A 144,179-nucleotide genomic window follows, 5' to 3' on the forward strand; every position below is an offset into this window, starting at 1 on the left:
ATCGAACGGAATGGAATGGAGTGGAATGGAATTCAATGGAATCGAATTTAATGGAATGGAATGGAATGGAATTCAATGGAATGGAATTCAATGGAACGGAATGGAATGGAATGGAATTGAATGGAACGGAATGGAACAGAACAGAGTGGAACGGAATGGAACAGAACGGAATGGAATGGAATGAACCCGAGTAGAACGGAATGGAATGGAATGGAATTGAATGGAATGGAATGGAATAGAATGGAGTCAACCTGAGTAGAATGGAATGGAACGGAATGGAACGCAATGGAACGGAAAGGAACGGAATTCAATGGAATGGAACGGAATGGAATGGATTTCAGTGGAATGGAACGGAATTCAATGGAATGGAACGGAATGGAATGGAACGGAACGGAACGGAATGGAACGGAACGGAACGGAATGGAATTAAATGGAATGGAATGGAATGGAATCGAATGGAATCGAATGGAATCGAATGGAATCGATTGGAATGGAATGGAATCGAATGGAATGGAATGGAATAGAATGGAATCACCCCGAGTAGAACGGAATGGAATGAAATGGAATGGAATGAAATGGAATGGAATGGAATGGAATTCAATGGAATGGAATGGAATGGAATGGAATGGAATGGAATGGAATGGAATGGAATGGAATTCAATGGAATGGAATGGAATGGAATAGAATGGAATCGAATGGAATCGAATGGAATCGAATGGGATCTAATGGAATGGAATGGAATGGAATGGAACGGAACGGAATTCTATGGAATGGAATGGAATTCAATGGAATGGAATGGAACGGAACGGAACGGAATGGAATGGAATGAACCCGAGTAGAACGGAATGGAATGGAATGGAATGGAATGGAATGGAATGGAATGGAATGGAAAGGAATTCCATGGAATGGAATTCAATGGAATGGAATGGAATGGAACGGAATGGAATGGAATGGAATGGAACGGAATTGAATGGAATGGAATCGAATGGAATGGAATGGAACGGAATTCAATGGAATGGTATGGAATGGAATGGAATTCAATGGAATGGAATGGAATGGAATGGAATGGAATGGAATGGAATGGAATGGAATCGAATGGAATCGAATGGAATCGAATGGAATCGAATGGAATCGAATGGAATGGAATGGCATAGAATGGAATCAACCCCAGTAGAACGGAAGGGAACGGAACGGAACGGAACGGAACGGAACGGAACGGAATGGAAGGGAATAGAATGGAATCAACCCGATTAGAACGGAATGGAATGGAATTTAATGGAATGGAACGGAATGGAACAGAATGGAATGGAACGGAACGGAACGGAAAGGAATGGAATGGAATGAACCCGAGTAGAACGGAATGGAATGGAATGGATTGGAATGGAATGGATTCGAATGGAATGGAATTGAATACAATGGAATCAACCCGAGTAGAATGGAATGGAATGGAATGGAATGGAATGGAATGGAATGGAATGGAATGGAATGGAATGGAACGGAACGGAACGGAATGGAACGGAACAGAATGGAATGGAACGGAATTCAAAGGAATGGAACGGAATTCAATGGAATGGAACGGAATGGAACGGAATGGAACGGAATGGAACGGAACGGAACGGAATGGAATGGAATGGAATGGAATTCAATGGAATGGAATGGAATGGAATGGAATTCAATGGAATCGAATGGAATGGAATGGAGTGGAATGGAATTCAATGGAATCGAAATGAATGGAATGGAATGGAATTAAATGGAATGGAATTCAATGGAATACAATGGAATGGAATGGAATGGAATGGAATGGAATGGAATGGAATGGAATGGAATTCAATGTAATGGAATGGAATGGAATCTAATGGAATCGAATGGAATCGAATGGAATCGAATGGAATGGAATGGAATAGAATGGAATCAACCCGAGTAGAACGGAACGGAATGCAACGGAACGGAACGGAACGGAACGGAACGGAACGGAATGGAAGGGAATAGAATGGAATCAACGCGATTAGAACGGAATGGAATGGAATTTAATGGAATGGAACGGAATGGAACAGAATGGAATGGAACGGAACGGAACGGAAAGGAATGGAATGGAATGAACCCGAGTAGAACGGAATGGAATGGAATGGATTGGAATGGAATGGATTCGAATGGAATGGAATGGAATACAATGGAATGAACCCGAGTAGAATGGAATGGAATGGAATGGAATGGAATGGAATGGAATGGAATGGAATGGAATGGAATGGAACGGAACGGAACGGAATGGAACGGAACAGAATGGAATGGAACGGAATTCAAAGGAATGGAACGGAATTCAGTGGAATGGAACGGAATGGAACGGAATGGAACGGGATGGAACGGAATGGAATGGAATGGAATTCAATGGAATCGAATGGAATGGAATGGAGTGGAATGGAATTCAATGGAATCGAATGGAATGGAATGGAATGGAATTAAATGGAATGGAATTCAATGGAATTCAATGGAATGGAATGGAATGGAATGGAATGGAATGGAATGGAATGGAATGGAATTCAATGTAATGGAATGGAATGGAATCTAATGGAATCGAATGGAATCGAATGGAATGGAATGGAATTCAATGGAATCAACCCGAGTAGAACGGAACGGAATGCAACGGAACGGAACGGAACGGAACGGAACGGAATGGAATGGAATGGAACGGAATTCAATGGAATGGAATGGAATGAAATGGAATTCAATGGAATGGAATGGAATGGAATGGAATGGAATGGAATGGAAAGGAATTCAATGGAATGGAATGGAATGGAATTCAATGGAATGGAATTCAATGGAATTCAATGGAATGGAATGGAATGGAATAGAATGGAATCAACCCGAGTAGAACGGAACGGAACGGAACGGAACGGAACGAAACGGAACGGAATGGAATGATCAACCCGAGTAGAATGGAATGGAATGGAATGGAATGGAATGGAATGGAATGGAATGGAATCAACCCGAGTAGAACGGAACGGAACGGAACGGAACGGAACGGAACGGAAAGGAACGGAACGGAATGGAATGAACCCGAGGAGAAAGGAACGGAAAGGAACGGAACGCAGCGGAGCGGAGCCTAGCAGAGCGGAATGGAATGGAATGGATTGGAAAGGAATTCAATAGAATAGAATGAAATGGAATGGAATGGAATGGAATGGAATCGAATCGAATGAGATCGAATGGAATCGAATGGAATCGAATGGAATGGAATGGAATAGAGTGGAATCAACCTGAGTAGAGTGGAACGGAACGGAACGGAACGGAACGGAACGGAATGGAATTCAATGGAATGGAATTCAATGAAATTCAATTGAATGGAATGGAATGTAATGGAGTGGAGTGGAGTGGAGTGGAGTGGAGTGGTGTGGAGTGGAGTGGAATGGAGTGGAGTGGAATGGAACGGAATGGAATAGAATGGAATGGAATGGAATTCAATGGGATGGAATGGAATGGAATGGAATGGAATGGAATGGAATGGAATTCAATGTAATGGAATGGAATGGAATCGAATGGAATCAAATGGAATCGATTGGAATCGAATGGAATCGAATGGAATGGAATGGAATAGAATGGAATCAACCCGAGTAGAACGGAATGGAATGGAATGGAATGGAATGGAATGGAATGGAATGGAATGGAATGGAATGGAATGGAATGGAATTCAATGGAATCGAACGGAATGGAATGGAGTGGAATGGAATTCAATGGAATCGAATTTAATGGAATGGAATGGAATGGAATTCAATGGAATGGAATTCAATGGAATGGAATGGAATGGAATGGAATGGAATGGAATAGAATGGAATCAACCCGAGCAGAACGGAACGGAACGGAACAGAACGGAACGAAACTGAAAGGAATGGAATGATCAACCCGAGTGGAATGGAATGGAATGGAATGGAATGGAATGGAATAGATTGGAATCAACCCGAGTAGAACGGAACGGAACGGAACGGAATGGAACGGAACGGAATGGAATGAACCCGAGGAGAAAGGAACGGAAAGGAACGGAATGCAGCGGAGCGGAGCCTAGCGGAGCGGAATGGAATGGAATGGAATGGAATGGAATTCAATAGAATAGAATGGAATGGAATGGAATGGAATCGAATGAGATCGAATGGAATCGAATGGAATCGAATGGAATGGAATGGAATAGAATGGAATCAACCCGAGTAGAGCGGAACGGAATGGAACGGAACGGAACGGAACGGAATGGAATTCAATGGAATGGAATTCAATGAAATTCAATGGAATGGAATGGAATGGAATGGAGTGGAGTGGAGTGGAGTGGAGTGGAGTGGTGTGCAGTGGAGTGGAATGGAATGGAGTGGAATGGAACGGAATGGAATGGAATGGAATGGAATGGAATTCAATGGAATGGAATGGAATGGAATGGAATGGAATGGAATGGAATGGAATGGAATGGAATTCAATGGAATGGAATGGAATGGAATCGAATGGAATCGAATGGAATCGATTGGAATCGATTGGAATCTAATGGAATCGAATGGAAGGGAATGGAATAGAATGGAATCAACCCGAGTAGAACGGAATGGAATGGAATGGAATGGAATGGAATGGAATGGAATGGAATGCAATGGAATGGAATGGAATTCAATGGAATCGAATGGAATGGAATGGAGTGGAATGGAATTCAATGGAATCGAATGGAATGGAATGGAATGGAATTCAATGGAATGGAATTCCATGGAATGGAATGGAATGGAATGGAATAGAATGGAATCAACCCGAGTAGAACGGAACGGAACGGAACAGAACGGAACGAAACGGAAAGGAATGGAATGATCAACCCGAGTGGAATGGAATGGAATGGAATGGAATGGAATGGAATAGAATGGAATCAACCCAAGTAGAACGGAACGGAACGGAGCGGAACAGAACGGAATGGAATGAACCCGAGGAGAAAGGAACGGAAAGGAACGGAAGGGAGCGGAGCGGAGCTTAGCGGAGTGGAATGGAATGGAATGGAATGGAATGGAATTCAATAGAATAGAATGGAATGGAATGGAATGGAATGGAATCGAATGAGATCGAATGGAATCGAATGGAATGGAATGGAATGGAATGGAATAGAATGGAATCAACCCGAGTAGAGCGGAACGGAATGGAACGGAAAGGAACGGAACGGAATGGAATTCAATGGAATGGAATTCAATGAAATCCAATGGAATGGAATGGAATGGAATTGAGTGGAGTTGGGTGGAGTGGAGTGGAGTGGAGTGGTGTGGAGTGGAGTGGAATGGAATGGAGTGGAATGGAATGGAATGGAATGGAATGGAATTCAATTGAATGGAATGGAATGGAATGGAATGGAATGGAATGGAATGGAATGGAATTCAATGGAATGGAATGGAATGGAATAGAATGGAATCGAATGGAATCGCATGGAATCGAATGGGATCTAATGGTATGGAATGGAATGGAATGGAATGGAATGGAATGGAATGGAACGGAATTCTATGGAATGGAATGGAATGGAATTCAATGGAATGGAATGGAATGGAATGGAATGGAATGGAATGGAATGGAATGGAATGGAATTCAATGGAAAGGAACTCAATGGAATTCAATGGAATGGAATGGAATGGAATGGAATGGAATGGAATGGAATGGAATGGAATGGCATGGAATTCAATGGAATTGAATGGAATGGAATGGAATGGAATCGAATGGAATGGAATGGAAACGAATGGAATCGAATGGAATCGAATGGAATCGAATGGAATGGAATGGAATAGAATGGAATCAACCCAAGTGGAACGGAACTGAACGGAACGGAACGGAACGGAACGGAACGGAATGGAGTGGAATAGAATGGAATCAAACCGAGTAGAACGGAACGGAATGGAATGGAATTGAATGGAACGGAATGGAACAGAACGGAATGGAACGGAACGGAACGGAACGGAATGGAATGGAATGAACCCGAGTAGAACGGAATGGAATGGAATGGAATGGAATGGAATGGAATGGAATGGATTCGAATGGAATGGAATGGAATACAATGGAATCAACCCGAGTAGAATGGAATGGAATGGAATGGAATGGAATGGAATGGAATGGAAAGGAATGGAATGGAATGGAACGGAACGGAACGGAATGGAACGGAATGGAACGGAATGGAACGGAATTCAAAGGAATGGAACGGAATTCAATGGAATGGAACGGAATTGAACGGAATGGAACGGAATGGAACGGAATGGAATGGAATGGAATGGAACGGAATTCAATGGAATGGAATGGAATGGAATGGAATTCAATGGAATGGAATGGAATGGAATGGAGTGGAATGGAATTCAATGGAATCGAATGGAATGGAATGGAATGGAATTAAATGGAATGGAATTCAATGGAATTCAATGGAATGGAATGGAATGGAATGGAATGCAATGGAATGGAATGGAATGGAATGGAATTCAATGGAATGGAATGGAATGGAATCGAATGGAATCGAATGGAATCGAATGGAATCGAATGGAATGGAATGGAATAGAATGGAATCAACCCCAGTAGAACGGAACGGAATGCAACGGAATGGAACGGAACGGAACTGAACGGAACGGAACGGAATGGAATGGAATGGAATGGAATCAACCCGATTAGAACGGAATGGAATGGAATGGAATGGAATGGAATGGAATGGAACGGAATGGAACAGAATGGAATGGAACGGAACGGAACGGAAAGGAATGGAATGGAATGAACCCGAGTAGAACGGAATGGAATGGAATGGAATGGAATGGATTCGAATGGAATGGAATGGAATACAATGGAATCAACCCGAGTAGAATGGAATGGAATGGAATGGAATGGAATGGAATGGAATGGAATGGAACGGAATGGAACGGAATGGAATGGAACGGAACGGAATGGAACGGAATTCAAAGGAATGGAACGGAATTCAATGGAATGGAACGGAATGGAACGGAATGGAACGGAATGGAATGGAATGGAATGGAACGGAATTCAATGGAATGGAATGGAATGGAATGGAATTCAATGGAATCGAATGGAATGGAATGGAGTGGAATGGAATTCAATGGAATCGAATGGAATGGAATGGAATGGAATTAAATGGAATGGAATTCAATGGAATTCAATGGAATGGAATGGAATGGAATGGAATGGAATGGAATGGAATGGATTTCAATGGAATGGAATGGAATGCAATCGAATGGAATCGAATGGAATCGAATGGAATCGAATGGAATGGAATGGAATAGAATGGAATCAACCCCAGTAGAACGCAAGGGAACGGAACGGAACGGAACGGAACGGAATGGAATGGAATAGAATGGTATCAACCCGATTAGAACGGAATGGAATGGAATGGAATGGAATGGAATGGAACGGAATGGAACAGAATGGAATGGAACGGAACGGAACGGAAAGGAATGGAATGGAATGAACCCGAGTAGAACGGAATGGAATGGAATGGAATGGAATGGAATGGATTCGAATGGAATGGAATGGAATACAATGGAATCAACCCGAGTAGAATGGAATGGAATGGAATGGAATGGAATGGAATGGAATGGAATGGAATGGAATGGAATGGAATGGAACGGAACGGAACGGAATGGAACGAAATGGAACGGAATGGAACGGAATTCAAAGGAATGGAACGGAATTCAATGGAATGGAACGGAATGGAACGGAATGGAACGGAATGGAACGGAATGGAATGGAATGGAATGGAACGGAATTCAATGGAATGGAATGGAATGGAATGGAATTCAATGGAATCGAATGGAATGGAATGGAGTGGAATGGAATTCAATGGAATCGAATGGAATGGAATGGAATGGAATTAAATGGAATGGAGTTCAATGGAATGGAATGGAATGGAATGGAATGGAATGGAATGGAATGGAATGGAATGGAATGGATTCGAATGGAATGGAATGGAATACAATGGAATCAACCCGAGTAGAATGGAATGGAATGGAATGGAATGGAATGGAATGGAATGGAAAGGAATGGAATGGAATGGAACGGAACGGAACGGAATGGAACGGAATGGAACGGAATGGAACGGAATTCAAAGGAATGGAACGGAATTCAATGGAATGGAACGGAATTGAACGGAATGGAACGGAATGGAACGGAATGGAATGGAATGGAATGGAACGGAATTCAATGGAATGGAATGGAATTGAATGGAATTCAATGGAATGGAATGGAATGGAATGGAGTGGAATGGAATTCAATGGAATCGAATGGAATGGAATGGAATGGAATTAAATGGAATGGAATTCAATGGAATTCAATGGAATGGAATGGAATGGAATGGAATGCAATGGAATGGAATGGAATGGAATGGAATTCAATGGAATGGAATGGAATGGAATCGAATGGAATCGAATGGAATCGAATGGAATCGAATGGAATGGAATGGAATAGAATGGAATCAACCCCAGTAGAACGGAACGGAATGCAACGGAATGGAACGGAACGGAACTGAACGGAACGGAACGGAATGGAATGGAATGGAATGGAATCAACCCGATTAGAACGGAATGGAATGGAATGGAATGGAATGGAATGGAATGGAATGGAACGGAATGGAACAGAATGGAATGGAACGGAACGGAACGGAAAGGAATGGAATGGAATGAACCCGAGTAGAACGGAATGGAATGGAATGGATTCGAATGGAATGGAATGGAATACAATGGAATCAACCCGAGTAGAATGGAATGGAATGGAATGGAATGGAATGGAATGGAATGGAATGGAATGGAATGGAACGGAATGGAATGGAACGGAACGGAATGGAACGGAATTCAAAGGAATGGAACGGAATTCAATGGAATGGAACGGAATGGAACGGAATGGAACGGAATGGAACGGAATGGAATGGAATGGAATGGAACGGAATTCAATGGAATGGAATGGAATGGAATGGAATTCAATGGAATCGAATGGAATGGAATGGAGTGGAATGGAATTCAATGGAATCGAATGGAATGGAATGGAATGGAATTAAATGGAATGGAATTCAATGGAATTCAATGGAATGGAATGGAATGGAATGGAATGGAATGGAATGGAATGGAATGGATTTCAATGGAATGGAATGGAATGGAATCGAATGGAATCGAATGGAATCGAATGGAATCGAATGGAATGGAATGGAATAGAATGGAATCAACCCCAGTAGAACGCAAGGGAACGGAACGGAACGGAACGGAACGGAACGGAATGGAATGGAATAGAATGGTATCAACCCGATTAGAACGGAATGGAATGGAATGGAATGGAATGGAACGGAATGGAACAGAATGGAATGCAACGGAACGGAACGGAAAGGAATGGAAAGGAATGAACCCGAGTAGAACGGAATGGAATGGAATGGAATGGAATGGAATGGATTCGAATGGAATGGAATGGAATACAATGGAATCAACCCGAGTAGAATGGAATGGAATGGAATGGAATGGAATGGAATGGAATGGAATGGAATGGAACGGAACGGAACGGAATGGAACGAAATGGAACGGAATGGAACGGAATTCAAAGGAATGGAACGGAATTCAATGGAATGGAACGGAATGGAACGGAATGGAACGGAATGGAACGGAATGGAATGGAATGGAATGGAACGGAATTCAATGGAATGGAATGGAATGGAATGGAATTCAATGGAATCGAATGGAATTGAATGGAGTGGAATGGAATTCAATGGAATCGAATGGAATGGAATGGAATGGAATTAAATGGAATGGAGTTCAATGGAATGGAATGGAATGGAATGGAATGGAATGGAATGGAATGGAATGGAATGGAATGGAATGGAATTCAATGGAATGGAATGGAAAGGAATCGAATGGAATCGAATGGAATCGAATGGAATCGAATGAAATGGAATGGAATAGAATGGAATCAACCCGAGTAGAATGGAACGGAATGCAACGGAACGGAACGGAACGGAACGGAACGGAATGGAATGGAATGGAACGGAATCAACCCGATTAGAACGGAATGGAATGGAATGGAATGGAATGGAACGGAATGGAACAGAATGGAGTGGAACGGAATGGAATGGAATGGAATGGAATGGAATGGATTCGAATGGAATGGAATGGAATACAATGGAATCAACCCGAGTAGAATGGAATGGAATGGAATGGAATGGAATGGAATGGAATGGAATGGAATGGAATGGAATGGAATGGAACGGAACGGAATGGAATGGAACGGAACGGAATGGAACGGAATTCAAAGGAATGGAACGGAATTCAATGCAATGGAACGGAATGGAACGGAATGGAACGGAATGGAACGGAATGGAATGGAATGGAATGGAACGGAATTCAATGGAATGGAATGGAATGGAATGGAATGGAATTCAATGGAATCGAATGGAATGGAATGGAGTGGAATGGAATTCAATGGAATCGAATGGAATGGAATGGAATGGAATTAAATGGAATGGAATTCAATGGAATTCAATGGAATGGAATGGAATGGAATGGAATGGAATGGAATGGAATGGAATGGACTTCAATGGATTGGAATGGAATGGAATGGAATGGAATCGAATGGAATGGAATGGAATGGAATGGAATGGAATGGAATAGAATGGAATCAACCCGAGTAGAACGGAAAGGAATGCAACGGAACGGAACGGAACGGAACGGAACGGAATGGAATGGAATGGAACGGAATTCAATGGAATGGAATGGAATGAAATGGAATTCAATGGAATGGAATGGAATGGAATGGAATGGAATTCAATGGAATGGAATGGAATGGAATCGAATGGAATCGAATGGAATCGAATGGAATCGATCGGAATGGAATGGAATCGAATGGAATGGAATGGAATAGAATGGAATCAACCCTAGTAGAACGGAATGGAATGGAATGGAATGGAATGGAATGGAATGGAATGGAATGGAATGGATTGGAATTCAATGGAATGGAATGGAATGGAATGGAATGGAATGGAATGGAATGGAATGGAATCGAATGGAATGGAATGGAATAGAATGGAATCAACCCGAGTAGAACGGAATGGAATGGAATGGAATGGAATGGAATGGAATGGATTGGAATTCAATGGAATGGAATGGAATCGAATGGAATGGAATGGAATGGAATTAAATGGAATGGAATTCAATGGAATTCAATGGAATGGAATGGAATGGAATGGAATGGAATGGAATGGAATGGAATGAAATTCAATGGAATGGAATGGAATCGAATAGAATCGAATGGAATCGAATGGAATCGAATGGAATCTAATGGAATGGAATGGAATAGAATGGAATCAAACCGAGTAGAACGGAACGGAACGCAACGGAACGGAACGGAACGGAACGGAACGGAATGGAATGGAATGGAATGGAATTCAATGGAATGGAATGGAATGGAATGGAATTCTATGGAATGGAATGGAATGGAATGGAATGTAATGGAATGGAATGGAATGGAATGGAATTCTATGGAATGGAATGGAATGGAATGGAATGTAATGGAATGGAATGGAATGGAATTCAATGGAATGGAATGGAATTCAATGGAATGGAATGGAATTCACTGGAATGGAATGGAATGGAATACAATGGAATCGAATGGAATCGAAAGGAATCGAATGGGATCTAATGGAATGGAATGGAATGGAATGGAATGGAACGGAATTCTATGGAATGGAATGGAATGGAATTCTATGGAATGGAATGGAATTCAATGGAGTGGAATGGAATGGAATGGAATTCAATGGAAAGGAATTCAATGCAATTCAATGGAATGGAATGGAGTGGAATAGAATGGAATGGCATGGAATTCAATGGAATTGAATGGAATGGAATGGAATGGAATCGAATGGAATGGAATGGAAACGAATGGAATCGAATGGAATCGAATGGAATCGAATGGAATGGAATGGAATAGAATGGAATCAACCCAAGTGGAACGGAACGGAACGGAACGGAACGGAACGGAATGGAGTGGAATAGAATGGAATCAAACCGAGTAGAACGGAATGGAATGGAATGGAATTGAATGGAACGGAATGGAACAGAACGGAGTGGAACGGAATGGAACAGAACGGAATGGAATGGAATGAACCCGAGTAGAACGGAATGGAATGGAATGGAATTGAATGGAATGGAATGGAATAGAATGGAGTCAACCTGAGTAGAATGGAATGGAACGGAATGGAACGCAATGGAACGGAAAGGAACGGAATTCAATGGAATGGAATGGAATGGAATGGATTTCAGTGGAATGGAACGGAATTCAATGGAATGGAACGGAATGGAATGGAACGGAACGGAACGGAATGGAACGGAACGGAACGGAATGGAATTCAATGGAATGGAATGGAATGGAATGGAATGGAATGGAATGGAATGGACGGAATTCAATGGAATGGTATGGAATGGAATGGAATTCAATGGAATGGAATGGAATGGAATGGAATGGAATGGAATGGAATGGAATGGAATCGAATGGAATCGAATGGAATCGAATGGAATCGAATGGAATCGAATGGAATCGAATGGAATGGAATGGAATAGAATGGAATCAACCCCAGTAGAACGGAAGGGAATGGAACGGAACGGAACGCAACGGAACGGAACGGAATGGAAGGGAATAGAATGGAATCAACCCGATTAGAACGGAATGGAATGGAATGGCATGGAATGGAACGGAATGGAACAGAATGGAATGGAACGGAACGGAACGGAAAGGAATGGAATGGAATGAACCCGAATAGAACGGAATGGAATGGAATGGAATGGAATGGAATGGATTCGAATGGAATGGAATGGAATACAATGGAATCAACCCGAGTAGAATGGAATGGAATGGAATGGAATGGAATGGAATGGAACGGAATGGAATGGAACGCAACGAAACGGAATGGAACGGAACGGAACGGAATGGAATTCAATGGAATGGAATGGAATGGAATGGAATGGAATGGAATGGAATTCAATGGAATGGAATTCAATGGAATGGAATGGAATGGAACGGAATGGAATGGAATGGAATGGAATGGAATGGAATGGAATGGAACGGAATTCAATGGAATGGTATGGAATGGAATGGAATTCAATCGAATGGAATGGAATGGAATGGAATGGAATGGAATCGAATGAGATCGAATGGAATCGAATGGAATCGAATGGAATGGAATGGAATAGAATGGAATCAACCCGAGTAGAGCGGAATGGAACGGAACGGAACGGAACGGAACGGAATGGAATTCAAAGGAATGGAATTCAATGAAATTCAATGGAATGGAATGGAATGTAATGTAGTGGAGTGGAGTGGAGTGGAGTGGAGTGGTGTGGAGTGGAGTGGAATGGAATGGAGTGGAATGGAACGGAATGGAATGGAATGGAATGGAATAGAATTCAATGGAATGGAATGGAATGGAATGGAATGGAATGGAATGGAATGGAATGGAATGGAATTCAATGGAATGGAATGGAATGGAATCGAATGGAATCGAATGGAATCGATTGGAATCGAATGGAATCGAATGGAATGTAATGGAATAGAATGGAATCAACCCGAGTAGAACGGAATGGAATGCAATGGAATGGAATGGAATGGAATGGAATGGAATGGAATGGAATTCAATGGAATCGAATGGAATGGAATGGAGTGGAATGGAATGGAATGGAATGGAATGGAATGGAATGGAATTCAATGGAATATAATGGAATGGAATCGAATGGAATCGAATGGAATCGATTGGAATCGAATGGAATCGAATCGAATGGAATGGAATAGAATGGAATCAACCCGAGTAGAACGGAATGGAATGGAATGGAATGGAATGGAATGGAATGGAATGGAATGGAATGGAATGGAATTCAATGGAATCGAATGGAATGGAATGGAGTGGAATGGAATTCAATGGAATCGAATGGAATGGAATGTACCCAAGTAGAATGCAATGGAATGGAATGGAATGGAATGGAATGGAACGGAACGGAACGGAACGGAACGGAACGGAACGGAACAGAATGGAATGCAATGGAATGGAATGGGATGGAATGAAGTGGAATGCAATGGAATGCAGTGGAATGGAATGGAATGGAATGGAATGGAATGGAATGGAATGGAATGGAATGGAATGGAATGGAATCTACCTGACTAGAATGGAATGGAATGGAAATGGAATGGGAGTGGAAATGGAATCGGAGTGGAAATGGAATGGGAGTGGAAATGGAATGGGAGTGGAAATGGAATGGGAGTGGAAATGGAATGGGAGTGGAAATGGAATGGGAGTGAAAATGGAATGGGAGTGGAAATGGAATGGGAGTGGAAATGGAATGGGATTGGAAATGGAATGGGGGTGGAAATGGAATGGGAGTGGAAATGGAATGGGGGTGGAAATGGAATGGGAGTGGAAATGGAATGGGAGTGGAAATGGAATGGGGGTGGAAATGGAATGGGTGTGGAAATGGAATGGGAGTGGAAATGGAATGGGAGTGGAAATGTAATGGGAGTGGAAATGGAATGGGAGTGGAAATGGAATGGGAGTGGAAATGGAATGGGAGTGGAAATGGAATGGCAGTGGTAATGGAAGGGGAGTGGAAATGGAATGGGAGTGGAAATTGAATGGGAGTGGAAATGGAATGGGAGTGGAAATGGAATGGGAGTGGAAATGGAATGGGAGTGGAAATGGAATGGGAGTGGAAATGGAGTGGGAGTGGAAATGGAATGGGAGTGGAAATGGGAATTGAATGGAATGCGAATGGAATGCAATGGAATGAAATGGAATGGAATGGAATGGAATGGAATGGAATGAAATGGAATGGAATGGAATGGAATAGAATGGAATGGAATGGAATGTACCCGAGTAGAATGCAATGGAATGGAATGGAATGGAATGGAATGGAATGGAACGGAACGGAACGGAACGGAACGGAACGGAAGGGAACAGAATGGAATGCAATGGAATTGAATGGGATGGAATGCAGTGGAATGCAATGGAATGCAGTGGAATGGAATGGAATGGAATGGAATGGAATGGAATGGAATGGAATCTACCTGACTAGAATGGAATGGAATGGAAATGGAATGGGAGTGGAAATGGAATGGGAGTGGAAATGGAATGGGAGTGGAAATGGAATGGGAGTGGAAATGGAATGGGAGTGGAAATGGAATGGGAGTGGAAATGGAATGGGATTGGAAATGGAATGGGGGTGGAAATGGAATGGGAGTGGAAATGGAATGGGGGTGGAAATGGAATGGGAGTGGAAATGGAATGGGAGTGGAAATGGAATGGGAGTGGAAATGGAATGGGTGTGGAAATGGAATGGGAGTGGAAATGGAATGGGGGTGGAAATGTAATGGGAGTGGAAATGGAATGGGAGTGGAAATGGAATGGGAGTGGAAATGGAATGGGAGTGGAAATGGAATGGCAGTGGTAATGGGAATTGAATGGAATGGGAATGGAATGCAATGGAATGAAATGGAATGGAATGGAATGGAATGGAATGGAATGGAATGGAATGGAATGGAATGGAATGGAATGGAATGGAATGGAATAGAATGGAATGGAATGGAATGTACCCGAGTAGAATGCAATGGAACGGAATGGAATGGAATGGAATGGAATGGAACGGAACGGAACGGAACGGAACGGAACGGAAGGGAACAGAATGGAATGCAATGGAATGGAATGGGATGGAATGCAGTGGAATGCAATGGAATGCAGTGGAATGGAATGGAATGGAATGGAATGGAATGGAATGGAATGGAATGGAATGGAATGGAATGGAATATACCTGACTAGAATGGAAAGGAATGGAAATGGAATGGGAGTGGAAATGGAATGGGAGTGGAAATGGAATGGGAGTGGAAATGGAATGGGAGTGGAAATGGAATGGGAGTGGAAATGGAATGGGAGTGGAAATGGAATGGGAGTGGAAATGGAATGGGAGTGGAAATGGAATGGGAGTGGAAATGGAATGGGAGTGGAAATGGAATGGGAGTGGAAATGGAATGGGAGTGGAAATGGAATGGGAGTGGAAATGGAATGGGAGTGGAAATGGAATGGGAGTGGAAATGGAATGGGAGTGGAATGGGAATGGGAGTGGAAATGGAATGGGAGTGGAATGGGAATGGAATGGAAATGGAGTGGAATGGAAATAATGGAATGGAATGGAATGGAATGGAATGGAATGGAATGGAATGGAAAGGAATGGAAAGGAATGGAATGGAATGGAATGTACCCGAGTAGAATGCAATGGAATGGAATGGAATGGAATGGAATGGAACGGAACGGAACGGAACGGAACAGAACGGAACGGAACGGAACAGAATGGAATGCAATGGAATGGAATGGAATGGAATGCAGTGGAATGCAATGGAATGCAGTGGAATGGAAAGGAATGGAATGGAATGGAATGGAAAGGAATGGAATGGAATGGAATGGAATCTACCTGACTAGAATGGAATGGAATGGAAATGGAATGGGAGTGGAAATGGAATGGGAGTGGAAATGGAATGGGAGTGGAAATGGAATGGGAGTGGAAATGGAATGGGAGTGGAAATGGAATGGGAGTGGAAATGGAATGGGAGTGGAAATGGAATGGGAGAGGAAATGGAATGGGAGTGGAAATGGAATGGGAGTGGAAATGGAATGGGAGTGGAAATGGAATGGGAGTGGAAATGGAATGGGAGTGGAATGGGAATGGGAGTGGAAATGGAATGGGAGTGGAATGGGAATGGAATGGAAATGGAGTGGAATGGAAATAATGGAATGGAATGGAATGGAATGGAATGGAATGGAATGGAATGGAATGGAAAGGAATGGAATGGAATGGAATGTACCCGAGTAGAATGCAATGGAATGGAATGGAATGGAATGGAATGGAACGGAACGGAACGGAACGGAACAGAACGGAACGGAACGGAACAGAATGGAATGCAATGGAATGGAATGGAATGGAATGCAGTGGAATGCAATGGAATGCAGTGGAATGGAAAGGAATGGAATGGAATGGAATGGAATGGAATGGAATCTACCTGACTAGAATGGAATGGGAATGGAATGGAAAAGGAGTGGAATGGAAATAATGGAATGGAAAGAAAATAATGGAATGGAATGGAATGGAACGGAACGGAACGGAACAGAACGGAACGGAACGGAACAGAATGGAATGCAATGGAATGCAATGGAATGGAATGCAGTGGAATGCAATGGAATGCAGTGGAATGGAAAGGAATGGAATGGAATGGAATGGAATGGAATCTACCTGACTAGAATGGAATGGAATTGAAATGGATTGGGAGTGGAAATGGAATGGGAGTTGAAATGGAATGGGAGTGGAAATGGAATGGTAGTGGAAATGGAATGGGAGTGGAAATGGAATGGGAGTGGAAATGGAATGGGAGTGGAATGGGAATGGGAGTGGAAATGGGAATTGAATGGAATGGGAATGGAATGGAATGGAATGGTATGGAATGGAATGGAATGGAATGGAATGGAATGGAATGGAATGGAATGCACCCGAGTAGAATGCAATGGAATGGAATGGAATGGAATGGAATTCCATGGAATGGAATTCAATGGAATGGAATGGAATTCAATGGAATGGAATGGAATGGAATGGAATGGAATGGAATGGAATTCAATGGAATGGAATGGAATGGAATCGAATGGAATCGAATGGAATCGATTGGAATCGAATGGAATCGAATGGAATGGAATGGAATAGAATGGAATCAACCCGAGTAGAACGGAATGGAATGGAATGGAATGGAATGGAATGGAATGGAATGGAATGGAATGGAATGGAATGGAATGGAATGTACCCGAGTAGAATGCAATGGAATGGAATGGAATGGAATGGAATGGAACGGAACGGAACGGAACGGAACGGAACGGAACGGAACGGAACAGAATGGAATGCAATGGAATGGAATGGGATGGAATGCAGTGGAATGCAATGGAGTGCAGTGGAATGGAAAGGAATGGAATGGAATGGAATGGAATGGCATCTACCTGACTAGAATGGAATGGAATGGAAATGGAATGGGAGTGGAAATGGAATGGGAGTGGAAATGGAATGGGAATGGAAATGGAATGGGAGTGGAAATGGAATGCGAGTGGAAATGGAATGGGAGTGGAAATGGAATGGGAGTGGAAATGGAATGGGAGTGGAAATGGAATGGGAGTGGAAATGGAATGGGAGTGGAAATGGAATGGGAGTGGAAATGGAATGGGACTGTAATGGGAATGGAATGGAATGGAATGGAATGGAATGGAATGGAATGGAATGGAATGTACACGAGTAGAATGCAATGGAATGGAATGGAAAGGAATGGAACGGAACGGAACGGAACGGAACGGAACAGAATCGATTGCAATGGAATGGAAAGAAATGGAATGCAGTGGAATGCATTGGAATGCAGTGGAATGGAAAGGAATGGAATGGAATGGAATTCAATGGAATGGAATGGAATGGAAAGGAATGGAATGGAATTGAATGGAATGGAATTCTATGGAATAGAATGGAATGGAATGGAATGGAATCGAATGGAATCGAATGGAATCGAATGGAATCGAATGGAAAGGAATGGAATAGAATGGAATCAACCCGAGTAGAACGGAATGGAATGGAATGAAATGGAATGGAATGGAATGGAATGGAATTCATTGGAATTCAATGGAATGGAATGGAAAGAAATGGAATGGAATGGAATGGAATGGAATGGAATGGAATAGAATGGAATCAACCCGAGAAGAGCGGAACGGAACGGAACGGAACGGAAAGGAACGGAATGGAATTCAATGGAATGGAATTCAATGGAATTCAATGGAATGGAATGGAATGGAATGGAGTGGAGTGGAGTGGAGTGGAGTGGAGTGGAGTGGAGTGGAGTGGAGTGGAATAGAATGGAATGGAATGGAATGGAATGGAATGGAATGGAATGGAATTCAATGGAATGGAATGGAATGGAATGGAATGGAATGGAATGGAATGGAATGGAATGGAATTCAATGGAATAGAATGGAATGGAATGGAATGGAATCAAATGGAATCGAATGGAATCGAATGGAATCGAATGGAATCGAATGGGATCTAATGGAATGGAATGGAATGGAATGGAATAGAATGGAATCAACCCGAGTAGAGCCGAACGGAACGGAACGGAACGGAACGGAATGGAATTCAATGGAATGGAATTCAATGGAATTCAATGGAATGGAATGGAGTGGAGTGGAGTGGAGTGGAGTGGAGTGGAATGGAATGGAATGGAATGGAATGGAATGGAATGGAATTCAATGGATTTCAATGGAATGGAATGGAATGGAATGGAATGGAATGGAATGGAAGGGAATGGAATGGAATGGAATGGAATGGAATTCAATGGAATAGAATGGTATGGAATGGAATGGAATCGAATGGAATCGAATGGAATCGAATGGAATGGAATGGAATAGAATGGAATCAACCCGAGTAGAACGGAATGGAATGGAATGGAATGGAATGGAATGGAATGGAATGGAATGGAATGGAATGGAATGGAATGGAATGGAATTCAATGGAATTCAATGGAATGGAATGGAATGGAATGGAGTGGAGTGGAGGGAATTGGAGTGGATTGGAGTGGATTGGAGTGGAATGGAATGGAGTGGAATGGAATGGAATGGAATGGAATGGAATGGAATGGAATGGAATGGAATTCAATGGAATGGAATGGAATGGAATGGAATGGAATGGAATGGAATTCAATGGAATGGAATGGAATGGTATCGAATGGAATCGAATGGAATCGAATGGAATCGAATGGAATGGAATGGAATAGAATGGAATCAACCGAGTAGAATGGAACGGAACGCAACGGAATTTAACGGAACGGAACGGAATGGAACGGAACGGAATGGAACGGAATTCAATGGAATGGAATGGAATGGAATGGAATTCAATGGAATGGAATGGAATTCAATGGAATGGAATGGAACGGAATGGAATGGAATGGAATTCCATGGATTGGAATGGAATGGAATGGAATGGAATTCAACGGAATGGAATGGAATGGAATGGAATGGAATCGAATGGAATCGAATGGAATCGTTTGGAATGGAATGGAATCGAATGGAATGGAATGGAATAGAATGGAATCAACCCGAGTAGAACGGAATGGAATGAAATGGAATGGAATGGAATGGAATGGAATGGAATTCAATGGAATGGAATGGAATGGAATGGAATAGAATGGAATCGAATGGAATCGAATGGAATCGAATGGGATCTAATGGAATGGAATGGAATGGAATGGAATGGAATGGAATGGAATGGAATGGAATGGAACGGAATTCTATGGAATGGAATGGAATTCAATGGAATGGAATGGAATGGAATGGAATGGAATGGAATGGAATTCAATGGAAAGGAATTCAATGGAATTCAATGGAATGGAATGGAATGGAATGGAATGGCATGGAATTCAATGGAATTGAATGGAATGGAATGGAATGGAATCGAATGGAATGGAATGGAAACGAATGGAATCGAATGGAATCGAATGGAATCGAATCGAATGGAATGGAGTGGAATGGAATCAACCCAAGTGGAACGGAACGGAACGGAACGGAATGGAACAGAACGAAACGGAATGGAGTGGAATAGAATGGAATCAAACCGAGTAGAACGGAAAGGAATGGAATGGAATTGAATGGAACGGAATGGAACAGAACGGAATGGAACGGAACGGAACGGAACGGAATGGAATGGAATGAACCCGAGTAGAACGGAATGGAATGGAATGGAATGGAATGGAATCGAATGGAATCGAATGGAATGGAATGGAATAGAATGGAGTCATCCTGAGTAGAACGGAATGGAACGGAATGGAACGGAATTCAATGGAATGGAACGGAATGGAATGGATTTCAATGGAATGGAACGGAATTCAATGGAATGGAACGGAATGGAATGGAACGCAACGAAACGGAATGGAACGGAACGGAACGGAATGGAATTCAATGGAATGGAATGGAATGGAATGGAATGGAATGGAATGGAATTCAATGGAATGGAATTCAATGGAATGGAATGGAATGGAACGGAATGGAATGGAATGGAATGGAATGGAATGGAATGGAACGGAATTCAATGGAATGGTATGGAATGGAATGGAATTCAATCGAATGGAATGGAATGGAATGGAATGGAATGGAATGGAATCGAATGAGATCGAATGGAATCGAATGGAATCGAATGGAATGGAATGGAATAGAATGGAATCAACCCGAGTAGAGCGGAATGGAACGGAACGGAACGGAACGGAACGGAATGGAATTCAAAGGAATGGAATTCAATGAAATTCAATGGAATGGAATGGAATGGAATGTAGTGGAGTGGAGTGGAGTGGAGTGGAGTGGTGTGGAGTGGAGTGGAATGGAATGGAGTGGAATGGAACGGAATGGAATGGAATGGAATGGAATAGAATTCAATGGAATGGAATGGAATGGAATGGAATGGAATGGAATGGAATGGAATGGAATGGAATGGAATTCAATGGAATGGAATGGAATGGAATCGAATGGAATCGAATGGAATCGATTGGAATCGAATGGAATCGAATGGAATGTAATGGAATAGAATGGAATCAACCCGAGTAGAACGGAATGGAATGGAATGGAATGGAATGGAATGGAATGGAATGGAATGGAATTCAATGGAATCGAATGGAATGGAATGGAGTGGAATGGAATGGAATGGAATGGAATGGAATGGAATGGAATTCAATGGAATGGAATGGAATGGAATCGAATGGAATCGAATGGAATCGATTGGAATCGAATGGAATCGAATCGAATGGAATGGAATAGAATGGAATCAACCCGAGTAGAACGGAATGGAATGGAATGGAATGGAATGGAATGGAATGGAATGGAATGGAATGGAATGGAATTCAATGGAATCGAATGGAATGGAATGGAGTGGAATGGAATTCAATGGAATCGAATGGAATGGAATGTACCCAAGTAGAATGCAATGGAATGGAATGGAATGGAACGGAACGGAACGGAACGGAACGGAACGGAACGGAACAGAATGGAATGCAATGGAATGGAATGGGATGGAATGAAGTGGAATGCAATGGAATGCAGTGGAATGGAATGGAATGGAATGGAATGGAATGGAATGGAATGGAATGCAATGGAATGGAATCTACCTGACTAGAATGGAATGGAATGGAAATGGAATGGGAGTGGAAATGGAATGGGAGTGGAAATGGAATGGGAGTGGAAATGGAATGGGAGTGGAAATGGAATGGGAGTGGAAATGGAATGGGAGTGGAAATGGAATGGGAGTGGAAATGGAATGGGAGTGGAAATGGAATGGGATTGGAAATGGAATGGGGGTGGAAATGGAATGGGAGTGGAAATGGAATGGGGGTGGAAATGGAATGGGAGTGGAAATGGAATGGGAGTGGAAATGGAATGGGGGTGGAAATGGAATGGGTGTGGAAATGGAATGGGAGTGGAAATGGAATGGGAGTGGAAATGTAATGGGAGTGGAAATGGAATGGGAGTGGAAACGGAATGGGAGTGGAAATGGAATGGGAGTGGAAATGGAATGGCAGTGGTAATGGAAGGGGAGTGGAAATGGAATGGGAGTGGAAATGGAATGGGAGTGGAAATGGAATGGGAGTGTAAATGGAATGGGAGTGGAAATGGAATGGGAGAGGAAATGGAATGGGAGTGGAAATGGAATGGGAGTGGAAATGGGAATTGAATGGAATGCGAATGGAATGCAATGGAATGAAATGGAATGGAATGGAATGGAATGGAATGGAATGGAATGGAATGGAATAGAATGGAATGGAATGGAATGTACCCGAGTAGAATGCAATGGAATGGAATGGAATGGAATGGAACGGAACGGAACGGAACGAAACGGAACGGAAGGGAACAGAATGGAATGCAATGGAATGGAATGGGATGGAATGCAGTGGAATGCAATGGAATGCAGTGGAATGGAATGGAATGGAATGGAATGGAATGGAATGGAATGGAATGGAATCTACCTGACTAGAATGGAATGGAATGGAAATGGAATGGGAGTGGAAATGGAATGGGAGTGGAAATGGAATGGGAGTGGAAATGGAATGGGAGTGGAAATGGAATGGGAGTGGAAATGGAATGGGAGTGGAAATGGAATGGGATTGGAAATGGAATGGGGGTGGAAATGGAATGGGAGTGGAAATGGAATGGGGGTGGAAATGGAATGGGGGTGGAAATGGAATGGGAGTGGAAATGGAATGGGGGTGGAAATGGAATGGGTGTGGAAATGGAATGGGAGTGGAAATGGAATGGGAGTGGAAATGTAATGGGAGTGGAAATGGAATGGGAGTGGAAATGGAATGGGAGTGGAAATGGAATGGGAGTGGAAATGGAATGGCAGTGGTAATGGAAGGGGAGTGGAAATGGAATGGGAGTGGAAATGGAATGGGAGTGGAAATGGAATGGGAGTGGAAATGGAATGGGAGTGGAAATGGAATGGGAGTGGAAATGGAATGGGAGTGGAAATGGAATGGGAGTGGAAATGGAATGGGAGTGGAAATGGGAATTGAATGGAATGGGAATGGAATGCAATGGAATGAAATGGAATGGAATGGAATGGAATGGAATGGAATGGAATGGAATGGAATGGAATGGAATGGAATGGAATAGAATGGAATGGAATGGAATGTACCCGAGTAGAATGCAATGGAACGGAATGGAATGGAATGGAATGGAATGGAACGGAACGGAACGGAACGGAACGGAAGGGAACAGAATGGAATGCAATGGAATGGAATGGGATGGAATGCAGTGGAATGCAATGGAATGCAGTGGAATGGAATGGAAAGGAATGGAATGGAATGGAATGGAATGGAATGGAATGGAATGGAATATACCTGACTAGAATGGAATGGAATGGAAATGGAATGGGAGTGGAAATGGAATGGGAGTGGAAATGGAATGGGAGTGGAAATGGAATGGGAGTGGAAATGGAATGGGAGTGGAAATGGAATGGGAGTGGAAATGGAATGGGAGTGGAAATGGGAATTGAATGGAATGGGAATGGAATGCAATGGAATGAAATGGAATGGAATGGAATGGAATGGAATGGAATGGAATGGAATGGAATGGAATGGAATGGAATGGAATGGAATGGAATAGAATGGAATGGAATGGAATGTACCCGAGTAGAATGCAATGGAACGGAATGGAATGGAATGGAATGGAATGGAACGGAACGGAACGGAACGGAACGGAAGGGAACAGAATGGAATGCAATGGAATGGAATGGGATGGAATGCAGTGGAATGCAATGGAATGCAGTGGAATGGAATGGAATGGAATGGAATGGAATGGAATGGAATGGAATGGAATGGAATGGAATATACCTGACTAGAATGGAATGGAATGGAAATGGAATGGGAGTGGAAATGGAATGGGAGTGGAAATGGAATGGGAGTGGAAATGGAATGGGAGTGGAAATGGAATGGGAGTGGAAATGGAATGGGAGTGGAAATGGAATGGGAGTGGAAATGGAATGGGAGTGGAAATGGAATGGGAGTGGAAATGGAATGGGAGTGGAAATGGAATGGTAGTGGAAATGGAATGGGAGTGGAAATGGAATGGGAGTGGAAATGGAATGGGAGTGGAATGGGAATGGGAGTGGAAATGGAATGGGAGTGGAATGGGAATGGAATGGAAATGGAGTGGAATGGAAATAACGGAATGGAATGGAATGGAATGGAATGGAATGGAATGGAATGGAATGGAAAGGAATGGAATGGAATGGAATGTACCCGAGTAGAATGCAATGGAATGGAATGGAATGGAATGGAATGGAACGGAACGGAACGGAACGGAACAGAACGGAACGGAACGGAACAGAATGGAATGCAATGGAATGGAATGGAATGGAATGCAGTGGAATGCAATGGAATGCAGTGGAATGGAAAGGAATGGAATGGAATGGAATGGAATGGAATGGAATGGAATGGAATCTACCTGACTAGAATGGAATGGAATGGAAATGGAATGGGAGTGGAAATGGAATGGGAGTGGAAATGGAATGGGAGTGGAAATGGAATGGGAGTGGAAATGGAATGGGAGTGGAAATGGAATGGGAGTGGAATGGGAATGGGAGTGGAAATGGGAATGGGAATGGGAATGGAATGGGAATGGAATGGAATGGAATGGAATGGAATGGAATGGAATGGAATGGAATGGAATGGAATGTACCCGAGTAGAATGCAATGGAATGGAATGGAATGGAATGGAATGGAACGGAACGGAACGGAACAGAACGGAACGGAACGGAAGAGAATGGAATGCAATGGAATGGAATGGAATGGAATGCAGTGGAATGCAATGGAATGCAGTGGAATGGAAAGGAATGGAATGGAATGGAATGGAATGGAATGGAATGGAATGGAATGGAATGGAATCTACCTGACTATAATGGAATGGAATGGAAATGGAATGGGAGTGGAAATGGAATGGGAGTGGAAATGGAATGGGAGTGGAAATGGAATGGGAGTGGAAATGGAATGGGAGTGGCAATGGAATGGGAGTGGAAATGGAATGGGAGTGGAAATGGAATGGGAGTGGAATGGGAATGGCATGGAAATGGAGTGGAATGGAATGGAATGGAATGGAATGGAATGGAATGGAATAGAATGGAATCGAATGGAATCGAATGGAATGGAATGGAATAGAATGGAATCAACCCGAGTAGAAGGGAATGGAATGGAATGCAGTGGAATGCAATGGAATGCAGTGGAATGGAAAAGAATGCAATGGAATTGAATGGAATGGAATGGAATCTACCTGACTAGAATGGAATGGAATGGAAATGGAATGGGAGCGGAAATGGAATGGGAGTGGAAATGGAATGGGAGTGGAAATGGAATGGGAGTGGAAATGGAATGGGAGTGGAAATGGAATGGGAGTGGAAATGGACTGGGAGTGGAATGGGAATGGGAGTGGAAATGGGAATGGGAATGGGAATGGAATGGGAATGGAATGGAATGGAATGGAATGGAATGGAATGGAATGGAATGGAATGGAATGGAATGTACCCGAGTAGAATGCAATGGAATGGAATGGAATGGAATGGAATGGAATGGAACGGAACGGAACGGAACAGAACGGAACAGAATGGAATGCAATGGAATGGAATGGAATAGAATGCAGTGGAATGCAATGGAATGCAGTGGAATGCAAAGGAATGGAATGGAATGGAATGGAATGGAATGGAATGGAATGGAATGGAATCTACCTGACTAGAATGGAATGGAATGGAAATGGAATGGGAGTGGAAATGGAATGGGAGTGGAAATGGAATGGGAGTGGAAATGGAATGGGAGTGGAAATGGAATGGGAGTGGAAATGGAATGGGTGTGGAAATGGAATGGGAGTGGAATGGGAATGGGAGGGGAAATGGGAATTGAATGGAATGGGAATAGAATGGAATGTAATGGAATGGAATGGAATGGAATGGAATGGAATGTACCCGAGTAGAATGCAATGGAATGGAATGGAATGGAATGGAATGGAATGGAATTCCATGGAATGGAATTCAGTGGAATGGAATGGAATTCAATGGAATGGAATGGAATGGAATGGAATGGAATGGAATGGAATTCAATGGAATGGAATGGAATGGAATCGAATGGAATCGAATGGAATCGATTGGAATCGAATGGAATCGAATGGAATGGTATGGAATAGAATGGAATCAACCCGAGTAGAACGGAATGGAATGGAATGGAATGGAATGGAATGGAATGGAATGGAATGGAATGGAATGGAATGTACCCGAGTAGAATGCAATGGAATGGAATGGAATGGAATGGAATGGAACGGAACGGAACGGAACGGAACGGAACGGAACGGAACGGAACAGAATGGAATGCAATGGAATGGAATGGGATGGAATGCAGTGGAATGCAATGGAGTGCAGTGGAATGGAAAGGAATGGAATGGAATGGAATGGAATGGCATCTACCTGACTAGAATGGAATGGAATGGAAATGGAATGGGAGTGGAAATGGAATGGGAGTGGAAATGGAATGGGAATGGAAATGGAATGGGAGTGGAAATGGAATGCGAGTGGAAATGGAATGGGAGTGGAAATGGAATGGGAGTGGAAATGGAATGGGAGTGGAAATGGAATGGGAGTGGAAATGGAATGGGAGTGGAAATGGAATGGGAGTGGAAATGGAATGGGAGTGGAAATGGAATGGGACAGTAATGGGAATGGAATGGAATGGAATGGAATGGAATGGAATGGAATGTACCCGAGTAGAATGCAATGGAATGGAATGGAATGGAATTGAATGGAACGGAACCGAACGGAACGGAACGGAACGGAACAGAATGGATTGCAATGGAATGGAAAGAAATGGAATGCAGTGGAATGCATTGGAATGCAGTGGAATGGAAAGGAATGGAATGGAATGGAATTCAATGGAATGGAATGGAATGGAAAGGAATGGAATGGAATGGAATGGAATGGAATTCAATGGAATAGAATGGAATGGAATGGAATGGAATCGAATGGAATCGAATGGAATGGAATGGAATGGAACGGAATTCTATGGAATGGAATGGAATTCAATGGAATGGAATGGAATGGAATGGAATGGAATGGAATGGAATGGAATGGAATTCAATGGAAAGGAATTCAATGAAATTCAATGGAATGGAATGGAATGGAATGAAATGGAATGGAATGGAATGGAATGGAATGGAATGGAATGGAATGGAATGGAATTCAATGGAATGGAATGGAATGGAATGGAATGGAATGGAATGGAATCGAATGGAATTGAATGGAATTGAATGGAATCGAATGGAAAGGAATGGAATAGAATGGAATCAACCCGAGTAGAACGGAGTGGAATGGAATGAAATGGAATGGAATGGAATGGAATGGAATGGAATTCAATGGAATTCAATGGAATGGAATGGAATGGAATGGAGTGGAGTGGAGTGGATTGGAGTGGAGTGGAGTGGAGTGGAGTGGAGTGGAATGGAATGGACTGGAATGGAATGGAATGGAATGGAATGGAATGGAATCGAATGGAATCGAATGGAATCGAATGGAATGGAATGGAATAGAATGGAATCAACCCGAGAAGAGCGGAACGGAACGGAACGGAACGGAACGGAATGGAATTCAATGGAATGGAATTCAATGGAATTCAATGGAATGGAATGGAATGGAATGGAATGGAGTGGAGTGGAGTGGAGTGGAGTGGAGTGGAGTGGAGTGGAGTGGAATGGAATGGAATGGAATGGAATGGAATGGAATGGAATGGAATTCAATGGAATGGAATGGAATGGAATGGAATGGAATGGAATGGAATTCAATGGAATAGAATGGAATGGAATGGAATGGAATGGAATGGAATCGAATGGAATCGAATGGAATCGAATGGAATCGAATGGGATCTAATGGAATGGAATGGAATGGAATGGAATAGAATGGAATCAACCCGAGTAGAGCCGAACGGAACGGAACGGAACGGAACGGAACGGAATGGAATTCAATGGAATGGAATTCAATGGAATTCAATGGAATGGAATGGAGTGGAGTGGAGTGGAGTGGAGTGGAGTGGAATGGAATGGAATGGAATGGAATGGAATGGAATTCAATGGAATTCAATGGAATGGAATGGAATGAAATGGAATGGAATGGAATGGAATGGAATTCAATGGAAGAGAATGGAATGGAATGGAATGGAATCGAATGGAATCGAATGGAATCGAATGGAATCGAATGGAATCGAATGGAATGGAATGGAATAGAATGGAATCAACCCAAGTAGAACGGAATGGAATGGAATGGAATGGAATGGAATGGAATGGAATGGAATTCAATGGAATTCAATGGAATGGAATGGAATAAATGGAGTGGAGTGGAGGGAATTGGAGTGGAGTGGAGTGGAGTGGAGTGGAATGGAATGGAGTGGAATGGAATGGAATGGAATGGAATGGAATGGAATGGAATTCAGTGGAATGGAATGGAAAGGAATGGAATGGAATCGAATGGAATCGAATGGAATCGAATGGAATCGATTGGAATGGAATGGAATCGAATGGAATGGAATGGAATAGAATGGAATCAACCCGAGTAGAACGGAATGGAATGAAATGGAATGGAATGGAATGGAATGGAATGGAATGGAATTCAATGGAATGGAATGGAATGGAATGGAATGGAATTCAATGGAATGGAATGGAATGGAATCGAATGGAATCGAATGGAATCGATTGGAATCGAATGGAATCGAATGGAATGGAATGGAATAGAATGGAATCAACCCGAGTAGAACGGAATGGAATGGAATGGAATGGAATGGAATGGAATGGAATGGAATGGAATGGAATGGAATGGAATGGAATGGAATGGAATGTACCCGAGTAGAATGCAATGGAATGGAATGGAATGGAATGGAATGGAACGGAACGGAACGGAACGGAACGGAACGGAACGGAACGGAACAGAATGGAATGCAATGGAATGGAATGGGATGGAATGCAGTGGAATGCAATGGAGTGCAGTGGAATGGAAAGGAATGGAATGGAATGGAATGGAATGGCATCTACCTGACTAGAATGGAATGGAATGGAAATGGAATGGGAGTGGAAATGGAATGGGAGTGGAAATGGAATGGGAATGGAAATGGAATGGGAGTGGAAATGGAATGCGAGTGGAAATGGAATGGGAGTGGAAATGGAATGGGAGTGGAAATGGAATGGGAGTGGAAATGGAATGGGAGTGGAAATGGAATGGGAATGGAAATGGAATGGGAGTGGAAATGGAATGGGACTGTAATGGGAATGGAATGGAATGGAATGGAATGGAATGGAATGGAATGGAATGTACACGAGTAGAATGCAATGGAATGGAATGGAAAGGAATGGAACGGAACGGAACGGAACGGAACGGAACAGAATCGATTGCAATGGAATGGAAAGAAATGGAATGCAGTGGAATGCATTGGAATGCAGTGGAATGGAAAGGAATGGAATGGAATGGAATTCAATGGAATGGAATGGAATGGAAAGGAATGGAATGGAATTGAATGGAATGGAATTCAATGGAATAGAATGGAATGGAATGGAATGGAATCGAATGGAATCGAATGGAATCGAATGGAATCGAATGGAAAGGAATGGAATAGAATGGAATCAACCCGAGTAGAACGGAATGGAATGGAATGAAATGGCATGGAATGGAATGGAATGGAATTCATTGGAATTCAATGGAATGGAATGGAATGGAATGGAGTGGAGTGGAGTGGATTGGAGTGGAGTGGAGTGGAGTGGAGTGGAGTGGAGTGGAGTGGAGTGGAGTGGAAAGGAATGGAATGGAATGGAATGGAATGGAATGGAATGGAATGGAATAGAATGGAATCAACCCGAGAAGAGCGGAACGGAACGGAACGGAACGGAAAGGAACGGAATGGAATTCAATGGAATGGAATTCAATGGAATTCAATGGAATGGAATGGAATGGAATGGAGTGGAGTGGAGTGGAGTGGAGTGGAGTGGAGTGGAAGAGAATGGAATGGAATGGAATGGAATGGAATGGAATGGAATGGAATGGAATGGAATGGAATGGAATGGAATGGAATTCAATGGAATAGAATGGAATGGAATGGAATGGAATCAAATGGAATCGAATGGAATCGAATGGAATCGAATGGAATCGAATGGGATCTAATGGAATGGAATGGAATGGAATGGAATAGAATGGAATCAACCCGAGTAGAGCCGAACGGAACGGAACGGAACGGAACGGAATGGAATTCAATGGAATGGAATTCAATGGAATTCAATGGAATGGAATGGAGTGGAGTGGAGTGGAGTGGAGTGGAATGGAATGGAATGGAATGGAATGGAATGGAATTCAATGGATTTCAATGGAATGGAATGGAATGGAATGGAATGGAATGGAATGGAAGGGAATGGAATGGAATGGAATGGAATGGAATTCAATGGAATAGAATGGAATGGAATGGAATGGAATCGAATGGAATCGAATGGAATCGAATGGAATGGAATGGAATAGAATGGAATCAACCGAGTAGAATGGAACGGAACGCAACGGAATTTAACGGAACGGAACGGAATGGAACGGAACGGAATGGAACGGAATTCAATGGAATGGAATGGAATGGAATGGAATTCAATGGAATGGAATGGAATTCAATGGAATGGAATGGAACGGAATGGAATGGAATGGAATTCCATGGATTGGAATGGAATGGAATGGAATGGAATTCAACGGAATGGAATGGAATGGAATCGAATGGAATCGAATGGAATCGAATGGAATCGATTGGAATGGAATGGAATGGAATGGAATGGAATGGAATAGAATGGAATCAACCCGAGTAGAACGGAATGGAATGAAATGGAATGGAATGGAATGGAATGGAATGGAATGGAATGGAATTCAATGGAATGGAATGGAATGGAATGGAATAGAATGGAATCGAATGGAATCGAATGGAATCGAATGGGATCTAATGGAATGGAATGGAATGGAATGGAATGGAATGGAATGGAATGGAATGGAATGGAATGGAATGGAACGGAATTCTATGGAATGGAATGGAATTCAATGGAATGGAATGGAATGGAATGGAATGGAATGGAATGGAATGGAATGGAATGGAATGGAATAGAATGGAATGGAATGGAATGTACCCGAGTATAATGCAATGGAACGGAATGGAATGGAATGGAATGGAATGGAATGGAACGGAACGGAACGGAACGGAACGGAACGGAAGGGAACAGAATGGAATGCAATGGAATGGAATGGGATGGAATGCAGTGGAATGCAATGGAATGCAGTGGAATGGAATGGAATGGAATGGAATGGAATGGAATGGAATGGAATGGAATGGAATGGAATATACCTGACTAGAATGGAATGGAATGGAAATGGAATGGGAGTGGAAATGGAATGGGAGTGGAAATGGAATGGGAGTGGAAATGGAATGGGAGTGGATATGGAATGGGAGTGGAAATGGAATGGGAGTGGAAATGGAATGGGAGTGGAAATGGAATGGGAGTGGAAATGGAATGGGAGTGGAAATGGAATGGGAGTGGAAATGGAATGGGAGTGGAAATGGAATGGGAGTGGAAATGGAATGGGAGTGGAATGGGAATGGGAGTGGAAATGGAATGGGAGTGGAATGGGAATGGAATGGAAATGGAGTGGAATGGAAATAATGGAATGGAATGGAATGGAATGGAATGGAATGGAATGGAATGGAATGGAATGGAATGGAAAGGAATGGAATGGAATGGAATGTACCCGAGTAGAATGCAATGGAATGGAATGGAATGGAATGGAATGGAACGGAACGGAACGGAACGGAACAGAACGGAACGGAACGGAACAGAATGGAATGCAATGGAATGGAATGGAATGGAATGCAGTGGAATGCAATGGAATGCAGTGGAATGGAAAGGAATGGAATGGAATGGAATGGAATGGAATGGAATAGAATGGAATGGAATCTACCTGACTAGAATGGAATGGAATGGAAATGGAATGGGAGTGGAAATGGAATGGGAGTGGAAATGGAATGGGAGTGGAAATGGAATGGGAGTGGAAATGGAATGGGAGTGGAAATGGAATGGGAGTGGAATGGGAATGGGAGTGGAAATGGGAATGGGAATGGGAATGGAATGGGAATGGAATGGAATGGAATGGAATGGAATGGAATGGAATGGAATGGAATGGAATGTACCCGAGTAGAATGCAATGGAATGGAATGGAATGGAATGGAATGGAACGGAACGGAACGGAACAGAACGGAACGGAACGGAAGAGAATGGAATGCAATGGAATGGAATGGAATGGAATGCAGTGGAATGCAATGGAATGCAGTGGAATGGAAAGGAATGGAATGGAATGGAATGGAATGGAATGGAATGGAATGGAATGGAATCTACCTGACTAGAATGGAATGGAATGGAAATGGAATGGGAGTGGAAATGGAATGGGAGTGGAAATGGAATGGGAGTGGAAATGGAATGGGAGTGGAAATGGAATGGGAGTGGAAATGGAATGGGAGTGGAAATGGAATGGGAGTGGAAATGGAATGGGAGTGGAATGGGAATGGCATGGAAATGGAGTGGAATGGAATGGAATGGAATGGAATGGAATGGAATGGAATGGAATAGAATGGAATCGAATGGAATCGAATGGAATGGAATGGAATAGAATGGAATCAACCCGAGTAGAAGGGAATGGAATGGAATGCAGTGGAATGCAATGGAATGCAGTGGAATGGAAAAGAATGCAATGGAATGGAATGGAATGGAATGGAATCTACCTGACTAGAATGGAATGGAATGGAAATGGAATGGGAGCGGAAATGGAATGGGAGTGGAAATGGAGTGGGAGTGGAAATGGAATGGGAGTGGAAATGGAATGGGAGTGGAAATGGAATGGGAGTGGAAATGGAGTGGGAGTGGAATGGGAATGGGAGTGGAAATGGGAATGGGAATGGGAATGGAATGGGAATGGAATGGAATGGAATGGAATGGAATGGAATGGAATGGAATGGAATGGAATGTACCCGAGTAGAATGCAATGGAATGGAATTGAATGGAATGGAATGGAACGGAACGGAACGGAACAGAACGGAACGGAACGGAACAGAATGGAATGCAATGGAATGGAATGGAATAGAATGCAGTGGAATGCAATGGAATGCAGTGGAATGCAAAGGAATGGAATGGAATGGAATGGAATGGAATGGAATGGAATGGAATGGAATCTACCTGACTAGAATGGAATGGAATGGAAATGGAATGGGAGTGGAAATGGAATGGGAGTGGAAATGGAATGGGAGTGGAAATGGATTGGGAGTGGAAATGGAATGGGAGTGGAAATGGAATGGGTGTGGAAATGGAATGGGAGTGGAATGGGAATGGGAGGGGAAATGGGAATTGAATGGAATGGGAATAGAATGGAATGTAATGGAATGGAATGGAATGGAATGGAATGGAATGGAATGGAGTGTACCCGAGTAGAATGCAATGGAATGGAATGGAATGGAATGGAATGGAATGGAATTCCATGGAATGGAATTCAGTGGAATGGAATGGAATTCAATGGAATGGAATGGAATGGAATGGAATGGAATGGAATTCAATGGAATGGAATGGAATGGAATCGAATGGAATCGAATGGAATCGATTGGAATCGAATGGAATCGAATGGAATGGAATGGAATAGAATGGAATCAACCCGAGTAGAACGGAATGGAATGGAATGGAATGGAATGGAATGGAATGGAATGGAATGGAATGGAATGGAATGGAATGGAATGGAATGGAATGTACCCGAGTAGAATGCAATGGAATGGAATGGAATGGAATGGAATGGAACGGAACGGAACGGAACGGAACGGAACGGAACGGAACAGAATGGAATGCAATGGAATGGAATGGGATGGAATGCACTGGAATGCAATGGAGTGCAGTGGAATGGAAAGGAATGGAATGGAATGGAATGGAATGGAATGGCATCTACCTGACTAGAATGGAATGGAATGGAAATGGAATGGGAGTGGAAATGGAATGGGAGTGGAAATGGAATGGGAATGGAAATGGAATGGGAGTGGAAATGGAATGCGAGTGGAAATGGAATGGGAGTGGAAATGGAATGGGAGTGGAAATGGAATGGGAGTGGAAATGGAATGGGAGTGGAAATGGAATGGGAGTGGAAATGGAATGGGAGTGGAAATGGAATGGGAGTGGAAATGGAATGGGACAGTAATGGGAATGGAATGGAATGGAATGGAATGGAATGGAATGGAATGGAATGTACCCGAGTAGAATGCAATGGAATGGAATGGAATGGAATTGAATGGAACGGAACGGAACGGAACGGAACGGAACGGAACAGAATGGATTGCAATGGAATGGAAAGAAATGGAATGCAGTGGAATGCATTGGAATGCAGTGGAATGGAAAGGAATGGAATGGAATGGAATTCAATGGAATGGAATGGAATGGAAAGGAATGGAATGGAATGGAATGGAATGGAATTCAATGGAATAGAATGGAATGGAATGGAATGGAATCGAATGGAATCGAATGGAATGGAATGGAATGGAACGGAATTCTATGGAATGGAATGGAATTCAATGGAATGGAATGGAATGGAATGGAATGGAATGGAATGGAATGGAATGGAATTCAATGGAAAGGAATTCAATGAAATTCAATGGAATGGAATGGAATGGAATGGAATGGAATGGAATGGAATGGAATGGAATGGAATGGAATGGAATGGAATTCAATGGAATGGAATGGAATGGAATGGAATGGAATGGAATGGAATCGAATGGAATCGAATGGAATCGAATGGAATCGAATGGAAAGGAATGGAATAGAATGGAATCAACCCGAGTAGAACGGAATGGAATGGAATGAAATGGAATGGAATGGAATGGAATGGAATGGAATGGAATTCAATGGAATTCAATGGAATGGAATGGAATGGAATGGAGTGGAGTGGAGTGGATTGGAGTGGAGTGGGGTGGAGTGGAGTGGAGTGGAATGGAATGGACTGGAATGGAATGGAATGGAATGGAATGGAATCGAATGGAATCGAATGGAATCGAATGGAATGGAATGGAATAGAATGGAATCAACCCGAGAAGAGCGGAACGGAACGGAACGGAACGGAACGGAATGGAATTCAATGGAATGGAATTCAATGGAATTCAATGGAATGGAGTGGAGTGGAGTGGAGTGGAGTGGAGTGGAGTGGAGTGGAATGGAATGGAATGGAATGGAATGGAATGGAATGGAATGGAATTCAATGGAATGGAATGGAATGGAATGGAATGGAATGGAATGGAATTCAATGGAATAGAATGGAATGGAATGGAATGGAATGGAATGGAATCGAATGGAATCGAATGGAATCGAATGGAATCGAATGGGATCTAATGGAATGGAATGGAATGGAATGGAATAGAATGGAATCAACCCGAGTAGAGCCGAACGGAACGGAACGGAACGGAACGGAACGGAATGGAATTCAATGGAATGGAATTCAATGGAATTCAATGGAATGGAATGGAGTGGAGTGGAGTGGAGTGGAGTGGAGTGGAATGGAATGGAATGGAATGGAATGGAATGGAATTCAATGGAATTCAATGGAATGGAATGGAATGAAATGGAATGGAATGGAATGGAATGGAATTCAATGGAAGAGAATGGAATGGAATGGAATGGAATCGAATGGAATCGAATGGAATCGAATGGAATCGAATGGAATCGAATGGAATGGAATGGAATAGAATGGAATCAACCCGAGTAGAACGGAATGGAATGGAATGGAATGGAATGGAATGGAATGGAATGGAATTCAATGGAATTCAATGGAATGGAATGGAATAAATGGAGTGGAGTGGAGGGAATTGGAGTGGAGTGGAGTGGAGTGGAGTGGAATGGAATGGAGTGGAATGGAATGGAATGGAATGGAATGGAATGGAATGGAATGGAATGGAATTCAATGGAATGGAATGGAAAGGAATGGAATGGAATCGAATGGAATCGAATGGAATCGAATGGAATCGATTGGAATGGAATGGAATCGAATGGAATGGAATGGAATAGAATGGAATCAACCCGAGTAGAACGGAATGGAATGAAATGGAATGGAATGGAATGGAATGGAATGGAATTCAATGGAATGGAATGGAATGGAATGGAATGGAATGGAATTCAATGGAATGGAATGGAATGGAATAGAATGGAATCGAATGGAATCGAATGGAATCGAATGGGATCTAATGGAATGGAATGGAATGGAATGGAATGGAATGGAATGGAATGGAATGGAATGGAATGGAATGGAATGGAATGGAATTCAATGGAAAGGAATTCAATGGAATTCAATGGAATGGAATGGAATGGAATGGAATGGAATGGAATTCAATGGAATTGAATGGAATGGAATGGAATGGAATCGAATGGAATGGAATGGAAACGAATGGAATCGAATGGAATCGAATGGAATCGAATCGAATGGAATGGAATGGAATGGAATCAACCCAAGTGGAACGGAACGGAACGGAACGGAATGGAACAGAACGAAACGGAATGGAGTGGAATAGAATGGAATCAAACCGAGTAGAACGGAATGGAATGGAATGAACCCGAGTAGAACGGAATGGAATGGAATGGAATGGAATGGAATGGAATCGAATGGAATCGAATGGAATGGAATGGAATAGAATGGAGTCAACCTGAGTAGAACGGAATGGAACGGAATGGAACGGAATGGAACGGAATGGAACGGAATTCAATGGAATGGAACGGAATGGAATGGATTTCAATGGAATGGAACGGAATTCAATGGAATGGAACGGAATGGAATGGAACGCAACGAAACGGAATGGAACGGAACGGAACGGAATGGAATTGAATGGAATGGAATGGAATGGAATGGAATGGAATGGAATGGAATGGAATTCAATGGAATGGAATTCAATGGAATGGAATGGAATGGAACGGAATGGAATGGAATGGAATGGAATGGAATGGAATGGAACGGAATTCAATGGAATGGTATGGAATGGAATGGAATTCAATGGAATGGAATGGAATGGAATGGAATGGAATGGAATGGAATGGAATCGAATGGAATCGAATGGAATCGAATGGAATCGAATGGAATCGAATGGAATGGAATGGCATAGAATGGAATCAACCCCAGTAGAACGGAAGGGAACGGAACCGAACGGAACGGAACGGAACGGAACGGAATGGAAGGGAATAGAATGGAATCAACCCGATTAGAACGGAATGGAATGGAATTTAATGGAATGGAACCGAATGGAACAGAATGGAATGGAACGGAACGGAACGGAAAGGAATCGAATGGAATGAACCCGAGTAGAACGGAATGGAATGGAATGGATTGGAATGGAATGGATTCGAATGGAATGGAATGGAATACAATGGAATCAACCCGAGTAGAATGGAATGGAATGGAATGGAATGGAATGGAATGGAATGGAACGGAACGGAACGGAATGGAACGGAACAGAAAGGAATGGAACGGAATTCAAAGGAATGGAACGGAATTCAATGGAATGGAACGGAATGGAACGGAAAGGAACGGAATGGAACGGAATGGAATGGAATGGAATGGAACGGAATTCAATGGAATGGAATGGAATGGAATGGAATTCAATGGAATCGAATGGAATGGAATGGAGTGGAATGGAATTCAATGGAATCGAATGGAATGGAATGGAATGGAATTAAATGGAATGGAATTCAATGGAATTCAATGGAATGGAATGGAATGGAATGGAATGGAATGGAATGGAATGGAATGGAATGGAATGGAATGGAATTCAATGGAATGGAATGGAATGGAATCGAATGAAATCGAATGGAATCGAATGGAATCGAATGGAATGGAATGGAATAGAATGGAATCAACCCGAGTAGAACGGATCGGAATGCAACGGAATGGAACGGAACGGAATGGAATTCAAAGGAATGGAATTCAATGAAATTCAACGGAATGGAATGGAATGTAATGTAGTGGAGTGGATTGGAGTGGAGTGGAGTGGAGTGGTGTGGAGTGGAGTGGAATGGAATGGAGTAGAATGGAATGGAATGGAATGGAATGGAATGGAATGTACCCGAGTAGAATGCAATGGAATGGAATGGAATGGAATGGAATGGAACGGAACGGAACGGAACGGAACGGAACGGAACAGAATGGAATGCAATGGAATGGAATGGGATGGAATGCAGTGGAATGCAATGGAATGCAGTGGAATGGAATGGAATGGAATGGAATGGAATGGAATGGAATGGAATGGAATGGAACGGAATTCAATGGAATGGAATTGAATGAAATGGAATTCAATGGAATGGAATGGAATGGAATGGAATGGAATGGAATGGAATGGAATGGAATGGAATTCAATGGAATGGAATGGAATGGAATTCAATGGAATGGAATTCAATGGAATTCAATGGAATGGAATGGAATGGAATAGAATGGAATCAACCCGAGTAGAACGGAACGGAACGGAACGGAACGGAACGAAACGGAACGGAATGGAATGATCAACGCGAGTGGAATGGAATGGAATGGAATGGAATGGAATGGAATAGAATGGAATCAACCCGAGTAGAACGGAACAGAACGGAACGGAACGGAACGAAACGGAATGGAATGAACCCGAGGAGAAAGAAACGGAAAGGAACGGAACGGAGCGGAGTGGAGCCTAGCGGAGCGGAAAGGAATGGAATGGAATGGAATGGAATTCAATAGAATAGAATGGAAAGCAATGGAATGGAATGGAATGGAATGGAATGGAATGGAATCGAATGAGATCGAATGGAATCGAATGGAATCGAATGGAATGGAATGGAATGGAATGGAATCAACCCGAGTAGAGCGGAATAGAACGGAACGGAACAGAACGGAACGGAATGGAATTCAAAGGAATGGAATTCAATGAAATTCAACGGAATGGAATGGAATGTAATGTAGTGGAGTGGATTGGAGTGGAGTGGAGTGGAGTGGTGTGGAGTGGAGTGGAATGGAATGGAGTGGAATGGAACGGAATGGAATGGAATGGAATCGAATGGAATCGAATGGAATCGAATGGAATGGAATGGAATAGAATGGAATCAACCCGAGTAGAACGGAATGGAATGGAATGGAATGGAATGGAATGGAATGGAATGGAATGGAATTCAATGGAATTCAATGGAATGGAATGGAATAAATGGAGTGGAGTGGAGGGAATTGGAGTGGAGTGGAGTGGAGTGGAGTGGAATGGAATGGAGTGGAATGGAATGGAATGGAATGGAATGGAATGGAATGGAATGGAATTCAATGGAATGGAATGGAAAGGAATGGAATGGAATCGAATGGAATCGAATGGAATCGAATGGAATCGATTGGAATGGAATGGAATCGAATGGAATGGAATGGAATAGAATGCAATCAACCCGAGTAGAACGGAATGGAATGGAATGGAATGGAATGGAATGGAATGGAATGGAATTCAATGGAATGGAATGGAATGGAATGGAATGGAATGGAATGGAATGGAATGGAATTCAATGGAATGGAATGGAATGGAATGGAATAGAATGGAATCGAATGGAATCGAATGGAATCGAATGGGATCTAATGGAATGGAATGGAATGGAATGGAATGGAATGGAATGGAATGGAATGGAATGGAACGGAATTCTATGGAATGGAATGGAATTCAATGGAATGGAATGGAATGGAATGGAATGGAATGGAATGGAATGGAATGGAATGGAATGGAATAGAATGGAATGGAATGGAATGTACCCGAGTATAATGCAATGGAACGGAATGGAATGGAATGGAATGGAATGGAATGGAACGGAACGGAACGGAACGGAACGGAACGGAAGGGAACAGAATGGAATGCAATGGAATGGAATGGGATGGAATGCAGTGGAATGCAATGGAATGCAGTGGAATGGAATGGAATGGAATGGAATGGAATGGAATGGAATGGAATGGAATGGAATGGAATATACCTGACTAGAATGGAATGGAATGGAAATGGAATGGGAGTGGAAATGGAATGGGAGTGGAAATGGAATGGGAGTGGAAATGGAATGGGAGTGGATATGGAATGGGAGTGGAAATGGAATGGGAGTGGAAATGGAATGGGAGTGGAAATGGAATGGGAGTGGAAATGGAATGGGAGTGGAAATGGAATGGGAGTGGAAATGGAATGGGAGTGGAAATGGAATGGGAGTGGAAATGGAATGGGAGTGGAATGGGAATGGGAGTGGAAATGGAATGGGAGTGGAATGGGAATGGAATGGAAATGGAGTGGAATGGAAATAATGGAATGGAATGGAATGGAATGGAATGGAATGGAATGGAATGGAATGGAATGGAATGGAAAGGAATGGAATGGAATGGAATGTACCCGAGTAGAATGCAATGGAATGGAATGGAATGGAATGGAATGGAACGGAACGGAACGGAACGGAACAGAACGGAACGGAACGGAACAGAATGGAATGCAATGGAATGGAATGGAATGGAATGCAGTGGAATGCAATGGAATGCAGTGGAATGGAAAGGAATGGAATGGAATGGAATGGAATGGAATGGAATAGAATGGAATGGAATCTACCTGACTAGAATGGAATGGAATGGAAATGGAATGGGAGTGGAAATGGAATGGGAGTGGAAATGGAATGGGAGTGGAAATGGAATGGGAGTGGAAATGGAATGGGAGTGGAAATGGAATGGGAGTGGAATGGGAATGGGAGTGGAAATGGGAATGGGAATGGGAATGGAATGGGAATGGAATGGAATGGAATGGAATGGAATGGAATGGAATGGAATGGAATGGAATGTACCCGAGTAGAATGCAATGGAATGGAATGGAATGGAATGGAATGGAACGGAACGGAACGGAACAGAACGGAACGGAACGGAAGAGAATGGAATGCAATGGAATGGAATGGAATGGAATGCAGTGGAATGCAATGGAATGCAGTGGAATGGAAAGGAATGGAATGGAATGGAATGGAATGGAATGGAATGGAATGGAATGGAATGGAATCTACCTGACTAGAATGGAATGGAATGGAAATGGAATGGGAGTGGAAATGGAATGGGAGTGGAAATGGAATGGGAGTGGAAATGGAATGGGAGTGGAAATGGAATGGGAGTGGAAATGGAATGGGAGTGGAAATGGAATGGGAGTGGAAATGGAATGGGAGTGGAATGGGAATGGCATGGAAATGGAGTGGAATGGAATGGAATGGAATGGAATGGAATGGAATGGAATGGAATAGAATGGAATCGAATGGAATCGAATGGAATGGAATGGAATAGAATGGAATCAACCCGAGTAGAAGGGAATGGAATGGAATGCAGTGGAATGCAATGGAATGCAGTGGAATGGAAAAGAATGCAATGGAATGGAATGGAATGGAATGGAATCTACCTGACTAGAATGGAATGGAATGGAAATGGAATGGGAGCGGAAATGGAATGGGAGTGGAAATGGAGTGGGAGTGGAAATGGAATGGGAGTGGAAATGGAATGGGAGTGGAAATGGAATGGGAGTGGAAATGGAGTGGGAGTGGAATGGGAATGGGAGTGGAAATGGGAATGGGAATGGGAATGGAATGGGAATGGAATGGAATGGAATGGAATGGAATGGAATGGAATGGAATGGAATGGAATGTACCCGAGTAGAATGCAATGGAATGGAATTGAATGGAATGGAATGGAACGGAACGGAACGGAACAGAACGGAACGGAACGGAACAGAATGGAATGCAATGGAATGGAATGGAATAGAATGCAGTGGAATGCAATGGAATGCAGTGGAATGCAAAGGAATGGAATGGAATGGAATGGAATGGAATGGAATGGAATGGAATGGAATCTACCTGACTAGAATGGAATGGAATGGAAATGGAATGGGAGTGGAAATGGAATGGGAGTGGAAATGGAATGGGAGTGGAAATGGATTGGGAGTGGAAATGGAATGGGAGTGGAAATGGAATGGGTGTGGAAATGGAATGGGAGTGGAATGGGAATGGGAGGGGAAATGGGAATTGAATGGAATGGGAATAGAATGGAATGTAATGGAATGGAATGGAATGGAATGGAATGGAATGGAATGGAGTGTACCCGAGTAGAATGCAATGGAATGGAATGGAATGGAATGGAATGGAATGGAATTCCATGGAATGGAATTCAGTGGAATGGAATGGAATTCAATGGAATGGAATGGAATGGAATGGAATGGAATGGAATTCAATGGAATGGAATGGAATGGAATCGAATGGAATCGAATGGAATCGATTGGAATCGAATGGAATCGAATGGAATGGAATGGAATAGAATGGAATCAACCCGAGTAGAACGGAATGGAATGGAATGGAATGGAATGGAATGGAATGGAATGGAATGGAATGGAATGGAATGGAATGGAATGGAATGGAATGTACCCGAGTAGAATGCAATGGAATGGAATGGAATGGAATGGAATGGAACGGAACGGAACGGAACGGAACGGAACGGAACGGAACAGAATGGAATGCAATGGAATGGAATGGGATGGAATGCACTGGAATGCAATGGAGTGCAGTGGAATGGAAAGGAATGGAATGGAATGGAATGGAATGGAATGGCATCTACCTGACTAGAATGGAATGGAATGGAAATGGAATGGGAGTGGAAATGGAATGGGAGTGGAAATGGAATGGGAATGGAAATGGAATGGGAGTGGAAATGGAATGCGAGTGGAAATGGAATGGGAGTGGAAATGGAATGGGAGTGGAAATGGAATGGGAGTGGAAATGGAATGGGAGTGGAAATGGAATGGGAGTGGAAATGGAATGGGAGTGGAAATGGAATGGGAGTGGAAATGGAATGGGACAGTAATGGGAATGGAATGGAATGGAATGGAATGGAATGGAATGGAATGGAATGTACCCGAGTAGAATGCAATGGAATGGAATGGAATGGAATTGAATGGAACGGAACGGAACGGAACGGAACGGAACGGAACAGAATGGATTGCAATGGAATGGAAAGAAATGGAATGCAGTGGAATGCATTGGAATGCAGTGGAATGGAAAGGAATGGAATGGAATGGAATTCAATGGAATGGAATGGAATGGAAAGGAATGGAATGGAATGGAATGGAATGGAATTCAATGGAATAGAATGGAATGGAATGGAATGGAATCGAATGGAATCGAATGGAATGGAATGGAATGGAACGGAATTCTATGGAATGGAATGGAATTCAATGGAATGGAATGGAATGGAATGGAATGGAATGGAATGGAATGGAATGGAATTCAATGGAAAGGAATTCAATGAAATTCAATGGAATGGAATGGAATGGAATGGAATGGAATGGAATGGAATGGAATGGAATGGAATGGAATGGAATGGAATTCAATGGAATGGAATGGAATGGAATGGAATGGAATGGAATGGAATCGAATGGAATCGAATGGAATCGAATGGAATCGAATGGAAAGGAATGGAATAGAATGGAATCAACCCGAGTAGAACGGAATGGAATGGAATGAAATGGAATGGAATGGAATGGAATGGAATGGAATGGAATTCAATGGAATTCAATGGAATGGAATGGAATGGAATGGAGTGGAGTGGAGTGGATTGGAGTGGAGTGGGGTGGAGTGGAGTGGAGTGGAATGGAATGGACTGGAATGGAATGGAATGGAATGGAATGGAATCGAATGGAATCGAATGGAATCGAATGGAATGGAATGGAATAGAATGGAATCAACCCGAGAAGAGCGGAACGGAACGGAACGGAACGGAACGGAATGGAATTCAATGGAATGGAATTCAATGGAATTCAATGGAATGGAGTGGAGTGGAGTGGAGTGGAGTGGAGTGGAGTGGAGTGGAATGGAATGGAATGGAATGGAATGGAATGGAATGGAATGGAATTCAATGGAATGGAATGGAATGGAATGGAATGGAATGGAATGGAATTCAATGGAATAGAATGGAATGGAATGGAATGGAATGGAATGGAATCGAATGGAATCGAATGGAATCGAATGGAATCGAATGGGATCTAATGGAATGGAATGGAATGGAATGGAATAGAATGGAATCAACCCGAGTAGAGCCGAACGGAACGGAACGGAACGGAACGGAACGGAATGGAATTCAATGGAATGGAATTCAATGGAATTCAATGGAATGGAATGGAGTGGAGTGGAGTGGAGTGGAGTGGAGTGGAATGGAATGGAATGGAATGGAATGGAATGGAATTCAATGGAATTCAATGGAATGGAATGGAATGAAATGGAATGGAATGGAATGGAATGGAATTCAATGGAAGAGAATGGAATGGAATGGAATGGAATCGAATGGAATCGAATGGAATCGAATGGAATCGAATGGAATCGAATGGAATGGAATGGAATAGAATGGAATCAACCCGAGTAGAACGGAATGGAATGGAATGGAATGGAATGGAATGGAATGGAATGGAATTCAATGGAATTCAATGGAATGGAATGGAATAAATGGAGTGGAGTGGAGGGAATTGGAGTGGAGTGGAGTGGAGTGGAGTGGAATGGAATGGAGTGGAATGGAATGGAATGGAATGGAATGGAATGGAATGGAATGGAATGGAATTCAATGGAATGGAATGGAAAGGAATGGAATGGAATCGAATGGAATCGAATGGAATCGAATGGAATCGATTGGAATGGAATGGAATCGAATGGAATGGAATGGAATAGAATGGAATCAACCCGAGTAGAACGGAATGGAATGAAATGGAATGGAATGGAATGGAATGGAATGGAATTCAATGGAATGGAATGGAATGGAATGGAATGGAATGGAATTCAATGGAATGGAATGGAATGGAATAGAATGGAATCGAATGGAATCGAATGGAATCGAATGGGATCTAATGGAATGGAATGGAATGGAATGGAATGGAATGGAATGGAATGGAATGGAATGGAATGGAATGGAATGGAATGGAATTCAATGGAAAGGAATTCAATGGAATTCAATGGAATGGAATGGAATGGAATGGAATGGAATGGAATTCAATGGAATTGAATGGAATGGAATGGAATGGAATCGAATGGAATGGAATGGAAACGAATGGAATCGAATGGAATCGAATGGAATCGAATCGAATGGAATGGAATGGAATGGAATCAACCCAAGTGGAACGGAACGGAACGGAACGGAATGGAACAGAACGAAACGGAATGGAGTGGAATAGAATGGAATCAAACCGAGTAGAACGGAATGGAATGGAATGAACCCGAGTAGAACGGAATGGAATGGAATGGAATGGAATGGAATGGAATCGAATGGAATCGAATGGAATGGAATGGAATAGAATGGAGTCAACCTGAGTAGAACGGAATGGAACGGAATGGAACGGAATGGAACGGAATGGAACGGAATTCAATGGAATGGAACGGAATGGAATGGATTTCAATGGAATGGAACGGAATTCAATGGAATGGAACGGAATGGAATGGAACGCAACGAAACGGAATGGAACGGAACGGAACGGAATGGAATTGAATGGAATGGAATGGAATGGAATGGAATGGAATGGAATGGAATGGAATTCAATGGAATGGAATTCAATGGAATGGAATGGAATGGAACGGAATGGAATGGAATGGAATGGAATGGAATGGAATGGAACGGAATTCAATGGAATGGTATGGAATGGAATGGAATTCAATGGAATGGAATGGAATGGAATGGAATGGAATGGAATGGAATGGAATCGAATGGAATCGAATGGAATCGAATGGAATCGAATGGAATCGAATGGAATGGAATGGCATAGAATGGAATCAACCCCAGTAGAACGGAAGGGAACGGAACCGAACGGAACGGAACGGAACGGAACGGAATGGAAGGGAATAGAATGGAATCAACCCGATTAGAACGGAATGGAATGGAATTTAATGGAATGGAACCGAATGGAACAGAATGGAATGGAACGGAACGGAACGGAAAGGAATCGAATGGAATGAACCCGAGTAGAACGGAATGGAATGGAATGGATTGGAATGGAATGGATTCGAATGGAATGGAATGGAATACAATGGAATCAACCCGAGTAGAATGGAATGGAATGGAATGGAATGGAATGGAATGGAATGGAACGGAACGGAACGGAATGGAACGGAACAGAAAGGAATGGAACGGAATTCAAAGGAATGGAACGGAATTCAATGGAATGGAACGGAATGGAACGGAAAGGAACGGAATGGAACGGAATGGAATGGAATGGAATGGAACGGAATTCAATGGAATGGAATGGAATGGAATGGAATTCAATGGAATCGAATGGAATGGAATGGAGTGGAATGGAATTCAATGGAATCGAATGGAATGGAATGGAATGGAATTAAATGGAATGGAATTCAATGGAATTCAATGGAATGGAATGGAATGGAATGGAATGGAATGGAATGGAATGGAATGGAATGGAATGGAATGGAATTCAATGGAATGGAATGGAATGGAATCGAATGAAATCGAATGGAATCGAATGGAATCGAATGGAATGGAATGGAATAGAATGGAATCAACCCGAGTAGAACGGATCGGAATGCAACGGAATGGAACGGAACGGAATGGAATTCAAAGGAATGGAATTCAATGAAATTCAACGGAATGGAATGGAATGTAATGTAGTGGAGTGGATTGGAGTGGAGTGGAGTGGAGTGGTGTGGAGTGGAGTGGAATGGAATGGAGTAGAATGGAATGGAATGGAATGGAATGGAATGGAATGTACCCGAGTAGAATGAAATGGAATGGAATGGAATGGAATGGAATGGAACGGAACGGAACGGAACGGAACGGAACGGAACAGAATGGAATGCAATGGAATGGAATGGGATGGAATGCAGTGGAATGCAATGGAATGCAGTGGAATGGAATGGAATGGAATGGAATGGAATGGAATGGAATGGAATGGAATGGAACGGAATTCAATGGAATGGAATTGAATGAAATGGAATTCAATGGAATGGAATGGAATGGAATGGAATGGAATGGAATGGAATGGAATGGAATGGAATTCAATGGAATGGAATGGAATGGAATTCAATGGAATGGAATTCAATGGAATTCAATGGAATGGAATGGAATGGAATAGAATGGAATCAACCCGAGTAGAACGGAACGGAACGGAACGGAACGGAACGAAACGGAACGGAATGGAATGATCAACGCGAGTGGAATGGAATGGAATGGAATGGAATGGAATGGAATAGAATGGAATCAACCCGAGTAGAACGGAACAGAACGGAACGGAACGGAACGAAACGGAATGGAATGAACCCGAGGAGAAAGAAACGGAAAGGAACGGAACGGAGCGGAGTGGAGCCTAGCGGAGCGGAAAGGAATGGAATGGAATGGAATGGAATTCAATAGAATAGAATGGAAAGCAATGGAATGGAATGGAATGGAATGGAATGGAATGGAATCGAATGAGATCGAATGGAATCGAATGGAATCGAATGGAATGGAATGGAATGGAATGGAATCAACCCGAGTAGAGCGGAATAGAACGGAACGGAACAGAACGGAACGGAATGGAATTCAAAGGAATGGAATTCAATGAAATTCAACGGAATGGAATGGAATGTAATGTAGTGGAGTGGATTGGAGTGGAGTGGAGTGGAGTGGTGTGGAGTGGAGTGGAATGGAATGGAGTGGAATGGAACGGAATGGAATGGAATGGAATCGAATGGAATCGAATGGAATCGAATGGAATGGAATGGAATAGAATGGAATCAACCCGAGTAGAACGGAATGGAATGGAATGGAATGGAATGGAATGGAATGGAATGGAATGGAATTCAATGGAATTCAATGGAATGGAATGGAATAAATGGAGTGGAGTGGAGGGAATTGGAGTGGAGTGGAGTGGAGTGGAGTGGAATGGAATGGAGTGGAATGGAATGGAATGGAATGGAATGGAATGGAATGGAATGGAATTCAATGGAATGGAATGGAAAGGAATGGAATGGAATCGAATGGAATCGAATGGAATCGAATGGAATCGATTGGAATGGAATGGAATCGAATGGAATGGAATGGAATAGAATGCAATCAACCCGAGTAGAACGGAATGGAATGGAATGGAATGGAATGGAATGGAATGGAATGGAATTCAATGGAATGGAATGGAATGGAATGGAATGGAATGGAATTCAATGGAATGGAATGGAATGGAATCGAATGGAATCGTATGGAATCGATTGGAATCGAATGGAATCGAATGGAATGGAATGGAATAGAATGGAATCAACCCGAGTAGAACGGAATGGAATGGAATGGAATGGAATGGAATGGAATGGAATGGAATGGAATGGAATGGAATGGAATGGAATGGAATGGAATGGAATGGAATGGAATGTACCCGAGTAGAATGCAATGGAATGGAATGGAATGGAATGGAATGGAACGGAACGGAACGGAACGGAACGGAACGGAACGGAACGGAACAGAATGGAATGCAATGGAATGGAATGGGATGGAATGCAGTGGAATGCAATGGAGTGCAGTGGAATGGAAAGGAATGGAATGGAATGGAATGGAATGGCATCTACCTGACTAGAATGGAATGGAATGGAAATGGAATGGGAGTGGAAATGGAATGGGAGTGGAAATGGAATGGGAATGGAAATGGAATGGGAGTGGAAATGGAATGCGAGTGGAAATGGAATGGGAGTGGAAATGGAATGGGAGTGGAAATGGAATGGGAGTGGAAATGGAATGGGAGTGGAAATGGAATGGGAGTGGAAATGGAATGGGAGTGGAAATGGAATGGGACTGTAATGGGAATGGAATGGAATGGAATGGAATGGAATGGAATGGAATGGAATGGAATGTACACGAGTAGAATGCAATGGAATGGAATGGAAAGGAATGGAACGGAACGGAACGGAACGGAACGGAACAGAATCGATTGCAATGGAATGGAAAGAAATGGAATGCAGTGGAATGCATTGGAATGCAGTGGAATGGAAAGGAATGGAATGGAATGGAATTCAATGGAATGGAATGGAATGGAAAGGAATGGAATGGAATTGAATGGAATGGAATTCAATGGAATAGAATGGAATGGAATGGAATGGAATCGAATGGAATCGAATGGAATCGAATGGAATCGAATGGAAAGGAATGGAATAGAATGGAATCAACCCGAGTAGAACGGAATGGAATGGAATGAAATGGAATGGAATGGAATGGAATGGAATTCATTGGAATTCAATGGAATGGAATGGAATGGAATGGAGTGGAGTGGAGTGGATTGGAGTGGAGTGGAGTGGAGTGGAGTGGAGTGGAGTGGAGTGGAATGGAATGGAGTGGAAAGGAATGGAATGGAATGGAATGGAATGGAATGGAATGGAATGGAATAGAATGGAATCAACCCGAGAAGAGCGGAACGGAACGGAACGGAACGGAAAGGAACGGAATGGAATTCAATGGAATGGAATTCAATGGAATTCAATGGAATGGAATGGAATGGAATGGAGTGGAGTGGAGTGGAGTGGAGTGGAGTGGAGTGGAATGGAGTGGAATGGAATGGAATGGAATGGAATGGAATGGAATGGAATGGAATGGAATGGAATGGAATGGAATTCAATGGAATAGAATGGAATGGAATGGAATGGAATCAAATGGAATCGAATGGAATCGAATGGAATCGAATGGAATCGAATGGGATCTAATGGAATGGAATGGAATGGAATGGAATAGAATGGAATCAACCCGAGTAGAGCCGAACGGAACGGAACGGAACGGAACGGAATGGAATTCAATGGAATGGAATTCAATGGAATTCAATGGAATGGAATGGAGTGGAGTGGAGTGGAGTGGAGTGGAGTGGAATGGAATGGAATGGAATGGAATGGAATGGAATTCAATGGATTTCAATGGAATGGAATGGAATGGAATGGAATGGAATGGAAGGGAATGGAATGGAATGGAATTCAATGGAATAGAATGGAATGGAATGGAATGGAATCGAATGGAATCGAATGGAATCGAATGGAATGGAATGGAATAGAATGGAATCAACCCGAGTAGAACGGAATGGAATGGAATGGAATGGAATGGAATGGAATGGAATGGAATGGAATGGAATGGAATGGAATGGAATGGAATGGAATTCAATGGAATTCAATGGAATGGAATGGAATGGAATGGAGTGGAGTGGAGGGAATTGGAGTGGAGTGGAGTGGAGTGGAGTGGAGTGGAATGGAGTGGAATGGAATGGAATGGAATGGAATGGAATGGAATGGAATGGAATTCAATGGAATGGAATGGAATGGAATGGAATGGAATGGAATGGAATGGAATTCAATGGAATGGAATGGAATGGTATCGAATGGAATCGAATGGAATCGAATGGAATCGAATGGAATGGAATGGAATAGAATGGAATCAACCGAGTAGAATGGAACGGAACGCAACGGAATTTAACGGAACGGAACGGAATGGAACGGAACGGAATGGAACGGAATTCAATGGAATGGAATGGAATGGAATGGAATTCAATGGAATGGAATGGAATTCAATGGAATGGAATGGAACGGAATGGAATGGAATGGAATTCCATGGATTGGAATGGAATGGAATGGAATGGAATTCAACGGAATGGAATGGAATCGAATCGAATGGAATCGAATGGAATCGAATGGAATCGATTGGAATGGAATGGAATCGAATGGAATGGAATGGAATAGAATGGAATCAACCCGAGTAGAACGGAATGGAATGAAATGGAATGGAATGGAATGGAATGGAATGGAATGGAATGGAATTCAATGGAATGGAATGGAATGGAATGGAATAGAATGGAATCGAATGGAATCGAATGGAATCGAATGGGATCTAATGGAATGGAATGGAATGGAATGGAATGGAATGGAATGGAACGGAATTCTATGGAATGGAATGGAATTCAATGGAATGGAATGGAATGGAATGGAATGGAATGGAATGGAATTCAATGGAAAGGAATTCAATGGAATTCAATGGAATGGAATGGAATGGAATGGAATGGAATGGAATGGAATGGAATGGCATGGAATTCAATGGAATTGAATGGAATGGAATGGAATGGAATCGAATGGAATGAAATGGAAACGAATGGAATCGAATGGAATCGAATGGAATCGAATCGAATGGAATGGAGTGGAATGGAATCAACCCAAGTGGAACGGAACGGAACGGAACGGAATGGAACAGAACGAAACGGAATGGAGTGGAATAGAATGGAATCAAACCGAGTAGAACGGAAAGGAATGGAATGGAATTGAATGGAACGGAATGGAACAGAACGGAATGGAACGGAATGGAACGGAACGGAATGGAATGGAATGAACCCGAGTAGAACGGAATGGAATGGAATGGAATGGAATGGAATCGAATGGAATCGAATGGAATGGAATGGAATAGAATGGAGTCATCCTGAGTAGAACGGAATGGAACGGAATGGAACGGAATTCAATGGAATGGAACGGAATGGAATGGATTTCAATGGAATGGAACGGAATTCAATGGAATGGAACGGAATGGAATGGAACGCAACGAAACGGAATGGAACGGAACGGAACGGAATGGAATTCAATGGAATGGAATGGAATGGAATGGAATGGAATGGAATGGAATTCAATGGAATGGAATTCAATGGAATGGAATGGAATGGAACGGAATGGAATGGAATGGAATGGAATGGAATGGAATGGAACGGAATTCAATGGAATGGTATGGAATGGAATGGAATTCAATCGAATGGAATGGAATGGAATGGAATGGAATGGAATGGAATCGAATGAGATCGAATGGAATCGAATGGAATCGAATGGAATGGAATGGAATAGAATGGAATCAACCCGAGTAGAGCGGAATGGAACGGAACGGAACGGAACGGAACGGAATGGAATTCAAAGGAATGGAATTCAATGAAATTCAATGGAATGGAATGGAATGGAATGTAGTGGAGTGGAGTGGAGTGGAGTGGAGTGGTGTGGAGTGGAGTGGAATGGAATGGAGTGGAATGGAACGGAATGGAATGGAATGGAATGGAATAGAATTCAATGGAATGGAATGGAATGGAATGGAATGGAATGGAATGGAATGGAATGGAATGGAATTCAATGGAATGGAATGGAATGGAATCGAATGGAATCGAATGGAATCGATTGGAATCGAATGGAATCGAATGGAATGTAATGGAATAGAATGGAATCAACCCGAGTAGAACGGAATGGAATGGAATGGAATGGAATGGAATGGAATGGAATTCAATGGAATCGAATGGAATGGAATGGAGTGGAATGGAATGGAATGGAATGGAATGGAATGGAATGGAATTCAATGGAATGGAATGGAATGGAATCGAATGGAATCGAATGGAATCGATTGGAATCGAATGGAATCGAATCGAATGGAATGGAATAGAATGGAATCAACCCGAGTAGAACGGAATGGAATGGAATGGAATGGAATGGAATGGAATGGAATGGAATGGAATGGAATGGAATGGAATGGAATGGAATGGAATGGAGTGGAATGGAATTCAATGGAATCGAATGGAATGGAATGGAGTGGAATGGAATTCAATGGAATCGAATGGAATGGAATGTACCCAAGTAGAATGCAATGGAATGGAATGGAATGGAATGGAATGGAACGGAACGGAACGGAACGGAACGGAACGGAACGGAACAGAATGGAATGGAATGGAATGGAATGGGATGGAATGAAGTGGAATGCAATGGAATGCAGTGGAATGGAATGGAATGGAATGGAATGGAATGGAATGGAATGGAATGGAATGGAATGGAATGGAATCTACCTGACTAGAATGGAATGGAATGGAAATGGAATGGGAGTGGAAATGGAATGGGAGTGGAAATGGAATGGGAGTGGAAATGGAATGGGAGTGGAAATGGAATGGGAGTGGAAATGGAATGGGAGTGGAAATGGAATGGGAGTGAAAATGGAATGGGAGTGGAAATGGAATGGGAGTGGAAATGGAATGGGATTGGAAATGGAATGGGGGTGGAAATGGAATGGGAGTGGAAATGGAATGGGGGTGGAAATGGAATGGGAGTGGAAATGGAATGGGAGTGGAAATGGAATGGGGGTGGAAATGGAATGGGTGTGGAAATGGAATGGGAGTGGAAATGGAATGGGAGTGGAAATGTAATGGGAGTGGAAATGGAATGGGAGTGGAAACGGAATGGGAGTGGAAATGGAATGGGAGTGGAAATGGAATGGGAGTGGAAATGGAATGGGAGAGGAAATGGAATGGGAGTGGAAATGGAATGGGAGTGGAAATGGGAATTGAATGGAATGCGAATGGAATGCAATGGAATGAAATGGAATGGAATGGAATGGAATGGAATGGAATGGAATGGAATGGAATGGAATAGAATGGAATGGAATGGAATGTACCCGAGTAGAATGCAATGGAATGGAATGGAATGGAATGGAACGGAACGGAACGGAACGGAACGGAACGGAAGGGAACAGAATGGAATGCAATGGAATGGAATGGGATGGAATGCAGTGGAATGCAATGGAATGCAGTGGAATGGAATGGAATGGAATGGAATGGAATGGAATGGAATGGAATGGAATGGAATCTACCTGACTAGAATGGAATGGAATGGAAATGGAATGGGAGTGGAAATGGAATGGGAGTGGAAATGGAATGGGAGTGGAAATGGAATGGGAGTGGAAATGGAATGGGAGTGGAAATGGAATGGGAGTGGAAATGGAATGGGAGTGGAAATGGAATGGGAGTGGAAATGGAATGGGAGTGGAAATGGAATGGGAGTGGAATGGGAATGGGAGTGGAAATGGAATGGGAGTGGAATGGGAATGGAATGGAAATGGAGTCGAATGGAAATAATGGAATGGAATGGAATGGAATGGAATGGAATGGAATGGAATGGAAAGGAATGGAAAGGAATGGAATGGAATGGAATGTACCCGAGTAGAATGCAATGGAATGGAATGGAATGGAATGGAATGGAACGGAACGGAACGGAACGGAACAGAACGGAACGGAACGGAACAGAATGGAATGCAATGGAATGGAATGGAATGGAATGCAGTGGAATGCAATGGAATGCAGTGGAATGGAAAGGAATGGAATGGAATGGAATGGAATGGAATGGAATGGAATCTACCTGACTAGAATGGAATGGAATGGAAATGGAATGGGAGTGGAAATGGAATGGGAGTGGAAATGGAATGGGAGTGGAAATGGAATGGGAGTGGAAATGGAATGGGAGTGGAAATGGAATGGGAGTGGAAATGGAATGGGAGTGGAAATGGAATGGGAGTGGAAATGGAATGGGAGTGGAAATGGAATGGGAGTGGAATGGGAATGGGAGTGGAAATGGAATGGGAGTGGAATGGGAATGGAATGGAAATGGAGTGGAATGGAAATAATGGAATGGAATGGAATGGAATGGAATGGAATGGAATGGAATGGAAAGGAATGGAATGGAATGGAATGTACCCGAGTAGAATGCAATGGAATGGAATGGAATGGAATGGAATGGAACGGAACGGAACGGAACGGAACAGAACGGAACGGAACGGAACAGAATGGAATGCAATGGAATGGAATGGAATGGAATGCAGTGGAATGCAATGGAATGCAGTGGAATGGAAAGGAATGGAATGGAATGGAATGGAATGGAATGGAATCTACCTGACTAGAATGGAATGGGAATGGAATGGAAAAGGAGTGGAATGGAAATAATGGAATGGAAAGAAAATAATGGAATGGAATGGAATGGAACGGAACGGAACGGAACAGAACGGAACGGAACGGAACAGAATGGAATGCAATGGAATGCAATGGAATGGAATGCAGTGGAATGCAATGGAATGCAGTGGAATGGAAAGGAATGGAATGGAATGGAATGGAATGGAATCTACCTGACTAGAATGGAATGGAATTGAAATGGAATGGGAGTGGAAATGGAATGGGAGTTGAAATGGAATGGGAGTGGAAATGGAATGGGAGTGGAAATGGAATGGGAGTGGAAATGGAATGGGAGTGGAAATGGAATGGGAGTGGAATGGGAATGGGAGTGGAAATGGGAATTGAATGGAATGGGAATGGAATGGAATGGAATGGTATGGAATGCAATGGAATGGAATGGAATGGAATGGAATGGAATGGAATGCACCCGAGTAGAATGCAATGGAATGGAATGGAATGGAATGGAATTCCATGGAATGGAATTCAATGGAATGGAATGGAATTCAATGGAATGGAATGGAATGGAATGGAATGGAATTCAATGGAATGGAATGGAATGGAATCGAATGGAATCGAATGGAATCGATTGGAATCGAATGGAATCGAATGGAATGGAATGGAATAGAATGGAATCAACCCGAGTAGAAAGGAATGGAATGGAATGGAATGGAATGGAATGGAATGGAATGGAATGGAATGGAATGGAATGGAATGGAATGTACCCGAGTAGAATGCAATGGAATGGAATGGAATGGAATGGAATGGAACGGAACGGAACGGAACGGAACGGAACGGAACGGAACGGAACAGAATGGAATGCAATGGAATGGAATGGGATGGAATGCAGTGGAATGCAATGGAGTGCAGTGGAATGGAAAGGAATGGAATGGAATGGAATGGAATGTCATCTACCTGACTAGAATGGAATGGAATGGAAATGGAATGGGAGTGGAAATGGAATGGGAGTGGAAATGGAATGGGAATGGAAATGGAATGGGAGTGGAAATGGAATGCGAGTGGAAATGGAATGGGAGTGGAAATGGAATGGGAGTGGAAATGGAATGGGAGTGGAAATGGAATGGGAGTGGAAATGGAATGGGAGTGGAAATGGAATGGGACTGTAATGGGAATGGAATGGAATGGAATGGAATGGAATGGAATGGAATGGAATGTACACGAGTAGAATGCAATGGAATGGAATGGAAAGGAATGGAACGGAACGGAACGGAACGGAACGGAACAGAATCGATTGCAATGGAATGGAAAGAAATGGAATGCAGTGGAATGCATTGGAATGCAGTGGAATGGAAAGGAATGGAATGGAATGGAATTCAATGGAATGGAATGGAATGGAAAGGAATGGAATGGAATTGAATGGAATGGAATTCTATGGAATAGAATGGAATGGAATGGAATGGAATCGAATGGAATCGAATGGAATCGAATGGAATCGAATGGAAAGGAATGGAATAGAATGGAATCAACCCGAGTAGAACGGAATGGAATGGAATGAAATGGAATGGAATGGAATGGAATGGAATTCATTGGAATTCAATGGAATGGAATGGAATGGAATGGAGTGGAGTGGAGTGGATTGGAGTGGAGTGGAGTGGAGTGGAGTGGAGTGGAGTGGAGTGGAATGGAATGGAGTGGAAAGGAATGGAATGGAATGGAATGGAATGGAATGGAATGGAATGGAATGGAATAGAATGGAATCAACCCGAGAAGAGCGGAACGGAACGGAACGGAACGGAAAGGAACGGAATGGAATTCAATGGAATGGAATTCAATGGAATTCAATGGAATGGAATGGAATGGAATGGAGTGGAGTGGAGTGGAGTGGAGTGGAGTGGAGTGGAGTGGAGTGGAATAGAATGGAATGGAATGGAATGGAATGGAATGGAATGGAATGGAATGGAATTCAATGGAATGGAATGGAATGGAATGGAATGGAATGGAATGGAATGGAATGGAATGGAATGGAATTCAATGGAATAGAATGGAATGGAATGGAATGGAATCAAATGGAATCGAATGGAATCGAATGGAATCGAATGGAATCGAATGGGATCTAATGGAATGGAATGGAATGGAATGGAATAGAATGGAATCAACCCGAGTAGAGCCGAACGGAACGGAACGGAACGGAACGGAATGGAATTCAATGGAATGGAATTCAATGGAATTCAATGGAATGGAATGGAGTGGAGTGGAGTGGAGTGGAGTGGAGTGGAATGGAATGGAATGGAATGGAATGGAATGGAATTCAATGGATTTCAATGGAATGGAATGGAATGGAATGGAATGGAATGGAATGGAAGGGAATGGAATGGAATGGAATGGAATGGAATTCAATGGAATAGAATGGAATGGAATGGAATGGAATCGAATGGAATCGAATGGAATCGAATGGAATGGAATGGAATAGAATGGAATCAACCCGAGTAGAACGGAATGGAATGGAATGGAATGGAATGGAATGGAATGGAATGGAATGGAATGGAATGGAATGGAATGGAGTGGAATGGAATTCAATGGAATTCAATGGAATGGAATGGAATGGAATGGAGTGGAGTGGAGGGAATTGGAGTGGATTGGAGTGGATTGGAGTGGAATGGAATGGAGTGGAATGGAATGGAATGGAATGGAATGGAATGGAATGGAATGGAATTCAATGGAATGGAAAGGAATGGAATGGAATGGAATGGAATGGAATTCAATGGAATGGAATGGAATGGTATCGAATGGAATCGAATGGAATCGAATGGAATCGAATGGAATGGAATGGAATAGAATGGAATCAACCGAGTAGAATGGAACGGAACGCAACGGAATTTAACGGAACGGAACGGAATGGAACGGAACGGAATGGAACGGAATTCAATGGAATGGAATGGAATGGAATGGAATTCAATGGAATGGAATGGAATTCAATGGAATGGAATGGAACGGAATGGAATGGAATGGAATTCCATGGATTGGAATGGAATGGAATGGAATGGAATTCAACGGAATGGAATGGAATCGAATCGAATGGAATCGAATGGAATCGAATGGAATCGATTGGAATGGAATGGAATCGAATGGAATGTAATGGAATAGAATGGAATCAACCCGAGTAGAACGGAATGGAATGAAATGGAATGGAATGGAATGGAATGGAATGGAATGGAATTCAATGGAATGGAATGTAATGGAATGGAATGGAATAGAATGGAATCGAATGGAATCGAATGGAATCGAATGGGATCTAATGGAATGGAATGGAATGGAATGGAATGGAATGGAATGGAATGGAATGGAACGGAATTCTATGGAATGGAATGGAATTCAATGGAATGGAATGGAATGGAATGGAATGGAATGGAATGGAATTCAATGGAAAGGAATTCAATGGAATTCAATGGAATGGAATGGAATGGAATGGAATGGAATGGCATGGAATTCAATGGAATTGAATGGAATGGAATGGAATGGAATCGAATGGAATGGAATGGAAACGAATGGAATCGAATGGAATCGAATGGAATCGAATCGAATGGAATGGAGTGGAATGGAATCAACCCAAGTGGAACGGAACGGAACGGAACGGAATGGAACAGAACGAAACGGAATGGAGTGGAATAGAATGGAATCAAACCGAGTAGAACGGAAAGGAATGGAATGGAATTGAATGGAACGGAATGGAACAGAACGGAATGGAACGGAACGGAACGGAACGGAATGGAATGGAATGAACCCGAGTAGAACGGAATGGAATGGAATGGAATGGAATGGAATCGAATGGAATCGAATGGAATGGAATGGAATAGAATGGAGTCATCCTGAGTAGAACGGAATGGAACGGAATGGAACGGAATTCAATGGAATGGAACGGAATGGAATGGATTTCAATGGAATGGAACGGAATTCAATGGAATGGAACGGAATGGAATGGAACGCAACGAAACGGAATGGAACGGAACGGAACGGAATGGAATTCAATGGAATGGAATGGAATGGAATGGAATGGAATGGAATGGAATTCAATGGAATGGAATTCAATGGAATGGAATGGAATGGAACGGAATGGAATGGAATGGAATGGAATGGAATGGAATGGAACGGAATTCAATGGAATGGTATGGAATGGAATGGAATTCAATCGAATGGAATGGAATGGAATGGAATGGAATGGAATGGAATCGAATGAGATCGAATGGAATCGAATGGAATCGAATGGAATGGAATGGAATAGAATGGAATCAACCCGAGTAGAGTGGAATGGAACGGAACGGAACGGAACGGAACGGAATGGAATTCAAAGGAATGGAATTCAATGAAATTCAATGGAATGGAATGGAATGGAATGTAGTGGAGTGGAGTGGAGTGGAGTGGAGTGGTGTGGAGTGGAGTGGAATGGAATGGAGTGGAATGGAACGGAATGGAATGGAATGGAATGGAATAGAATTCAATGGAATGGAATGGAATGGAATGGAATGGAATGGAATGGAATGGAATGGAATGGAATTCAATGGAATGGAATGGAATGGAATCGAATGGAATCGAATGGAATCGATTGGAATCGAATGGAATCGAATGGAATGTAATGGAATAGAATGGAATCAACCCGAGTAGAACGGAATGGAATGGAATGGAATGGAATGGAATGGAATGGAATTCAATGGAATCGAATGGAATGGAATGGAGTGGAATGGAATGGAATGGAATGGAATGGAATGGAATGGAATTCAATGGAATGGAATGGAATGGAATCGAATGGAATCGAATGGAATCGATTGGAATCGAATGGAATCGAATCGAATGGAATGGAATAGAATGGAATCAACCCGAGTAGAACGGAATGGAATGGAATGGAATGGAATGGAATGGAATGGAATGGAATGGAATGGAATGGAATGGAATGGAATGGAATGGAATGGAATGGAGTGGAATGGAATTCAATGGAATCGAATGCAATGGAATGGAGTGGAATGGAATTCAATGGAATCGAATGGAATGGAATGTACCCAAGTAGAATGCAATGGAATGGAATGGAATGGAATGGAATGGAACGGAACGGAACGGAACGGAACGGAACGGAACGGAACAGAATGGAATGCAATGGAATGGAATGGGATGGAATGAAGTGGAATGCAATGGAATGCAGTGGAATGGAATGGAATGGAATGGAATGGAATGGAATGGAATGGAATGGAATGGAATGGAATGGAATCTACCTGACTAGAATGGAATGGAATGGAAATGGAATGGGAGTGGAAATGGAATGGGAGTGGAAATGGAATGGGAGTGGAAATGGAATGGGAGTGGAAATGGAATGGGAGTGGAAATGGAATGGGAGTGGAAATGGAATGGGAGTGAAAATGGAATGGGAGTGGAAATGGAATGGGAGTGGAAATGGAATGGGATTGGAAATGGAATGGGGGTGGAAATGGAATGGGAGTGGAAATGGAATGGGGGTGGAAATGGAATGGGAGTGGAAATGGAATGGGAGTGGAAATGGAATGGGGGTGGAAATGGAATGGGTGTGGAAATGGAATGGGAGTGGAAATGGAATGGGAGTGGAAATGTAATGGGAGTGGAAATGGAATGGGAGTGGAAACGGAATTGGAGTGGAAATGGAATGGGAGTGGAAATGGAATGGGAGTGGAAATGGAATGGGAGAGGAAATGGAATGGGAGTGGAAATGGAATGGGAGTGGAAATGGGAATTGAATGGAATGCGAATGGAATGCAATGGAATGAAATGGAATGGAATGGAATGGAATGGAATGGAATGGAATGGAATGGAATGGAATGGAATAGAATGGAATGGAATGGAATGTACCCGAGTAGAATGCAATGGAATGGAATGGAATGGAATGGAACGGAACGGAACGGAACGGAACGGAACGGAAGGGAACAGAATGGAATGCAATGGAATGGAATGGGATGGAATGCAGTGGAATGCAATGGAATGCAGTGGAATGGAATGGAATGGAATGGAATGGAATGGAATGGAATGGAATGGAATCTACCTGACTAGAATGGAATGGAATGGAAATGGAATGGGAGTGGAAATGGAATGGGAGTGGAAATGGAATGGGAGTGGAAATGGAATGGGAGTGGAAATGGAATGGGAGTGGAAATGGAATGGGAGTGGAAATGGAATGGGAGTGGAAATGGAATGGGAGTGGAAATGGAATGGGAGTGGAAATGGAATGGGAGTGGAATGGGAATGGGAGTGGAAATGGAATGGGAGTGGAATGGGAATGGAATGGAAATGGAGTCGAATGGAAATAATGGAATGGAATGGAATGGAATGGAATGGAATGGAATGGAAAGGAATGGAAAGGAATGGAATGGAATGGAATGTACCCGAGTAGAATGCAATGGAATGGAATGGAATGGAATGGAATGGAACGGAACGGAACGGAACGGAACAGAACGGAACGGAACGGAACAGAATGGAATGCAATGGAATGGAATGGAATGGAATGCAGTGGAATGCAATGGAATGCAGTGGAATGGAAAGGAATGGAATGGAATGGAATGGAATGGAATGGAATGGAATCTACCTGACTAGAATGGAATGGAATGGAAATGGAATGGGAGTGGAAATGGAATGGGAGTGGAAATGGAATGGGAGTGGAAATGGAATGGGAGTGGAAATGGAATGGGAGTGGAAATGGAATGGGAGTGGAAATGGAATGGGAGTGGAAATGGAATGGGAGTGGAAATGGAATGGGAGTGGAAATGGAATGGGAGTGGAATGGGAATGGGAGTGGAAATGGAATGGGAGTGGAATGGGAATGGAATGGAAATGGAGTGGAATGGAAATAATGGAATGGAATGGAATGGAATGGAATGGAATGGAATGGAATGGAAAGGAATGGAATGGAATGGAATGTACCCGAGTAGAATGCAATGGAATGGAATGGAATGGAATGGAATGGAACGGAACGGAACGGAACGGAACAGAACGGAACGGAACGGAACAGAATGGAATGCAATGGAATGGAATGGAATGGAATGCAGTGGAATGCAATGGAATGCAGTGGAATGGAAAGGAATGGAATGGAATGGAATGGAATGGAATGGAATGGAATCTACCTGACTAGAATGGAATGGGAATGGAATGGAAAAGGAGTGGAATGGAAATAATGGAATGGAAAGAAAATAATGGAATGGAATGGAATGGAACGGAACGGAACGGAACAGAACGGAACGGAACGGAACAGAATGGAATGCAATGGAATGCAATGGAATGGAATGCAGTGGAATGCAATGGAATGCAGTGGAATGGAAAGGAATGGAATGGAATGGAATGGAATGGAATCTACCTGACTAGAATGGAATGGAATTGAAATGGAATGGGAGTGGAAATGGAATGGGAGTTGAAATGGAATGGGAGTGGAAATGGAATGGGAGTGGAAATGGAATGGGAGTGGAAATGGAATGGGAGTGGAAATGGAATGGGAGTGGAATGGGAATGGGAGTGGAAATGGGAATTGAATGGAATGGGAATGGAATGGAATGGAATGGTATGGAATGCAATGGAATGGAATGGAATGGAATGGAATGGAATGGAATGCACCCGAGTAGAATGCAATGGAATGGAATGGAATGGAATGGAATTCCATGGAATGGAATTCAATGGAATGGAATGGAATTCAATGGAATGGAATGGAATGGAATGGAATGGAATTCAATGGAATGGAATGGAATGGAATCGAATGGAATCGAATGGAATCGATTGGAATCGAATGGAATCGAATGGAATGGAATGGAATAGAATGGAATCAACCCGAGTAGAACGGAATGGAATGGAATGGAATGGAATGGAATGGAATGGAATGGAATGGAATGGAATGGAATGGAATGGAATGTACCCGAGTAGAATGCAATGGAATGGAATGGAATGGAATGGAATGGAATGGAACGGAACGGAACGGAACGGAACGGAACGGAACGGAACGGAACAGAATGGAATGCAATGGAATGGAATAGGATGGAATGCAGTGGAATGCAATGGAGTGCAGTGGAATGGAAAGGAATGGAATGGAATGGAATGGAATGGAATGTCATCTACCTGACTAGAATGGAATGGAATGGAAATGGAATGGGAGTGGAAATGGAATGGGAGTGGAAATGGAATGGGAATGGAAATGGAATGGGAGTGGAAATGGAATGCGAGTGGAAATGGAATGGGAGTGGAAATGGAATGGGAGTGGAAATGGAATGGGAGTGGAAATGGAATGGGAGTGGAAATGGAATGGGAGTGGAAATGGAATGGGACTGTAATGGGAATGGAATGGAATGGAATGGAATGGAATGGAATGGAATGTACACGAGTAGAATGCAATGGAATGGAATGGAAAGGAATGGAACGGAACGGAACGGAACGGAACGGAACAGAATCGATTGCAATGGAATGGAAAGAAATGGAATGCAGTGGAATGCATTGGAATGCAGTGGAATGGAAAGGAATGGAATGGAATGGAATTCAATGGAATGGAATGGAATGGAAAGGAATGGAATGGAATTGAATGGAATGGAATTCTATGGAATAGAATGGAATGGAATGGAATGGAATCGAATGGAATCGAATGGAATCGAATGGAATCGAATGGAAAGGAATGGAATAGAATGGAATCAACCCGAGTAGAACGGAATGGAATGGAATGAAATGGAATGGAATGGAATGGAATGGAATTCATTGGAATTCAATGGAATGGAATGGAATGGAATGGAGTGGAGTGGAGTGGATTGGAGTGGAGTGGAGTGGAGTGGAGTGGAGTGGAGTGGAGTGGAATGGAATGGAGTGGAAAGGAATGGAATGGAATGGAATGGAATGGAATGGAATGGAATGGAATGGAATAGAATGGAATCAACCCGAGAAGAGCGGAACGGAACGGAACGGAACGGAAAGGAACGGAATGGAATTCAATGGAATGGAATTCAATGGAATTCAATGGAATGGAATGGAATGGAATGGAGTGGAGTGGAGTGGAGTGGAGTGGAGTGGAGTGGAGTGGAGTGGAATAGAATGGAATGGAATGGAATGGAATGGAATGGAATGGAATGGAATGGAATTCAATGGAATGGAATGGAATGGAATGGAATGGAATGGAATGGAATGGAATGGAATGGAATGGAATTCAATGGAATAGAATGGAATGGAATGGAATGGAATCAAATGGAATCGAATGGAATCGAATGGAATCGAATGGAATCGAATGGGATCTAATGGAATGGAATGGAATGGAATGGAATAGAATGGAATCAACCCGAGTAGAGCCGAACGGAACGGAACGGAACGGAACGGAATGGAATTCAATGGAATGGAATTCAATGGAATTCAATGGAATGGAATGGAGTGGAGTGGAGTGGAGTGGAGTGGAGTGGAATGGAATGGAATGGAATGGAATGGAATGGAATTCAATGGATTTCAATGGAATGGAATGGAATGGAATGGAATGGAATGGAATGGAAGGGAATGGAATGGAATGGAATGGAATGGAATTCAATGGAATAGAATGGAATGGAATGGAATGGAATCGAATGGAATCGAATGGAATCGAATGGAATGGAATGGAATAGAATGGAATCAACCCGAGTAGAACGGAATGGAATGGAATGGAATGGAATGGAATGGAATGGAATGGAATGGAATGGAATGGAATGGAATGGAATGGAATGGAATGGAATTCAATGGAATTCAATGGAATGGAATGGAATGGAATGGAGTGGAGTGGAGGGAATTGGAGTGGATTGGAGTGGATTGGAGTGGAATGGAATGGAGTGGAATGGAATGGAATGGAATGGAATGGAATGGAATGGAATGGAATTCAATGGAATGGAAAGGAATGGAATGGAATGGAATGGAATGGAATTCAATGGAATGGAATGGAATGGTATCGAATGGAATCGAATGGAATCGAATGGAATCGAATGGAATGGAATGGAATAGAATGGAATCAACCGAGTAGAATGGAACGGAACGCAACGGAATTTAACGGAACGGAACGGAATGGAACGGAACGGAATGGAACGGAATTCAATGGAATGGAATGGAATGGAATGGAATTCAATGGAATGGAATGGAATTCAATGGAATGGAATGGAACGGAATGGAATGGAATGGAATTCCATGGATTGGAATGGAATGGAATGGAATGGAATTCAACGGAATGGAATGGAATCGAATCGAATGGAATCGAATGGAATCGAATGAAATCGATTGGAATGGAATGGAATCGAATGGAATGTAATGGAATAGAATGGAATCAACCCGAGTAGAACGGAATGGAATGAAATGGAATGGAATGGAATGGAATGGAATGGAATGGAATTCAATGGAATGGAATGTAATGGAATGGAATGGAATAGAATGGAATCGAATGGAATCGAATGGAATCGAATGGGATCTAATGGAATGGAATGGAATGGAATGGAATGGAATGGAATGGAATGGAATGGAACGGAATTCTATGGAATGGAATGGAATTCAATGGAATGGAATGGAATGGAATGGAATGGAATGGAATGGAATTCAATGGAAAGGAATTCAATGGAATTCAATGGAATGGAATGGAATGGAATGGAATGGAATGGCATGGAATTCAATGGAATTGAATGGAATGGAATGGAATGGAATCGAATGGAATGGAATGGAAACGAATGGAATCGAATGGAATCGAATGGAATCGAATCGAATGGAATGGAGTGGAATGGAATCAACCCAAGTGGAACGGAACGGAACGGAACGGAATGGAACAGAACGAAACGGAATGGAGTGGAATAGAATGGAATCAAACCGAGTAGAACGGAAAGGAATGGAATGGAATTGAATGGAACGGAATGGAACAGAACGGAATGGAACGGAACGGAACGGAACGGAATGGAATGGAATGAACCCGAGTAGAACGGAATGGAATGGAATGGAATGGAATGGAATCGAATGGAATCGAATGGAATGGAATGGAATAGAATGGAGTCATCCTGAGTAGAACGGAATGGAACGGAATGGAACGGAATTCAATGGAATGGAACGGAATGGAATGGATTTCAATGGAATGGAACGGAATTCAATGGAATGGAACGGAATGGAATGGAACGCAACGAAACGGAATGGAACGGAACGGAACGGAATGGAATTCAATGGAATGGAATGGAATGGAATGGAATGGAATGGAATGGAATTCAATGGAATGGAATTCAATGGAATGGAATGGAATGGAACGGAATGGAATGGAATGGAATGGAATGGAATGGAATGGAACGGAATTCAATGGAATGGTATGGAATGGAATGGAATTCAATCGAATGGAATGGAATGGAATGGAATGGAATGGAATGGAATCGAATGAGATCGAATGGAATCGAATGGAATCGAATGGAATGGAATGGAATAGAATGGAATCAACCCGAGTAGAGCGGAATGGAACGGAACGGAACGGAACGGAACGGAATGGAATTCAAAGGAATGGAATTCAATGAAATTCAATGGAATGGAATGGAATGTAATGTAGTGGAGTGGAGTGGAGTGGAGTGGAGTGGTGTGGAGTGGAGTGGAATGGAATGGAGTGGAATGGAACGGAATGGAATGGAATGGAATGGAATAGAATTCAATGGAATGGAATGGAATGGAATGGAATGGAATGGAATGGAATGGAATGGAATGGAATGGAATGGAATTCAATGGAATGGAATGGAATGGAATCGAATGGAATCGAATGGAATCGATTGGAATCGAATGGAATCGAATGGAATGTAATGGAATAGAATGGAATCAACCCGAGTAGAATGGAATGGAATGGAATGGAATGGAATGGAATGGAATGGAATGGAATGGAATGGAATTCAATGGAATCGAATGGAATGGAATGGAGTGGAATGGAATGGAATGGAATGGAATGGAATGGAATTCAATGGAATGGAATGGAATGGAATCGAATGGAATCGAATGGAATCGATTGGAATCGAATGGAATCGAATCGAATGGAATGGAATAGAATGGAATCAACCCGAGTAGAACGGAATGGAATGGAATGGAATGGAATGGAATGGAATGGAATGGAATGGAATGGAATGGAATGGAATGGAATGGAATTCAATGGAATCGAATGGAATGGAATGGAGTGGAATGGAATTCAATGGAATCGAATGGAATGGAATGTACCCAAGTAGAATGCAATGGAATGGAATGGAATGGAATGGAATGGAACGGAACGGAACGGAACGGAACGGAACGGAACGGAACAGAATGGAATGCAATGGAATGGAATGGGATGGAATGAAGTGGAATGCAATGGAATGCAGTGGAATGGAATGGAATGGAATGGAATGGAATGGAATGGAATGGAATGGAATGGAATGGAATCTACCTGACTAGAATGGAATGGAATGGAAATGGAATGGGAGTGGAAATGGAATGGGAGTGGAAATGGAATGGGAGTGGAAATGGAATGGGAGTGGAAATGGAATGGGAGTGGAAATGGAATGGGAGTGGAAATGGAATGGGAGTGGAAATGGAATGGGATTGGAAATGGAATGGGGGTGGAAATGGAATGGGAGTGGAAATGGAATGGGGGTGGAAATGGAATGGGAGTGGAAATGGAATGGGAGTGGAAATGGAATGGGGGTGGAAATGGAATGGGTGTGGAAATGGAATGGGAGTGGAAATGGAATGGGAGTGGAAATGTAATGGGAGTGGAAATGGAATGGGAGTGGAAACGGAATGGGAGTGGAAATGGAATGGGAGTGGAAATGGAATGGCAGTGGTAATGGAAGGGGAGTGGAAATGGAATGGGAGTGGAAATGGAATGGGAGTGGAAATGGAATGGGAGTGGAAATGGAATGGGAGTGGAAATGGAATGGGAGTGGAAATGGAATGGGAGAGGAAATGGAATGGGAGTGGAAATGGAATGGGAGTGGAAATGGGAATTGAATGGAATGCGAATGGAATGCAATGGAATGAAATGGAATGGAATGGAATGGAATGGAATGGAATGGAATGGAATGGAATGGAATAGAATGGAATGGAATGGAATGTACCCGAGTAGAATGCAATGGAATGGAATGGAATGGAATGGAACGGAACGGAACGGAACGAAACGGAACGGAAGGGAACAGAATGGAATGCAATGGAATGGAATGGGATGGAATGCAGTGGAATGCAATGGAATGCAGTGGAATGGAATGGAATGGAATGGAATGGAATGGAATGGAATGGAATCTACCTGACTAGAATGGAATGGAATGGAAATGGAATGGGAGTGGAAATGGAATGGGAGTGGAAATGGAATGGGAGTGGAAATGGAATGGGAGTGGAAATGGAATGGGAGTGGAAATGGAATGGGAGTGGAAATGGAATGGGATTGGAAATGGAATGGGGGTGGAAATGGAATGGGAGTGGAAATGGAATGGGGGTGGAAATGGAATGGGAGTGGAAATGGAATGGGAGTGGAAATGGAATGGGAGTGGAAATGGAATGGGTGTGGAAATGGAATGGGAGTGGAAATGGAATGGGAGTGGAAATGTAATGGGAGTGGAAATGGAATGGGAGTGGAAATGGAATGGGAGTGGAAATGGAATGGGAGTGGAAATGGAATGGCAGTGGTAATGGAAGGGGAGTGGAAATGGAATGGGAGTGGAAATGGAATGGGAGTGGAAATGGAATGGGAGTGGAAATGGAATGGGAGTGGAAATGGAATGGGAGTGGAAATGGAATGGGAGTGGAAATGGAATGGGAGTGGAAATGGAATGGGAGTGGAAATGGGAATTGAATGGAATGGGAATGGAATGCAATGGAATGAAATGGAATGGAATGGAATGGAATGGAATGGAATGGAATGGAATGGAATGGAATGGAATGGAATGGAATGGAATGGAATAGAATGGAATGGAATGGAATGTACCCGAGTAGAATGCAATGGAACGGAATGGAATGGAATGGAATGGAATGGAACGGAACGGAACGGAACGGAACGGAACGGAAGGGAACAGAATGGAATGCAATGGAATGGAATGGGATGGAATGCAGTGGAATGCAATGGAATGCAGTGGAATGGAATGGAATGGAATGGAATGGAATGGAATGGAATGGAATGGAATGGAATATACCTGACTAGAATGGAATGGAATGGGAATGGAATGGGAGTGGAAATGGAATGGGAGTGGAAATGGAATGGGAGTGGAAATGGAATGGGAGTGGAAATGGAATGGGAGTGGAAATGGAATGGGAGTGGAAATGGAATGGGAGTGGAAATGGAATGGGAGTGGAAATGGAATGGGAGTGGAAATGGAATGGGAGTGGAAATGGAATGGGAGTGGAAATGGAATGGGAGTGGAATGGGAATGGGAGTGGAAATGGAATGGGAGTGGAATGGGAATGGAATGGAAATGGAGTGGAATGGAAATAACGGAATGGAATGGAATGGAATGGAATGGAATGGAATGGAATGGAATGGAATGGAAAGGAATGGAATGGAATGGAATGTACCCGAGTAGAATGCAATGGAATGGAATGGAATGGAATGGAATGGAACGGAACGGAACGGAACGGAACAGAACGGAACGGAACGGAACAGAATGGAATGCAATGGAATGGAATGGAATGGAATGCAGTGGAATGCAATGGAATGCAGTGGAATGGAAAGGAATGGAATGGAATGGAATGGAATGGAATGGAATGGAATGGAATGGAATGGAATGGAATCTACCTGACTAGAATGGAATGGAATGGAAATGGAATGGGAGTGGAAATGGAATGGGAGTGGAAATGGAATGGGAGTGGAAATGGAATGGGAGTGGAAATGGAATGGGAGTGGAAATGGAATGGGAGTGGAATGGGAATGGGAGTGGAAATGGGAATGGGAATGGGAATGGAATGGGAATGGAATGGAATGGAATGGAATGAAATGGAATGGAATGGAATGGAATGGAATGTACCCGAGTAGAATGCAATGGAATGGAATGGAATGGAATGGAATGGAACGGAACGGAACGGAACAGAACGGAACGGAACGGAAGAGAATGGAATGCAATGGAATGGAATGGAATGGAATGCAGTGGAATGCAATGGAATGCAGTGGAATGGAAAGGAATGGAATGGAATGGAATGGAATGGAATGGAATGGAATGGAATGGAATGGAATCTACCTGACTAGAATGGAATGGAATGGAAATGGAATGGGAGTGGAAATGGAATGGGAGTGGAAATGGAATGGGAGTGGAAATGGAATGGGAGTGGAAATGGAATGGGAGTGGAAATGGAATGGGAGTGGAAATGGAATGGGAGTTGAAATGGAATGGGAGTGGAATGGGAATGGCATGGAAATGGAGTGGAATGGAATGGAATGGAATGGAATGGAATGGAATGGAATAGAATGGAATCGAATGGAATCGAATGGAATGGAATGGAATAGAATGGAATCAACCCGAGTAGAAGGGAATGGAATGGAATGCAGTGGAATGCAATGGAATGCAGTGGAATGGAAAAGAATGCAATGGAATGGAATGGAATGGAATGAAATCTACCTGACTAGAATGGAATGGAATGGAAATGGAATGGGAGCGGAAATGGAATGGGAGTGGAAATGCAATGGGAGTGGAAATGGAATGGGAGTGGAAATGGAATGGGAGTGGAAATGGAATGGGAGTGGAAATGGGAATGGGAATGGGAATGGAATGGGAATGGAATGGAATGGAATGGAATGGAATGGAATGGAATGGAATGGAATGGAATGGAATGTACCCGAGTAGAATGCAATGGAATGGAATGGAATGGAATGGAATGGAATGGAATGGAACGGAACGGAACGGAACAGAACGGAACAGAATGGAATGCAATGGAATGGAATGGAATAGAATGCAGTGGAATGCAATGGAATGCAGTGGAATGCAAAGGAATGGAATGGAATGGAATGGAATGGAATGGAATGGAATGGAATGGAATGGAATGGAATCTACCTGACTAGAATGGAATGGAATGGAAATGGAATGGGAGTGGAAATGGAATGGGAGTGGAAATGGAATGGGAGTGGAAATGGAATGGGAGTGGAAATGGAATGGGAGTGGAAATGGAATGGGTGTGGAAATGGAATGGGAGTGGAATGGGAATGGGAGGGGAAATGGGAATTGAATGGAATGGGAATAGAATGGAATGTAATGGAATGGAATGGAATGGAATGGAATGGAATGGAATGGAATGTACCCGAGTAGAATGCAATGGAATGGAATGGAATGGAATGGAATGGAATGGAATTCCATGGAATGGAATTCAGTGGAATGGAATGGAATTCAATGGAATGGAATGGAATGGAATGGAATGGAATGGAATTCAATGGAATGGAATGGAATGGAATCGAATGGAATCGAATGGAATCGATTGGAATCGAATGTAATCGAATGGAATGGAATGGAATAGAATGGAATCAACCCGAGTAGAACGGAATGGAATGGAATGGAATGGAATGGAATGGAATGGAATGGAATGGAATGGAATGGAATGGAATGTACCCGAGTAGAATGCAATGGAATGGAATGGAATGGAATGGAATGGAACGGAACGGAACGGAACGGAACGGAACGGAACGGAACAGAATGGAATGCAATGGAATGGAATGGGATGGAATGCAGTGGAATGCAATGGAGTGCAGTGGAATGGAAAGGAATGGAATGGAATGGAATGGAATGGCATCTACCTGACTAGAATGGAATGGAATGGAAATGGAATGGGAGTGGAAATGGAATGGGAGTGGAAATGGAATGGGAATGGAAATGGAATGGGAGTGGAAATGGAATGCGAGTGGAAATGGAATGGGAGTGGAAATGGAATGGGAGTGGATATGGAATGGGAGTGGAAATGGAATGGGAGTGGAAATGGAATGGGAGTGGAAATGGAATGGGAGTGGAAATGGAATGGGAGTGGAAATGGAATGGGACAGTAATGGGAATGGAATGGAATGGAATGGAATGGAATGGAATGGAATGTACCCGAGTAGAATGCAATGGAATGGAATGGAATGGAATTGAATGGAACGGAACCGAACGGAACGGAACGGAACGGAACAGAATGGATTGCAATGGAATGGAAAGAAATGGAATGCAGTGGAATGCATTGGAATGCAGTGGAATGGAAAGGAATGGAATGGAATGGAATTCAATGGAATGGAATGGAATGGAAAGGAATGGAATGGAATGGAATGGAATGGAATTCAATGGAATAGAATGGAATGGAATGGAATGGAATCGAATGGAATCGAATGGAATGGAATGGAATGGAACGGAATTCTATGGAATGTAATGGAATTCAATGGAATGGAATGGAATGGAATGAAATGGAATGGAATGGAATGGAATGGAATGGAATGGAATGGAATGGAATGGAATGGAATGGAATTCAATGGAATGGAATGGAATGGAATGGAATGGAATGGAATGGAATCGAATGGAATCGAATGGAATTGAATGGAATCGAATGGAAAGGAATGGAATAGAATGGAATCAACCCGAGTAGAACGGAGTGGAATGGAATGAAATGGAATGGAATGGAATGGAATGGAATGGAATTCAATGGAATTCAATGGAATGGAATGGAATGGAATGGAGTGGAGTGGAGTGGATTGGAGTGGAGTGGAGTGGAGTGGAGTGGAGTGGAATGGAATGGACTGGAATGGAATGGAATGGAATGGAATGGAATCGAATGGAATCGAATGGAATCGAATGGAATGGAATGGAATAGAATGGAATCAACCCGAGAAGAGCGGAACGGAACGGAACGGAACGGAACGGAATGGAATTCAATGGAATGGAATTCAATGGAATTCAATGGAATGGAATGGAATGGAATGGAATGGAGTGGAGTGGAGTGGAGTGGAGTGGAGTGGAGTGGAGTGGAGTGGAGTGGAATGGAATGGAATGGAATGGAATGGAATGGAATGGAATGGAATGGAATGGAATGGAATTCAATGGAATGGAATGGAATGGAATGGAATGGAATGGAATGGAATGGAATTCAATGGAATAGAATGGAATGGAATGGAATGGAATGGAATGGAATCGAATGGAATCGAATGGAATCGAATGGAATCGAATGGGATCTAATGGAATGGAATGGAATGGAATGGAATAGAATGGAATCAACCCGAGTAGAGCCGAACGGAACGGAACGGAACGGAACGGAACGGAATGGAATTCAATGGAATGGAATTCAATGGAATTCAATGGAATGGAATGGAGTGGAGTGGAGTGGAGTGGAGTGGAGTGGAATGGAATGGAATGGAATGGAATGGAATGGAATTCAATGGAATTCAATGGAATGGAATGGAATGAAATGGAATGGAATGGAATGGAATGGAATTCAATGGAAGAGAATGGAATGGAATGGAATGGAATCGAATGGAATCGAATGGAATCGAATGGAATCGAATGGAATCGAATGGAATGGAATGGAATAGAATGGAATCAACCCAAGTAGAACGGAATGGAATGGAATGGAATGGAATGGAATGGAATGGAATGGAATGGAATTCAATGGAATTCAATGGAATGGAATGGAATAAATGGAGTGGAGTGGAGGGAATTGGAGTGGAGTGGAGTGGAGTGGAGTGGAATGGAATGGAGTGGAATGGAATGGAATGGAATGGAATGGAATGGAATGGAATTCAATGGAATGGAATGGAAAGGAATGGAATGGAATCGAATGGAATCGAATGGAATCGAATGGAATCGATTGGAATGGAATGGAATCGAATGGAATGGAATGGAATAGAATGGAATCAACCCGAGTAGAACGGAATGGAATGAAATGGAATGGAATGGAATGGAATGGAATGGAATGGAATTCAATGGAATGGAATGGAATGGAATGGAATGGAATGGAATTCAATGGAATGGAATGGAATGGAATCGAATGGAATCGAATGGAATCGATTGGAATCGAATGGAATCGAATGGAATGGAATGGAATAGAATGGAATCAACCCGAGTAGAACGGAATGGAATGGAATGGAATGGAATGGAATGGAATGGAATGGAATGGAATGGAATGGAATGGAATGGAATGGAATGGAATGTACCCGAGTAGAATGCAATGGAATGGAATGGAATGGAATGGAATGGAACGGAACGGAACGGAACGGAACGGAACGGAACGGAACGGAACAGAATGGAATGCAATGGAATGGAATGGGATGGAATGCAGTGGAATGCAATGGAGTGCAGTGGAATGGAAAGGAATGGAATGGAATGGAATGGAATGGCATCTACCTGACTAGAATGGAATGGAATGGAAATGGAATGGGAGTGGAAATGGAATGGGAGTGGAAATGGAATGGGAATGGAAATGGAATGGGAGTGGAAATGGAATGCGAGTGGAAATGGAATGGGAGTGGAAATGGAATGGGAGTGGAAATGGAATGGGAGTGGAAATGGAATGGGAGTGGAAATGGAATGGGAGTGGAAATGGAATGGGAGTGGAAATGGAATGGGACTGTAATGGGAATGGAATGGAATGGAATGGAATGGAATGGAATGGAATGGAATGGAATGGAATGTACACGAGTAGAATGCAATGGAATGGAATGGAAAGGAATGGAACGGAACGGAACGGAACGGAACGGAACAGAATCGATTGCAATGGAATGGAAAGAAACGGAATGCAGTGGAATGCATTGGAATGCAGTGGAATGGAAAGGAATGGAATGGAATGGAATTCAATGGAATGGAATGGAATGGAAAGGAATGGAATGGAATTGAATGGAATGGAATTCAATGGAATAGAATGGAATGGAATGGAATGGAATCGAATGGAATCGAATGGAATCGAATGGAATCGAATGGAAAGGAATGGAATAGAATGGAATCAACCCGAGTAGAACGGAATGGAATGGAATGAAATGGAATGGAATGGAATGGAATGGAATTCATTGGAATTCAGTGGAATGGAATGGAATGGAATGGAGTGGAGTGGAGTGGATTGGAGTGGAGTGGAGTGGAGTCGAGTGGAGTGGAGTGGAGTGGAGTGGAGTGGAAAGGAATGGAATGGAATGGAATGGAATGGAATGGAATGGAATGGAATGGAATAGAATGGAATCAACCCGAGAAGAGCGGAACGGAACGGAACGGAACGGAAAGGAACGGAATGGAATTCAATGGAATGGAATTCAATGGAATTCAATGGAATGGAATGGAATGGAATGGAGTGGAGTGGAGTGGAGTGGAGTGGAGTGGAGTGGAGTGGAATAGAATGGAATGGAATGGAATGGAATGGAATGGAATGGAATGGAATGGAATGGAATGGAATGGAATGGAATGGAATTCAGTGGAATAGAATGGAATGGAATGGAATGGAATCAAATGGAATCGAATGGAATCGAATGGAATCGAATGGAATCGAATGGGATCTAATGGAATGGAATGGAATGGAATGGAATAGAATGGAATCAACCCGAGTAGAGCCGAACGGAACGGAACGGAACGGAACGGAATGGAATTCAATGGAATGGAATTCAATGGAATTCAATGGAATGGAATGGAGTGGAGTGGAGTGGAGTGGAGTGGAGTGGAATGGAATGGAATGGAATGGAATGGAATGGAATTCAATGGATTTCAATGGAATGGAATGGAATGGAATGGAATGGAATGGAATGGAAGGGAATGGAATGGAATGGAATGGAATGGAATGGAATTCAATGGAATAGAATGGAATGGAATGGAATGGAATCGAATGGAATCGAATGGAATCGAATGGAATGGAATGGAATAGAATGGAATCAACCCGAGTAGAACGGAATGGAATGGAATGGAATGGAATGGAATGGAATGGAATGGAATGGAATGGAATGGAATGGAATGGAATGGAATGGAATGGAATGGAATTCAATGGAATGGAATGGAATGGAATGGAATGGAATGGAATGGAATGGAATTCAATGGAATGGAATGGAATGGTATCGAATGGAATCGAATGGAATCGAATGGAATCGAATGGAATGGAATGGAATAGAATGGAATCAACCGAGTAGAATGGAACGGAACGCAACGGAATTTAACGGAACGGAACGGAATGGAACGGAACGGAATGGAACGGAATTCAATGGAATGGAATGGAATGGAATGGAATTCAATGGAATGGAATGGAATTCAATGGAATGGAATGGAACGGAATGGAATGGAATGGAATTCCATGGATTGGAATGGAATGGAATGGAATGGAATTCAACGGAATGGAATGGAATGGAATCGAATGGAATCGAATGGAATCGTATGGAATCGATTGGAATGGAATGGAATCGAATGGAATGGAATGGAATAGAATGGAATCAACCCGAGTAGAACGGAATGGAATGAAATGGAATGGAATGGAATGGAATGGAATGGAATGGAATTCAATGGAATGGAATGGAATGGAATGGAATAGAATGGAATCGAATGGAATCGAATGGAATCGAATGGGATCTAATGGAATGGAACGGAATGGAATGGAATGGAATGGAATGGAATGGAATGGAACGGAATTCTATGGAATGGAATGGAATGGAATGGAATGGAATAGAATGGAATGGAATGGAATGTACCCGAGTAGAATGCAATGGAACGGAATGGAATGGAATGGAATGGAATGGAACGGAACGGAACGGAACGGAACGGAACGGAAGGCAACAGAATGGAATGCAATGGAATGGAATGGGATGGAATGCAGTGGAATGCAATGGAATGCAGTGGAATGGAATGGAATGGAATGGAATGGAATGGAATGGAATGGAATATACCTGACTAGAATGGAATGGAATGGAAATGGAATGGGAGTGGAAATGGAATGGGAGTGGAAATGGAATGGGAGTGGAAATGGAATGGGAGTGGAAATGGAATGGGAGTGGAAATGGAATGGGAGTGGAAATGGAATGGGAGTGGAAATGGAATGGGAGTGGAAATGGAATGGGAGTGGAAATGGAATGGGAGTGGAAATGGAATGGGAGTGGAAATGGAATGGGAGTGGAAATGGAATGGGAGTGGAATGGGAATGGGAGTGGAAATGGAATGGGAGTGGAATGGGAATGGAATGGAAATGGAGTGGAATGGAAATAATGGAATGGAATGGAATGGAATGGAATGGAATGGAATGGAATGGAATGGAATGGAAAGGAATGGAATGGAATGGAATGTACCCGAGTAGAATGCAATGGAATGGAATGGAATGGAATGGAATGGAACGGAACGGAACGGAACGGAACAGAACGGAACGGAACGGAACAGAATGGAATGCAATGGAATGGAATGGAATGGAATGCAGTGGAATGCAATGGAATGCAGTGGAATGGAAAGGAATGGAATGGAATGGAATGGAATGGAATGGAATAGAATGGAATGGAATCTACCTGACTAGAATGGAATGGAATGGAAATGGAATGGGAGTGGAAATGGAATGGGAGTGGAAATGGAATGGGAGTGGAAATGGAATGGGAGTGGAAATGGAATGGGAGTGGAAATGGAATGGGAGTGGAATGGGAATGGGAGTGGAAATGGGAATGGGAATGGGAATGGAATGGGAATGGAATGGAATGGAATGGAATGGAATGGAATGGAATGGAATGGAATGTACCCGAGTAGAATGCAATGGAATGGAATGGAATGGAATGGAATGGAACGGAACGGAACGGAACAGAACGGAACGGAACGGAAGAGAATGGAATGCAATGGAATGGAATGGAATGGAATGCAGTGGAATGCAATGGAATGCAGTGGAATGGAAAGGAATGGAATGGAATGGAATGGAATGGAATGGAATGGAATGGAATGGAATCTACCTGACTAGAATGGAATGGAATGGAAATGGAATGGGAGTGGAAATGGAATGGGAGTGGAAATGGAATGGGAGTGGAAATGGAATGGGAGTGGAAATGGAATGGGAGTGGAAATGGAATGGGAGTGGAAATGGAATGGGAGTGGAAATGGAATGGGAGTGGAATGGGAATGGCATGGAAATGGAGTGGAATGGAATGGAATGGAATGGAATGGAATGGAATGGAATGGAATAGAATGGAATCGAATGGAATCGAATGGAATGGAATGGAATAGAATGGAATCAACCCGAGTAGAAGGGAATGGAATGGAATGCAGTGGAATGCAATGGAATGCAGTGGAATGGAAAAGAATGCAATGGAATGGAATGGAATGGAATGGAATCTACCTGACTAGAATGGAATGGAATGGAAATGGAATGGGAGCGGAAATGGAATGGGAGTGGAAATGGAATGGGAGTGGAAATGGAATGGGAGTGGAAATGGAATGGGAGTGGAAATGGAATGGGAGTGGAAATGGAGTGGGAGTGGAATGGGAATGGGAGTGGAAATGGGAATGGGAATGGGAATGGAATGGGAATGGAATTGAATGGAATGGAATGGAATGGAATGGAATGGAATGGAATGGAATGGAATGTACCCGAGTAGAATGCAATGGAATGGAATGGAATGGAATGGAATGGAACGGAACGGAACGGAACAGAACGGAACGGAACGGAACAGAATGGAATGCAATGGAATGGAATGGAATAGAATGCAGTGGAATGCAATGGAATGCAGTGGAATGCAAAGGAATGGAATGGAATGGAATGGAATGGAATGGAATGGAATGGAATCTACCTGACTAGAATGGAATGGAATGGAAATGGAATGGGAGTGGAAATGGAATGGGAGTGGAAATGGAATGGGAGTGGAAATGGATTGGGAGTGGAAATGGAATGGGAGTGGAAATGGAATGGGTGTGGAAATGGAATGGGAGTGGAATGGGAATGGGAGGGGAAATGGGAATTGAATGGAATGGGAATAGAATGGAATGTAATGGAATGGAATGGAATGGAATGGAATGGAATGGAATGGAATGTACCCGAGTAGAATGCAATGGAATGGAATGGAATGGAATGGAATGGAATGGAATTCCATGGAATGGAATTCAGTGGAATGGAATGGAATTCAATGGAATGGAATGGAATGGAATGGAATGGAATGGAATTCAATGGAATGGAATGGAATGGAATCGAATGGAATCGAATGGAATCGATTGGAATCGAATGGAATAGAATGGAATGGAATGGAATAGAATGGAATCAACCCGAGTAGAACGGAATGGAATGGAATGGAATGGAATGGAATGGAATGGAATGGAATGGAATGGAATTGAATGTACCCGAGTAGAATGCAATGGAATGGAATGGAATGGAATGGAATGGAACGGAACGGAACGGAACGGAACGGAACGGAACGGAACAGAATGGAATGCAATGGAATGGAATGGGATGGAATGCAGTGGAATGCAATGGAGTGCAGTGGAATGGAAAGGAATGGAATGGAATGGAATGGAATGGCATCTACCTGACTAGAATGGAATGGAATGGAAATGGAATGGGAGTGGAAATGGAATGGGAGTGGAAATGGAATGGGAATGGAAATGGAATGGGAGTGGAAATGGAATGCGAGTGGAAATGGAATGGGAGTGGAAATGGAATGGGAGTGGAAATGGAATGGGAGTGGAAATGGAATGGGAGTGGAAATGGAATGGGAGTGGAAATGGAATGGGAGTGGAAATGGAATGGGAGTGGAAATGGAATGGGACAGTAATGGGAATGGAATGGAATGGAATGGAATGGAATGGAATGGAATGGAATGGAATGTACCCGAGTAGAATGCAATGGAATGGAATGGAATGGAATTGAATGGAACGGAACGGAACGGAATGGAACGGAACAGAAAGGAATGGAACGGAATTCAAAGGAATGGAACGGAATTCAATGGAATGGAACGGAATGGAACGGAAAGGAACGGAATGGAACGGAATGGAATGGAATGGAATGGAACGGAATTCAATGGAATGGAATGGAATGGAATGGAATTCAATGGAATCGAATGGAATGGAATGGAGTGGAATGGAATTCAATGGAATCGAATGGAATGGAATGGAATGGAATTAAATGGAATGGAATTCAATGGAATTCAATGGAATGGAATGGAATGGAATGGAATGGAATGGAATGGAATGGAATGGAATGGAATGGAATGGAATTCAATGGAATGGAATGGAATGGAATCGAATGAAATCGAATGGAATCGAATGGAATCGAATGGAATGGAATGCAATAGAATGGAATCAACCCGAGTAGAACGGAACGGAATGCAACGGAATGGAACGGAACGGAATGGAATTCAAAGGAATGGAATTCAATGAAATTCAACGGAATGGAATGGAATGTAATGTAGTGGAGTGGATTGGAGTGGAGTGGAGTGGAGTGGTGTGGAGTGGAGTGGAATGGAATGGAGTGGAATGGAATGGAATGGAATGGAATGGAATGGAATGTACCCGAGTAGAATGCAATGGAATGGAATGGAATGGAATGGAATGGAACGGAACGGAACGGAACGGAACGGAACGGAACGGAACAGAATGGAATGCAATGGAATGGAATGGGATGGAATGCAGTGGAATGCAATGGAATGCAGTGGAATGGAATGGAATGGAATGGAATGGAATGGAATGGAATGGAACGGAATTCAATGGAATGGAATTGAATGAAATGGAATTCAATGCAATGGAATGGAATGGAATGGAATGGAATGGAATGGAATGGAATGGAATTCAATGGAATGGAATGGAATGGAATTCAATGGAATGGAATTCAATGGAATTCAATGGAATGGAATGGAATGGAATAGAATGGAATCAACCCGAGTAGAACGGAACGGAACGGAACGGAACGGAACGAAACGGAACGGAATGGAATGATCAACGCGAGTGGAATGGAATGGAATGGAATGGAATGGAATGGAATAGAATGGAATCAACCCGAGTAGAACGGAACAGAACGGAACGGAACGGAACGAAACGGAATGGAATGAACCCGAGGAGAAAGAAACGGAAAGGAACGGAACGGAGCGGAGTGGAGCCTAGAGGAGCGGAAAGGAATGGAATGGAATGGAATGGAATTCAATAGAATAGAATGGAAAGCAATGGAATGGAATGGAATGGAATGGAATGGAATGGAATGGAATGGAATCGAATGAGATCGAATGGAATCGAATGGAATCGAATGGAATGGAATGGAATGGAATGGAATCAACCCGAGTAGAGCGGAATAGAACGGAACGGAACGGAACGGAACGGAATGGAATTCAAAGGAATGGAATTCAATGAAATTCAACGGAATGGAATGGAATGTAATGTAGTGGAGTGGATTGGAGTGGAGTGGAGTGGAGTGGTGTGGAGTGGAGTGGAATGGAATGGAGTGGAATGGAACGGAATGGAATGGAATGGAATCGAATGGAATCGAATGGAATCGAATGGAATGGAATGGAATAGAATGGAATCAACCCGAGTAGAACGGAATGGAATGGAATGGAATGGAATGGAATGGAATGGAATGGAATTCAATGGAATTCAATGGAATGGAATGGAATAAATGGAGTGGAGTGGAGGGAATTGGAGTGGAGTGGAGTGGAGTGGAGTGGAATGGAATGGAGTGGAATGGAATGGAATGGAATGGAATGGAATGGAATGGAATTCAATGGAATGGAATGGAAAGGAATGGAATGGAATCGAATGGAATCGAATGGAATCGAATGGAATCGATTGGAATGGAATGGAATCGAATGGAATGGAATGGAATAGAATGGAATCAACCCGAGTAGAACGGAATGGAATGGAATGGAATGGAATGGAATGGAATGGAATTCAATGGAATGGAATGGAATGGAATCGAATGGAATGGAATTCAATGGAATGGAATGGAATGGAATCGAATGGAATCGAATGGAATCGATTGGAATCGAATGGAATCGAATGGAATGGAATGGAATAGAATGGAATCAACCCGAGTAGAACGGAATGGAATGGAATGGAATGGAATGGAATGGAATGGAATGGAATGGAATGGAATGGAATGGAATGGAATGGAATGTACCCGAGTAGAATGCAATGGAATGGAATGGAATGGAATGGAATGGAACGGAACGGAACGGAACGGAACGGAACGGAACGGAACGGAACAGAATGGAATGCAATGGAATGGAATGGGATGGAATGCAGTGGAATGCAATGGAGTGCAGTGGAATGGAAAGGAATGGAATGGAATGGAATGGAATGGCATCTACCTGACTAGAATGGAATGGAATGGAAATGGAATGGGAGTGGAAATGGAATGGGAGTGGAAATGGAATGGGAATGGAAATGGAATGGGAGTGGAAATGGAATGCGAGTGGAAATGGAATGGGAGTGGAAATGGAATGGGAGTGGAAATGGAATGGGAGTGGAAATGGAATGGGAGTGGAAATGGAATGGGAGTGGAAATGGAATGGGAGTGGAAATGGAATGGGACTGTAATGGGAATGGAATGGAATGGAATGGAATGGAATGGAATGGAATGGAATGGAATGTACACGAGTAGAATGCAATGGAATGGAATGGAAAGGAATGGAACGGAACGGAACGGAACGGAACGGAACAGAATCGATTGCAATGGAATGGAAAGAAATGGAATGCAGTGGAATGCATTGGAATGCAGTGGAATGGAAAGGAATGGAATGGAATGGAATTCAATGGAATGGAATGGAATGGAAAGGAATGGAATGGAATTGAATGGAATGGAATTCAATGGAATAGAATGGAATGGAATGGAATGGAATCGAATGGAATCGAATGGAATCGAATGGAATCGAATGGAAAGGAATGGAATAGAATGGAATCAACCCGAGTAGAACGGAATGGAATGGAATGAAATGGAATGGAATGGAATGGAATGGAATTCATTGGAATTCAATGGAATGGAATGGAATGGAATGGAGTGGAGTGGAGTGGATTGGAGTGGAGTGGAGTGGAGTGGAGTGGAGTGGAGTGGAGTGGAATGGAATGGAGTGGAAAGGAATGGAATGGAATGGAATGGAATGGAATGGAATGGAATGGAATAGAATGGAATCAACCCGAGAAGAGCGGAACGGAACGGAACGGAACGGAAAGGAACGGAATGGAATTCAATGGAATGGAATTCAATGGAATTCAATGGAATGGAATGGAATGGAATGGAGTGGAGTGGAGTGGAGTGGAGTGGAGTGGAGTGGAATGGAGTGGAGTGGAATGGAATGGAATGGAATGGAATGGAATGGAATGGAATGGAATGGAATGGAATGGAATTCAATGGAATAGAATGGAATGGAATGGAATGGAATCAAATGGAATCGAATGGAATCGAATGGAATCGAATGGAATCGAATGGGATCTAATGGAATGGAATGGAATGGAATGGAATAGAATGGAATCAACCCGAGTAGAGCCGAACGGAACGGAACGGAACGGAACGGAATGGAATTCAATGGAATGGAATTCAATGGAATTCAATGGAATGGAATGGAGTGGAGTGGAGTGGAGTGGAGTGGAGTGGAATGGAATGGAATGGAATGGAATGGAATGGAATTCAATGGATTTCAATGGAATGGAATGGAATGGAATGGAATGGAATGGAATGGAAGGGAATGGAATGGAATGGAATTCAATGGAATAGAATGGAATGGAATGGAATGGAATCGAATGGAATCGAATGGAATCGAATGGAATGGAATGGAATAGAATGGAATCAACCCGAGTAGAACGGAATGGAATGGAATGGAATGGAATGGAATGGAATGGAATGGAATGGAATGGAATGGAATGGAATGGAATGGAATGGAATGGAATTCAATGGAATTCAATGGAATGGAATGGAATGGAATGGAGTGGAGTGGAGGGAATTGGAGTGGAGTGGAGTGGAGTGGAGTGGAGTGGAATGGAGTGGAATGGAATGGAATGGAATGGAATGGAATGGAATGGAATGGAATTCAATGGAATGGAATGGAATGGAATGGAATGGAATGGAATGGAATTCAATGGAATGGAATGGAATGGTATCGAATGGAATCGAATGGAATCGAATGGAATCGAATGGAATGGAATGGAATAGAATGGAATCAACCGAGTAGAATGGAACGGAACGCAACGGAATTTAACGGAACGGAACGGAATGGAACGGAATTCAATGGAATGGAATGGAATGGAATGGAATTCAATGGAATGGAATGGAATTCAATGGAATGGAATGGAACGGAATGGAATGGAATGGAATTCCATGGATTGGAATGGAATGGAATGGAATGGAATGGAATGGAATGGAATTCAATGGAATGGAATGGAATGGAATGGAATAGAATGGAAACGAATGGAATCGAATGGAATCGAATGGGATCTAATGGAATGGAATGGAATGGAATGGAATGGAATGGAATGGAACGGAATTCCATGGAATGGAATGGAATTCAATGGAATGGAATGGAATGGAATGGAATGGAATGGAATGGAATTCAATGCAAAGGAATTCAATGGAATTCAATGGAATGGAATGGAATGGAATGGAATGGAATGGAATGGAATGGCATGGAATTCAATGGAATTGAATGGAATGGAATGGAATGGAATCGAATGGAATGGAATGGAAACGAATGGAATCGAATGGAATCGAATGGAATCGAATCGAATGGAATGGAGTGGAATGGAATCAACCCAAGTGGAACGGAACGGAACGGAACGGAATGGAACAGAACGAAACGGAATGGAGTGGAATAGAATGGAATCAAACCGAGTAGAACGGAAAGGAATGGAATGGAATTGAATGGAACGGAATGGAACAGAACGGAATGGAACGGAACGGAACGGAACGGAATGGAATGGAATGAACCCGAGTAGAACGGAATGGAATGGAATGGAATGGAATGGAATCGAATGGAATCGAATGGAATGGAATGGAATAGAATGGAGTCATCCTGAGTAGAACGGAATGGAACGGAATGGAACGGAATTCAATGGAATGGAACGGAATGGAATGGATTTCAATGGAATGGAACGGAATTCAATGGAATGGAACGGAATGGAATGGAACGCAACGAAACGGAATGGAACGGAACGGAACGGAATGGAATTCAATGGAATGGAATGGAATGGAATGGAATGGAATGGAATGGAATTCAATGGAATGGAATTCAATGGAATGGAATGGAATGGAACGGAATGGAATGGAATGGAATGGAATGGAATGGAATGGAACGGAATTCAATGGAATGGTATGGAATGGAATGGAATTCAATCGAATGGAATGGAATGGAATGGAATGGAATGGAATGGAATCGAATGAGATCGAATGGAATCGAATGGAATCGAATGGAATGGAATGGAATAGAATGGAATCAACCCGAGTAGAGCGGAATGGAACGGAACGGAACGGAACGGAACGGAATGGAATTCAAAGGAATGGAATTCAATGAAATTCAATGGAATGGAATGGAATGGAATGTAGTGGAGTGGAGTGGAGTGGAGTGGAGTGGTGTGGAGTGGAGTGGAATGGAATGGAGTGGAATGGAACGGAATGGAATGGAATGGAATGGAATAGAATTCAATGGAATGGAATGGAATGGAATGGAATGGAATGGAATGGAATGGAATGGAATGGAATGGAATGGAATTCAATGGAATGGAATGGAATGGAATCGAATGGAATCGAATGGAATCGATTGGAATCGAATGGAATCGAATGGAATGTAATGGAATAGAATGGAATCAACCCGAGTAGAATGGAATGGAATGGAATGGAATGGAATGGAATGGAATGGAATGGAATGGAATGGAATGGAATGGAATTCAATGGAATCGAATGGAATGGAATGGAGTGGAATGGAATGGAATGGAATGGAATGGAATGGAATGGAATTCAATGGAATGGAATGGAATGGAATGGAATGGAATGGAATGGAATGGAATGGAATGGAATAGAATGGAATGGAATGGAATGTACCCGAGTAGAATGCAATGGAACGGAATGGAATGGAATGGAATGGAATGGAACGGAACGGAACGGAACGGAACGGAACGGAAGGGAACAGAATGGAATGCAATGGAATGGAATGGGATGGAATGCAGTGGAATGCAATGGAATGCAGTGGAATGGAATGGAATGGAATGGAATGGAATGGAATGGAATGGAATGGAATATACCTGACTAGAATGGAATGGAATGGAAATGGAATGGGAGTGGAAATGGAATGGGAGTGGAAATGGAATGGGAGTGGAAATGGAATGGGAGTGGAAATGGAATGGGAGTGGAAATGGAATGGGAGTGGAAATGGAATGGGAGTGGAAATGGAATGGGAGTGGAAATGGAATGGGAGTGGAAATGGAATGGGAGTGGAAATGGAATGGGAGTGGAAATGGAATGGGAGTGGAAATGGAATGGGAGTGGAAATGGAATGGGAGTGGAATGGGAATGGGAGTGGAAATGGAATGGGAGTGGAATGGGAATGGAATGGAAATGGAGTGGAATGGAAATAATGGAATGGAATGGAATGGAATGGAATGGAATGGAATGGAATGGAATGGAATGGAATGGAATGGAATGGAAAGGAATGGAATGGAATGGAATGTACCCGAGTAGAATGCAATGGAATGGAATGGAATGGAATGGAATGGAACGGAACGGAACGGAACGGAACAGAACGGAACGGAACGGAACAGAATGGAATGCAATGGAATGGAATGGAATGGAATGCAGTGGAATGCAATGGAATGCAGTGGAATGGAAAGGAATGGAATGGAATGGAATGGAATGGAATGGAATAGAATGGAATGGAATCTACCTGACTAGAATGGAATGGAATGGAAATGGAATGGGAGTGGAAATGGAATGGGAGTGGAAATGGAATGGGAGTGGAAATGGAATGGGAGTGGAAATGGAATGGGAGTGGAAATGGAATGGGAGTGGAATGGGAATGGGAGTGGAAATGGGAATGGGAATGGGAATGGAATGGGAATGGAATGGAATGGAATGGAATGGAATGGAATGGAATGGAATGGAATGGAATGTACCCGAGTAGAATGCAATGGAATGGAATGGAATGGAATGGAATGGAACGGAACGGAACGGAACAGAACGGAACGGAACGGAAGAGAATGGAATGCAATGGAATGCAATGGAATGGAATGCAGTGGAATGCAATCGAATGCAGTGGAATGGAAAGGAATGGAATGGAATGGAATGGAATGGAATGGAATGGAATGGAATGGAATCTACCTGACTAGAATGGAATGGAATGGAAATGGAATGGGAGTGGAAATGGAATGGGAGTGGAAATGGAATGGGAGTGGAAATGGAATGGGAGTGGAAATGGAATGGGAGTGGAAATGGAATGGGAGTGGAAATGGAATGGGAGTGGAAATGGAATGGGAGTGGAATGGGAATGGCATGGAAATGGAGTGGAATGGAATGGAATGGAATGGAATGGAATGGAATGGAATGGAATAGAATGGAATCGAATGGAATCGAATGGAATGGAATGGAATAGAATGGAATCAACCCGAGTAGAAGGGAATGGAATGGAATGCAGTGGAATGCAATGAAATGCAGTGGAATGGAAAAGAATGCAATGGAATGGAAAGGAATGGAATGGAATCTACATGACTAGAATGGAATGGAATGGAAATGGAATGGGAGCGGAAATGGAATGGGAGTGGAAATGGAATGGGAGTGGAAATGGAATGGGAGTGGAAATGGAATGGGAGTGGAAATGGAATGGGAGTGGAAATGGAGTGGGAGTGGAATGGGAATGGGAGTGGAAATGGGAATGGGAATGGGAATGGAATGGGAATGGAATGGAATGGAATGGAATGGAATGGAATGGAATGGAATGGAATGGAATGGAATGTACCCGAGTAGAATGCAATGGAATGGAATGGAATGGAATGGAATGGAATGGAACGGAACGGAACGGAACAGAACGGAACGGAACGGAACAGAATGGAATGCAATGGAATGGAATGGAATAGAATGCAGTGGAATGCAATGGAATGCAGTGGAATGCAAAGGAATGGAATGGAATGGAATGGAATGGAATGGAATGGAATGGAATCTACCTGACTAGAATGGAATGGAATGGAAATGGAATGGGAGTGGAAATGGAATGGGAGTGGAAATGGAATGGGAGTGGAAATGGATTGGGAGTGGAAATGGAATGGGAGTGGAAATGGAATGGGTGTGGAAATGGAATGGGAGTGGAATGGGAATGGGAGGGGAAATGGGAATTGAATGGAATGGGAATAGAATGGAATGTAATGGAATGGAATGGAATGGAATGGAATGGAATGGAATGGAATGGAATGTACCCGAGTAGAATGCAATGGAATGGAATGGAATGGAATGGAATGGAATGGAATTCCATGGAATGGAATTCAGTGGAATGGAATGGAATTCAATGGAATGGAATGGAATGGAATGGAATGGAATGGAATGGAATTCAATGGAATGGAATGGAATGGAATCGAATGGAATCGAATGGAATCGATTGGAATCGAATGGAATCGAATGGAATGGAATGGAATAGAATGGAATCAACCCGAGTAGAACGGAATGGAATGGAATGGAATGGAATGGAATGGAATGGAATGGAATGGAATGGAATGGAATGGAATGGAATGGAATGGAATGTACCCGAGTAGAATGCAATGGAATGGAATGGAATGGAACGGAATGGAACGGAACGGAACGGAACGGAACGGAACGGAACGGAACAGAATGGAATGCAATGGAATGGAATGGGATGGAATGCAGTGGAATGCAATGGAGTGCAGTGGAATGGAAAGGAATGGAATGGAATGGAATGGAATGGCATCTACCTGACTAGAATGGAATGGAATGGAAATGGAATGGGAGTGGAAATGGAATGGGAGTGGAAATGGAATGGGAATGGAAATGGAATGGGAGTGGAAATGGAATGCGAGTGGAAATGGAATGGGAGTGGAAATGGAATGGGAGTGGAAATGGAATGGGAGTGGAAATGGAATGGGAGTGGAAATGGAATGGGAGTGGAAATGGAATGGGAGTGGAAATGGAATGGGAGTGGAAATGGAATGGGACAGTAATGGGAATGGAATGGAATGGAATGGAATGGAATGGAATGGAATGGAATGGAATGGAATGGAATGGAATGGAATGTACGCGAGTAGAATGCAATGGAATGGAATGGAATGGAATTGAATGGAACGGAACGGAACGGAACGGAACGGAACGGAACAGAATGGATTGCAATGGAATGGAAAGAAATGGAATGCAGTGGAATGCATTGGAATGCAGTGGAATGGAAAGGAATGGAATGGAATGGAATTCAATGGAATGGAATGGAATGGAAAGGAATGGAATGGAATGGAATGGAATGGAATTCAATGGAATAGAATGGAATGGAATGGAATGGAATCGAATGGAATCGAATGGAATGGAATGGAATGGAACGGAATTCTATGGAATGGAATGGAATTCAATGGAATGGAATGGAATGGAATGGAATGGAATGGAATGGAATGGAATGGAATTCAATGGAAAGGAATTCAATGAAATTCAATGGAATGGAATGGAATGGAATGGAATGGAATGGAATGGAATGGAATGGAATGGAATGGAATGGAATGGAATTCAATGGAATGGAATGGAATGGAATGGAATGGAATGGAATGGAATCGAATGGAATCGAATGGAATCGAATGGAATCGAATGGAAAGGAATGGAATAGAATGGAATCAACCCGAGTAGAACGGAATGGAATGGAATGAAATGGAATGGAATGGAATGGAATGGAATGGAATTCAATGGAATTCAATGGAATGGAATGGAATGGAATGGAGTGGAGTGGAGTGGATTGGAGTGGAGTGGAGTGGAGTGGAGTGGAATGGAATGGACTGGAATGGAATGGAATGGAATGGAATGGAATCGAATGGAATCGAATGGAATCGAATGGAATGGAATGGAATAGAATGGAATCAACCCGAGAAGAGCGGAACGGAACGGAACGGAACGGAACGGAATGGAATTCAATGGAATGGAATTCAATGGAATTCAATGGAATGGAATGGAATGGAATGGAATGGAGTGGAGTGGAGTGGAGTGGAGTGGAGTGGAGTGGAGTGGAGTGGAATGGAATGGAATGGAATGGAATGGAATGGAATGGAATGGAATTCAATGGAATGGAATGGAATGGAATGGAATGGAATGGAATGGAATTCAATGGAATAGAATGGAATGGAATGGAATGGAATGGAATGGAATCGAATGGAATCGAATGGAATCGAATGGAATCGAATGGGATCTAATGGAATGGAATGGAATGGAATGGAATAGAATGGAATCAACCCGAGTAGAGCCGAACGGAACGGAACGGAACGGAACGGAACGGAATGGAATTCAATGGAATGGAATTCAATGGAATTCAATGGAATGGAATTGAGTGGAGTGGAGTGGAGTGGAGTGGAATGGAATGGAATGGAATGGAATGGAATGGAATTCAATGGAATTCAATGGAATGGAATGGAATGAAATGGAATGGAATGGAATGGAATGGAATTCAATGGAAGAGAATGGAATGGAATGGAATGGAATCGAATGGAATCGAATGGAATCGAATGGAATCGAATGGAATCGAATGGAATGGAATGGAATAGAATGGAATCAACCCGAGTAGAACGGAATGGAATGGAATGGAATGGAATGGAATGGAATGGAATGGAATTCAATGGAATTCAATGGAATGGAATGGAATAAATGGAGTGGAGTGGAGGGAATTGGAGTGGAGTGGAGTGGAGTGGAGTGGAATGGAATGGAGTGGAATGGAATGGAATGGAATGGAATGGAATGGAATGGAATGGAATGGAATTCAATGGAATGGAATGGAAAGGAATGGAATGGAATCGAATGGAATCGAATGGAATCGAATGGAATCGATTGGAATGGAATGGAATCGAATGGAATGGAATGGAATAGAATGGAATCAACCCGAGTAGAACGGAATGGAATGAAATGGAATGGAATGGAATGGAATGGAATGGAATGGAATTCAATGGAATGGAATGGAATGGAATGGAATGGAATTCAATGGAATGGAATGGAATGGAATAGAATGTAATCGAATGGAATCGAATGGAATCGAATGGGATCTAATGGAATGGAATGGAATGGAATGGAATGGAATGGAATGGAATGGAATGGAATGGAATGGAATTCAATGGAAAGGAATTCAATGGAATTCAATGGAATGGAATGGAATGGAATGGAATGGCATGGAATTCAATGGAATTGAATGGAATGGAATGGAATGGAATCGAATGGAATGGAATGGAAACGAATGGAATCGAATGGAATCGAATGGAATCGAATCGAATGGAATGGAATGGAATGGAATCAACCCAAGTGGAACGGAACGGAACGGAACGGAATGGAACAGAACGAAACGGAATGGAGTGGAATAGAATGGAATCAAACCGAGTAGAACGGAATGGAATGGAATGGAATTGAATGGAACGGAATGGAACAGAACGGAATGGAACGGAACGGAACGGAACGGAATGGAATGGAATGAACCCGAGTAGAACGGAATGGAATGGAATGGAATGGAATGGAATGGAATCGAATGGAATCGAATGGAATGGAATGGAATAGAATGGAGTCAACCTGAGTAGAACGGAATGGAACGGAATGGAACGGAATGGAACGGAATGGAACGGAATTCAATGGAATGGAACGGAATGGAATGGATTTCAATGGAATGGAACGGAATTCAATGGAATGGAACGGAATGGAATGGAACGCAACGAAACGGAATGGAACGGAACGGAACGGAATGGAATTGAATGGAATGGAATGGAATGGAATGGAATGGAATGGAATGGAATTCAATGGAATGGAATTCAATGGAATGGAATGGAATGGAACGGAATGGAATGGAATGGAATGGAATGGAATGGAATGGAACGGAATTCAATGGAATGGTATGGAATGGAATGGAATTCAATGGAATGGAATGGAATGGAATGGAATGGAATGGAATGGAATGGAATCGAATGGAATCGAATGGAATCGAATGGAATCGAATGGAATGGAATGGCATAGAATGGAATCAACCCCAGTAGAACGGAAGGGAACGGAACCGAACGGAACGGAACGGAACGGAACGGAATGGAAGGGAATAGAATGGAATCAACCCGATTAGAACGGAATGGAATGGAATTTAATGGAATGGAACCGAATGGAACAGAATGGAATGGAACTGAACGGAACGGAAAGGAATCGAATGGAATGAACCCGAGTAGAACGGAATGGAATGGAATGGATTGGAATGGAATGGATTCGAATGGAATGGAATGGAATACAATGGAATCAACCCGAGTAGAATGGAATGGAATGGAATGGAATGGAATGGAATGGAATGGAATGGAACGGAACGGAACGGAATGGAACGGAACAGAAAGGAATGGAACGGAATTCAAAGGAATGGAACGGAATTCAATGGAATGGAACGGAATGGAACGGAAAGGAACGGAATGGAACGGAATGGAATGGAATGGAATGGAACGGAATTCAATGGAATGGAATGGAATGGAATGGAATTCAATGGAATCGAATGGAATGGAATGGAGTGGAATGGAATTCAATGGAATCGAATGGAATGGAATGGAATGGAATTAAATGGAATGGAATTCAATGGAATTCAATGGAATGGAATGGAATGGAATGGAATGGAATGGAATGGAATGGAATGGAATGGAATTCAATGGAATGGAATGGAATGGAATCGAATGAAATCGAATGGAATCGAATGGAATCGAATGGAATGGAATGGAATAGAATGGAATCAACCCGAGTAGAACGGAACGGAATGCAACGGAATGGAACGGAACGGAATGGAATTCAAAGGAATGGAATTCAATGAAATTCAACGGAATGGAATGGAATGTAATGTAGTGGAGTGGATTGGAGTGGAGTGGAGTGGAGTGGTGTGGAGTGGAGTGGAATGGAATGGAGTGGAATGGAATGGAATGGAATGGAATGGAATGGAATGTACCCGAGTAGAATGCAATGGAATGGAATGGAATGGAATGGAATGGAACGGAACTTAACGGAACGGAACGGAACGGAACGGAACAGAATGGAATGCAATGGAATGGAATGGGATGGAATGCAGTGGAATGCAATGGAATGCAGTGGAATGGAATGGAATGGAATGGAATGGAATGGAATGGAATGGAATGGAATGGAACGGAATTCAATGGAATGGAATTGAATGAAATGGAATTCAATGCAATGGAATGGAATGGAATGGAATGGAATGGAATGGAATGGAATGGAATTCAATGGAATGGAATGGAATGGAATTCAATGGAATGGAATTCAATGGAATTCAATGGAATGGAATGGAATGGAATAGAATGGAATCAACCCGAGTAGAACGGAACGGAACGGAACGGAACGGAACGAAACGGAACGGAATGGAATGATCAACGCGAGTGGAATGGAATGGAATGGAATGGAATGGAATGGAATAGAATGGAATCAACCCGAGTAGAACGGAACAGAACGGAACGGAACGGAACGAAACGGAATGGAATGAACCCGAGGAGAAAGAAACGGAAAGGAACGGAACGGAGCGGAGTGGAGCCTAGCGGAGCGGAAAGGAATGGAATGGAATGGAATGGAATTCAATAGAATAGAATGGAAAGCAATGGAATGGAATGGAATGGAATGGAATGGAATGGAATGGAATGGAATGGAATCGAATGAGATCGAATGGAATCGAATGGAATCGAATGGAATGGAATGGAATGGAATGGAATCAACCCGAGTAGAGCGGAATAGAACGGAACGGAACGGAACGGAACGGAATGGAATTCAAAGGAATGGAATTCAATGAAATTCAACGGAATGGAATGGAATGTAATGTAGTGGAGTGGATTGGAGTGGAGTGGAGTGGAGTGGTGTGGAGTGGAGTGGAATGGAATGGAGTGGAATGGAACGGAATGGAATGGAATGGAATCGAATGGAATCGAATGGAATCGAATGGAATGGAATGGAATAGAATGGAATCAACCCGAGTAGAACGGAATGGAATGGAATGGAATGGAATGGAATGGAATGGAATGGAATTCAATGGAATTCAATGGAATGGAATGGAATAAATGGAGTGGAGTGGAGGGAATTGGAGTGGAGTGGAGTGGAGTGGAGTGGAATGGAATGGAGTGGAATGGAATGGAATGGAATGGAATGGAATGGAATGGAATTCAATGGAATGGAATGGAAAGGAATGGAATGGAATCGAATGGAATCGAATGGAATCGAATGGAATCGATTGGAATGGAATGGAATCGAATGGAATGGAATGGAATAGAATGGAATCAACCCGAGTAGAACGGAATGGAATGGAATGGAATGGAATGGAATGGAATGGAATGGAATTCAATGGAATGGAATGGAATGGAATGGAATGGAATGGAATTCAATGGAATGGAATGGAATGGAATCGAATGGAATCGAATGGAATCGATTGGAATCGAATGGAATCGAATGGAATGGAATGGAATAGAATGGAATCAACCCGAGTAGAACGGAATGGAATGGAATGGAATGGAATGGAATGGAATGGAATGCAATGGAATGGAATGGAATGGAATGGAATGGAATGGAATGTACCCGAGTAGAATGCAATGGAATGGAATGGAATGGAATGGAATGGAACGGAACGGAACGGAACGGAACGGAACGGAACGGAACGGAACAGAATGGAATGCAATGGAATGGAATGGGATGGAATGCAGTGGAATGCAATGGAGTGCAGTGGAATGGAAAGGAATGGAATGGAATGGAATGGAATGGCATCTACCTGACTAGAATTGAATGGAATGGAAATGGAATGGGAGTGGAAATGGAATGGGAGTGGAAATGGAATGGGAATGGAAATGGAATGGGAGTGGAAATGGAATGCGAGTGGAAATGGAATGGGAGTGGAAATGGAATGGGAGTGGAAATGGAATGGGAGTGGAAATGGAATGGGAGTGGAAATGGAATGGGAGTGGAAATGGAATGGGAGTGGAAATGGAATGGGACTGTAATGGGAATGGAATGGAATGGAATGGAATGGAATGGAATGGAATGGAATGTACACGAGTAGAATGCAATGGAATGGAATGGAAAGGAATGGAACGGAACGGAACGGAACGGAACGGAACAGAATCGATTGCAATGGAATGGAAAGAAATGGAATGCAGTGGAATGCATTGGAATGCAGTGGAATGGAAAGGAATGGAATGGAATGGAATTCAATGGAATGGAATGGAATGGAAAGGAATGGAATGGAATTGAATGGAATGGAATTCAATGGAATAGAATGGAATGGAATGGAATGGAATCGAATGTAATCGAATGGAATCGAATGGAATCGAATGGAAAGGAATGGAATAGAATGGAATCAACCCGAGTAGAACGGAATGGAATGGAATGAAATGGAATGGAATGGAATGGAATGGAATTCATTGGAATTCAATGGAATGGAATGGAATGGAATGGAGTGGAGTGGAGTGGATTGGAGTGGAGTGGAGTGGAGTGGAGTGGAGTGGAGTGGAGTGGAATGGAATGGAGTGGAAAGGAATGGAATGGAATGGAATGGAATGGAATGGAATGGAATAGAATGGAATCAACCCGAGAAGAGCGGAACGGAACGGAACGGAACGGAAAGGAACGGAATGGAATTCAATGGAATGGAATTCAATGGAATTCAATGGAATGGAATGGAATGGAATGGAGTGGAGTGGAGTGGAGTGGAGTGGAGTGGAGTGGAATGGAGTGGAATGGAATGGAATGGAATGGAATGGAATGGAATGGAATGGAATGGAATGGAATGGAATGGAATGGAATTCAATGGAATAGAATGGAATGGAATGGAATGGAATCAAATGGAATCGAATGGAATCGAATGGAATCGAATGGAATCGAATGGGATCTAATGGAATGGAATGGAATGGAATGGAATAGAATGGAATCAACCCGAGTAGAGCCGAACGGAACGGAACGGAACGGAACGGAATGGAATTCAATGGAATGGAATTCAATGGAATTCAATGGAATGGAATGGAGTGGAGTGGAGTGGAGTGGAGTGGAGTTGAATGGAATGGAATGGAATGGAATGGAATGGAATTCAATGGATTTCAATGGAATGGAATGGAATGGAATGGAATGGAATGGAAGGGAATGGAATGGAATGGAATTCAATGGAATAGAATGGAATGGAATGGAATGGAATCGAATGGAATCGAATGGAATCGAATGGAATGGAATGGAATAGAATGGAATCAACCAGAGTAGAACGGAATGGAATGGAATGGAATGGAATGGAATGGAATGGAATGGAATGGAATGGAATGGAATGGAATGGAATGGAATTCAATGGAATTCAATGGAATGGAATGGAATGGAATGGAGTGGAGTGGAGGGAATTGGAGTGGAGTGGAGTGGAGTGGAGTGGAGTGGAATGGAGTGGAATGGAATGGAATGGAATGGAATGGAATGGAATGGAATGGAATTCAATGGAATGGAATGGAATGGAATGGAATGGAATGGAATGGAATTCAATGGAATGGAATGGAATGGTATCGAATGGAATCGAATGGAATCGAATGGAATCGAATGGAATGGAATGGAATAGAATGGAATCAACCGAGTAGAATGGAACGGAACGCAACGGAATTTAACGGAACGGAACGGAATGGAACGGAACGGAATGGAACGGAATTCAATGGAATGGAATGGAATGGAATGGAATTCAATGGAATGGAATGGAATTCAATGGAATGGAATGGAACGGAATGGAATGGAATGGAATTCCATGGATTGGAATGGAATGGAATGGAATGGAATTCAACGGAATGGAATGGAATGGAATCGAATGGAATCGAATGGAATCGAATGGAATCGATTGGAATGGAATGGAATCGAATGGAATGGAATGGAATAGAATGGAATCAACCCGAGTAGAACGGAATGGAATGAAATGGAATGGAATGGAATGGAATGGAATGGAATGGAATGGAATTCAATGGAATGGAATGGAATGGAATGGAATAGAATGGAATCGAATGGAATCGAATGGAATCGAATGGGATCTAATGGAATGGAATGGAATGGAATGGAATGGAATGGAATGGAACGGAATTCTATGGAATGGAATGGAATTCAATGGAATGGAATGGAATGGAATGGAATGGAATGGAATGGAATTCAATGGAAAGGAATTCAATGGAATTCAATGGAATGGAATGGAATGGAATGGAATGGAATGGAATGGCATGGAATTCAATGGAATTGAATGGAATGGAATGGAATGGAATCGAATGGAATGGAATGGAAACGAATGGAATCGAATGGAATCGAATGGAATCGAATCGAATGGAATGGAGTGGAATGGAATCAACCCAAGTGGAACGGAACGGAACGGAACGGAATGGAACAGAAGGAAACGGAATGGAGTGGAATAGAATGGAATCAAACCGAGTAGAACGGAAAGGAATGGAATGGAATTGAATGGAACGGAATGGAACAGAACGGAATGGAACGGAACGGAACGGAACGGAATGGAATGGAATGAACCCGAGTAGAACGGAATGGAATGGAATGGAATGGAATGGAATCGAATGGAATCGAATGGAATGGAATGGAATAGAATGGAGTCATCCTGAGTAGAACGGAATGGAACGGAATGGAACGGAATTCAATGGAATGGAACGGAATGGAATGGATTTCAATGGAATGGAACGGAATTCAATGGAATGGAACGGAATGGAATGGAACGCAACGAAACGGAATGGAACGGAACGGAACGGAATGGAATTCAATGGAATGGAATGGAATGGAATGGAATGGAATGGAATGGAATTCAATGGAATGGAATTCAATGGAATGGAATGGAATGGAACGGAATGGAATGGAATGGAATGGAATGGAATGGAATGGAACGGAATTCAATGGAATGGTATGGAATGGAATGGAATTCAATCGAATGGAATGGAATGGAATGGAATGGAATGGAATGGAATCGAATGAGATCGAATGGAATCGAATGGAATCGAATGGAATGGAATGGAATAGAATGGAATCAACCCGAGTAGAGCGGAATGGAACGGAACGGAACGGAACGGAACGGAATGGAATTCAAAGGAATGGAATTCAATGAAATTCAATGGAATGGAATGGAATGGAATGTAGTGGAGTGGAGTGGAGTGGAGTGGAGTGGTGTGGAGTGGAGTGGAATGGAATGGAGTGGAATGGAACGGAATGGAATGGAATGGAATGGAATAGAATTCAATGGAATGGAATGGAATGGAATGGAATGGAATGGAATGGAATGGAATTCAATGGAATGGAATGGAATGGAATTCAATGGAATGGAATGGAATGGAATCGAATGGAATCGAATGGAATCGATTGGAATCGAATGGAATCGAATGGAATGTAATGGAATAGAATGGAATCAACCCGAGTAGAATGCAATGGAATGGAATGGAATGGAATGGAATGGAATGGAATGGAATGGAATGGAATTCAATGGAATCGAATGGAATGGAATGGAGTGGAATGGAATGGAATGGAATGGAATGGAATGGAATGGAATTCAATGGAATGGAATGGAATGGAATCGAATGGAATCGAATGGAATCGATTGGAATCGAATGGAATCGAATCGAATGGAATGGAATAGAATGGAATCAACCCGAGTAGAACGGAATGGAATGGAATGGAATGGAATGGAATGGAATGGAATGGAATGGAATGGAATGGAATGGAATGGAATTCAATGGAATCGAATGGAATGGAATGGAGTGGAATGGAATTCAATGGAATCGAATGGAATGGAATGTACCCAAGTAGAATGCAATGGAATGGAATGGAATGGAATGGAATGGAACGGAACGGAACGGAACGGAACGGAACGGAACGGAACAGAATGGAATGCAATGGAATGGAATGGGATGGAATGAAGTGGAATGCAATGGAATGCAGTGGAATGGAATGGAATGGAATGGAATGGAATGGAATGGAATGGAATGGAATGGAATGGAATGGAATCTACCTGACTAGAATGGAATGGAATGGAAATGGAATGGGAGTGGAAATGGAATGGGAGTGGAAATGGAATGGGAGTGGAAATGGAATGGGAGTGGAAATGGAATGGGAGTGGAAATGGAATGGGAGTGGAAATGGAATGGGAGTGAAAATGGAATGGGAGTGGAAATGGAATGGGAGTGGAAATGGAATGGGATTGGAAATGGAATGGGGGTGGAAATGGAATGGGAGTGGAAATGGAATGGGGGTGGAAATGGAATGGGAGTGGAAATGGAATGGGAGTGGAAATGGAATGGGGGTGGAAATGGAATGGGTGTGGAAACGGAATGGGAGTGGAAATGGAATGGGAGTGGAAATGTAATGGGAGTGGAAATGGAATGGGAGTGGAAACGGAATGGGAGTGGAAATGGAATGGGAGTGGAAATGGAATGGGAGTGGAAATGGAATGGGAGAGGAAATGGAATGGGAGTGGAAATGGAATGGGAGTGGAAATGGGAATTGAATGGAATGCGAATGGAATGCAATGGAATGAAATGGAATGGAATGGAATGGAATGGAATGGAATGGAATGGAATGGAATGGAATAGAATGGAATGGAATGGAATGTACCCGAGTAGAATGCAATGGAATGGAATGGAATGGAATGGAACGGAACGGAACGGAACGGAACGGAACGGAAGGGAACAGAATGGAATGCAATGGAATGGAATGGGATGGAATGCAGTGGAATGCAATGGAATGCAGTGGAATGGAATGGAATGGAATGGAATGGAATGGAATGGAATGGAATGGAATGGAATGGAATGGAATCTACCTGACTAGAATGGAATGGAATGGAAATGGAATGGGAGTGGAAATGGAATGGGAGTGGAAATGGAATGGGAGTGGAAATGGAATGGGAGTGGAAATGGAATGGGAGTGGAAATGGAATGGGAGTGGAAATGGAATGGGATTGGAAATGGAATGGGGGTGGAAATGGAATGGGAGTGGAAATGGAATGGGGGTGGAAATGGAATGGGAGTGGAAATGGAATGGGAGTGGAAATGGAATGGGAGTGGAAATGGAATGGGTGTGGAAATGGAATGGGAGTGGAAATGGAATGGGAGTGGAAATGTAATGGGAGTGGAAATGGAATGGGAGTGGAAATGGAATGGGAGTGGAAATGGAATGGGAGTGGAAATGGAATGGCAGTGGTAATGGAAGGGGAGTGGAAATGGAATGGGAGTGGAAATGGAATGGGAGTGGAAATGGAATGGGAGTGGAAATGGAATGGGAGTGGAAATGGAATGGGAGTGGAAATGGAATGGGAGTGGAAATGGAATGGGAGTGGAAATGGAATGGGAGTGGAAATGGGAATTGAATGGAATGGGAATGGAATGCAATGGAATGAAATGGAATGGAATGGAATGGAATGGAATGGAATGGAATGGAATGGAATGGAATGGAATAGAATGGAATGGAATGGAATGTACCCGAGTAGAATGCAATGGAACGGAATGGAATGGAATGGAATGGAATGGAACGGAACGGAACGGAACGGAACGGAACGGAACGGAACGGAAGGGAACAGAATGGAATGCAATGGAATGGAATGGGATGGAATGCAGTGGAATGCAATGGAATGCAGTGGAATGGAATGGAATGGAATGGAATGGAATGGAATGGAATGGAATGGAATGGAATATACCTGACTAGAATGGAATGGAATGGAAATGTAATGGGAGTGGAAATGGAATGGGAGTGGAAATGGAATGGGAGTGGAAATGGAATGGGAGTGGAAATGGAATGGGAGTGGAAATGGAATGGGAGTGGAAATGGAATGGGAGTGGAAATGGAATGGGAGTGGAAATGGAATGGGAGTGGAAATGGAATGGGAGTGGAAATGGAATGGGAGTGGAAATGGAATGGGAGTGGAAATGGAATGGGAGTGGAATGGGAATGGGAGTGGAAATGGAATGGGAGTTGAATGGGAATGGAATGGAAATGGAGTGGAATGGAAATAATGGAATGGAATGGAATGGAATGGAATGGAATGGAATGGAATGGAATGGAATGGAATGGAATGGAAAGGAATGGAATGGAATGGAATGTACCCGAGTAGAATGCAATGGAATGGAATGGAATGGAATGGAATGGAACGGAACGGAACGGAACGGAACAGAACGGAACGGAACGGAACAGAATGGAATGCAATGGAATGGAATGGAATGGAATGCAGTGGAATGCAATGGAATGCAGTGGAATGGAAAGGAATGGAATGGAATGGAATGGAATGGAATGGAATGGAATCTACCTGACTAGAATGGAATGGAATGGAAATGGAATGGGAGTGGAAATGGAATGGGAGTGGAAATGGAATGGGAGTGGAAATGGAATGGGAGTGGAAATGGAATGGGAGTGGAATGGGAATGGGAGTGGAAATGGGAATGGGAATGGGAATGGAATGGGAATGGAATGGAATGGAATGGAATGGAATGGAATGGAATGGAATGGAATGTACCCGAGTAGAATGCAATGGAATGGAATGGAATGGAATGGAATGGAACGGAACGGAACGGAACAGAACGGAACGGAACGGAAGAGAATGGAATGCAATGGAATGGAATGGAATGGAATGCAGTGGAATGCAATGGAATGCAGTGGAATGGAAAGGAATGGAATGGAATGGAATGGAATGGAATGGAATGGAATGGAATGGAATCTACCTGACTAGAATGGAATGGAATGGAAATGGAATGGGAGTGGAAATGGAAAGGGAGTGGAAATGGAATGGGAGTGGAAATGGAATGGGAGTGGAAATGGAATGGGAGTGGAAATGGAATGGGAGTGGAAATGGAATGGGAGTGGAAATGGAATGGGAGTGGAATGGGAATGGCATGGAAATGGAGTGGAATGGAATGGAATGGAATGGAATGGAATGGAATGGAATAGAATGGAATCGAATGGAATGGAATGGAATGGAATGGAATAGAATGGAATCAACCCGAGTAGAAGGGAATGGAATGGAATGCAGTGGAATGCAATGGAATGCAGTGGAATGGAAAGGAATGCAATGGAATGGAATGCAATGGAATGGAATCTACCTGACTAGAATGGAATGGAATGGAAATGGAATGGGAGCGGAAATGGAATGGGAGTGGAAATGGAATGGGAGTGGAAATGGAATGGGAGTGGAAATGGAATGGGAGTGGAAATGGAATGGGAGTGGAAATGGAGTGGGAGTGGAATGGGAATGGGAGTGGAAATGGGAATGGGAATGGGAATGGAATGGAATGGAATGGAATGGAATGGAATGGAATGGAATGGAATGGAATGGAATGTACCCGAGTAGAATGCAATGGAATGGAATGGAATGGAATGGAATGGAATGGAACGGAACGGAACGGAACAGAACGGAACGGAACGGAACAGAATGGAATGCAATGGAATGGAATGGAATAGAATGCAGTGGAATGCAATGGAATGCAGTGGAATGCAAAGGAATGGAATGGAATGGAATGGAATGGAATGGAATGGAATGGAATACACCTGACTAGAATGGAATGGAATGGAAATGGAATGGGAGTGGAAATGGAATGGGAGTGGAAATGGAATGGGAGTGGAAATGGAATGGGAGTGGAAATGGAATGGGAGTGGAAATGGAATGGGTGTGGAAATGGAATGGGAGTGGAATGGGAATGGGAGGGGAAATGGGAATTGAATGGAATGGGAATAGAATGGAATGGAATGGAATGGAATGGAATGGAATGGAATGGAATGGAATGTACCCGAGTACAATGCCATGGAATGGAATGGAATGGAATGGAATGGAATGGAATTCCATGGAATGGAATTCAGTGTTATGGAATGGAATTCAATGGAATGGAATGGAATGGAATGGAATGGAATGGAATTCAATGGAATGGAATGGAATGGAATCGAATGGAATCGAATGGAATCGATTGGAATCGAATGGAATCGAATGGAATGGAATGGAATAGAATGGAATCAACCCGAGTAGAACGGAATGGAATGGAATGGAATGGAATGGAATGGAATGGAATGGAATGGAATGGAACGGAATGGAATGGAATGTACCCGAGTAGAATGCAATGGAATGGAATGGAATGGAATGGAATGGAACGGAACGGAACGGAACGGAACGGAACGGAACGGAACAGAATGGAATGCAATGGAATGGAATGGGATGGAATGCAGTGGAATGCAATGGAGTGCAGTGGAATGGAAAGGAATGGAATGGAATGGAATGGAATGGCATCTACCTGACTAGAATGGAATGGAATGGAAATGGAATGGGAGTGGAAATGGAATGGGAGTGGAAATGGAATGGGAATGGAAATGGAATGGGAGTGGAAATGGAATGCGAGTGGAAATGGAATGGGAGTGGAAATGGAATGGGAGTGGAAATGGAATGGGAGTGGAAATGGAATGGGAGTGGAAATGGAATGGGAGTGGAAATGGAATGGGAGTGGAAATGGAATGGGAGTGGAAATGGAATGGGACAGTAATGGGAATGGAATGGAATGGAATGGAATGGAATGGAATGGAATGGAATGGAATGTACCCGAGTAGAATGCAATGGAATGGAATGGAATGGAATTGAATGGAACGGAACGGAACGGAACGGAACGGAACGGAACAGAATGGATTGCAATGGAATGGAAAGAAATGGAATGCAGTGGAATGCATTGGAATGCAGTGGAATGGAAAGGAATGGAATGGAATGGAATTCAATGGAATGGAATGGAATGGAAAGGAATGGAATGGAATGGAATGGAATGGAATTCAATGGAATAGAATGGAATGGAATGGAATGGAATCGAATGGAATCGAATGGAATGGAATGGAATGGAACGGAATTCTATGGAATGGAATGGAATGGAATGGAATGGAATGGAATGGAATGGAATGGAATTCAATGGAAAGGAATTCAATGAAATTCAATGGAATGGAATGGAATGGAATGAAATGGAATGGAATGGAATGGAATGGAATGGAATGGAATGGAATGGAATGGAATTCAATGGAATGGAATGGAATGGAATGGAATGGAATGGAATGGAATCGAATGGAATCGAATGGAATCGAATGGAATCGAATGGAAAGGAATGGAATAGAATGGAATCAACCCGAGTAGAACGGAATGGAATGGAATGAAATGGAATGGAATGGAATGGAATGGAATGGAATTCAATGGAATTCAATGGAATGGAATGGAATGGAATGGAGTGGAGTGGAGTGGATTGGAGTGGAGTGGAGTGGAGTGGAGTGGAGTGGAATGGAATGGACTGGAATGGAATGGAATGGAATGGAATGGAATCGAATGGAATCGAATGGAATCGAATGGAATGGAATGGAATAGAATGGAATCAACCCGAGAAGAGCGGAACGGAACGGAACGGAACGGAACGGAATGGAATTCAATGGAATGGAATTCAATGGAATTCAATGGAATGGAATGGAATGGAATGGAATGGAGTGGAGTGGAGTGGAGTGGAGTGGAGTGGAGTGGAGTGGAATGGAATGGAATGGAATGGAATGGAATGGAATGGAATGGAATTCAATGTAATGGAATGGAATGGAATGGAATGGAATGGAATGGAATTCAATGGAATAGAATGGAATGGAATGGAATGGAATGGAATGGAATCGAATGGAATCGAATGGAATCGAATGGAATCGAATGGGATCTAATGGAATGGAATGGAATGGAATGGAATAGAATGGAATCAACCCGAGTAGAGCCGAACGGAACGGAACGGAACGGAACGGAACGGAATGGAATTCAATGGAATGGAATTCAATGGAATTCAATGGAATGGAATGGAGTGGAGTGGAGTGGAGTGGAGTGGAGTGGAATGGAATGGAATGGAATGGAATGGAATGGAATTCAATGGAATTCAATGGAATGGAAAGGAATGAAATGGAATGGAATGGAATGGAATGGAATTCAATGGAAGAGAATGGAATGGAATGGAATGGAATCGAATGGAATCGAATGGAATCGAATGGAATCGAATGGAATCGAATGGAATGGAATGGAATAGAATGGAATCAACCCGAGTAGAACGGAATGGAATGGAATGGAATGGAATGGAATGGAATGGAATGGAATTCAATGGAATTCAATGGAATGGAATGGAATAAATGGAGTGGAGTGGAGGGAATTGGAGTGGAGTGGAGTGGAGTGGAGTGGAATGGAATGGAGTGGAATGGAATGGAATGGAATGGAATGGAAAGGAATGGAATGGAATGGAATGGAATGGAATGGAATTCAATGGAATGGAATGGAATGGAATCGAATGGAATCGAATGGAATCGATTGGAATCGAATGGAATCGAATGGAATGTAATGGAATAGAATTGAATCAACCCGAGTAGAACGGAATGGAATGGAATGGAATGGAATGGAATGGAATGGAATGGAATGGAATTCAATGGAATCGAATGGAATGGAATGGAGTGGAATGGAATGGAATGGAATGGAATGGAATGGAATGGAATTCAATGGAATGGAATGGAATGGAATCGAATGGAATCGAATGGAATGGAATGGAATGGAATGGAATGGAATGGAATAGAATGGAATGGAATGGAATGGAATGGAATGGAATGGAATAGAATGGAATCAACCCGAGTAGAAGGGAATGGAATGGAATGCAGTGGAATGCAATGGAATGCAGTGGAATGGAAAGGAATGCAATGGAATGGAATGCAATGGAATGGAATCTACCTGACTAGAATGGAATGGAATGGAAATGGAATGGGAGCGGAAATGGAATGGGAGTGGAAATGGAATGGGAGTGGAAATGGAATGGGAGTGGAAATGGAATGGGAGTGGAAATGGAATGGGAGTGGAAATGGAGTGGGAGTGGAATGGGAATGGGAGTGGAAATGGGAATGGGAATGGGAATGGAATGGAATGGAATGGAATGGAATGGAATGGAATGGAATGGAATGGAATGGAATGTACCCGAGTAGAATGCAATGGAATGGAATGGAATGGAATGGAATGGAATGGAACGGAACGGAACGGAACAGAACGGAACGGAACGGAACAGAATGGAATGCAATGGAATGGAATGGAATAGAATGCAGTGGAATGCAATGGAATGCAGTGGAATGCAAAGGAATGGAATGGAATGGAATGGAATGGAATGGAATGGAATGGAATGGAATACACCTGACTAGAATGGAATGGAATGGAAATGGAATGGGAGTGGAAATGGAATGGGAGTGGAAATGGAATGGGAGTGGAAATGGAATGGGAGTGGAAATGGAATGGGAGTGGAAATGGAATGGGTGTGGAAATGGAATGGGAGTGGAATGGGAATGGGAGGGGAAATGGGAATTGAATGGAATGGGAATAGAATGGAATGGAATGGAATGGAATGGAATGGAATGGAATGGAATGGAATGTACCCGAGTACAATGCCATGGAATGGAATGGAATGGAATGGAATGGAATGGAATTCCATGGAATGGAATTCAGTGTTATGGAATGGAATTCAATGGAATGGAATGGAATGGAATGGAATGGAATGGAATTCAATGGAATGGAATGGAATGGAATCGAATGGAATCGAATGGAATCGATTGGAATCGAATGGAATCGAATGGAATGGAATGGAATAGAATGGAATCAACCCGAGTAGAACGGAATGGAATGGAATGGAATGGAATGGAATGGAATGGAATGGAATGGAACGGAATGGAATGGAATGTACCCGAGTAGAATGCAATGGAATGGAATGGAATGGAATGGAATGGAACGGAACGGAACGGAACGGAACGGAATGGAACGGAACAGAATGGAATGCAATGGAATGGAATGGGATGGAATGCAGTGGAATGCAATGGAGTGCAGTGGAATGGAAAGGAATGGAATGGAATGGAATGGAATGGCATCTACCTGACTAGAATGGAATGGAATGGAAATGGAATGGGAGTGGAAATGGAATGGGAGTGGAAATGGAATGGGAATGGAAATGGAATGGGAGTGGAAATGGAATGCGAGTGGAAATGGAATGGGAGTGGAAATGGAATGGGAGTGGAAATGGAATGGGAGTGGAAATGGAATGGGAGTGGAAATGGAATGGGAGTGGAAATGGAATGGGAGTGGAAATGGAATGGGAGTGGAAATGGAATGGGACAGTAATGGGAATGGAATGGAATGGAATGGAATGGAATGGAATGGAATGGAATGGAATGTACCCGAGTAGAATGCAATGGAATGGAATGGAATGGAATTGAATGGAACGGAACGGAACGGAACGGAACGGAACGGAACAGAATGGATTGCAATGGAATGGAAAGAAATGGAATGCAGTGGAATGCATTGGAATGCAGTGGAATGGAAAGGAATGGAATGGAATGGAATTCAATGGAATGGAATGGAATGGAAAGGAATGGAATGGAATGGAATGGAATGGAATTCAATGGAATAGAATGGAATGGAATGGAATGGAATCGAATGGAATCGAATGGAATGGAATGGAATGGAACGGAATTCTATGGAATGGAATGGAATGGAATGGAATGGAATGGAATGGAATGGAATGGAATGGAATTCAATGGAAAGGAATTCAATGAAATTCAATGGAATGGAATGGAATGGAATGGAATGGAATGGAATGGAATGGAATGGAATGGAATGGAATGGAATGGAATTCAATGGAATGGAATGGAATGGAATGGAATGGAATGGAATGGAATCGAATGGAATCGAATGGAATCGAATGGAATCGAATGGAAAGGAATGGAATAGAATGGAATCAACCCGAGTAGAACGGAATGGAATGGAATGAAATGGAATGGAATGGAATGGAATGGAATGGAATTCAATGGAATTCAATGGAATGGAATGGAATGGAATGGAGTGGAGTGGAGTGGATTGGAGTGGAGTGGAGTGGAGTGGAGTGGAGTGGAATGGAATGGACTGGAATGGAATGGAATGGAATGGAATGGAATCGAATGGAATCGAATGGAATCGAATGGAATGGAATGGAATAGAATGGAATCAACCCGAGAAGAGCGGAACGGAACGGAACGGAACGGAACGGAATGGAATTCAATGGAATGGAATTCAATGGAATTCAATGGAATGGAATGGAATGGAATGGAATGGAGTGGAGTGGAGTGGAGTGGAGTGGAGTGGAGTGGAGTGGAATGGAATGGAATGGAATGGAATGGAATGGAATGGAATGGAATTCAATGTAATGGAATGGAATGGAATGGAATGGAATGGAATGGAATTCAATGGAATAGAATGGAATGGAATGGAATGGAATGGAATGGAATCGAATGGAATCGAATGGAATCGAATGGAATCGAATGGGATCTAATGGAATGGAATGGAATGGAATGGAATGGAATGGAATGGAATGGAATGGAATTCAATGGAAAGGAATTCAATGGAATTCAATGGAATGGAATGGAATGGAATGGAATGGCATGGAATTCAATGGAATTGAATGGAATGGAATGGAATGGAATCGAATGGAATGGAATGGAAACGAATGGAATCGAATGGAATCGAATGGAATCGAATCGAATGGAATGGAATGGAATGGAATCAACCCAAGTGGAACGGAACGGAACGGAACGGAATGGAACAGAACGAAACGGAATGGAGTGGAATAGAATGGAATCAAACCGAGTAGAACGCAATGGAATGGAATGGAATTGAATGGAACGGAATGGAACAGAACGGAATGGAACGGAACGGAACGGAACGGAATGGAATGGAATGAACCCGAGTAGAACGGAATGGAATGGAATGGAATGGAATGGAATGGAATGGAATGGAATCGAATGGAATCGAATGGAATGGAATGGAATAGAATGGAGTCAACCTGAGTAGAACGGAATGGAACGGAATGGAACGGAATGGAACGGAATGGAATGGAATTCAATGGAATGGAACGGAATGGAATGGATTTCAATGGAATGGAACGGAATTCAATGGAATGGAACGGAATGGAATGGAACGCAACGAAACGGAATGGAACGGAACGGAACGGAATGGAATTGAATGGAATGGAATGGAATGGAATGGAATGGAATGGAATGGAATGGAATTCAATGGAATGGAATTCAATGGAATGGAATGGAATGGAACGGAATGGAATGGAATGGAATGGAATGGAATGGAATGGAACGGAATTCAATGGAATGGTATGAAATGGAATGGAATTCAATGGAATTGAATGGAATGGAATGGAATGGAATGGAATGGAATCGAATGGAATCGAATGGAATCGAATGGAATCGAATGGAATCGAATGGAATGGAATGGCATAGAATGGAATCAACCCCAGTAGAACGGAAGGGAACGGAACCGAACGGAACGGAACGGAACGGAACGGAATGGAAGGGAATAGAATGGAATCAACCCGATTAGAACGGAATGGAATGGAATTTAATGGAATGGAACCGAATGGAACAGAATGGAATGGAACGGAACGGAACGGAAAGGAATCGAATGGAATGAACCCGAGTAGAATGGAATGGAATGGAATGGATTGGAATGGAATGGATTCGAATGGAATGGAATGGAATACAATGGAATCAACCCGAGTAGAATGGAATGGAATGGAATGGAATGGAATGGAATGGAATGGAATGGAGTGGAATGGAACGGAACGGAACGGAATGGAACGGAACAGAAAGGAATGGAACGGAATTCAAAGGAATGGAACGGAATTCAATGGAATGGAACGGAATGGAACGGAAAGGAACGGAATGGAACGGAATGGAATGGAATGGAATGGAACGGAATTCAATGGAATGGAATGGAATGGAATGGAATTCAGTGGAATCGAATGGAATGGAATGGAGTGGAATGGAATTCAATGGAATCGAATGGAATGGAATGGAATGGAATTAAATGGAATGGAATTCAATGGAATTCAATGGAATGGAATGGAATGGAATGGAATGGAATGGAATGGAATGGAATGGAATTCAATGGAATGGAATGGAATGGAATCGAATGAAATCGAATGGAATCGAATGGAATTGAATGGAATGGAATGGAATAGAATGGAATCAACCCGAGTAGAACGGAACGGAATGCAACGGAATGGAACGGAACGGAATGGAATTCAAAGGAATGGAATTCAATGAAATTCAACGGAATGGAATGGAATGTAATGTAGTGGAGTGGATTGGAGTGGAGTGGAGTGGAGTGGTGTGGAGTGGAGTGGAATGGAATGGAGTGGAATGGAATGGAATGGAATGGAATGGAATGGAATGTACCCGAGTAGAATGCAATGGAATGGAATGGAATGGAATGGAATGGAACGGAACGGAACGGAACGGAACGGAACGGAACGGAACAGAATGGAATGCAATGGAATGGAATGGGATGGAATGCAGTGGAATGCAATGGAATGCAGTGGAATGGAATGGAATGGAATGGAATGGAATGGAATGGAATGGAACGGAATTCAATGGAATGGAATTGAATGAAATGGAATTCAATGCAATGGAATGGAATGGAATGGAATGGAATGGAATGGAATGGAATTCAATGGAATGGAATGGAATGGAATTCAATGGAATGGAATTCAATGGAATGGAATGGAATGGAATTCAATGGAATGGAATTCAATGGAATTCAATGGAATGGAATGGAATGGAATAGAATGGAATCAACCCGAGTAGAACGGAACGGAACGGAACGGAACGGAACGAAACGGAACGGAATGGAATGATCAACGCGAGTGGAATGGAATGGAATGGAATGGAATGGAATGGAATAGAATGGAATCAACCCGAGTAGAACGGAACAGAACGGAACGGAACCGAACGAAACGGAATGGAATGAACCCGAGGAGAAAGAAACGGAAAGGAACGGAACGGAGCGGAGTGGAGCCTAGCGGAGCGGAAAGGAATGGAATGGAATGGAATGGAATTCAATAGAATAGAATGGAAAGCAATGGAATGGAATGGAATGGAATGGAATGGAATGGAATCGAATGAGATCGAATGGAATCGAATGGAATCGAATGGAATGGAATGGAATAGAATGGAATCAACCCGAGTAGAGCGGAATAGAACGGAACGGAACGGAACGGAACGGAATGGAATTCAAAGGAATGGAATTCAATGAAATTCAACGGAATGGAATGGAATGTAATGTAGTGGAGAGGATTGGAGTGGAGTGGAGTGGAGTGGTGTGGAGTGGAGTGGAATGGAATGGAGTGGAATGGAACGGAATGGAATGGAATGGAATGGAATAGAATTCAATGGAATGGAATGGAATGGAATGGAAAGGAATGGAATGGAATGGAATGGAATGGAATGGAATTCCATGGAATGGAATGGAATGGAATCGAATGGAATCGAATGGAATCGATTGGAATCGAATGGAATCTAATGGAATGGAATGGAATAGAATGGAATCAACCCGAGTAGAACGGAACGGAATGCAACGGAATGGAACGGAACGGAACGGAACGGAATGGAATGGAATGGAACGGAAATCAATGGAATGGAATGGAATGAAATGGAATTCAATGGAATGGAATGGAATGGAATGGAATGGAATGGAATGGAATTCAATGGAATGGAATGGAATGGAATTCAATGGAATGGAATTCAATGGAACTCAATGGAATGGAATGGAATGGAATAGAATGGAATCAACCCGAGTAGAACGGAACGGAACGGAACGGAACGGAACGAAACGGAACGGAATGGAATGATCAACGCGAGTGGAATGGAATGGAATGCAATGTAATGGAATGGAATGGAATAGAATGGAATCAACCCGAGTAGAACGGAACAGAACGGAACGGAACGGATCGGAACAGAATGGAATGAACCCGAGGAGAAAGGAACGGAAAGGAACGGAACGGAGCGGAGCGGAGCCTAGCGGAGCGGAATGGAATGGAATGGAATGGAATGGAATTCAATAGAATAGAATGGAATGCAATGGAATGGAATGGAATGGAATGGAATGGAATGGAATGGAATGGAATCGAATGAGATCGAATGGAATCGAATGGAATCGAATGGAATGGAATGGAATAGAATGGAATCAACCCGAGTAGAGCGGAATGGAACGGAACGGAACGGAACGGAACGGAATGGAATTCAAAGGAATGGAATTCAATGAAATTCAATGGAATGGAATGGAATGGAATGTAGTGGAGTGGAGTGGAGTGGAGTGGTGTGGAGTGGAGTGGAATGGAATGGAGTGGAATGGAACGGAATGGAATGGAATGGAATGGAATAGAATTCAATGGAATGGAATGGAATGGAATTTAATGGAATGGAATGGAATGGAATGGAATGGAATGGAATTCAATGGAATGGAATGGAATGGAATCGAATGGAATCGAATGGAATCGATTGGAATCGAATGGAATCGAATGGAATGTAATGGAATAGAATGGAATCAACCCGAGTAGAACGGAATGGAATGGAATGGAATGGAATGGAATGGAATGGAATGGAATGGAATTCAATGGAATCGAATGGAATGGAATGGAGTGGAATGGAATGGAATGGAATGGAATGGAATGGAATGGAATTCAATGGAATGGAATGGAATGGAATCGAATGGAATCGAATGGAATCGATTGGAATCGAATGGAATCGAATGGAATGGAATGGAGTGGAATGGAATTCAATGGAATCGAATGGAATGGAATGTACCCAAGTAGAATGCAATGGAATGGAATGGAATGGAATGGAATGGAATGGAACGGAACGGAACGGAACGGAACGGAACGGAACGGAACGGAACAGAATGGAATGCAATGGAATGGAATGGGATGGAATGAAGTGGAATGCAATGGAATGCAGTGGAATGGAATGGAATGGAATGGAATGGAATGGAATGGAATCTACCTGACTAGAATGGAATGGAATGGAAATGGAATGGGAGTGGAAATGGAATGGGAGTGGAAATGGAATGGGAGTGGAAATGGAATGGGAGTGGAAATGGAATGGGAGTGGAAATGGAATGGGAGTGAAAATGGAATGGGAGTGGAAATGGAATGGGAGTGGAAATGGAATGGGATTGGAAATGGAATGGGGGTGGAAATGGAATGGGAGTAGAAATGGAATGGGGGTGGAAATGGAATGGGAGTGGAAATGGAATGGGAGTGGAAATGGAATGGGGGTGGAAATGGAATGGGTGTGGAAATGGAATGGGAGTGGAAATGGAATGGGAGTGGATATGGAATGGGAGTGGAAATGGAATGGCAGTGGTAATGGAAGGGGAGTGGAAATGGAATGGGAGTGGAAATGGAATGGGAGTGGAAATGGAATGGGAGTGGAAATGGAATGGGAGTGGAAATGGAATGGGAGTGGAAATGGAATGGGAGTGTAATGGGAATGGAATGGAATGGAATGGAAAGGAATGGAATGGAATGGAATGGAATGGAATGGAATGTACCCGAGTAGAATGCAATGGAATGGAATGGAATGGAATGGAATGGAACGGAACGGAACGGAACGGAACGGAACAGAATGGAATGCAATGGAATGGAAAGAAATGGAATGCAGTGGAATGCATTGGAATGCAGTGGAATGGAAAGGAATGGAATGGAATGGAATTCAATGGAATGGAATGGAATGGAAAGGAATGGAATGGAATGGAATGGAATGGATTTCAATGGAATAGAATGGAATGGAATGGAATGGAATCGAATGGAATCGAATGGAATCGAATGGAATCGAATGGAAAGGAATGGAATAGAATGGAATCAACCCGAGTAGAACGGAATGGAATTGAATGAAATGGAATGGAATTGAATGGAATGGAATGGAATTCAATGTAATTCAATGGAATGGAATGGAATGGAATGGAGTGGAGTGGAGTGGATTGGAGTGGAGTGGAGTGGAGTGGAGTGGAGTGGAGTGGAATGGAAGGGAGTGGAATGGAATGGAATGGAATGGAATGGAATCGAATGGAATCGAATGGAATCGTATGGAATCGAATGGAATGGAATGGAATAGAATGGAATCAACCCGAGGAGAGCGGAACGGAACGGAACGGAACGGAACGGAATGGAATTCAATGGAATGGAATTCAATGGAATTCAATGGAATGGAATGGAATGGAATGGAGTGGAGTGGAGTGGAGTGGAGTGGAGTGGAGTGGAGTGGAGTGGAATGGAATGGAATGGAATGGAATGGAATGGAATTCAATGGAATGGAATGGAATGGAATGGAATGGAATGGAATAGAATGGAATGGAATTCAATGGAATAGAATGGAATGGAATGGAATGGAATCGAATGGAATCGAATGGAATCGAATGGAATCGAGTGGAATCGAATGGGATCTAATGGAATGGAATGGAATGGAATGGAATAGAATGGAATCAACCCGAGTAGAGCCGAACGGAACGGAATGGAACGGAACGGAACGGAATGGAATTCAATGGAATCTAATTCAATGGAATTCAATGGAATGGAATGGAATGGAATGGAATGGAATGGAATGGAATGGAATTGAATGGAATGGAATTTAATTCAATGGAATTCAATGGAATGGAATGGAATGGAATGGAGTGGAGTGGAGGGAATTGGAGTGGAGTGGAGTGGAGTGGAGTGGAATGGAATGGAGTGGAATGGAATGGAATGGAATGGAATGAAATGGAATGGAATGGAATGGAATTCAATGGAATGGAATGGAATGGAATGGAATGGAATTGAATGGAATGGAATGGAATGGAATTCAATGGAATGGAATGGAATGGTATCGAATGGAATCGAATGGAATCGAATGGAATGGAATGGAATGGAATGGAATAGAATGGAATCAACCGAGTAGAACGGAACGGAACACAACGGAATGGAACGGAATGGAACGGAACGGAACGGAATGGAATGGAACGGAATTCAATGGAATGGAATGGAATGGAATGGAATTCAACGGAATGGAATGGAATTCAATGGAATGGAATGGAACGGAATGGAATGGAATGGAATTCCATGGAATGGAATGGAATGGAATGGAATGGAATTCAATGGAATGGAATGGAATGGAATCGAATGGAATCGAATGGAATCGAATGGAATCGATTGAAATGGAATGGAATCGAATGGAATGGAATGGAATAGAATGGAATCACCCCGAGTAGAACGGAATGGAATGAAATGGAATGGAATGAAATGGAATGGAATGGAATGGAATTCAATGGAATGGAATGGAATGGAATGGAATGGAATTCAATGGAATGGAATGGAATGGAATGGAATGGAATGGAATGGAATGGAATGGAATGGAATGGAATTCAATGGAATGGAATGGAATGGAATAGAATGGAATCGAATGGAATCGAATGGAATCGAATGGGATCTAATGGAATGGAATGGAATGGAATGGAATGGAACGGAACGGAATTCTATGGAATGGAATGGAATTCAATGGAATGGAATGGAACGGAACGGAACGGAATGGAATGGAATGAACCCGAGTAGAACGGAATGGAATGGAATGGAATGGAATGGAATGGAATGGAATTCAATGGAATGGAATTCAATGGAATGGAATGGTATTGAACGGAATGGAATGGAATGGAATGGAACGGAATTGAATGGAATGGAATGGAATGGAATGGAATGGAACGGAATTCAATGGAATGGTATGGAATGGAATGGAATTCAATGGAATGGAATGGAATGGAATGGAATGGAATGGAATGGAATGGAATGGAATCGAATGGAATCGAATGGAATCGAATGGAATCGAATGGAATGGAATGGCATAGAATGGAATCAACCCCAGTAGAACGAAAGGGAACGGAACGGAACGGAACGGAACGGAACGGAACGGAACGGAATGGAAGGGAATAGAATGGAATCAACCCGATTAGAACGGAATGGAATGGAATTTAATGGAATGGAACGGAATGGAACAGAATGGAATGGAACAGAACGGAACGGAAAGGAATGGAATGGAATGAACCCGAGTAGAACGGAATGGAATGGAATGGATTGGAATGGAATGGATTCGAATGGAATGGAATTGAATACAATGGAATCAACCCGAGTAGAATGGAATGGAATGGAATGGAATGGAATGGAATGGAATGGAATGGAATGGAACGGAACGCAACGGAATGGAACGGAACAGAATGGAATGGAACGGAATTCAAAGGAATGGAACGGAATTCAATGGAATGGAACGGAATGGAACGGAATGGAACGGAATGGATTGGAATGGAATGGAATGGAATTCAATGGAATGGAATGGAATGGAATGGAATTCAATGGAATCGAATGGAATGGAATGGAATGGAATGGAATGGAATGGAATTCAATGTAATGGAATGGAATGGAATCTAATGGAATCGAATGGAATCGAATGGAATCGAATGGAATGGAATGGAATAGAATGGAATCAACCCGAGTAGAACGGAACGGAATGCAACGGAACGGAACGGAGCGGAACGGAACGGAACGGAACGGAAGGGAATAGAATGGAATCAACCCGATTAGAACGGAATGGAATGGAATTTAATGGAATGGAACGGAATGGAACAGAATGGAATGGAACGGAACGGAACGGAAAGGAATGGAATGGAATGAACCCGAGTAGAACGGAATGGAATGGAATGGATTGGAATGGAATGGATTCGAATGGAATGGAATGGAATACAATGGAATCAACCCGAGTAGAATGGAATGGAATGGAATGGAATGGAATGGAATGGAATGGAATGGAATGGAATGGAATGGAACGGAACGGAACGGAATGGAACGGAACAGAATGGAATGGAACGGAATTCAAAGGAATGGAACGGAATTCAATGGAATGGAACGGAATGGAACGGAATGGAACGGGATGGAACGGAATGGAATGGAATGGAATGGAATGGAATTCAATGGAATGGAATGGAATGGAATGGAATTCAATGGAATCGAATGGAATGGAATGGAGTGGAATGGAATTCAATGTAATCGAATGGAATGGAATGGAATGGAATTAAATGGAATGGAATTCAATGGAATTCAATGGAATGGAATGGAATGGAATGGAATGGAATGGAATGGAATGGAATTCAATGTAATGGAATGGAATGGAATCTAATGGAATCGAATGGAATCGAATGGAATCGAATGGAATGGAATGGAATTCAATAGAATCAACCCGAGTAGAACGGAACGGAATGCAACGGAACGGAACGGAACGGAACGGAACGGAACGGAATGGAATGGAATGGAACGGAATTCAATGGAATGGAATGGAATGAAATGGAATTCAATGGAATGGAATGGAATGGAATGGAATGGAATGGAATGGAATGGAATTCAATGGAATGGAATGGAATGGAATGGAATGGAATGGAATTCAATGGAATGGAATGGAATGGAATTCAATGGAATGGAATTCAATGGAATTCAATGGAATGGAATGGAATGGAGTAGAATGGAATCAACCCGAGTAGAACGGAACGGAACGGAACGGAACGGAACGGAAAGGAACGGAACGGAATGGAATGAACCCGAGGAGAAAGGAACGGAAAGGAACGGAACGCAGCGGAGCGGAGCCTAGCAGAGCGGAATGGAATGGAATGGATTGGAAAGGAATTCAATAGAATAGAATGAAATGGAATGGAATGGAATGGAATGGAATGGAATGGAATGGAATGGAATCGAATGAGATCGAATGGAATCGAATGGAATCGAATGGAATGGAATGGAATAGAATGGAATCAACCTGAGTAGAGCGGAACGGAACGGAACGGAACGGAACGGAATGGAATTCAATGGAATGGAATTCAATGAAATTCAATTGAATGGAATGGAATGTAATGGAGTGGAGTGGAGTGGAGTGGAGTGGAGTGGAGTGGAGTGGAGTGGAATGGAGTGGAGTGGAATGGAACGGAATGGAATAGAATGGAATGGAATGGAATTCAATGGAATGGAATGGAATGGAATTCAATGGAATGGAATGGAATGGAATGGAATGGAATTCAATGTAATGGAATGGAATGGAATCGAATGGAATCGAATGGAATCGATTGGAATCGAATGGAATCGAATGGAATGGAATGGAATAGAATGGAATCAACCCGAGTAGAACGGAATGGAATGGAATGGAATGGAATGGAATGGAATGGAATGGAATGGAATGGAATGGAATGGAATTCAATGGAATCGAACGGAATGGAATGGAGTGGAATGGAATTCAATGGAATCGAATTTAATGGAATGGAATGGAATGGAATTCAATGGAATGGAATTCAATGGAATGGAATGGAATGGAATGGAATGGAATGGAATAGAATGGAATCAACCCGAGCAGAACGGAACGGAACGGAACAGAACGGAACGAAACGGAAAGGAATGGAATGATCAACCCGAGTGGAATGGAATGGAATGGAATGGAATGGAATGGAATAGAATGGAATCAACTCGAGTAGAACGGAACGGAACGGAACGGAATGGAACGGAACGGAATGGAATGAACCCGAGGAGAAAGGAACGGAAAGGAACGGAACGCAGCGGAGCGGAGCCTAGCGGAGCGGAATGGAATGGAATGGAATGGAATGGAATTCAATAGAATAGAATGGAATGGAATGGAATGGATTCGAATGAGATCGAATGGAATCGAATGGAATCGAATGGAATGGAATGGAATAGAATGGAATCAACCCGAGTAGAGCGGAACGGAATGGAACGGAACGGAACGGAACGGAATGGAATTCAATGGAATGGAATTCAATGAAATTCAATGGAATGGAATGGAATGGAATGGAGTGGAGTGGAGTGGAGTGGAGTGGAGTGGTGTGCAGTGGAGTGGAATGGAATGGAGTGGAATGGAACGGAATGGAATGGAATGGAATGGAATGGAATGGAATTCAATGGAATGGAATGGAATGGAATGGAATGGAATGGAATTCAATGGAATGGAATGGAATGGAATCGAATGGAATCGAATGGAATCGATTGGAATCGAAAGGAATCGAATGGAAGGGAATGGAATAGAATGGAATCAACCCGAGTAGAACGGAATGGAATGGAATGGAATGGAATGGAATGGAATGGAATGGAATAGAATGGAATGGAATGGAATGGAATTCAATGGAATCGAATGGAATGGAATGGAGTGGAATAGAATTCAATGGAATCGAATGGAATGGAATGGAATGGAATTCAATGGAATGGAATTCCATGGAATGGAATTCAATGGAATGGAATAGAATGGAATCAACCCGAGTAGAACGGAACGGAACGGAACAGAACGGAACGAAACGGAAAGGAATGGAATGATCAACCCGAGTGGAATGGAATGGAATGGAATGGAATGGAATGGAATAGAATGGAATCAACCCAAGTAGAACGGAACGGAACGGAACGGAACAGAACGGAATGGAATGAACCCGAGGAGAAAGGAACGGAAAGGAACGGAAGGGAGCGGAGCGGAGCCTAGCGGAGCGGAATGGAATGGAATGGAATGGAATGGAATTCAATAGAATAGAATGGAATGGAATGGAATGGAATGGAATGGAATGGAATGGAATGGAATCGAATGAGATCGAATGGAATCGAATGGAATCGAATGGAATGGAATGGAATAGAATGGAATCAACCCGAGTAGAGCGGAACGGAATGGAACGGAAAGGAACGGAACGGAATGGAATTCAATGGAATGGAATTCAATGAAATCCAATGGAATGGAAAGGAATGGAATGGAGTGGAGTTGAGTGGAGTGGAGTGGAGTGGAGTGGTGTGGAGTGGAGTGGAATGGAATGGAGTGGAATGGAATGGAATGGAATGGAATGGAATTCAATTGAATGGAATGGAATGGAATGGAATGGAATTCAATGGAATGGAATGGAATGGAATAGAATGGAATCGAATGGAATCGACTGGAATCGAATGGCATCTAATGGTATGGAATGGAATGGAATGGAATGGAATGGAATGGAATGGAACGGAATTCTATGGAATGGAATGGAATGGAATTCAATGGAATGGAATGGAATGGAATGGAATGGAATGGAATGGAATGGAATAGAATGGAATCAACCTGAGTAGAAAGGAATGGAATGGAATGGAATGGAATGGAATGGAATGGAATGGAATGGAATGGAATGGAATGGAATGGAATGGAATGTACCAAAGTAGAACGGAATGGAATGGAATGGAATGGAATGGAATGGAATGGAATGGAATGGAATTCAATGTAATGTAATGGAATGGAATCTAATGGAATCGAATGGAATCGAATGGAATCGAATGGAATGGAATGGAATAGAATGGAATCAACCCGAGTAGAACGGAACGGAATGCAACGGAACGGAACGGAGCGGAACGGAACGGAACGGAATGGAAGGGAATAGAATGGAATCAACCCGATTAGAACGGAATGGAATGGAATTTAATGGAATGGAACGGAATGGAACAGAATGGAATGGAACGGAACGGAACGGAAAGGAATGGAATGGAATGAACCCGAGTAGAACGGAATGGAATGGAATGGATTGGAATGGAATGGATTCGAATGGAATGGAATGGAATACAATGGAATCAACCCGAGTAGAATGGAATGGAATGGAATGGAATGGAATGGAATGGAATGGAATGGAATGGAACGGAACGGAACGGAATGGAACGGAACAGAATGGAATGGAAGGGAATTCAAAGGAATGGAACGGAATTCAATGGAATGGAACGGAATGGAACGGAATGGAACGGGATGGAACGGAATGGAATGGAATGGAATGGAATGGAATTCAATGGAATGGAATGGAATGGAATGGAATTCAATGGAATCGAATGGAATGGAATGGAGTGGAATGGAATTCAATGGAATCGAATGGAATGGAATGGAATGGAATTAAATGGAATGGAATTCAATGGAATTCAATGGAATGGAATGGAATGGAATGGAATGGAATGGAATGGAATGGAATGGAATTCAATGTAATGGAATGGAATGGAATCTAATGGAATCGAATGGAATCGAATGGAATGGAATGGAATTCAATGGAATCAACCCGAGTAGAACGGAACGGAATGCAACGGAACGGAACGGAACGGAACGGAACGGAACGGAATGGAATGGAATGGAACGGAATTCAATGGAATGGAATGGAATGAAATGGAATTCAATGGAAAAGAATGGAATGGAATGGAATGGAATGGAATTCAATGGAATGGAATGGAATGGAATGGAATGGAATGGAATTCAATGGAATGGAATGGAATGGTATCGAATGGAATCGAATGGAATCGAATGGAATGGAATGGAATGGAATGGAATAGAATTGAATCAACCGAGTAGAACGGAACGGAACGCAACGGAATGGAACGGAATGGAACGGAACGGAACGGAATGGAATGGAACGGAATTCAATGGAATGGAATGGAATGGAATGGAATTCAACGGAATGGAATGGAATTCAATGGAATGGAATGGAACGGAATGGAATGGAATGGAATTCCATGGAATGGAATGGAATGGAATGGAATGGAATGGAATTCAATGGAATGGAATGGAATGGATTCGAATGGAATGGAATGGAATGGAATGGAATGGAATGGAATTCAATGGAATGGAATGGAATGGAATCGAATGGAATCGAATGGAATCGAATGGAATCGATTGAAATGGAATGGAATCGAATGGAATGGAATGGAATAGAATGGAATCACCCCGAGTAGAACGGAATGGAATGAAATGGAATGGAATGAAATGGAATGGAATGGAATGGAATTCAATGGAATGGAATGGAATGGAATGGAATGGAATTCAATGGAATGGAATGGAATGGAATGGAATGGAATGGAATGGAATGGAATGGAATTCAATGGAATGGAATGGAATGGAATAGAATGGAATCGAATGGAATTGAATGGAATCGAATGGGATCTAATGGAATGGAATGGAATGGAATGGAATGGAACGGAACGGAATTCTATGGAATGGAATGGAATTCAATGGAATGGAATGGAACGGAACGGAACGGAATGGAATGGAATGAACCCGAGTAGAACGGAATGGAATGGAATGGAATGGAATGGAATGGAATTCAATGGAATGGAATTCAATGGAATGGAATTCAATGGAATGGAATGGTATTGAACGGAATGGAATGGAATGGAATGGAACGGAATTGAATGGAATGGAATGGAATGGAATGGAATGGAACGGAATTCAATGGAATGGTATGGAATGGAATGGAATTCAATGGAATGGAATGGAATGGAATGGAATGGAATGGAATGGAATGGAATCGAATGGAATCGAATGGAATCGAATGGAATCGAATGGAATCGAATGGAATGGAATGGCATAGAATGGAATCAACCCCAGTAGAACGGAAGGGAACGGAACGGAACGGAACGGAACGGAACGGAATGGAAGGGAATAGAATGGAATCAACCCGATTAGAACGGAATGGAATGGAATTTAATGGAATGGAACGGAATGGAACAGAATGGAATGGAACGGAACGGAACGGAAAGGAATGGAATGGAATGAACCCGAGTAGAACGGAATGGAATGGAATGGATTGGAATGGAATGGATTCGAATGGAATGGAATTGAATACAATGGAATCAACCCGAGTAGAATGGAATGGAATGGAATGGAATGGAATGGAATGGAGTGGAATGGAATGGAACGGAACGCAACTGAATGGAACGGAACAGAATGGAATGGAACGGAATTCAAAGGAATGGAACGGAATTCAATGGAATGGAACGGAATGGAACGGAATGGAACGGAATGGATTGGAATGGAATGGAATGGAATTCAATGGAATGGAATGGAATGGAATGGAATTCAATGGAATCGAATGGAATGGAATGGAATGGAATGGAATGGAATGGAATTCAATGTAATGGAATGGAATGGAATCTAATGGAATCGAATGGAATCGAATGGAATCGAATGGAATGGAATGGAATAGAATGGAATCAACCCGAGTAGAACGGAACGGAATGCAACGGAACGGAACGGAGCGGAACGGAACGGAACGGAATGGAAGGGAATAGAATGGAATCAACCCGATTAGAACGGAATGGAATGTAATTTAATGGAATGGAACGGAATGGAACAGAATGGAATGGAACGGAACGGAACGGAAAGGAATGGAATGGAATGAACCCGAGTAGAACGGAATGGAATGGAATGGATTGGAATGGAATGGATTCGAAAGGAATGGAATGGAATACAATGGAATCAACCCGAGTAGAATGGAATGGAATGGAATGGAATGGAATGGAATGGAATGGAATGGAATGGAACGGAACGGAACGGAATGGAACGGAACAGAATGGAATGGAACGGAATTCAAAGGAATGGAACGGAATTCAATGGAATGGAACGGAATGGAACGGAATGGAACGGGATGGAACGGAATGGAATGGAATGGAATGGAATGGAATTCAATGGAATGGAATGGAATGGAATGGAATTCAATGGAATCGAATGGAATGGAATGGAGTGGAATGGAATTCAATGGAATCGAATGGAATGGAATGGAATGGAATTAAATGGAATGGAATTCAATGGAATTCAATGGAATGGAATGGAATGGAATGGAATGGAATGGAATGGAATGGAATGGAATTCAATGTAATGGAATGGAATGGAATCTAATGGAATCGAATGGAATCGAATGGAATCGAATGGAATGGAATGGAATTCAATGGAATCAACCCGAGTAGAACGGAACGGAATGCAACGGAACGGAACGGAACGGAACGGAACGGAACGGAATGGAATGGAATGGAACGGAATTCAATGGAATGGAATGGAATGAAATGGAATTCAATGGAATGGAATGGAATGGAATGGAATGGAATGGAATTCAATGGAATGGAATGGAATGGAATGGAATGGAACGGAATTCAATGGAATGGAATGGAATGGTATCGAATGGAATCGAATGGAATCGAATGGAATGGAATGGAATGGAATGGAATAGAATGGAATCAACCGAGTAGAACGGAACGGAACGCAACGGAATGGAACGGAATGGAACGGAACGGAACGGAATGGAATGGAACGGAATTCAATGGAATGGAATGGAATGGAATGGAATTCAACGGAATGGAATGGAATGGAATGGAATGGAATTCAATGGAATGGAATGGAATGGAATGGAATGGAATGGAATGGAATGGAATGGAATTCAATGGAATGGAATGGAATGGAATAGAATGGAATCGAATGGAATCGAATGGAATCGAATGGGATCTAATGGAATGGAATGGAATGGAATGGAATGGAACGGAACGGAATTCTATGGAATGGAATGGAATTCAATGGAATGGAATGGAACGGAACGGAACGGAATGGAATGGAATGAACCCGAGTAGAACGGAATGGAATGGAATGGAATGGAATGGAATGGAATTCCATGGAATGGAATTCAATGGAATGGAATTCAATGGAATGGAATGGTATTGAACGGAATGGAATGGAATGGAATGGAACGGAATTGAATGGAATGGAATGGAATGGAATGGAATGGAACGGAATTCAATGGAATGGTATGGAATGGAATGGAATGGAATGGAATGGAATGGAATGGAATGGAATGGAATGGAATGGAATCGAATGGAATCGAATGGAATCGAATGGAATCGAATGGAATCGAATGGAATGGAATGGCATAGAATGGAATCAACCCCAGTAGAACGGAAGTGAACGGAACTTAACGGAACGGAACGGAACGGAACGGAATGGAAGGGAATAGAATGGAATCAACCCGATTAGAACGGAATGGAATGGAATTTAATGGAATGGAACGGAATGGAACAGAATGGAATGGAACGGAACGGAACGGAAAGGAATGGAATGGAATGAACCCGAGTAGAACGGAATGGAATGGAATGGATTGGAATGGAATGGATTCGAATGGAATGGAATTGAATACAATGGAATCAACCCGAGTAGAATGGAATGGAATGGAATGGAATGGAATGGAATGGAATGGAATGGAATGGAATGGAACGGAACGCAACGGAATGGAACGGAACAGAATGGAATGGAACGGAATTCAAAGGAATGGAACGGAATTCAATGGAATGGAACGGAATGGAACGGAATGGAACGGAATGGATTGGAATGGAATGGAATGGAATTCAATGGAATGGAATGGAATGGAATGGAATTCAATGGAATCGAATGGAATGGAATGGAATGGAATGGAATGGAATGGAATTCAATGTAATGGAATGGAATGGAATCTAATGGAATCGAATGGAATCGAATGGAATCGAATGGAATGGAATGGAATAGAATGGAATCAACCCGAGTAGAACGGAACGGAATGCAACGGAACGGAACGGAGCGGAACGGAACGGAACGGAATGGAAGGGAATAGAATGGAATCAACCCGATTAGAACGGAATGGAATGGAATTTAATGGAATGGAACGGAATGGAACAGAATGGAATGGAACGGAACGGAACGGAAAGGAATGGAATGGAATGAACCCGAGTAGAACGGAATGGAATGGAATGGATTGGAATGGAATGGATTCGAATGGAATGGAATGGAATACAATGGAATCAACCCGAGTAGAATGGAATGGAATGGAATGGAATGGAATGGAATGGAATGGAACGGAACGGAACGGAATGGAACGGAACAGAATGGAATGGAACGGAATTCAAAGGAATGGAACGGAATTCAATGGAATGGAACGGAATGGAACGGAATGGAACGGGATGGAACGGAATGGAATGGAATGGAATGGAATGGAATTCAATGGAATGGAATGGAATGGAATGTAATTCAATGGAATCGAATGGAATGGAATGGAATGGAATTAAATGGAATGGAATTCAATGGAATTCAATGGAATGGAATGGAATGGAATGGAATGGAATGGAATGGAATTCAATGTAATGGAATGGAATGGAATCTAATGGAATCGAATGGAATCGAATGGAATCGAATGGAATGGAATGGAATTCAATGGAATCAATCCGAGTAGAACGGAACGGAATGCAACGGAACGGAACGGAACGGAACGGAACGGAACGGAATGGAATGGAATGGAACGGAATTCAATGGAATGGAATGGAATGAAATGGAATTCAATGGAATGGAATGGAATGGAATGGAATGGACTGGAATTCAATGGAATGGAATGGAATGGAATGGAAAGGAATGGAATTCAATGGAATGGAATGGAATGGTATCGAATGGAATCGAATGGAATCGAATGGAATGGAATGGAATGGAATGGAATAGAATGGAATCAACCGAGTAGAACGGAACGGAACGCAACGGAATGGAACGGAATGGAACGGAACGGAACGGAATGGAATGGAACGGAATTCAATGGAATGGAATGGAATGGAATGGAATGGAAAGGAATGGAATGGAATGGAACGGAACGGAACGGAATGGAACGGAATGGAACGGAATGGAACGGAATTCAAAGGAATGGAACGGAATTCAATGGAATGGAACGGAATTGAACGGAATGGAACGGAATGGAACGGAATGGAATGGAATGGAATGGAACGGAATTCAATGGAATGGAATGGAATGGAATGGAATTCAATGGAATGGAATGGAATGGAATGGAGTGGAATGGAATTCAATGGAATCGAATGGAATGGAATGGAATGGAATTAAATGGAATGGAATTCAATGGAATTCAATGGAATGGAATGGAAAGGAATGGAATGCAATGGAATGGAATGGAATGGAATGGAATTCAATGGAATGGAATGGAATGGAATCGAATGGAATCGAATGGAATCGAATGGAATCGAATGGAATGGAATGGAATAGAATGGAATCAACCCGAGTAGAACGGAACGGAATGCAACGCAATGGAACGGAACGGAACTGAACGGAACGGAACGGAATGGAATGGAATGGAATCAACCCGATAAGAACGGAATGGAATGGAATGGAATGGAATGGAATGGAACGGAATGGAACAGAATGGAATGGAACGGAACGGAACGGAAAGGAATGGAATGGAATGAACCCGAGTAGAATGGAATGGAACGGAATGGAATGGAATGGATTCGAATGGAATGGAATGGAATACAATGGAATCAACCCGAGTAGAATGGAATGGAATGGAATGGAATGGAATGGAATGGAATGGAATGGAATGGAATGGAACGGAATGGAACGGAATGGAAAGGAACGGAACGGAATGGAACGGAATTCAAAGGAATGGAACGGAATTCAATGGAATGGAACGGAATGGAACGGAATGGAACGGAATGGAACGGAATGGAATGGAATGGAATGGAACGGAATTCAATGGAATGGAATGGAATTGAATGGAATTCAATGGAATCGAATGGAATGGAATGGAATGGAATGGAGTGGAGTGGAGTGGATTGGAGTGGAGTGGAGTGGAGTGGAGTGGAGTGGAGTGGAATGGAATGGAGTGGAAAGGAATGGAATGGAATGGAATGGAATGGAATGGAATAGAATGGAATCAACCCGAGAAGAGCGGAACGGAACGGAAAGGAACGGAATGGAATTCAATGGAATGGAATTCAATGGAATTCAATGGAATGGAATGGAATGGAATGGAGTGGAGTGGAGTGGAGTGGAGTGGAGTGGAGTGGAGTGGAGTGGAATAGAATGGAATGGAATGGAATGGAATGGAATGGAATGGAATGGAATTCAATGGAATGGAATGGAATGGAATGGAATGGAATGGAATGGAATGGAATGGAATGGAATTCAATGGAATAGAATGGAATGGAATGGAATGGAATCAAATGGAATCGAATGGAATCGAATGGAATCGAATGGAATCGAATGGGATCTAATGGAATGGAATGGAATGGAATGGAATAGAATGGAATCAACCCGAGTAGAGCCGAACGGAACGGAACGGAACGGAACGGAATGGAATTCAATGGAATGGAATTCAATGGAATTCAATGGAATGGAATGGAGTGGAGTGGAGTGGAGTGGAGTGGAGTGGAATGGAATGGAATGGAATGGAATGGAATGGAATTCAATGGATTTCAATGGAATGGAATGGAATGGAATGGAATGGAATGGAATGGAAGGGAATGGAATGGAATGGAATGGAATGGAATTCAATGGAATAGAATGGAATGGAATGGAATGGAATCGAATGGAATCGAATGGAATCGAATGGAATGGAATGGAATAGAATGGAATCAACCCGAGTAGAACGGAATGGAATGGAATGGAATGGAATGGAATGGAATGGAATGGAATGGAATGGAATGGAATGGAATGGAATGGAATTCAATGGAATTCAATGGAATGGAATTGAATGGAATGGAGTGGAGTGGAGGGAATTGGAGTGGAGTGGAGTGGAGTGGAGTGGAATGGAATGGAGTGGAATGGAATGGAATGGAATGGAATGGAATGGAATGGAATGGAATTCAATGGAATGGAATGGAATGGAATGGAATGGAATGGAATGGAATTCAATGGAATGGAATGGAATGGTATCGAATGGAATCGAATGGAATCGAATGGAATCGAATGGAATGGAATGGAATAGAATGGAATCAACCGAGTAGAATGGAACGGAACGCAACGGAATTTAACGGAACGGAACGGAATGGAACGGAACGGAATGGAACGGAATTCAATGGAATGGAATGGAATGGAATGGAATTCAATGGAATGGAATGGAATTCAATGGAATGGAATGGAACGGAATGGAATGGAATGGAATTCCATGGATTGGAATGGAATGGAATGGAATGGAATGGAATTCAACGGAATGGAATGGAATGGAATCGAATGGAATCGAATGGAATCGATTGGAATCGATTGGAATGGAATGGAATCGAATGGAATGGAATGGAATAGAATGGAATCAACCCGAGTAGAACGGAATGGAATGAAATGGAATGGAATGGAATGGAATGGAATGGAATGGAATTCAATGGAATGGAATGGAATGGAATGGAATAGAATGGAATCGAATGGAATCGAATGGAATCGAATGGGATCTAATGGAATGGAATGGAATGGAATGGAATGGAATGGAATGGAATGGAATGGAATGGAACGGAATTCTATGGAATGGAATGGAATTCAATGGAATGGAATGGAATGGAATGGAATGGAATGGAATGGAATGGAATTCAATGGAAAGGAATTCAATGGAATTCAATGGAATGGAATGGAATGGAATGGAATGGAATGGCATGGAATTCAATGGAATTGAATGGAATGGAATGGAATGGAATCGAATGGAATGGAATGGAAACGAATGGAATCGAATGGAATCGAATGGAATCGAATCGAATGGAATGGAGTGGAATGGAATCAACCCAAGTGGAACGGAACGGAACGGAACGGAATGGAACAGAACGAAACGGAATGGAGTGGAATAGAATGGAATCAAACCGAGTAGAACGGAAAGGAATGGAATGGAATTGAATGGAACGGAATGGAACAGAACGGAATGGAACGGAACGGAACGGAACGGAATGGAATGGAATGAACCCGAGTAGAACGGAATGGAATGGAATGGAATGGAATGGAATCGAATGGAATCGAATGGAATGGAATGGAATAGAATGGAGTCATCCTGAGTAGAACGGAATGGAACGGAATGGAACGGAATACAATGGAATGGAACGGAATGGAATGGATTTCAATGGAATGGAACGGAATTCAATGGAATGGAACGGAATGGAATGGAACGCAACGAAACGGAATGGAACGGAACGGAACGGAATGGAATTCAATGGAATGGAATGGAATGGAATGGAATGGAATGGAATGGAATGGAATTCAATGGAATGGAATTCAATGGAATGGAATGGAATGGAACGGAATGGAATGGAATGGAATGGAATGGAATGGAATGGAATGGAACGGAATTCAATGGAATGGTATGGAATGGAATGGAATTCAATCGAATGGAATGGAATGGAATGGAATGGAATGGAATGGAATCGAATGAGATCGAATGGAATCGAATGGAATCGAATGGAATGGAATGGAATAGAATGGAATCAACCCGAGTAGAGCGGAATGGAACGGAACGGAACGGAACGGAACGGAATGGAATTCAAAGGAATGGAATTCAATGAAATTCAATGGAATGGAATGGAATGGAATGTAGTGGAGTGGAGTGGAGTGGAGTGGAGTGGAGTGGAGTGGAGTGGAGTGGTGTATAGTGGAGTGGAATGGAATGGAGTGGAATGGAACGGAATGGAATGGAATGGAATGGAATAGAATTCAATGGAATGGAATGGAATGGAATGGAATGGAATGGAATGGAATGGAATGGAATTGAATGGAATGGAATGGAATGGAATCGAATGGAATCGAATGGAATCGATTGGAATCGAATGGAATCGATTGGAATCGAATGGAATCGAATGGAATGTAATGGAATAGAATGGAATCAACCCGAGTAGAACGGAATGGAATGGAATGGAATGGAATGGAATGGAATGGAATGGAATGGAATGGAATGGAATGGAATGGAATTCAATGGAATCGAATGGAATGGAATGGAGTGGAATGGAATGGAATGGAATGGAATGGAATGGAATGGAATGGAATTCAATGGAATGGAATGGAATGGAATCGAATGGAATCGAATGGAATCGATTGGAATCGAATGGAATCGAATCGAATGGAATGGAATAGAATGGAATCAACCCGAGTAGAACGGAATGGAATGGAATGGAATGGAATGGAATGGAATGGAATGGAATGGAATGGAATGGAATGGAATGGAATTCAATGGAATCGAATGGAATGGAATGGAGTGGAATGGAATTCAATGGAATCGAATGGAATGGAATGTACCCAAGTAGAATGCAATGGAATGGAATGGAATGGAATGGAATGGAACGGAACGGAACGGAACGGAACGGAACGGAACAGAATGGAATGCAATGGAATGGAATGGGATGGAATGAAGTGGAATGCAATGGAATGCAGTGGAATGGAATGGAATGGAATGGAATGGAATGGAATGGAATGGAATGGAATGGAATGGAATGGAATCTACCTGACTAGAATGGAATGGAATGGAAATGGAATGGGAGTGGAAATGGAATGGGAGTGGAAATGGAATGGGAGTGGAAATGGAATGGGAGTGGAAATGGAATGGGAGTGGAAATGGAATGGGAGTGGAAATGGAATGGGAGTGGAAATGGAATGGGAGTGGAAATGGAATGGGAGTGGAAATGGAATGGGATTGGAAATGGAATGGGGGTGGAAATGGAATGGGAGTGGAAATGGAATGGGGGTGGAAATGGAATGGGAGTGGAAATGGAATGGGAGTGGAAATGGAATGGGGGTGGAAATGGAATGGGTGTGGAAATGGAATGGGAGTGGAAATGGAATGGGAGTGGAAATGTAATGGGAGTGGAAATGGAATGGGAGTGGAAACGGAATGGGAGTGGAAATGGAATGGGAGTGGAAATGGAATGGCAGTGGTAATGGAAGGGGAGTGGAAGTGGAATGGGAGTGGAAATGGAATGGGAGTGGAAATGGAATGGGAGTGGAAATGGAATGGGAGTGGAAATGGAATGGGAGTGGAAATGGAATGGGAGAGGAAATGGAATGGGAGTGGAAATGGAATGGGAGTGGAAATGGGAATTGAATGGAATGCGAATGGAATGCAATGGAATGAAATGGAATGGAATGGAATGGAATGGAATGGAATGGAATGGAATGGAATGGAATAGAATGGAATGGAATGGAATGTACCCGAGTAGAATGCAATGGAACGGAATGGAATGGAATGGAATGGAATGGAACGGAACGGAACGGAACGGAACGGAACGGAAGGGAACAGAATGGAATGCAATGGAATGGAATGGGATGGAATGCAGTGGAATGCAATGGAATGCAGTGGAATGGAATGGAATGGAATGGAATGGAATGGAATGGAATGGAATGGAATGGAATGGAATATACCTGACTAGAATGGAATGGAATGGAAATGGAATGGGAGTGGAAATGGAATGGGAGTGGAAATGGAATGGGAGTGGAAATGGAATGGGAGTGGAAATGGAATGGGAGTGGAAATGGAATGGGAGTGGAAATGGAATGGGAGTGGAAATGGAATGGGAGTGGAAATGGAATGGGAGTGGAAATGGAATGGGAGTGGAAATGGAATGGGAGTGAAAATGGAATGGGAGTGGAAATGGAATGGGAGTGGAATGGGAATGGGAGTGGAATGGGAATGGAATGGAAATGGAGTGGAATGGAAATAATGGAATGGAATGGAATGGAATGGAATGGAATGGAATGGAATGGAATGGAAAGGAATGGAATGGAATGGAATGTACCCGAGTAGAATGCAATGGAATGGAATGGAATGGAATGGAATGGAACGGAACGGAACGGAACGGAACAGAACGGAACGGAACGGAACAGAATGGAATGCAATGGAATGGAATGGAATGGAATGCAGTGGAATGCAATGGAATGCAGTGGAATGGAAAGGAATGGAATGGAATGGAATGGAATGGAATGGAATGGAATCTACCTGACTAGAATGGAATGGAATGGAAATGGAATGGGAGTGGAAATGGAATGGGAGTGGAAATGGAATGGGAGTGGAAATGGAATGGGAGTGGAAATGGAATGGGAGTGGAAATGGAATGGGAGTGGAATGGGAATGGGAGTGGAAATGGGAATGGGAATGGAAATGGAATGGGAATGGAATGGAATGGAATGGAATGGAATGGAATGGAATGGAATGGAATGTACCCGAGTAGAATGCAATGGAATGGAATGGAATGGAATGGAATGGAACGGAACGGAACGGAACAGAACGGAACGGAACGGAAGAGAATGGAATGCAATGGAATGGAATGGAATGGAATGCAGTGGAATGCAATGGAATGCAGTGGAATGGAAAGGAATGGAATGGAATGGAATGGAATGGAATGGAATGGAATGGAATAGAATGGAATCGAATGGAATCGAATGGAATGGAATGGAATAGAATGGAATCAACCCGAGTAGAAGGGAATGGAATGGAATGCAGTGGAATGCAATGGAATGCAGTGGAATGGAAAGGAATGCAATGGAATGGAATGGAATGGAATGGAATCTACCTGACTAGAATGGAATGGAATGGAAATGGAATGGGAGCGGAAATGGAATGGGAGTGGAAATGGAATGGGAGTGGAAATGGAATGGGAGTGGAAATGGAATGGGAGTGGAAATGGAATTGGAGTGGAAATGGAGTGGGAGTGGAATGGGAATGGGAGTGGAAATGGGAATGGGAATGGGAATGGAATGGGAATGGAATGGAATGGAATGGAATGGAATGGAATGGAATGGAATGGAATGGAGTGGAATGTACCCGAGTAGAATGCAATGGAATGGAATGGAATGGAATGGAATGGAATGGAACGGAACGGAATGGAACAGAACGGAACGGAACGGAACAGAATGGAATGCAATGGAATGGAATGGAATAGAATGCAGTGGAATGCAATGGAATGCAGTGGAATGCAAAGGAATGGAATGGAATGGAATGGAATGGAATGGAATGGAATGGAATCTACCTGACTAGAATGGAATGGAATGGAAATGGAATGGGAGTGGAAATGGAATGGGAGTGGAAATGGAATGGGAGTGGAAATGGAATGGGAGTGGAAATGGAATGGGAGTGGAAATGGAATGGGTGTGGAAATGGAATGGGAGTGGAATGGGAATGGGAGGGGAAATGGGAATTGAATGGAATGGGAATAGAATGGAATGGAATGGAATGGAATGGAATGGAATGGAATGGAATGGAATGGAATGGAATGTACCTGAGTAGAATGCAATGGAATAGAATGGAATGGAATGGAATGGAATGGAATGGAATGGAATGGAATGGAATGGAATTCAGTGGAATGGAATGGAATTCAATGGAATGGAATGGAATGGAATGGAATGGAATGGAATTCAATGGAATGGAATGGAATGGAATCGAATGGAATCGAATGGAATCGATTGGAATCGAATGGAATCGAATGGAATGGAATGGAATAGAATGGAATCAACCCGAGTAGAACGGAATGGAATGGAATGGAATGGAATGGAATGGAATGGAATGGAATGGAATGGAATGGAATGGAATGGAATGTACCCGAGTAGAATGCAATGGAATGGAATGGAATGGAATGGAATGGAACGGAACGGAACGGAACGGAACGGAACGGAACGGAACAGAATGGAATGCAATGGAATGGAATGGGATGGAATGCAGTGGAATGCAATGGAGTGCAGTGGAATGGAAAGGAATGGAATGGAATGGAATGGAATGGCATCTACCTGACTAGAATGGAATGGAATGGAAATGGAATGGGAGTGGAAATGGAATGGGAGTGGAAATGGAATGGGAATGGAAATGGAATGGGAGTGGAAATGGAATGCGAGTGGAAATGGAATGGGAGTGGAAATGGAATGGGAGTGGAAATGGAATGGGAGTGGAAATGGAATGGGAGTGGAAATGGAATGGGATTGGAAATGGAATGGGAGTGGAAATGGAATGGGAGTGGAAATGGAATGGGACAGTAATGGGAATGGAATGGAATGGAATGGAATGGAATGGAATGGAATGGAATGGAATGTACCCGAGTAGAATGCAATGGAATGGAATGGAATGGAATTGAATGGAACGGAACGGAACGGAACGGAACGGAACGGAACAGAATGGATTGCAATGGAATGGAAAGAAATGGAATGCAGTGGAATGCATTGGAATGCAGTGGAATGGAAAGGAATGGAATGGAATGGAATTCAATGGAATGGAATGGAATGGAAAGGAATGGAATGGAATGGAATGGAATGGAATTCAATGGAATAGAATGGAATGGAATGGAATGGAATCGAATGGAATCGAATGGAATGGAATGGAATGGAACGGAATTCTATGGAATGGAATGGAATTCAATGGAATGGAATGGAATGGAATGGAATGGAATGGAATGGAATTCAATGGAAAGGAATTCAATGAAATTCAATGGAATGGAATGGAATGGAATGAAATGGAATGGAATGGAATGGAATGGAATGGAATGGAATGGAATGGAATGGAATGGAATTCAATGGAATGGAATGGAATGGAATGGAATGGAATGGAATGGAATGGAATCGAATGGAATCGAATGGAATCGAATGGAATCGAATGGAAAGGAATGGAATAGAATGGAATCAACCCGAGTAGAACGGAATGGAATGGAATGAAATGGAATGGAATGGAATGGAATGGAATGGAATTCAATGGAATTCAATGGAATGGAATGGAATGGAATGGAGTGGAGTGGAGTGGATTGGAGTGGAGTGGAGTGGAGTGGAGTGGAGTGGAATGGAATGGACTGGAATGGAATGGAATGGAATGGAATGGAATCGAATGGAATCGAATGGAATCGAATGGAATGGAATGGAATAGAATGGAATCAACCCGAGAAGAGCGGAACGGAACGGAACGGAACGGAACGGAATGGAATTCAATGGAATGGAATTCAATGGAATTCAATGGAATGGAATGGAATGGAATGGAATGGAGTGGAGTGGAGTGGAGTGGAGTGGAGTGGAGTGGAGTGGAGTGGAATGGAATGGAATGGAATGGAATGGAATGGAATGGAATGGAATGGAATTCAATGGAATGGAATGGAATGGAATGGAATGGAATGGAATGGAATGGAATTCAATGGAATAGAATGGAATGGAATGGAATGGAATGGAATGGAATGGAATCGAATGGAATCGAATGGAATCGAATGGAATCGAATGGGATCAAATGGAATGGAATGGAATGGAATGGAATAGAATGGAATCAACCCGAGTAGAGCCGAACGGAACGGAACGGAACGGAACGGAACGGAATGGAATTCAATGGAATGGAATTCAATGGAATTCAATGGAATGGAATGGAGTGGAGTGGAGTGGAGTGGAGTGGAGTGGAATGGAATGGAATGGAATGGAATGGAATGGAATTCAATGGAATTCAATGGAATGGAATGGAATGAAATGGAATGGAATGGAATGGAATGGAATTCAATGGAAGAGAATGGAATGGAATGGAATGGAATCGAATGGAATCGAATGGAATCGAATGGAATCGAATGGAATCGAATGGAATGGAATGGAATAGAATGGAATCAACCCGAGTAGAACGGAATGGAATGGAATGGAATGGAATGGAATGGAATGGAATGGAATTCAATGGAATTCAATGGAATGGAATGGAATAAATGGAGTGGAGTGGAGGGAATTGGAGTGGAGTGGAGTGGAGTGGAGTGGAATGGAATGGAGTGGAATGGAATGGAATGGAATGGAATGGAATGGAATGGAATTCAATGGAATGGAATGGAAAGGAATGGAATGGAATCGAATGGAATCGATTGGAATCGAATGGAATCGATTGGAATGGAATGGAATCGAATGGAATGGAATGGAATAGAATGGAATCAACCCGAGTAGAACGGAATGGAATGAAATGGAATGGAATGGAATGGAATGGAATGGAATTCAATGGAATGGAATGGAATGGAATGGAATGGAATGGAATTCAATGGAATGGAATGGAATGGAATAGAATGGAATCGAATGGAATCGAATGGAATCGAATGGGATCTAATGGAATGGAATGGAATGGAATGGAATGGAATGGAATGGAATGGAATGGAATGGAATTCAATGGAAAGGAATTCAATGGAATTCAATGGAATGGAACGGAATGGAATGGAATGGCATGGAATTCAATGGAATTGAATGGAATGGAATGGAATGGAATCGAATGGAATGGAATGGAAACGAATGGAATCGAATGGAATCGAATGGAATCGAATCGAATGGAATGGAATGGAATGGAATCAACACAAGTGGAACGGAACGGAACGGAACGGAATGGAACAGAACGAAACGGAATGGAGTGGAATAGAATGGAATCAAACCGAGTAGAACGGAATGGAATGGAATGGAATTGAATGGAACGGAATGGAACAGAACGGAATGGAACGGAACGGAACGGAACGGAATGGAATGGAATGAACCCGAGTAGAACGGAATGGAATGGAATGGAATGGAATGGAATGGAATCGAATGGAATCGAATGGAATGGAATGGAATAGAATGGAGTCAACCTGAGTAGAACGGAATGGAACGCAATGGAACGGAATGGAACGGAATGGAACGGAATTCAATGGAATGGAACGGAATGGAATGGATTTCAATGGAATGGAACGGAATTCAATGGAATGGAACGGAATGGAATGGAACGCAACGAAACGGAATGGAACGGAACGGAACGGAATGGAATTGAATGGAATGGAATGGAATTGAATGGAATGGAATGGAATGGAATTCAATGGAATGGAATTCAATGGAATGGAATGGAATGGAACGGAATGGAATGGAATGGAATGGAATGGAATGGAATGGAACGGAATTCAATGGAATGGTATGGAATGGAATGGAATTCAATGGAATGGAATGGAATGGAATGGAATGGAATGGAATGGAATGGAATCGAATGGAATCGAATGGAATCGAATGGAATCGAATGGAATCGAATGGAATGGAATGGCATAGAATGGAATCAACCCCAGTAGAACGGAAGGGAACGGAACCGAACGGAACGGAACGGAACGGAATGGAAGGGAATAGAATGGAATCAACCCGATTAGAACGGAATGGAATGGAATTTAATGGAATGGAACCGAATGGAACAGAATGGAATGGAACGGAACGGAACGGAAAGGAATCGAATGGAATGAACCCGAGTAGAACGGAATGGAATGGAATGGATTGGAATGGAATGGATTCGAATGGAATGGAATGGAATACAATGGAATCAACGCGAGTAGAATGGAATGGAATGGAATGGAATGGAATGGAATGGAATGGAATGGAATGGAACGGAACGGAACGGAATGGAACGGAACAGAAAGGAATGGAACGGAATTCAAAGGAATGGAACGGAATTCAATGGAATGGAACGGAATGGAACGGAAAGGAACGGAATGGAATGGAATGGAATGGAATGGAATGGAACGGAATTCAATGGAATGGAATGGAATGGAATGGAATTCAATGGAATCGAATGGAATGGAATGGAGTGGAATGGAATTCAATGGAATCGAATGGAATGGAATGGAATGGAATTAAATGGAATGGAATTCAATGGAATTCAATGGAATGGAATGGAATGGAATGGAATGGAATGGAATGGAATGGAATGGAATTCAATGGAATGGAATGGAATGGAATCGAATGAAATCGAATGGAATCGAATGGAATCGAATGGAATGGAATGGAATAGAATGGAATCAACCCGAGTAGAACGGAACGGAATGCAACGGAATGGAACGGAACGGAATGGAATTCAAAGGAATGGAATTCAATGAAATTCAACGGAATGGAATGGAATGTAATGTAGTGGAGTGGATTGGAGTGGAGTGGAGTGGAGTGGTGTGGAGTGGAGTGGAATGGAATGGAGTGGAATGGAATGGAATGGAATGGAATGGAATGGAATGTACCCGAGTAGAATGCAATGGAATGGAATGGAATGGAATGGAATGGAATGGAACGGAACGGAACGGAACGGAACGGAACGGAACGGAACGGAACAGAATGGAATGCAATGGAATGGAATGGGATGGAATGCAGTGGAATGCAATGGAATGCAGTGGAATGGAATGGAATGGAATGGAATGGAATGGAATGGAATGGAATGGAACGGAATTCAATGGAATGGAATTGAATGAAATGGAATTCAATGCAATGGAATGGAATGGAATGGAATGGAATGGAATGGAATTCAATGGAATGGAATGGAATGGAATTCAATGGAATGGAATTCAATGGAATTCAATGGAATGGAATGGAATGGAATAGAATGGAATCAACCCGAGTAGAACGGAACGGAACGGAACGGAACGGAACGAAACGGAACGGAATGGAAAGATCAACGCGAGTGGAATGGAATGGAATGGAATGGACTGGAATGGAATAAAATGGAATCAACCCGAGTAGAACGGAACAGAACGGAACGGAACGGAACGAAACGGAATGGAATGAACCCGAGGAGAAAGAAACGGAAAGGAACGGAACGGAGCGGAGTGGAGCCTAGCGGAGCGGAAAGGAATGGAATGCAATGGAATGGAATTCAATAGAATAGAATGGAAAGCAATGGAATGGAATGGAATGGAATGGAATGGAATGGAATCGAATGAGATCGAATGGAATCGAATGGAATCGAATGGAATGGAATGGAATAGAATGGAATCAACCCGAGTAGAGCGGAATAGAACGGAACGGAACGGAATGGAACGGAATGGAATTCAAAGGAATGGAATTCAATGAAATTCAACGGAATGGAATGGAATGTAATGTAGTGGAGTGGATTGGAGTGGAGTGGAGTGGAGTGGTGTGGAGTGGAGTGGAATGGAATGGAGTGGAATGGAACGGAATGGAATGGAATGGAATGGAATAGAATTCAATGGAATGGAATGGAATGGAATGGAAAGGAATGGAATGGAATGGAATGGAATGGAATGGAATTCCATGGAATGGAATGGAATGGAATCGAATGGAATCGAATGGAATCGATTGGAATCGAATGGAATCTAATGGAATGGAATGGAATAGAATGGAATCAACCCGAGTAGAACGGAACGGAATGCAACGGAATGGAACGGAACGGAACGGAACGGAATGGAATGGAATGGAACGGAATTCAATGGAATGGAATGGAATGAAATGGAATTCAATGGAATGGAATGGAATGGAATGGAATGGAATGGAATGGAATGGAATTCAATGGAATGGAATGGAATGGAATTCAATGGAATGGAATTCAATGGAATTCAATGGAATGGAATGGAATGGAATAGAATGGAATCAACCCGAGTAGAACGGAACGGAACGGAACGGAACGGAACGAAACGGAACGGAATGGAATGATCAACGCGAGTGGAATGGAATGGAATGCAATGGAATGGAATGGAATGGAATAGAATGGAATCAACCCGAGTAGAACGGAACAGAACGGAACGGAACGGATCGGAACAGAATGGAATGAACCCGAGGAGAAAGGAACGGAAAGGAACGGAACGGAGCGGAGCGGAGCCTAGCGGAGCGGAATGGAATGGAATGGAATGGAATGGAATTCAATAGAATAGAATGGAATGCAATGGAATGGAATGGAATGGAATGGAATGGAATGGAATGGAATGGAATCGAATGAGATCGAATGGAATCGAATGGAATCGAATGGAATGGAATGGAATAGAATGGAATCAACCCGAGTAGAGCGGAATGGAACGGAACGGAACGGAACGGAACGGAATGGAATTCAAAGGAATGGAATTCAATGAAATTCAATGGAATGGAATGGAATGTAATGTAGTGGAGTGGAGTGGAGTGGAGTGGTGTGGAGTGGAGTGGAATGGAATGGAGTGGAATGGAACGGAATGGAATGGAATGGAATGGAATAGAATTCAATGGAATGGAATGGAATGGAATGGAATGGAATGGAATGGAATTCAATGGAAAGGAATGGAATGTAATCGAATGGAATCGAATGGAATCGATTGGAATCGAATGGAATCGAATGGAATGTAATGGAATAGAATGGAATCAACCCGAGTAGAACGGAATGGAATGGAATGGAATGGAATGGAATGGAATGGAATGGAATGGAATGGAATGGAATGGAATGGAATGGAATGGAATTCAATGGAATCGAATGGAATGGAATGGAGTGGAATGGAATGGAATGGAATGGAATTCAATGGAATGGAATGGAATGGAATCGAATGGAATCGAATGGAATCGATTGGAATCGAATGGAATGGAATGGAATGGAATGGAATAGAATGGAATCAACCCGAGTAGAACGGAATGGAATGGAATGGAATGGAATGGAATGGAATGGAATGGAATTCAATGGAATCGAATGGAATGGAATGGAGTGGAATGGAATTCAATGGAATCGAATGGAATGGAATGTACCCAAGTAGAATGCAATGGAATGGAATGGAATGGAATGGAATGGAACGGAACGGAACGGAACGGAACGGAACGGAACGGAACAGAATGGAATGCAATGGAATGGAATGGGATGGAATGAAGTGGAATGCAATGGAATGCAGTGGAATGGAATGGAATGGAATGGAATGGAATGGAATGGAATGGAATGGAATGGAATGGAATGGAATGGAATGGAATCTACCTGACTAGAATGGAATGGAATGGAAATGGAATGGGAGTGGAAATGGAATGGGAGTGGAAATGGAATGGGAGTGGAAATGGAATGGGAGTGGAAATGGAATGGGAGTGGAAATGGAATGGGAGTGAAAATGGAATGGGAGTGGAAATGGAATGGGAGTGGAAATGGAATGGGATTGGAAATGGAATGGGGGTGGAAATGGAATGGGAGTGGAAATGGAATGGGGGTGGAAATGGAATGGGAGTGGAAATGGAATGGGAGTGGAAATGGAATGGGGGTGGAAATGGAATGGGTGTGGAAATGGAATGGGAGTGGAAATGGAATGGGAGTGGAAATGTAATGGGAGTGGAAATGGAATGGGAGTGGAAATGGAATGGGAGTGGAAATGGAATGGGAGTGGAAATGGAATGGCAGTGGTAATGGAAGGGGAGTGGAAATGGAATGGGAGTGGAAATGGAATGGGAGTGGAAATGGAATGGGAGTGGAAATGGAATGGGAGTGGAAATGGAATGGGAGTGGAAATGGAATGGGAGTGGAAATGGAATGGGAGTGTAATGGGAATGGAATGGAATGGAATGGAAAGGAATGGAATGGAATGGAATGGAATGGAATGGAATGTACCCGAGTAGAATGCAATGGAATGGAATGGAATGGAATGGAATGGAACGGAACGGAACGGAACGGAACGGAACAGAATGGAATGCAATGGAATGGAAATAAATGGAATGCAGTGGAATGCATTGGAATGCAGTGGAATGGAAAGGAATGGAATGGAATGGAATTCAATGGAATGGAATGGAATGGAAAGGAATGGAATGGAATGGAATGGAATGGATTTCAATGGAATAGAATGGAATGGAATGGAATGGAATCGAATGGAATCGAATGGAATCGAATGGAATCGAATGGAAAGGAATGGAATAGAATGGAATCAACCCGAGTAGAACGGAAGGGAATGGAATGAAATGGAATGGAATTGAATGGAATGGAATGGAATTCAATGTAATTCAATGGAATGGAATGGAATGGAATGGAGTGGAGTGGAGTGGATTGGAGTGGAGTGGAGTGGAGTGGAGTGGAGTGGAGTGGAATGGAATGGAGTGGAATGGAATGGAATGGAATGGAATGGAATCGAATGGAATCGAATGGAATCGTATGGAATCGAATGGAATGGAATGGAATAGAATGGAATCAACCCGAGGAGAGCGGAACGGAACGGAACGGAACGGAACGGAATGGAATTCAATGGAATGGAATTCAATGGAATTCAATGGAATGGAATGGAATGGAATGGAGTGGAGTGGAGTGGAGTGGAGTGGAGTGGAGTGGAGTGGAGTGGAATGGAATGGAATGGAATGGAATGGAATGGAATGGAATGGAATGGAATTCAATGGAATGGAATGGAATGGAATGGAATGGAATGGAATAGAATGGAATGGAATTCAATGGAATAGAATGGAATGGAATGGAATGGAATCGAATGGAATCGAATGGAATCGAATGGAATCGAATGGAATCGAGTGGAATCGAATGGGATCTAATGGAATGGAATGGAATGGAATGGAATAGAATGGAATCAACCCGAGTAGAGCCGAACGGAACGGAATGGAACGGAACGGAACGGAATGGAATTCAATGGAATCTAATTCAATGGAATTCAATGGAATGGAATGGAATGGAATGGAGTGGAGTGGAGTGCAGTGGAGTGGAGTGGAGTGGAGTGGAGTGGAGTGGAATGGAATGGAATGGAATGGAATGGAATGGAATGGAATTCAATGGAATTCAATGGAATGGAATGGAATGGAATGGAATGGAATGGAATTCAGTGGAATAGAATGGAATGGAATGGAATGGAATCGATTGGAATCGAATGGAATCGAATGGAATCGAATGGAATGGAATGGAATGGAATGGAATGGAATAGAATGGAATCAACCCGAGTAGAACGGAATGGAATGGAATGGAATGGAATGGAATGGAATGGAATGGAATGGAATGGAATGGAATTGAATGGAATTTAATTCAATGGAATTCAATGGAATGGAATGGAATGGAATGGAGTGGAGTGGAGGGAATTGGAGTGGAGTGGAGTGGAGTGGAGTGGAATGGAATGGAGTGGAATGGAATGGAATGGAATGGAATGGAATGGAATGGAATTCAATGGAATGGAATGGAATGGAATGGAATGGAATGGAATGGAATTGAATGGAATGGAATGGAATGGAATTCAATGGAATGGAATGGAATGGTATCGAATGGAATCGAATGGAATCGAATGGAATGGAATGGAATGGAATGGAATAGAATGGAATCAACCGAGTAGAACGGAACGGAACACAACGGAATGGAACGGAATGGAACGGAATGGAACGGAATGGAATGGAACGGAATTCAATGGAATGGAATTGAATGGAATGGAATTCAACGGAATGGAATGGAATTCAATGGAATGGAATGGAACGGAATGGAATGGAATGGAATTCCATGGAATGGAATGGAATGGAATGGAATGGAATGGAATGGAATTCAATGGAATGGAATGGAATGGAATCGAATGGAATCGAATGGAATCGAATGGAATCGATTGGAATGGAATGGAATCGAATGGAATGGAATGGAATAGAATGGAATCACCCCGAGTAGAACGGAATGGAATGAAATGGAA

This window comes from Gorilla gorilla, chromosome 14 (genome assembly GCF_029281585.2).
Source record: "Gorilla gorilla gorilla isolate KB3781 chromosome 14, NHGRI_mGorGor1-v2.1_pri, whole genome shotgun sequence".
NCBI lineage: Eukaryota > Metazoa > Chordata > Mammalia > Primates > Hominidae > Gorilla > Gorilla gorilla.